The sequence below is a fragment of the Oryctolagus cuniculus genome, chromosome 11 (genome assembly GCF_964237555.1).
Source record: "Oryctolagus cuniculus chromosome 11, mOryCun1.1, whole genome shotgun sequence".
NCBI classification, from domain to species: Eukaryota; Metazoa; Chordata; class Mammalia; order Lagomorpha; family Leporidae; genus Oryctolagus; species Oryctolagus cuniculus.
In genome coordinates this window covers 108685117-108825287 of record NC_091442.1, presented here as the reverse complement: position 1 = coordinate 108825287, position 140171 = coordinate 108685117, and the positions used below count along the sequence as shown (strand labels likewise).

Here is a 140171-nt window from a genome sequence, read left to right as displayed (position 1 = left end):
TCCCAAGCAGGTGCAGGGGCCCAAGTGCTTGGGCCATCTTCTACTGCTTTCCCAGGCCATAGCAGAGAGCTGGATCGGAAGTGGAGCAGCCTGGACTAGAATTGGCGCCCATATGGGATGCCGGCACAGCAGGAAGAGGATTAACCTACTGGGCCATAGTGCCGGCTCCCATTATATTATTCTTAACAATGTTTCCTCCTCTCCACATTTTATTATGAAAACTCAAACGTATAATAAAGTTGGAAGAATTGTCCAGTGCACACTCAATGTATCTACCACTCAGACACCACAACTAAAAACTTGCTGTGTTGGTTTATTGCCTATATATCCATGTCCCCGTATTCTTGATACCTGTTTGCATGCCAGAAATATTTTCTAATTAAAATTTTTAAAGGAGGAATAAAAATAGAGAAAAGCCCACCCTTTTAGTATTTTAAATAGAATAGATCATAAGGCAAATGATGGCTTCCATGTAGGGCATGGAGCACTGTGTTTAGAGCTGATTGGTTTCGTTTCAGCATTATGGCAGTTAGATGGGCAGGGGACCACCCTTGGGGAGCCAGGGCTGAAACGGAAGGGGGTCTAATCTCAGTCTCTTCTTTCACAGAAGGGGAGACTGAGCCTCAGAGAGAGAGAGAGAGAGAAGGTTGTCTGCAAACTGCTTATGGAGGCAGGGCCTAGCTCCTTGTCTCCCTGCCTTCTCCCCAGGATTGAGCAAAGATCTGAGATGTGGGAAGCCAGCAAAGGGCCTTGGGCAGCTGGGTCCCTGCAGGCAGCACAGCGCACTACTGGTGGGGAGAGGTGTGGCCCCGTTGGCCGGGCTGTGCTGCTCCCCCAACACCCAGCCGCAGCCAGTGTTGGGTGACAGGCCCGTGGAGCCTCTGTGGCTTGTTGAAACTCGAGTTACTGATCGGATGCAGCGTGGACAAACACTGCCCATGGAGTCATCATTCTTAGAAGCCTCAGTCTTTTTCTGGTCTCAGTCACTGGTGCCACCCTGGTTTGCCTTCCTTGGGGAGGATTGGATGGACAGAGGGGATGGAGGCAAGCACCCGGATCAGGAAGCTGGTCCTGATTCTGGCTGCGCTGCCTTGGAAAATTCACTTTCCCTCTCTGGGCCACCACCTTCCCTCCTGCCTGTAAAGCAAGAGGGGTTGGGGTGCCTTCTGTGTGGTCTCCCAGCTCCTCTTTCCCCTGTCATCTCCCGGGATGCTTGGAGCTTCCTATAGGAGGCAGGAAGCCTGGAGGGGAAAGGACTAGGGGGGGACCCATCTTGGGGCACGGGGCGGTGGGCCAGGGATGCATTGTTTTGACCAAGGCTGCATTCCCGGCTCTCAGCAGCAGATTGTGGGTACACAATCAATAGTTTCTCATTTCTGGGGCAAGTGGGGATGGTTGGCTCCGGCCTGGGCTGACGTCTTGTATGACTGCTTTTGAAATCTGCTCACTTTTAGAAGATGCCTGGATGCACCAGTGAAAAAGAAAGGCAGCTCAAGTCCTTGGACTTGTCAGCTCTGGAGGAGCCCCAACCAGTCAGTCCGAGGGTGGCCCTAGCACCCAGAGTGTGCGATTGAAGTGAGAATTTAGCGCCATCTAGTGTCTTAGTGAGGGAACCACAGAAACGATGTCTTTTAGCTCTAATTTCAGAGAGGTAGGTACACTTGTATCATTAAAAATACCAGGAAAACCCACCTCTTAAAAGACCTATGGGCGTATTTTTTATGATATGAAAATTTTAGTAATTTTACTCCTCCCCATTTGCCCTTTTAGGATACTTTGATAATGATACAGATTTTTGTTAATGTACATCTTTGTTAGTAGAAGTTTCAAGTCCTAAGGACTCTTACCCGTCCCACTTCCAGCTGGCACAGAAGGGAAGGCAGTGGCCCTTAAATCAGGTTAAGCAAATGTTGGCTGCTCCCTTGCGGACTTAAGTAACAGCCATCCATAACCGAGCCTCTGGGTTTCCCATAACACATTTATTATCTGGCTTAATCTTGGTGATTGTCCTGGGGAGTAAGAACAGTTGTCTCAGATTTACTGATCCATCACTTCAGCTCAGAACAGCTCACTGATGTGCCTTGGGATCACACAGTAAATGGTAGAAGCAAGTTTCAGACCCAGTTGGTCTCTAACACCAGTTTTCTGTCCAGGAAACCACATCCTGTTCCCATAGTGATGAAGCGGGTTTCCCATAAGGTCCCAGGACATCACTCCATACATGAGGGGACCTGAAAAAGTTGGTGGACAAATAGAATGAAAAGGTAAGTTTATTTTGGTGCCCCCCAAAATTGAAACCCATGTATACATGAGGTCTTCAAAGCATCCGTGGAAAATGCAATTATGACGAAATCTGCAAATATGGATTATTATGACAAAATATGCAAGTATGCATGGATTTCAAATGTTTTTGCACCAACATACACTTATCTTTTCATTTCATTGTTCCACAAAATTTTGAAGTATTCTCATATGAAGTTGGTGGTTAAACAATTGGGTTCTGGAGCCAGTCTGAGTTTAATTCCCAGCCATGCCACTTTGTATTTGCCTGACACTGGGAAAGCTATCAATGTGCCTCAGCCTCAGTTTCCCAACCTCTAAGTGGTGATGATGCTAATGAAAGTGCCTACTCCATAGAGTTGTTGTGAGACTTAAAATAGGGCCGGCGCCGCGGCTCAGTAGGCTAATCCTCTGCCTTGTGGCGCCGGCACACCAGGTTCCAGTCCCGGTCAGGGCGCCGGATTCTGTCTTGGTTGCCCCTCTTCCAGGCCAGCTCTCTGCTGTGGCCAGGGAGTGCAGTGGAGGATGACCCAAGTGCTTGGGCCCTGCACCCCATGGGAGACCAGGAGAAGCACCAGGCTCCTGCCTTCGGATCAGCACGGAATGGCAAAGGAAGACCTTTCTCTCTGTCTCTCTCTCTCACTGTCCACTCTGCCTGTCAAAAAAAAAAAAAAAAAATAGGTACTGCATCGGAGGTGCCCAGAACATAGTAAGGTAATTAAATAGATGTTAGTGAAGAACTGACTATCAGGCAAAACGGGAGGCTTGTGAACGGGTCCTCTGCGGTTGGCCAGCAAGATACAGGATTAGAACTTCGAGTCCCCGCATCTTCTGGAGGGCCTGGCCCCTCCCGGGTCTCACAGTTCCCACCACACACTCATGTCTGCCTCTCCATCCCTTTGGGTCTCTGGCTTCCGAGGGCATTGGGGATTCTGCTCCTAGCAGTGTATGAGATGAATAATGGAAGTTGTCACCCAGAGACGTGGAGATGGGGGGATCGCTGTCACTGTCATTTCTGGCTTGTGATGTCACAGGCGTGCACATCAGAGACCTGTGGGTCTTCTTGCTGCATGGTTCCTCCTACTAGGAGCCCAGTTCTTCCAGCCAGGAGCAAAGACCCAGGGCAGCCCCTCTGCTCGGCCCGCCTCTGGCTCCCCTTTCTGACCTCTTTCCACAGGGATTTGCCTTCCTCCCATCCTCTCAAGGAGAAACTGGGGCTGGATGAGGTCAGGAGAGGTGCAGGAGAGAGGGGGATCCCGAAGAGATACAGCCCAGAGCCTCAGCCCCTGCAGGTGCCAAGAGACAGGGCACTGCTGAAACTCAGAGGCAATTGAGCCCCACCGCCAAAAGAGGGCAGTGCAGCGCAGAGGCCAGAGCAGGGCCCCGGGGCCAGGCGTTAGAAAGGGCAGGGCCAGACTGCTTGGAGGCAGCTGTGACCCACACAATCAGAAGCTTGGCCCACTTTCTCCTGATGGCTCCTACCAACTCTGACAATTCGGCGACCTTACTGGGAGAGAACTGGACTGGGTCAGCCAAGAACTCCAATTGGGCTTGGATAAGAAAAAAATGGAGCTGGGGAGTGGGGACAGGGGGCAAGGCTGGGAAGTTGCTGTGGTGGGGGCTTGCATCCCTGTAAGTGGATCCAGCTGGGGTGGGAAGTGGGGGAGAGGAGCCACCAATCAGCTCCCCCAGCTAGGGTCACGTGCTCAGCCTGGAGCAAACGCTTCATCCCAGAGAAGCAACCCAAACTACCAACAACCCACACTGGTGGTTTGCCCTTCTCTGTTGTAGCCTTTTTCTTTCTGGATGGAAATTCTTCCTCCTTCCTCCCCCCTCCTCCCGCACCACCAGAAATGGCTTTGGGGGTGGCTTGGGGGTACCCTCTGGCAGAAAGAAAAAGTGAAGTCAGCAGGAAAAACCCTTCCTGGCTTAGCTCGGGGAGCCGCTGAGCGTGCCTGGGTCTGCCCCGCCGCTGCTGGCTTTGGGCTGGCCCGTTTTCTAGTGGAGTCAGGGCAGAGTATTCAGGAGCGCCGAGGGCTGAGCTTGCTGTCGAGAGGTGGGACGTGATTTCGGATGGTTCCAGGGTACACCGCTCTACGGGCCTCTCTGCTTGTTCCAGACTCACCCAAAGGCTAGGAAGCCAGCCACAAAAGCGTAAAACCTCCAGCGCCCAGGACCCTCCTGCCACGCCTCCCTCCATCCAGACCGGCCCTGCGCCCTCTTCCCTTGGGCATTCCCTCCTGTCATTGTTCTTGGAGCTGCTGAAGGCAGGGTGGCCTAGCCGCTGGGAACACAGGGTTAGGAGATAGGCTGCTTGAGCTCTTGGGCAAGTTAGTTCAGATTCGTGTTGCCTCAGTGTCTCGTCTGTGAAGTGGGTGTGGATTGCAGTCTTTGGCCTAGTGGTTAAAATGCTGGTTAGGAGCCCCGTCTCCCACCCTGGAGTCCCTGGGTTTGATTCCCAGCCCTGGCTCCTGACTCCAGCCTCCTGCTATTGCCCACCCTGGGAGACTGGTGATGGCTCCAGTGACGAGGTCCCTGCCACCCAAGTGCATTGAGAGCTGGACTGAATTCCCAGCTCCCAGCTTTGGCCAGGCCCAGCCCCAACCACTTGGGGAGTGAGAACTGGTAGATGGGAGATCTCTTTGTCTCTGCTTCTTAGATAAGTTAATTTTTATTATATATATTAATGTTGGCAGAGAAAAAGAATCCCAGAATAAAATACATTAAAAAAATCATGATCTCTACTTCTGTTTCTGGCCTTGGCAGAGTTAGCAGGGACTGGATTGGCCCACCTGGCTGAAACAGCTCAATAACGAGGAGGGCCCTGGTGCTTCAGGAATGCTTGCTGTTAGTGTTGTTCCGGGTTTTAACTCATTTATTCCTCACAACAGGTGGGCGAAGGGTGGTAGCATCAGTTACCTTTTCAGCCGAGGCAACGGGATTAACGAGGTCTAGTTGCAGTTGTCAAAGTCAGAACGTTCCAGAGGCTGTCTGGAATGACCGTGCTTCTGTTGCCTGAGCGTGTGGCTGAGGGCTCTGTAATAGTTATTTGAACTGATTAATTGATTGATTGATTGGTGGGCAGAGACACAGAGAGTTCCCATCCCAAATGCCTACAACAGCAGGGACTGGGCCAGGCTGAAGCCAGGAGCCCAGAAAGTTCCGTCCAGGTCCCCCATGGGAATGGCAGGGACCCAAGTACTTGCACCACCATCTGCTGCCTCCAGGGTGCGCGTAAGCAGGAGGGTGGCTCAGCAGTGGAGTAGCGCTAACATGGGATGTGGGCGTCCCCTGCGGCGGCTTAGCCCCCACCCCCCACCAGACGCCGACCCTGCAGAACTCATCAAACGGATGGCCTGGGCTGCGTTCCCCTCTCCTGGTTCAGGAAGCACAAACAAAGGAAAGGAACCCTCCCAGGATCATCGGGATCATCCCGCCTCTTGCCCCTGTCCCACAGGCAGACTCTTGAAGGAATCACCTGTACTGGTTCCTTTAGCCTCCCCCCCGACACACCCCGCCATCCTGAATTCCCCTCCGTGCTGGCAGAGTGACAGCAGGTGCCAGGAGTCTCCCCCAGGTCTCCCACGTGGGTGCAGGGGCCCAAGCACTTAGGCCATCCTCTACTGTTTTCCCAGGCCATAGCAGGGAGTTGGATCAGAAGTGGAGCAGCCGGGACTCAAACCAGTGCCCATATGGGATGCTGGTATTGCAGGCAGCGGCTACACTACAGCACAGCGCCAGCCCCATAATATGTTTTCTTATTTATTTATTTGAAAAGACAAAATGACAGAGGAGGGGGAGAGATAGCGATAGCGATAGCGATAGCGATAGAGATAGAGATAGAGATAGAGATAGAGATAGAGATAATCTTTCATCTGCTGGTTCACTCGTCAAGTGGCTGCAGTAGCCAGGGCTGGGCCATCCAGATTCCCCACATGAGTGGCAGGGGCCAAAGCACTTGGAACATCTTTACTTTCCCAAATGCCCAGCTGGCACGTGAGCGCTCTCAGTTTCCAATGGGTGAGTCCCACGCTGTCCTCCACAGCCCTGGCTCTTGCTTCTCACTCCTGCCCTGTCCACGTGCCATGGCCCACTTCCGCAGGGCACAGACAGGACTGGCTCCCACCTGGTGTGGCCCAGCCCCCCCCCCCCCTTCTGGCCGCTAGAAACTGCGCTCCTGGGTCCAGGGGACAGAGCTCAGCACAGGGCAGAATGTCTGTAGAACTTTGTCTCGGAAAACTCTGGAATCTGGCCGTTTGAAACCACGGGGAAGGAGCCTGAAACGCCAATTTTCTTTTATTTTTTCTTTTTTGTTGCACTTTCTCCCAGGAGCTATCTCAAAAGCACAGGCCAATTGCAATGTTTATGGAGGAAGAAAAGCAAGCACAAGAAACACAGTCGCACAGGGTAATTACAGGGGCTGGGGCACTGGCTGGAGAGGGGGGTGCTGGTGTTTGCTTAGTACGTTTCACGCTGGATGCAAAACAGCCCCCCTCTACTGCATTCCTGTGGATGGACCGCCTTCCTGCCAGGGAGAACCTGCTTGGATGAAATCTTTCGGTTGTTGGCTGGCGCCGCAGCTCAATAGGCTAATCCTCCACCTAGCGGCGCCGGCACACCGGGTTCTAGTTCCGGTCGGGGTGCTGGATTCTTTCCCGGTTGCCCCTCTTCCAGGCCAGCTCTCTGCTGTGGCCAGGGAGTGCAGTGGAGGATGGCCCAAGTGCTTGGGCCCTGCACCCCATGGGAGACCAGGAGAAGCACCTGGCTCCTGCCTTCGGATCAGTGCGGTGTGCTGGCCGCAGTGCGCCAGCTGTGGCTGCCATTGGAGGGTGAACCAATGGCAAAAAGGAAGACCTTTCTCTCTCTCACTATCCCACTCTGCCTGTCAAAAAAGAAAAGAAAAAAAGAAAAAGAAATCTTTCAGTTGTGACGAAGGGTGGGCAGCGGAGGCCACGTTGTTGGAAGGATCATAAACTGCCCTGCCCTTCTGTGACCTCTGGCTCGGGGCTAATGAAGGTGCGGAGACCCTTGACCTCTAGCTCGCAAAGCCCTGTGTTTGCACTTCTCCCCTGGGCTGCAGCCTGATCTACCTTCAGCCACCTGCCGTGTCAGCCACAGCGCGCTGGGCAGAGGGGGCACGAAGCCGCTCTTCAGGGACTTCAGGAGGGCAGCCTGGTGCCGGTGTCCTGCGGCCGCTGGTACTCCTCACCCCAAACGCAACCCCTGAGAATGACACACACTTCTTCTCTTACAGTTCTGGAAGCCAGAGTCTGAAACTGGTCCCCCAGGGGGCTAAAACCGAGGTGCTGGCGGGGCTGCATGCCTTCTAGAAGCTTCCGCGGGGAATCCGTCTCCTTGCCTCTCTCCCGGCTCCTGGAGGCCACATTTCCCTTGGTTCTGCGGAGCACCTGCAACTGAGCCCCGCATCCCGCCCACACTCAGCCTTCCTTTCCGCCTCGGCTCCTCCCATTCTGCTGATGACCCTCGGGAGCACCCTCGGGCCCTCAGACTGGACGACCCAGAGTAGCTGCCCCTCCGCAAGAGCTGGGGCTGGGTCACACTCGCCAAGTGCCCTGGGCTGCAGGGGTCAGGTGGTAGACGCTGTGAAGGCGGTGGTTTCCTGTCCGCCCGCCGTGGGCCCCTTGGAGAGGCCTTTCCTTCAGTCCTGGCCGACACTTGGAGGGCACCGGCGCCTTGCTTTACACGGAGAGGGCAGTCGGGGCCGGCCTGGGGTCCGCATCCCAGGTCAGGACCGTTGGGTGCACAGGGACCTCAGGGTGGCTGGGCGTCCCTGCCATGCATGGTCCAGCTTTTTTTTTTTTTTTTTTAATATTTTGTTTATTTATTTGCAAGTCAGAGTTAGAGAGAGAGAGAGAGAGAACTTCCATTCTTTGGTTCACTTCCCAGATGGCTGCTTTGCCCTGGCCCAAGCCAGGTGGTGTCTTAACCCACTGCACCACACCGCCTGCCCCATTTACTTTTGTATTATTGACCGCTACTCCCCAACCCCCTAGGGATCGTCACTGCGCATAGGAGGGGCCGTGTGATCATTTACCGCTGTGTTCCCCTGTGCTTGGCTCATGGTATGCCCTGAACAAATATTTGTTGAAAGAGCAAAAAAAGTTGCCGATATGGGGGTAGGCATTTGGCTGCGTGCTCAAGACACTGGTTAGGACGCCCGTGACTCACGGTTGAGAGCCTGGAGTCAATGCCCAGCTCTGGCTCCTGACTCCAGCTTCCTGCTAGTGCAGACCCCGGGAGACAGCGGTGGTGACTCAAAGTAGCTGGGTCCTTGCCACCCATGTGGGAGACCTGGATTGGGTTTCTGGTTTCTGGCTCTGGCTCCGGCCCAGCTCCAGCCATTGGAGGCATTTGGGGCATGAACCAGTGGCTGAGGGCTCCCTTTCTCTGCCTATCAAATAAATAAGTGAATGCATGAATAAGATCAGTGGACGGGCAGATGGAGGGAAGATGTTATAGGACTTCAGGTGGAAGGAGCAGCATTGGCCAAGGTGTTGGTGGTTTGGGAGAACAAGGGGCAGTGGGGGTGGCAGGCCACGTGGTGTGGCTGTGGAGTCAGCATGAAGATGCATTGGCTGTGAGTAGTCAAAGTGGGCGGGGCCAGCTCCTGCAGGTCTGGTCACCACCCAGAGCGCCCAGCCTGGTGGAGAAGGAAAGCCACTGTGGGTTCTGAGCGGGGGTGTGTCCTTGTTGGACTGTCCTGTTTTATAGGGCATTGTGGTTAAGCATGAGGCATAGATTAGACGCGGGAAGGCTGCAGGCCGGGGTAACGGATCAGAAGACATGGGGTAGTCCAGACTGGGGTAAGACCTTGCATAGTGTGGTTAGCATGGGAGGTTGCCAGAGACTTGTGGGTGGGTCCTGTAACGGATCCTTTTGTCCCTGTATGTATTTGTTCCCAGGCACACTGGCCTGCTTGCTGTTTGGAGCAGATGCTGTCCCTGTGCTGCCCTTCCCTTGTCCTGCCAGGGGCAGGCACCTACAGCGCCACCTGCTGGCTGCTCTTGGCTTCCTGAGGGCAGGCCTGCAGTGCCTGGGAACTGACACCCGGGGAGCAGCCTCAGCCAATAGCCGGTGTGGGAGGGAGTGAGGACAACCCTGGGCTTGTTCTGCCCAGCTGCCTTGTGATGGCCTGGTCATTAAGGAATCCTCCCTGTAGTGACTGCCCCTGCTCCCTGTCTCACTCCTTCACTCCATTCTTGGTGCTTCTGAGGTTGACTCTCAAGCAAGCCACTTGCGTTCAAGTTCTTATCTCAGTTCGGCTTCCGGGGTCTCCTAGCCCAAAACACCATCCTGTCTGACAGGCTGCTGTAAGATAATACCATGGACAAGGCAGCCCATGAGTGACAGACATTTATCTAAGATAATACTACAAGTGGCAGGCATTTATCTGACACGGTCCTGGAGACTGTGCAGTTCAAGGTCAAAGTGCCGGCAGATTCCCTGTCTGGGAGGGCCTGAGTCCTGCTTCCTAAATGGCGCTCCTGTTCCTTGGACTATTTTATGAGGGCACTAATCCCATTGGACTTCCTCACCTCCCTGATACCACCCCCTTGGGAGTGAGGACTCCCACTGGCACATTTTGGGAGGTACACAGGTGCTCCGTCCTGAGTAGATACCATTCCTCAAGGATGGCACACGCTGCCTGTTCAGCGCCGTTGCATTCGCTGTCTCTAGGGTGCTCTTCTTCTGGTTTCTGGAAGCTCCGCTCCTTTGTCATCGCAGCTCTTCACTGGATTGTCAGTTAGGTTGGGGTGGGAGATGACCAGGTAACAGGCCTAATGGTAGATCGATTTGTCTTCATGCTGCCTGCACCCTGGGGTTGGCAGGGGCGCCCTCTTCCTTAGAGTCACTCGGAACCAAGGCTCATGGAGGCCTCATTGCACTGTGGCTTCCACACGCACCTGCAGCATCGGGGCCGTGCTGACACTCATCACTTCTGCTCACGCATCAGAGGCCCGGGCACACCAATGGCTGCCTTCCTACCAGAAGTCCGGGAGGCAGAGAGCTGGAAATATGTGGTCAGCAACCCCTGTATCTCAGGAGAGCTGGCTCTGACAGCCTGTTTAAGATGGAATCTCCTAGGTGCTGACCATGTTCTTTCCATCATCATTGTTATTAATTTTCATTTTATTTGAAAGGCAGAGAGAGAGAGAGTTCTTTAATATGCTGTTTCACTCCCCAAATTCCTACAATAGCCTAGGCTGGGCCAATCCAAAGCCAAGAGCCCAGAATGCCATCTGGGTCTCCCACATGGTTGGCAGGGCACCAAGTACCTGAGCCATTATCTTCTGCCTCCCAGGGTGTACATTAGAGAGAAGTTGGATTGGAAGCAGAGGAGCTGGGACTTGAACCAGGCACTCCGAGGTGGGATATAAGTGTCTCAAATTGGCCGTGGCCAACACCTACCCCGGTCATGTTCTGCGTCGGGATCTGGGTGCTGGGTACGTGGGTGTGTGCACTTGCAGAAAACGTGTTGAGCTGAACACTTGTGGTTTCTTTGCTTTTCCTTCCATGTATGATATATCAATGAAAAGTTTCTACATCACACTCCTGTACCTTCCATGTTTTTCCTACATCATTTTTCTCTCCTGGTAGCTGCTACCGTCGAACCTATGGTGTATCGTATGACTTTATTTTGTTTGCCTCTCCCATTGGAACATGGCATCTTTAAGGTTTTATTTTTTTCCTCCACTGCTGTTTGGCATATAGAAAACGCAGTGTATACATACTAACTACATGAACACTTGCAACCACATGTGATATTCAGAACATTTCCCAACTAGAGGGAAATAATCCAAGAAGGATGGATAATCACCGTAGACAATTGGGAAAGCCTTATCAGGCATGACGGCAGAATATTAGCCCTGACGGAGACACTGAATGAAAATTGAAAATTATATACTCTCTCTTGAGCAGTGCGTTGGGCACGTTCTGAGAACAGGCATTGCCAAAGCTCATGTCTCTGTTAGCAGAGCTGTGATTTGCAGAAGGAAGGGGAACCCACACCTACTGAACATTTAATCTTGTGCCAGGTCCTGGGGCTGGGGCTTTTTATAGCTATATTTAATTTAACTTCATGGCCAAGGTTGTTTTATTTCAAAATAAACCCAAATTGCATACCCCAGCCTTCTTTGTCCTCTGGGACTCACTTCTCTATGTGCCCACTTCAGCAGTGCACCTGGCAGGTAAAAAAAAAAAAAGCCCTCGTGAGACCTCAGTGATTGATTAAAACCAGGTTAGGAGAAGTGGCTGCCGTGTGGGTCTGGCCTGCAAAACCAGGGGAGGCTGCGCCAAGCGCCCAAAGAACCGCCTTTTCCATCTCTCTCCACACCTCATCTTTTCCTGTCCCACGAACACCTAGGAGGTTTCACACTGAAGCCGCCTGGTTGGCCCTGGGGTTCACAAAGAATGGCCTAGAAGGCAGCTGTTCTTTCAACTCGTTGGTATTGTTATTCTGTTGAAGTTGTGACTTGAGGAGGCTCAGTTTGCTCGCTGTGAATTTTGACTGGCGTCAGCACCAGGCCTCTGGGTCTGGCTTGGGAAATGACTTTAGAGTGAACTTCACAGACAACACGCTCCGTTCCTTCTCAGTTCTCTCCCTGGACCCCCGTAGTACATAGCGGGAGCCAACCCAACAACTGCGCAGGGTTTGAGTTCTGCGATCCTTTGTTAAAAATGGTTGTTGCTGGTGTTGGCCCTGGAGAAGAATGGAGTCTTGAGAATCAGGGAGTTGTCATAATGCCTGCCTGGAGCAAATGGTTTTACTTCTGATTCCTGCCTCACCATCACAGCCCATTAGAGCTGCAAGTGAATGAGAGAGCTGATTCATTTATTCAACCAACAAGTTATCATTGATTCATTTCTTCAACCAACAAGTTATCACTGGGCATCTTGCCACGTCCCAGGTAGTGGATCTGGAGCTGGGAATGCAGGTGGAGATGACTCGCTCATGCCATTATGTGTTCAGTAATTTTTTTTTTTGACAGACAGAGTGGACAGTGAGAGAGAGAGACAGAGAGAAAGGTCTTCCTTTGCCATTGGTTCACCCTCCAATGGCTGCCGCGGCTGGCGCACCGCACTGATCCGATGGCAGGAGCCAGGTACTTATCCTGGTCTCCCATGGGGTGAAGGGCCCAAGGACTTGGGCCATCCTCCACTGCACTCCTGGGCCACAGCAGAGAGTTGGCCTGGAAGAGGGGCAACCGGGACAGACTCCAGCGCCCCGACTGGGACTAGAACCCAGTGTGCTGGCGCCGCAAGGCGGAGGATTAGCCTAGTGAGCCGTGGCGCCGGCTCAATAATTATTTACTGAAGACTAGATCCTGTGTTGGGTGCAGAGGATGATAAAGCAGGATCGCTGCTCTTACAATCTAGTGGTTAAGAACATGAGCTCTGTCTCTGCTGTGGCCTGGGAAAGCAGTAGAAGATGGCCCTTGGGCCCCTGCAATCGTGTAGGAGACTGGAAGAAGCTCCCGGCTCCTGGCTTCAGATTGGCGCAGCTCTGGCCATTGTGGCCATTTTGGGAGTGAGTAAACAAATGGAAGACCTTTCTCTCTGTCTCTCCCTCTTACTGTCTGTAGCTCTGCCTCTCAAATAAATAAATAAACTCTTAAAAAAAAAAAAAAAGAACATGAGCTCTGGAATGAGATGGATGTGGGTTCAGACCCTAGATCTGCCTTCTGGTAGCTGTGTCCCCTTGGGCAAATTAACCCAACTCTTCATGTTTTAGATTCCGTGTTTGGGAAATCTCATAGTGTTGTTATGAAATGACTTAAATGTTAGGTCTTTGGAATAGTATCTAGGAAGTGTTCAGTAAATATTAGTAATAGCTATTAGTAATCCTAGTATTAATCTAATCAGAGAGACAGACAAAATTTCACAATCTGATAAAATCTATAATGCATGCAGGGTTACAGAAACACAGAGAACAGTAAATTCTTCTCATGGAAGTCGGCGCCGTGGCTCACTAGGCTAATCCTCCGCCTTGCGGCGCCGGCACACTGGGTTCTAGTCCCGGTCAGGGGGCCGGATTCTGTCCTGGTTGCCCCCCTTCCAGGTCAGCTCTCTGCTGTGGCCAGGGAGTGCAGTGGAGGATGGCCCAAGTGCTTGGGCCCTGCACCCCATGGGAGACCAGGAAAAGCACCTGGCTCCTGGCTCCTGCCATCGGATCAGCGCGGTGCGCCGGCCGCAGCGCGCTGGCCGCGGCGGCCATTGGAGGGTGAACCAACGGTGAAGGAAGACCTTTCTCTCTGTCTCTCTCTCTCACTGTCCACTCTGTCAAAAAAAAAATTAAAAAATAAATAAATAAATAAATAAAAATTCTTCTCATGGAACCAGAAAGCCTTCACAGAAGAGGCATTTTTTCAGATAATGGAATGGGGGTGGGTAGGAGGAACTAGGAAGGGTCACCAGCAAAAAAGAAACAAAATGAACAAAGAAATAGGAGTTTGGGCATCCCAGATGGAAACAGAAGACCAAGAAACCTTAGGAGGAGCAATAGAAGATGAGACTGGACCAACCTAATGGGAGCCATATGGATTCTGGAGCCAGGCATAACTGGGTTCAAATCCTGGTTCGGTCACTCCCCATCTTGATGCCTTCTGTTAAGTACTGAACCTATTTTTGTCCCTGCAGAAAGGTCATAGTTGCACCTGTGTCATGTGTGCAACCCATATTTTCCAAGCTATTCCAAGAAAAATGGTGTCACTGAGCTATCACAAAAGAATATCTCTCCATTCTTTTGTGGCACTAGTTCAGAGTTTTCTACAACTATTTCCAAATGGCACCAAGAAAAATCAACCTGATGTTCACAGGATCAGGTCATCTGCCTGGGAATGTTCGTCACACTCTTGTCTTCTCTGTGCTCCTGTTGAGTTGTTGGAGCGGCTCTGTTAGTGCCACAGGTCTGTCTTGTGCTTCTTTAAGAGCATATCACAACCTGGGTAATTTATAATGAAAAGAAATTTATTTCCCATGGTTCTGGGGGCTGGGAAGCTCAAATTAAGGAGCCAGCATTTGGTGAATGCCTTCTTGCTTTGTCATCCCATGGTAGAAGGAGGAAGAGAGGAGGGAGGGAGAGAAGGAGAGAGAGGGAGAAATGGGTGGGGAGTGGTGGAATGTACATCTTCAAGCCTTTTTATAATTGCCCTTAATCATTTCATGAGAGTGGAGTCCTCATGGCCCAATCACCTTGCAAAGATCTCACCTTCTAACACTGTTGCACTAGGGATTAGGCTTCTAACACATGATTTTTTGGGGGACACATTCAAATTGAAACAACTCTTGCTTTCATAAAACAGCTCCTTGGATCACTTTCAGGGCAGCTCCCTGTGTTCTGGGCCTTAGACATGAATGGGAGATGGTTTGGGAATAGAAGCCCCATGCTCAGAATCATCCTGCCCCTCCTAGTGCTGGCCTATTGCCCTGGGCCTTCTCTTGTGGGCTTTGGCCTTTTCTTCCAGTGTTCATGGGCTGAGTGTGTGTGTATGTGTGTGTCCGTGCCTGTGTGCACGTGACCGTGAACATGTGCCATAAATCTATTTGGCAGTTTGAAAAAGCCTCTAAATCCTTCTTATGGTCAAAGTCATAGATTGCAGTCATTACTACTGTGGTTTGCTGCCTACATCCTAAATGGAAAAATAAATGCCGAATCTTGGTTATAGGTTAGTGGGAATAAAGATGTAATTTTTCCTCTCCAAATTTGTGGACTTCCTGAATCCTACCCAACATCATTTTGGGATAAGTGGACTCCAGATGTCCCACAAACATCTTACGCTGCCAAATAAACTACTCTAAAACTTAATAGCCTAAAACAGTAACATGTTGTTATACCTCAGAAGTGTTTGCACAGGAATTCGGGCAGGGCTCTGCCGGATGGTTCTGCTGCTCCATGTGGTCTTGACTGTATTAGCTGTGTGGCATTCATCTGAGAGCTGATGTCTGACCTGGAGCCTCCACGAGACTAAGGAGAGGCTCTGAAAAGGCTAGACCCAGAGTTAGCACAGTGTCACCTCTGCCATACACTCTGCTTGACAAACTAGCTACAGACCAGATTCAGGGAAGGTGAAATAGATCCCACCTGTGAATGTGTGGCGTGTCAAGGATTTATGATCATCTTTAATTTGCCATACCAGGTTAAGAATTTTCGTCCCTCAAGGTGGCTTATTTTCCAGGTCCCTGGTCTCTCATGTCAACAGACTTCTGGCAGGCTAGTCCCAACAGTCTGCTAGACAAGCCACACGTTGAAAATATGAGGTTGAACACAAGCACCTTGGTTGCACGCACCCCCATTCCACCCATGGGGCTATGCAAGGATTAAATGTGGTGATGTGTCAGGTCCCCGGGACAGTGGCTCCTGCTCAGCTCACTTCCATTCCCTTTCTTTTTTCCACAAAACCATAGCAAATACGCTCAGAATGCAGAGCAGGAGAGGCAGGAGCCTCCGTCCTTCACCATGCAGACTCCCTCAGGCAGGCTGCTGGAGTGTCAGCGTACAGCTGGCTTTCCACCGAGTGAACGCTCAGAGACAGCAGGGCAGAAGTTGCAGTGTTTTTTTTTTTTTTTTCTTTCAGTGACCTGCCTTCAGGGGTCATGTCCCATCATTTCTACAATATGCTTTTGAGAACACAGGTCAGCTCTGCTCAGGGTGTGGGCGGGGAGTTCACAAAGGGGTGAGTTCCAGAATGTGAGGCTCACTGGGGACCCATCTGGAGGTTGGCTAACTACAATGCACCCTCTAGTTCATAGCAGAGCCCCCCCCCCCCCAATATTTCACATTTTTGGAATTGTGTTGATGGAAATGACACACGTTTGAGTTGAATCTGGAAGACTGGACAATATGCTAACAGTTAGAAAAGATGGGAGGGTCTGAGCCAATCATCTTTGCTTCTTCACCCCCAACCATTACCATCATCATTAGCAGACAGAATGATCACTGTCATTGTCACTGTCTCGTCACTGTCATCATAATTAATTAATACTGATTACCATAATCACACCATCATCCCAGAGATGTTGTAGACTACCTTCTCCGAGGAGTTTACAATCTGATTTTCAGGACGGGAGCAGAATTCACACAGAGCCCACGCACTGTTTCCTGCTAGATTTGTGCAGTACAGATCAAGGGCTCCCGTGGTGGCCTGAAAAGTGTGGATCCTGAGCTACAGCATCTGCCCTTGGGCAATCCAGTGTGCTCTGAGGCTTGTTTCCATACCTGGGAGATGGAAGGGAAAGATCCTATAAACTAGGGTGAGCTGGCCCCAAATGCCCTTGCTGGATGTTCCTTGGCACCCTGGCGTCGGCATTGCTTGTGTAACAGGAGGTTAAATTTGACTTTTGGTGTTTTGGCAAAATACCCCAGGGTCGAGACTCTCTGTACAGGGCATACTAAGGAAGAGATTGTGAAATCAGGTTTTATTTAAAACATTTCTTAGCTCAGCATCCACAAGGAGGCCATACATGGGGGAGGCCCGTGGACTGATTGAGGCAGATTGGGGAGCAAGTGGTTCTGCCGGGAAAGTTGTCAGAGTCATGTGTGGTGGGGAGGAGGGAGGGCGTGCTTCTCCCTCCTTCCCCCAGGCCAGATGGGGAGGGTTCCTGAGACTCATTAGGAAAATTCCGAAGAAGAAGCGTGGAAGGGACTGGTGCCTGTCGCACGCCCGCAGGGTTGAGGAGAGGGGCCAGGAATCTTTCTGGCAGCTCTGAGCTTTCTTAGGGCCTTTAGATGGGGCTCTGGGCATGCTATGGGGTTTAGTCTCGAGCTATTAGAAATGGTGCTAGTGTCTGACTCCTTTAACGTGTGTCGGGGAGAGGGGGGAGGGGCATCTGTACTCATCTGTGCCGAGAGTCCGGCTGACTGGGTAATTACACATGTAGTAAACAGAAGTTTATTGGCTCGCGGTCCCGGAGACTGGCAAGTGCGACAGCACGATGCTGGTGGCTCTGGTGATTCTGATGGCAACGTGGCACCACGAGCACTGTGTCCTCTGGCAGGGAGGACACTTCATCCTCTCAGGGCGGAGAGGAAAAGAGGCCGAACTTGCCCTCTTGAGAAGGCATCGATCGGACCCGTGAGAGGGACGTCTTCATGGCCCCATCCCTCTCTCGACAGCCCTACTTCCTGACTGCGCTGTGACAGCAACCGAGTTCAGTGTGGCTGTGGGCTGGACAGTCATTCAAACCATGGATAACCTATAAGGAACAGAAGGTGTTTTCCTACAGTTCTGGATGCTGGGATGACCAAGATCAAGATGCTAGGGGGTTTGGTGGACTGGGGAGAGCTGCTCTCTGCGTCCAAAGTGGCCTGCCTTGTGGCTGCCTGCCTCAGGGGGAGGAACACCACGACATCACGTGGCTGAAGGCAGAGGGACCAGCAGAGGGCAGCAGGATGCCCTTCCCAGGGCACCCAAGCCCATCCGTGGGGGAGGAGCTCTCGTGGCCTAAGCACCCCTCAAAGGTCCCACCTCTTCCTGCCATCCTATTGGCCGCCAAGTCTCAGCACTTGAACTTTGGAGGAGACACACCCAGACCTCAAAACTCTGGTCGAGGCTTACTGAGAGGGGGGGCTCAGAGGGGCCTGGCTGGGGTATGAGCGTGGAGGGAACCTTCGCAGAGGGGGAAGACCCTACAGAGACAGGGTCTGGAAGGGGCAGATGCTGAAGCAGTGGCCAAGAGGTCAGCGGGAGGACGCAGGGTCTATGTCAGGGCATAAGAGGAGGCCAAGCTCATGAATGCCAGAAGCAGTGGAGAGGGCGTCCTCCTGGGAGAGAGCCCCAGTGCTTGGCCAACTGCTGTGAGTGAGGACATGTGGCGAGTAGACAGCCTGGGTCCCTCTGACCTTCTCCCTTCTTTCTCTCTCTCTCGTGTCTCCTTCCTGCTCCCTGGGGCCCTTGCCCTGGTTTCAGGGGTATCTAAAGAAGCACAACCAGTAAGGGAGGCGGCAAGGATCAGAAGCCTTCAAACCCCTGTCTCCACTGCAGCTTCTGGGCTGGAGCCAGTTCCAAGCCAAGCGTGGGCAGACTTGTTCATTGGGGAATGCAGCTTTGACATTAGAATGAACGGAATTTTTTTTTTTTTAAAGTTGTGTTTATTTATCTGAAAGGCCGAGTGACACAGAAAGGGAGAGCGAGAGCAAGAACGAGACTTGGCGGGTCGGGGGGAGGAGTCACCCTCTCTTCCATCTGCTGGTTCACTCCCCAAATGGCCACAAGGGCTGGAGCTGGGCCAGGGTGAAGTCAGGAGCCTGGAACTCCGTCCAGGTTGCCCACATGGGTTGCAGGGGCCCAAGTATTTGGGTCATCTTTCTCTGCTTTCCCAGGCACGTGAGCAGGGAGCTGGGTCAGAAGCAGCGCCTCCAGTGCTCAAATTGGCCCTCTGATCTGGGATGCCCGTGCTGCAGGCTGCAGCTTAACCCAGAGTGTCGCTCCCATGCCTGGAACTTTGTAAATTGTCCCCCAAAGAGTGCTATTTAATGCCCAAGGGTGGCCAGAAAGCTATAAGATCTATCTAAGATGGCAAAGATTTCTAAGGACAAGAAGATAGAGCAGGGTAGAAGGGGTAGTGGGGAGAAAACAAAACTGCTTTCACTGATTCCAGCTTATTCAGTGAGTTGGTTACATTTAAAAAAATGTTCTGGGCCAGCGCTGCAGCTCACTAGACTAATCCTCTGCCTGCGGCACTGGCATTCTGGGTTGTAGTCCCGGTTGGGGCACCAGTTCTGTCCCGGTTGCTCCTCTTCCAGTCCAGCTCTCTGCTGTGGCCCAGGAAGGCAGTGGAGAATGGCCCAAGTGCTTGGGCCCTGCACCTGCATGGGAGACTGGGAGGAGGCACCTGGCTCCTGGCTTCGGATCAGCGAAGTGCCGGCCATTGCAGCCATTTGGGGGGTGAACCAATGGAAGGAAGACCTCTCTCTCTCTCTCACTGTCTAACTCTGCCTGTCAAAAAAAAAAAAAAAATGTTCTGGGGGTAAGCATTTGGCACAGTGATTGAGGTGCCACTGGGAAGCTGGCATTCCATGTGGGTGTGCCTGGGTTCAGGTCCTGGCTCTGTTCCATATTCCAGCTTCCTGCTGATGTGCACCCTAGGAGGCAGCACGTGATGGCTCAAGTGCATTGCAACCCAGCTTGAGTTTTGGGCTCCTGGCCTTGGCCTGGCCTAACCTAGCCTGTTGCAGGCATTTGGGGAAGTGAGCTAGCTGATGGAACATCTCTTTCTCTGCCTTTCAACTAAAAAGGGGGAAAAAAGTTCTTTCTTCTGGATTGGAAGCTATCTGAGGGCAAGAAACCATGTTTGTCTTGATCACCGTGGAACTCCTGGAGCTGAGCACAGTGTGTAGTTCATAGTAGGTGTTCAGCAAACTTTTTTTTTTTTTTGACAGGCAGAGTTAGACAGTGAGAGAGAGAGACAGAGAGAAAGGTCTTCTTTTTTCTGTTGGTTCACCCCCCAAGCGGCCGCTGCGGCTGGTGCGCTGCGCTGATCTGAAACCAGGAGCCAGGTGCTTCCTGCTGGTCTCCCATGCGGGTGCAGGGCCCAAGCACTTGGGCCATCCTCCACTGCCTTCCCAGGCCACAGCAGAGAGCTGGACTGGAAGAGGGGCAACCAATACAGAACCGGTGCCCCAACCAGGACTAGAACCCAGGGTGCCAGCGCCGCAGGCCAAGGATTAGCCTAATGCCAGCCTCAGCAAACCTTTAATTGCACTGAGTTGAATTGAAGGATCTGGACAACACCTTGGCCCCATTCAGGATTCCAGTGTGGGATGTGTGATTACGATGGCAAGAGGACCATACTACAAACCCTGGGTTCTAGTCCTGCCTCTGCTGCCATAGGCTGGTTACCTGGGGCATGTCACTAAGGCTCTTTGGATTTCAATGTTGTGGTCTGAAAACAAAGAGGTCATTGAATGGATAAGTGGATTCCAGACAAGGCTGTACCTGACAGTCATTTAGGGTGCAGATTCTTGGGCCTACTCCTATCATTTCAGATTGGGGGGGAGGTGGACTCTAGAAGAGATCCCAGAATCTGTAGTTTTTAGGGTTTCTTAGGTAAATCTGTTGTACAAGTCAGGTTCGGAACCACTGATTGATTGCTAACGTCTGCTCAAGCTGTGAGGAGTCCAAATCACTTTTCTTTTCAGAAAAATGGGAATAATGCTAGAGTCAGGATGAGGTGAGCTGATTCACATGAGGGGTTGACAGCGGCTTCTGGCGCCTGCTACCTACTCAGTAAATAATACTGCACATAGCATACGGGCAGGCGATTGCCGTGGACTGGAATCGTCAGCTGTTAACTTGGTTTTACACCCACAAACAGAATGCCAACTCTTCCCTTGTTTTTGTTGTATTTTCTTACACATATCTAGCCTGGGCCATGCGCACTCTCTATCAGGTGTTTGTAATTATCTCCTCTCTAAACTGTTCTCTCATCCCTTCCCATCCATGTCCTGCACTTGTAGTTGTGTTTACTTTATACAGAACTCATGGATATTTCTTATTAATTTTCTAGTTCCCAGGCCAACTTCCGAAAGAGACCCGATCCCAGTGTCCCTGGAATGAAGCATCTTAGAAAGTCCCTGGCATACCCGAAAAGCTTTTGTTAAGTTGCAGGGCGAGTCACACAAGGACCTGGGGTAGCAGTGCCTGCACTTCCTTGGTCAAGGCCATTGGACAGAGGGGTTGCTGTGTGCTGGTGGCTGTTGGTCCTGGTCATGCTCAGCTTCCTGGCTGGTTCGCATTACATTCTGACTTGACCAAAGCCAAACATTTTGTGCTGGGCCAGCAGTTGTGAAATCTACAGCAGATCCAAATGGTATTGTGTGTCTATTTTTAGATGCACATCCTTGGGGCTGTGGAGAATGGGAGTTGTGTGGGATTTTGCTGCCTCTCTCGGGCCTAGCTGTCAGGAAGCTGACATCATTTTCTCGCCCACCCTCAGTAATCGACTGCAGAACCATCTCTCTAGACGTCTCTAGAGCCATCTTGGGCTTTCTCCCCACAGCCTCCCATTGCTGAGCTACAAGGACACTGCCTGGCTTGAACAAGAGAGGCAACTGATCCTATCCCAAGTCCCTGCTCCAGTATCTTTCTCCGTAGGCCAAAGAATAAGTCAAAGACCAGTATATCCTAAATCCCAGCAGGTCCCTGTATTTTTGTTGTTTTTATTTTTTAAATAAAGATTTATTTATTTATTTGAAAGGCAGAGTTACAGAGAGAGAGGGGGAGAGACAGAAAGAGAGGTCTTCTATCCGCTGGTTCACTCCCCAAATAGCCACAACAGATGGGGCTGGATCAGGCTGAAGCCAGGAGCCAGGAGCTTCTTCTGGATCTCTAATGAGGATGCAGGGGCCTAAAGACGTGGGCCATCTTCTGCTGCTTTCCCAGGCCATTAGCAGGGAGCTGGATTGGAAGTGGAGCAGGTGGGACTTTAACCAGCCCTGATACAGGACGTTGGCACTGAAGGTGGCAAATTAACGCACTATGCCATAGTGCTGGTGCCAGGCCCCTGTTTTTTTATGAGCTGTTAAGTAAGGGGAAAATGAAAATCAGAGAGACTAGGGTTGGGTAGACTTATTCCACGGTTTTTCAAACCAAGTACAAGGCAAGTGGTAGAAAATGTGGCTCCCTGTTAGGGCCTCTGTTCTCACCTGCGTGTTTAGTGAGGATGACTGTAGTACGAAGCACAGTGAATTGTTAGTTGCACATGAATTCGTCTGTATTTGCTAATAGATTATAGATTACTCTGGCCCAGGTACCTGGTGGGAGTGGAGACAATATTCACTGAGTGAATTCTGAATGAGCTGCGTGAGGACTGAGCGTCGTTCACCGTTTATTTCCAGATTCACACGGGACTTATTTGAGTGGATCTCAGCGTCCGTGCCTTGGGAGCCTGACAGATGTAGTGTCTGACGCCGGCCCGGCGCTCGCAGGACCGTAACTGACCAGAGGTCCTTTCCTTCCCGAGCCTGGCTTTCCTCGTCTGTGTGCTAGAGATTGTAGAACGTGTCTCATGAGGGTTGGATGAGTGAATGCACTAGCTAAGGAAGAGATTTGGTAAACACAGACCCTCAGAGAATCAGTATGGCGCTTGGGTGCATGGAAAACAGAAACAGGAGAGTCAAGGGTGGTGGGGTGAAGGGACAGAAGCAAAGATACAGAGAGGGCCAGAGCCTGCAGTGCTGGCATCCCATATGGGCGCCGGTTCGAGTCCAGGCTGCTCTACTTCCGATTCAGCTCTCTGCTATGGCCTGGGAAAGCAGTGGAAGATGGCCCAAGTCCTTGGGCTCCTGAACCCATGTGGGAGAACCGGAAGAAGCTCCTGGCTCCTGGCTTCGGATGGGCACAGCTCCGGCTGTTGCGGCCAATTGGGGAGTGAACCAGGAGATAGAAGACGTCTCTCTCTGCCTCTACCTCTCTTTGTAACTGTCTTTCAAATAAATAAATAAAATAAAATAAATAAACAAATAAAATAAAATTTAAAAGAAATATGTGGGGCCAGCGCCATGGCGCAGTAGGTTAATCCTCCGCCTGTAGCGCCGGCATCCTATATGGGTGCCGGGTCTGGTCCTGGCTGCTCCTCTTCAAATTCAGCTCTCTGCTATGGCCTGGGAAAGCAATAGAAGCTGGCCCAAGTGCTTGGGCCCCTACACCCGTGTGGGAGACCTAGAAGAAACTCCTGGCTCCTGGTTTTGAATTGGCATAGCTGGCCATTTGGGGAGTGAACCAGTGGAAGGAAGACCTTTCTCTCTGTCTCTCCCTCTCACTGTCTGTAACTCTACCTCTCAAATAAATAAATAAAACCTTAAAAAAAAGAAGTATGTGAAGCTGAATATTAGGCTGATCAGAAAGGATGGAGAGTGGAGGGGGACATGCCACTTGAGAAATATTTCCAAGAAGTTCCTAATTACCCGGGAAAACTCATATAATAAAGATTACTTATGTCTCATATCTATCAGCGACTGCCTCCTTTTAGACATTTAATAGCCATTACCATTTCTTCTCTTCTGCAGGATTAAAAAAGATTGCTTTAAAAAAAAGAAAAACAAATTAGAACAAAAGGAACCCAAAACTATCAATTCCAAAGCTAAATCACCAAGTCCAAAAATGTTGCAATATTGTAATTTCTTGCACTTGTTTCCAAGACATATTCAATCAGCCGGAACCAACTTTCTGTTCTTGTTGGATGCCTTAGAAGAAACCAGCTCAAATATTGATTCTAGAGAAGGTTCTCTTTTGCCATGCCAGTCGATCAGCTCTGTGCTGGGAAACATAGTGCAAATTGAAGAGGATAAACAGGGGACAACCATGCCCAATCTTCCCTTAACTTGCCAAAGAGGAGCTGCAGGGGAGCAGCCCGGGGAGCCGGGAAGGCCACTGGACGGGGAGGCAGGAGCTCAGGCCCTCGCCCCTGTTCTGCCTCTGGGGATTTAGGTGACTGAGCAAGTCACTTAACCTAACCTGGGCCTTAGTTTCTCCATATGTTAAATGAGGTGCTGGAGCCAAGATGCTTCTAAGGTCTTGGCAATGTGGGTCGTGGTATTGCTCCCCTAGTCACCGCCCTTCTCGTAAGAGGATTATCTGTCCTTGTCATTGCCAACCACATGATTTTCAGAGCTTCCCACTGATGCTCAGCTTGGTCATGGACTTGGCTTTGGTCAATGGGGTGTGGGCAGATGTGACAGAGCCGCTATTTAGCATAAACTTGGAGAGCCATCATGTGGTTTAGATACTCTTCTGTTCCTCTTACCATGAGACTAAGATAGGAGTTACTCCTAGCCTTGAACTTGTGCACAGTAGACATTTAGAGTGCAGAGCCAGACTCACATGCAGTGTGAACGAGAGGTAAACTTGTTGTAAGCCATCAGAAGCTGGGAGGTGCTTGTTATTGCAAACTTGCTCAAGGAAAGTGGACTTGTACAGTCTAGTGTTGAATTTCTGGGTCATTTGCCCCCGATGCAGGATCCTTCTGGTTGCCTGTCTCCCAGAAGATGGTCTGCTCTTTCTAAAGCCAGACCTGATTGCATCTAGGCCAGGGCCCATCTGGCCCAGCTGGAGCTAGAGCTGCGTTTTGTTAGGACCCCAGCTCTCTTCATCTCTTGACTCTGCTTTCCTACGTCTGGCTTTGTTCTCAGGATCTCTATGGTAACAAGATGACTTTTCCAGGCTTAAACCCTGTGATCCATCCCAGCCTAAAAAGATGCTTTTTTTTTTTTAAAGAAAGTATTTATTTATTTGAGAGGCAGGGTTATAGACATAGAGAGAGAGAGGTCTTCCATCCACTGGTTCATTCCATAGGCCACAATGGCTGGAGCTGGGTCGGTCTGAAGCCAGGAGCCAGGAGCTTCTTCTGGGTCTCCCACATGGGTGCAGGGGCCCAAGCATGTGGGCCATCTTCCACTACTTTGCCAGGCCATTAACAGAGAGCTGAATCAGAAGTGGAGCAGCCGGGACATGAACCAATGCCCATATGGGATGCTGGCACTGTAGGCAGAGGCTTAGCCTACTATGCCACAGTGCTGGCCCCAAAAGACACTCTCTTATCAACAGTGCTTGCATAGATATCAAGATTTGCTCTGACTGGGCAACTTGGATGACTGTCCATCCTGGAAACAATTCTGGCAGTCATAAGGATGGGATTATTCTTACAGGATTACCTCTAAGCCGCCCACTGGGGCTTGGAGAATTCTGTGCTCTGATTGGCCTACCTGAGTCACCTGCCTCTCCCTCAACCTTCATAGTTACAGAGAAGGGGTCCTACTAAAGAGGGTGGATGTTGGGCAGGGAAAGCCATCAAAGGCGGCTTACACTGAGTATGTCATTTGCACACACACTTAAAAACAAAAATCACCCATAGTGTTCCGGTTCAAATCCCAGCTCCGGCCACTGTTTGCTTCACAGACTCATCCCTTTCCTCATCTCCAGTAAAATCCTTCCCTTCTGGCCAGCTTCACCCCTCAGAAGTCCAGAGACGCTTAGGTTAGAGATTCTGAAAAACAATTAAGACATGCCAAAACAGGGCTAGGAAAACCGAGGTCTATTCCGAATGTCTTGTTTTACTCTGCTAACACAGGCATAGGATGTGTTCATGGATTCTCATTACACGATCGGGGCCCAGGGCCTGAATCTGGGCCACCTAATGCCATGGCGACCAGGCCGAAGTGGGTTTGCAGCCACGCGCTCCACCCACTCCGCTTCCTCCTGCAGAGCCGGCTCTCCAGAGCCTCAGCCGCCAGTGACGGAGTCTGCACAGCACGCGCTTTCCCTTGGCCTGGAATGCCTGGCCTTTCCTCTGCCTGGCTAAATTCACGCCCTTAAACGCCAGCAACCAGTCGTACACAATTCTGCACCTGCTTCCCTTAGTCCAGGGGCCATTACTCAACTAATGCCTTGGATCCCGTTGGGGGGAAAATGAATTAGCAATGTAGTAGTATTCGTGCTTGTTTAGCAATGCATTAAGTAACGACATGCAGCAGCAGATCTAATAACTACCTTGGTTTTGGTGGCATCATGCACACAAATGTTACTTCAGGGTTTCTGCCACAAACGAAATGTGATACGAGAATATCTGTGATTACAATTTGTGGCAAAGTCAACGGGTACAGCTAATACCACTGTGGCCTGTTGTCTACATTCATAACAGAACCGTATGCTTCATTTCAGTTAGTGAAAATTGAGATGCGATGTTTTTTTCTCGTCCAAGTTCAAGGAGCTGCTCAATTGGCTCTAGAGACTGCAGTTAATAACCCTGCTCTAGTCTGATTTAGATGTCTCTGACCTGGGACCGGGGAGCATTTTGTATCAGGACTCTCCCACTTTACTCTCTCAAAGGTGCCCCGAGCCAGGGTATAACCTATCCTTCCTCCATCTATTTCCGGGAGGTATGGGGGATGGGGAGACAGAGAGGAGGCGCTGGCGACCTTGGCCCCTGCTGACTCTCCAGCTGGACCCACCCTCCTCAGAGAGCAATCTGGTGTTTCCAGATGGATCCCTGGAGGGCCGCTACTGGAGGAAGGGCCGGAAGCTTCTCACTTCCAAGGCGGAGCATCCGTAAATTCTTAGAGGCCCAATGCCCGCTTTTCCTTCTGCATGAGGTGGGCAGTAGGGAGGGCAGAATACATTTCAAAGGCCAGTGGGCTTATTCTTTTCTCTTGTTTTTTGCTGTTATAAATATTTTATTATCTACCGTATCTGCTTAGCTGGGCCTCTTCCTTAGTCTGCAACTATAATTACCAATATGTAACTAGCTCTTCTCTGGTTGACTGTAAGTTCCCTGAGGATAGATCCCAGGGCACTCATCCAGTGCTCAATAGTTTTGGAAGCAAACTCTCCATGGAAAAACAATCGTTTGAGGCCGGCACTGTGGCGCAGTGAGTTAAGTTGACATTTGCTTCACTGGCATGCCATATCAGAGCTCCTTGGCTTCTGATCCAGCTCCCTGCTAATGCACCTGGGAAGGCAGTGGTAGGGGGCCCAATGGCTCGGGCCCCTTGCACTCATGTGGGAGATCAGGATGGAGTTTCTGGCTCCTGGTTTTAGCCTGGCCCAGCCCCCAGCTGTTGTAGCTATTCTCTCCCCGAATCTTTCTCTCTCTCTGTCACTCTGCCTTTCAAATAAGAAAGCAAATCTTAGCTCCAAAAAGGCAATGCTTTGTGAAGGTGAAAATCCGAAGAATGAGAACCTGAAATTCTGAATTCTTGCTCAGTACCAAGTCTTTCATTCAAGCGGTTTTTATTCACTAAATAGGTCTTCTGACTTCTGCTCTCCTCCTCAATCCATGTCCTAATTAAGTGGTTTTGTTTTGTAACGTGGCACTGGACAATGACGGGGACCCCAGCCCCTTAAAGGAACACCTGGCACAGCATTCTGTGGGTGGAAGGATTGATAGAGTCCTCGGAGGGACTGAGCATAGGGTCATTTAACAACCTCAGTGAGGGAACTATCGGTTTCTTTTTACCACTCATAGGTTCAAAGGTAAAAATAGGAAATACTCAGGCTGGGGGGTGGGCAGGGGGTTGGATGGTGGGTGGGAGGGAGCCACCACGTGGCTCAGATTTATTTTGGCGACTCTTCTGATGCTCTGTCCTGTCCCAGGCAATGTTTTGGTTTCTTTCAGTACCACCTGCTTCATCTGGTGGTGTGATTTGAGTTATAGATTTTGGTTTATTGAGCTCTCTAGGGAGTGGTGGCGGAAAACCAGATGTCCTAGCAGGTGGCTGGTTTGTTCCTTGAGATATTTAAACATCTGGGAAGTAGGGCCTACTTAAAAACATGAGGAAACTTTTACATTAAAAAAAAATCTGGATTTCCAGCGTTTTGAGAAACCAGAAGGCCTGGTGATGGTGGGTCCATTGTCACGCTTGCCCGCCCCTGGCTGGTGTTGAATGGAGGCAGCCACAGCGTTTAGATGGGCCACAGTCCTCCCGTGGCCATGGTCTTCCTTGCCCTCCATGTGTATAACACTTCAGCCTTCCCTGGGTTCTTACCGTGAGAACAACACTGTTTTTATTTTTATTTATTTATTTTTTTGACAGGTAGAGTGGACAGTGAGAGAGAGAGAGACAGAGAGAAAGGTCTTCCTTTTTGCCGTTGGTTCACCCTCCAATGGCTGCTGCGGCTGGCGCATCGCGCTGATCCGAAGCCAGGAGCCAGGTGCTTCTCCTGGTCTCCCATGGGGTGCAGGGCCCAAGCACTTGGGCCATCCTCCACTGCCTTCCCGGGCCACAGCAGAGAGCTGGACTGGAAGAGGAGCAACCGGGACAGAATCCAGCACCCCGCCCGGGACTAGAACCCGGTGTGCCGGCACCGCAAGGCGGAGGATTAGCCTAGTAGAGCCGCAGCGCCGGCTGAGAGCAGCACTGTTCCCGCGGCCCGTGAAGCTCCCGCGCACCACTCTGACCTCACAGTCCACGCTCAACACGGGCTGGGTGCTTTCGGGCTGCAGCACAGCCCAAGAGGGAGGCACTGCTGTAATCCTCACTTACAGGGTCAAGAAAGCACAGAGAAGCCCAGGGGCTTGTCCAAGGGCGCACAGCCAGCAGGAGCTGGGGCCAGGACTCAGCAGGCAGCCAGCCCCTCAGAAACAACGTCTTTAGCCACTCTATACCCTCTCTCTTCATTCCAGGGAGATGGTTCCCTCCCACCAGTTTTTTTTTTAAGATGTATTTATTAATTTGAAAGGTAGAGTGACAGAAAGGCAGAGATGTTTCATCTGCTGATTCACTCCCCAAATGGCTGAAACAGCCAAGGCTGGCCCGAGCGGAAACCCCGGGACCCAGGAACACCATCCAGGTTTCCACAGTGGGTGGCAGGGACTTGAGCACTTGGGCCATCTTCTCCCGCTTAGCAGGCATACTGGCAGGGAGCTGGGTCAGAGATGGCGTTGCTAGGACCAAACGGGCACTCTGGTATGGGATGCCAGCGTTCCCAGGGCAGCTTAACCTGCTGGACCACAGCACCTGCCCCTAGGCATGGTTCTGTATGGTCGCTGTTCCTGCCGCCTGTCCTGCTTTCCTGCCCAGCCCCAACCTTCTTATTTATTTATTTGACAGGTAGAGTTATAGACAGTGAGAGAGAGAGACAGAGAGAAAGGTCTTCCTTCTGTTGGTTCACTCCCCAAATGGCTGCTACGGCCGGCGCTGCACCTATCCGAAGCCAGGAGCCAGGTGCTTCTTCCCAGTCTCCCATGCAGGTGCAGGGGCCCAAACACTTAGGCCATCCTCCACTGCCCTCCTGGGCCACAGCAGAGAGGAGCAACCGGGACTAGAACCTGGCGCTGCCCCAACTTTCTTTCACTCGCATTTCCTTCTTCGCTTGTGGCTCAGGGAAGTCTGAGCCGCTGAGCTGACCATGCAGGCTCTTGTCCTGCAGAGCGGCAGCCCCAGGGGACGCGTCCGTGGTGCCGGTAGTGCTGTCTGCCAGCGCTGGCCGCTGGCCACACTTGCTTGTGAGACTCCGGGCTTGTGTGACTGAACGACAGAACTGTTGTCTTTGCTACATTTTAAGGAACTCAGAGCTGGATCCCAGTGGCCGCCATTCTGGGTGCTGCGGCTTTGGCTTGTTTGCCTCGTCCTGGAGCCACCCTCTCACTCCTGTTGGTTTGATCTGTGACCATCTCGGCCACAACCCCTGAGCCCCGTGAGGCGGAGGTGGCATCCACGGCTCCCCGCCGGACCCCTGACCCCTTTGTCTGGGCCGGGCACTTCCCAGATCCTCTCGTGCCCAGCAGGGACAAATGTGCTGGGGCGGGGCCGTCTGAGCTCCCACGGAAGGGGTGAGGCGGCAGCAGCATGGACCTTGGAGCCGGAGCTATATCTCAACCTGGCTCCCAAACTTACAAGCCCTGTGAGCCTCAGTTTCTTCGCCAGGAAAATGGGCCATTATATTGTGAGGAATAAAGGACTAATGGGTGGTACTGGTACAAGAGCTGAGGTTTGCTGTGGTTTGACCACATTGCCTAACATTCTTTGATTCAATCATCTGGGTAAGTGGGGGCCTGGGGGTTGGGTGGGGGTGACACGGGGACACAGAGGGTGGCACAGTGGGGGAATCGGGTTTGAACCCAAGTCCCCCTCCCCCAGCCCTTGCTCTTCATCTTGGTGCAGGGTCTGCCTCATGGCAGAAATCCCATCACGTCAGCCAGTGCCCTGTGTCTTTGCCCCCATCTCCACCCACCAGCTCTTCTCTGAGTCCAAGGCCAGTGTAGCGCCCCCTGTTGATGTGAGCTTGCTGTGAGCCCCTTGTAGGGGCGACTCTGAGCAGCCAGGGTCAGCCTTTGTGGGGCCCTAGGGGACGCCCCCTCACAATAGCCACAGAGGCCCTGAGGCTGGGGACAGGCAGCATCCCAGGTGTCCCTGAATGGGCTGGTGCCCTGGCCAATCTCTCCTGTGACCCTGCCACTGACCCTGACCTTGCACAGCTCAAACGGTCACTGAGAGCTGCATCCAGCTGGGCGGGGTCGGCCCAGCTGCCCTGGGCAGGGCAACTTCTATTGACACTCTCTGCAGAGTCCTTAAGGGCCTCAGACTCTGAGGCTGGGAAAAAGGGAGGAGCCGAGGGAGGGGGCGAAGTGAGGGGAGGGAGAGAGCTTTGTGTGTTAAAGGTCATTCAGCTGTGCAGTCGGGGCATTTGTGGATTTGCAGCGGCTTGGGTAGCGCTTTGCAACAAGGCTGATGCTAACCATCCTGGTAAATAGCATCTCTCAGGCGTTTGGGGTGCGCTGGGCACTGTTGCAATCACGGGACCCTCCAAAGCAGGGTCTACGCTTTACCCTCTGTTGGCAGCTGAGGGGACTGAGGAAGAGAGAGCCCAAGAACCTGCCCAAGGTCGCAGAGTGGCTGGCAGAACCGGGGTCCCAATCCACGCAGCTGAACCCTAGTCCCTGTGAAACAGTGACCCCAGCTCATGCCATCCTCTCAGTGTCCACTGGGAACCCCCAGACCAGCTCTCTGGTGCACCCCACTCATTTCCATGGTGGTGCATATGAACACGGGCAAGAAGGAGTCTTGAGGGTTTGCTCCAGGAGGTCTTGGTGATTGGAGAGGGGGCGGGGTCAGAGCGTGGTCCCCAACTCCTACTCCAGCGGTAGTGAGGAGCTCTCAGGACATGGGTCTGCTAAGCCCCCAGAGTGTGCCCTCCTGGTACCCCAGGGAAGGGACCCCAGGGAAGCACTGTCAGAAGCTCCTCTGTGGTGCTCTGTGAGAGAAGGGTGGGCGAGGGGAGTTGGACCATGCCCTGGAGAGACTCCCGGATGCATATTTGCTGACTATGGCGTAGCGTCTATGTCAGCTTCATCACGGAGTCTTTGTCAAATGTGTTTTTGTTTTAAATTATGTTTCTTTAATTTTTATTCATTTGAGTCACAGGGGGAGAGAGAGAAGTGCAGAAGGATTGTGTGTGTGTGTGTGAGTGTGTGTGTGTGTGTGTGTGTGTGAGAGAGAGAGAGAGAGAGAGAGAGGGAGAGAATATCTTTCCTCTGCTGGTTTAGTCTTCCGATGCCAGAAACATCCAGGAATGGGCCAGGCTAACGCCCAGAGCCAGGGATTCCATCCAGATCTCCCAAGTGAGTCGTCCCCTGCTGCCTCCCAGGACGTGCTGATTCCAGGAAGCTGATTCCAGGAAGCTGGAATCAGAAGCAGCACCAAGAATCAAACCCAGGCACTCAGATATGGGGTATGGGCACTGCTAGTGGCATCGGAACCACTGCGCCAAATGCCCACCTCTGGTCAAATGTGTAGTTGACCCAGTGCTGGCTGCAGTTCAGTTCTGAAAGGAGGGGACAGATGTCAGATCCGATGGGGAGGGAGAATGGTGTGGTCCATAGAGCTGGTCACCCTGGGTACGGTCTCTGCCGCCGTCCTGCCTGTGTGACGTCCCACTGCTCCTCCTCCGAGGTCTCCTCGTGAGGGTCTCACATACGCCCACGTGTGAGCCCAGGCGAGGCTGGTGATTACCCAAGACAGGGGCCATCTCGACCAGGCAGAGGTGTTAGTACTTTCAACACAGCTAACAACGGTTCCCAGTGTGTCTGAGGGCATGTGGAGTTTTGGGGAATTAATGAGTACTACTGGACAAAAGTTTCCGTGGTCAGATAAGTTTGGAGGGCACCTGGTTAAGCACAGGGACCCAGACTTCTCTGTGCAGTGCTTCTCAGCACCTTTTGGTTCTGGGTTCTTATCCTGCCCAATCCACTGCCAGTCCTATTTCTTCAGATTACCAGTTTTGGTGTTTTTAGAGAGAACACGTTACTTTTCTATTTATGTTCTTAGGAACTCGGTCCCCTTTATGCTCTCTATGTCTCACTTTGCATGTTAGCTAGGAAGGAATTCCTGTGGTGGAATGAGAAGGCCATGCCAAGATGGTCGCTGGCAACAGAAACTGCCTGGCAACAGGCTGTGATTGATTAGGGCATAGACCGTCCCTTGACCGATTGGCTGCCTTGGCTATATAAGCAGCTATAGCAAGTGAAATAAATGAGTTTGCAGGCTGCTGGCCTCAGGCCTGCTTTCATCCGGCTCCCGGGGTCTGTGTGGTGACTCTGTGCCTCTTGACCCCACCACGTTCCTCCTCTCAGAACGAATCCACCTCAACAAATTCCAAGCTAAAGCAATGACACATGTGTCGCCCTAGGAGTCCTGGGGCCATACAACTCACATACATGGGGCCAGTGCTTATTGTGTGTTGGTTACTTTATTAACTGTTTCCATAAAAACCATGTCTAATTTTGTCACCCCCATTTTATAGACTGAGAAACTAAGGGCCCAAGAGCCAAGGCAATCTCAAGTAGCTTCTGACTCCACTGGACTTAAATCCAAACTGTAGCCTGGCTCCGAAGGCCACATGCCTGGGGTGCTGGGTGGAGCCTGGAAAGTAGCCAACTAGAGACTGGAGTAAGTCTTTGGCTCATGAATGCAGGAGGACCCCTGGGGGGAAAGGTGGGTCCTTGGGCCATGCGCTGTCCTCTGGCCAGAGAGCTGGGCCTCGAGTCACTGATGCACGTGGAACAGGGTTGAGTTTTCTCAAGGTTGGCTAGCCAGCACAACGACAGCCTACACATAGGTTAGGGGATGGAAAACGGGGGTAACTGAACGAGACTGGCTATGTGTGTCTTCTTTGGCTAAGCCCTGAATCTTCCATGTGTGCACTTTGGATCAATTGTGATTTTCCTGCCCTGCGTCTATCTATCTTCTGGAAAAAAAAAAAGGCTTTGAAGCCAGTTTCTGCAAAATGACTTCTTCATTTTAACACAGGGCTGTTTTAATGACTTAATATGATTTACTGTTATTCACAATGATCCCTTGAATATTGGAAGTAAAAGCTTGCCTTTGATTCCACTTCAGGCTAATGGTTTTTTTTTTTTAATATTTATTTATTTACTTGAAAGGCAGAATTACAGAGAGGCAGAGGCAGAGTGAGAGAGAGCGAGAGCGTGAGAGATCCTCCATCTGCTGGTTCACTCCCCAGATGGTCGCTGATCCGAAGCCAGGAGCCAAGAGCTTCTTCCAGGGCTCCCAGGCGTGTGCAGGGGCCCAAGCACTTGAGCCATTTTATACTGCTTCCCAGACCATAGCAGAGAGCTGGATCAGAAGTGGAGCCACTGGGACTTGAACCAGCACATATACGGGATGCAGGTGCTGCAGGCGGAGGCTTAGCCCACTGTGCCACAGTGCCGGCTCCATCAATGCTGTTTTTTATTTTATTTTATTATTTTTTTTGACAGGCAGAGTGGACAGTGAGAGAGAGAGACAGAGAGACAGAGAGAAAGGTCTTCCTTTGCCGTTGGTTCACCCTCCAATGGCCGCCACGGCCGGTGCGCTGCGGCCGGCGCACCGCGCTGATCCGATGGCAGGAGCCAGGTGCTTCTCCTGGTCTCCCATGGGGTGCAGGGCCCAAGTACTTGGGCCATCCTCCACTGCACTCCCGGGCCACAGCAGAGAGCTGGCCTGGAAGAGGGACAACCGGGACAGAATCTGGTGCCCCAACTGGGACTAGCACCCGGTGTGCCAGCGCCGCAAGGTGGAGGATTAGCCTAGTGAACCGCGGCGCCGACTCAATGCTGTTTTAAACTTGAAGATAAAGTTCTCTTTTCTCTTCATTCTCAATCCACTTCCCCCTGCTTCCTGGCCCACCTCCCTACCACAGGCACCCATCTGCTTTGCACACTTGACAATGTTGTTTTGAACAACAAAGTGAAAAAAGGGAAATAATTTTATTTCTCTAAACCCAATTCCTGTTCTGTTAGACACCAGAATGAGAGGCCGGAAATGTCAGTCTTAGGGACAAGGGTCTTTTGGAAGGCACCACTAGGAAGAGCGAGGCCCGCAGACCTAGGAGGTGGGGTTGCAAGTCCAGTGGAGCACGCACGGTGAGTGCTGCCAGAGAAACGGCAGCTCGCTGGCTTCTGCATCTTCAGGTACCGCACCCTTGGGGTTAGCCAACTGCCGACCGCCTGTCGCACTGCGCCATTTTACACAAGGGGCTTGGGCATCAGGGAGTTTGCTATCCAGGGGGCTCCTGGAGCCAATCTCGTGAGGATGCCGAGGTATGACTGCATTTTCAAACCTTACTACATCATGGGCACTTTATTATTTTAAAATAGATTTATTTACTTATTTATTTCAAGCAGAGTGACAGAGAGAGAGAGAGAGGGAGAGAGAGAGAGAGAGAGAGAGAGAGGTCTTCCATCTGCTGCTTCACTCCCCAAATACCTGCAGCAGCAGGGGCAGACCAGGCTGAACCCTGGAGCCTGGCATTCCATTTGGGTACCCCGCATGGGTGGCAGGGGCCCAAGAACTTAGGCCAACATGTGCTGTCTTCCCAGGCTCGTTAACAGGGAGGTGGATCAGACGTGGAGCAGCCGGGACTTGAACCTGCGTTCCAGTATCACACATGGGCAGCTCAACCCCATGTGTCACGGCACTTAAAGTTCAGAACCTCATCCAATCTTTCCAGAAGCCGGTGTGAAAGTATTTCACCCCCGTTACACAGATGAGGAAACTGGCACTTGGAGAGGGGAAGTGCCACTCAAGATGCAGCCAATATCAAGCCCAGCTGGATTTGAACCTAGGTCTGTTGGACTCCAGTGCTTGAGAGGAGAGAGAGAGAGAGAGAAAGAGAGAGAGAGAGAGAGAGAGAGAGAGAGAGAGGCATGGCTGCGGGAGAAACACTATGAATGGACTCAGGCATGCTGGCCAAAGTTCTTGTTCTCATTAAACAGGGCTTCTCTTTGGTGCTGTTTTGTTTCACTCACTCATAATTTTTCTGAAAATTTCTCTCCTTAGGGCAACATTTTCCATCGCAAAAGGTGGTTTGTTTTGGAAAAGTTTGAGTAAAAACAGCTCCATAGTTCTTGATTTCCAGAGAATGGAAAAACACATGCTCTTCAGTTGTAGTCCTAACAGCTCACTTCAGCAGCAACACACAGTCACTCATGAATCATTTCTTCTTTGTTAGTCACCCCGAGTGCCATCTGAGAGCATTTCCAAGGAATAACGGGCCAGGGGCCAGCGCCATAGCTCACTTGGTTAATCCTCCCGCTGTGGCGCCGGCGTCCCATAAGGGTGCTGGGTTCTAGTACCGGTGGCTCCTCTTCCAGTCCAGCTCTCTGCTGTGGCCCGGGAAAGCAGTGGAGGATGGCCCAAGTGCTTGGGCCCTGCACCCGCGTGGGTGACCAGGAGGAAGCACTTGGCTCCTGGCTTCGGATTGGCGCAGTGCCGGCCATTGCAGCCATTTGTGGGGTGAATCAATGGAAGGAAGACCTTTCTCTCTGTCTCGCTCACTGTCTAACTCTGTCAAACAAATTAAAAAATAAACTAAAATAACGGGCCTGCAAGGGAAGCAAGTGACGAGTGTCTGAATGGACGTGCTTTCCATGTGCAATCTGCTTTAGAAATGTGCTCGCCACTTCTTAACCTGGAGCTCCTTCGCTTTTCCCAAGGTGGCTTCCAGGTGCTTTGGCGGGGGGGGGGGGGGGGTGCGGTGGGATCCGAGTGAACACACTCCCATCTACATGCTCTTCAATTTCTAAACCTTGAAGGCCCTCAAGGACACACAAAGCCATGGGCATGGCTGATGGCCGGCGGCTGCACAGTACTTTGCAGTTTAGAAAGCCTGTGCACACTTACTATTTAGTCCAAGGATGGGGAGGGGACCTTATGGCTCCCGTTTCCCTTAAGGAACAGTCAAGCAAGGCACTCAGGGATCAGGTGACCACGGGAGGTCACCTGGCTGGTGAGTGGCAGAGCGGACCCTCCAGCTGAGGCTTCTGAATCCTGGATCCGCGCTCATGCCGTAGGGAGGCAGACTGATCGGGGTTCAAATCCCGGCTCCGGAGCTGATCAGCCGTGGGCCCTGTAGGAGGAGCAACGAGGATGCTCCCGTGAGAACAGTCAGTGATCTTAGAAGAGACTCGAAAGAACAGGTGTCTGAGATGGGGCTTAGCCAGAAGGGGGATCAACGGGAGGGCCGCGGGGTGTCACATGAACACCGGGCGTGCCCTGCCAACCCCCTCTCTCCCCCTCTCTCATTCCTTCCGTCTTCCCCAGACCCCATGGCCTCTCTATCTCCTTCTCACTGTTTTCTTCCTTCCTTCTTCCCCCAGGAAGTGTAACAGGTGCCTCAGCTCTTACCAGCCATGTTGGTTCAGGGGCCACCAGGGAAGACCCAGCTTTCCGGAATCTCAGTCACAAATTTTAGAAAGATGAAATGCTATGGACCCAGAGTGGGACAGGGTTTTTGGAGACAGACCCATGCGACGGTAGGTCCAGCGGCCAACAAGCATTTAATAAGCCTGTAAGTACAAGGTGGTGTGCGAGCTGCTGTCGATCCACTGTTTGCAAGTCAGGCGCTGCGCCTGGCATCCATGGTTTCATTTCATCCTTGCGGCAACCTTGGGGGGAAGCATTGGAGAAACCCCATTTTTATGTACGAGGCAGCGGAGACTCAGAGAGATGAAACCATTTGCCTAAGACAAATTTGGCTAGTAAGAGTCAAGACCTGAACCCAGGTCTGACTTCAGAGCCAGCCCAGGCAGGAATGCTGGCACTTACTGAGCACTAAGGGACACGTGAAGGAACAAGTGACCCGGTTAGGATTATCGGCGCGACAGCACAGAGAAGCACAGGCGCCCCGCGGGCTCTCGTGCACACAGCCTGCTCGGATGGATGAGGGTCTCTTGGGTCCTAGCTTCAAGCCTGTTGCCTGTCTCCTAGGCAAGCCCCAGTGGAGTCACTGAGGGCCAGCCCCCCCTCCCACAGACACCTGGCCCTCCAGGGGCACATCTCCGTCTTGCCTTTTTGTTCCCCATCCCACAGGGAAACGGGGGAAACAGGACTGCATCACAGCGGAACCTCTTTTCAGGCCGTTCCGTGAAGGGCAGGCTGGGAGGGCGAGGTGGGTGGCCCGCTGGCTGAGCGCTGGCCGGGCTAAAGGAGCTGTGATGGCCATGGTGTCAGTGCTGCCCTGTCCCAGAGCACTTTAGGGAGCCCCGCTGGGGCTGTGGAGTCGGGAGAGAGTGATGTGGCTTCCCCTCCACCCCCCGCCCCACCTCGCCCAGCCAGACTTTTCACTTGCTTAGGAGACAGGTGAAGGGTTTTATTTAGATCCACATGGACTCTAGGATGGGTCAAGACAGCTCAGGGAGCCCAGCACCCCGATGGAGACGGCGAGGGAATGAGTTCCCTGGGAATGAGCATGCGAGGACTGGACAGGTGCCCTCTGGTGGGGTGTGTGCCCACCCAGGGCATTCCGTGCCGCCAAGTTATCGTGTGAGCAGAAGCAACGAGAGAAACTTCCAGACCCTCAGCATAAGGGGTCTGTCAGCTTCCCCGCCTCCCCCAACCGGATGGAATGCACACACGTGGTGTAATCACCTTGGACCACGCGGAGTGGGGCAGCTCCTCTGAATCAGATCACTGGTGCCCCAGGGATGAGTTTCTGGCTCGGCCGGCGGCTTAAGCAGCAGGCGTGTGTCATCTCACAGTTCTGGAGGCTGGAAGGCCAAGGGGCGAGGGCCTGGGCCGCTGCACTCACACTGCCACGGGAGAAGGCAGAAACTCCCCCTGTATTCGAGTCCGTGCTATTTTCCCACCATCTCTGCAGTGAGCCTGGGCTACACGCCCTTGTTCAAGGGTACGCCCTGGAGGACTGCCCCCAGCAGGTGGCTACATTGGATGAACTGTGATGGCCATCTAGCCCGTATTTTCCAGGATTCCCAGATTCTGTGAAGACAGCATAATGGGGCAGGGGTCCCCAAATGTGTCTGAGCACCACTAAAAATACTTCTTTTGTTTTCTTCCCTCTTGAGACTTCTCTGGTCTTTATGGGAGGCCCAGATGGCTGTGGTGTGATGTGCGAGCCGTCTATAGGCAGGATTTGGAATGCGTTGGGGTGTGTGTGTGTGTGTGTGTGTGTGTGTATGGGGGAGGCACACACATGGAATTCTGATGAGGGGACTTAGTTCCAGCTCTGAATGTATCTCTCCCCACCTCTTTCATTTTTCCAAGCTTTAGTTCAGCTCATCTCTAAACCAGAACCAAGTTGTTCGAATATCTCTCACTCTGCCTACTTCAGAAAGTTGAGCCCAGAAGAGGGGCTGTCAAAGGTGGGTGGTGCTGTCCAAATACGTGTGGTGCCAGTGTTGTTACTGGGACTGACATTCAAAGGCTGTTTTGGTCTCAGGGTGTGGGAACTGCTGCCTGACAGGTGGTGCTCCCCAAACATTCCCAGGGGCCTTGCTCCCGAGGGATTTGCCTGTGAATGCAGGCTTCTTTCAAAGTTTTGTTTTGTTTTGAAACCAGAGAGCCAGTGAGGAGCCTTGGTTAATCCTGGATGCAGGCTGAGCAGCTCAAGTGGCTGAGCATGGGGCAGGCCTTTTATCTCAGCCTGACCCTTCGGCTGACCTGGGAGAAGCTCTTTCTTTCAGTCCCTAACACAGCTGGCCACGGTGTGAGCTTCAGTTCCGAGAAGCGTCTGGACTGAGTTGACTACACCTTGCTTTAGAGTTTTTTTGAGGTGGGGGTGGGGCAGAGATTTATTTATTTCAAAGGCAGAGTAAGAGAGAGAGACAGTAAGACAGAGACAGAGAGAGAAATCTTCCGTCCCACTGGTTCATTCCCGATATGATTGCAACAACTAGGTCTGGGCGAGGCTGAAGCCAGGAGCCAGAAACTCCATCCGGGTCTCGTGTGTGCGTGGCTGGGGTCTGAGTACTTGGATTATCTTCTGATACCCCAGGCACATTAGCAGGGAGCTGAGCAGGAAGCCGAGGGACTCAAGCTGGCACTCATATGGAACGCTGGCATCGCAAGCAGTGACTTAACCTGTTGCACCACAATGCTGCCCACCCCCCGCCTTTGTCATGATAAACTTTTTTGGGGGGGCTGATGGAGTGGTGAGAGGAGAGGGAGAAGAAGAGGGGATCATAGCATCTTGGGGTTGGAAGGGACCTGGAGCCCTATTACCCGACCTCTTCATATTGCTAATCATGACACAAGACACAGAGGGTTTCATCTCTGGCCTAATGTCACACAGAAAATGAGGTGACAGCTGGGAGCAAAACACAGGACTTCTTCTTCTTCTTTTTTTTTTTTTTTTTTTTTTTGACAGGCAGAGTGGATAGTGAGAGAGAGAGAGAGACAGAAAGACAGAGAGAAAGGTCTTCCTTTTTGCCATTGGTTTACCCTCCAATGGCCGCCACGGCTGGTGCACCACGCTGATCCGAAGGCAGGAGCCAGGTGCTTCTCCTGGTCTCCCATGGGGTGCAGGGCCCAAGCACTTGGGCCATCCTCCACTGCCTTCCCGGGCCACAGCAGAGAGCTGGCCTGGAAGAGGGGCAACTGGGAAAGAATCCGGTGCCCCGACCGGGACTAGAACCCGGTGTGCCGGCGCAGCTAGGTGGAGGATTAGCCTAGTGAGCCGCTGCGCCGGCCAGAACACAGGACTTCTAACCTGCAGGCTATGGGGCTATTTACAGAGAGGCTGTTGGCTCCATCAGCCCTGGGGTCTCAGCAGAGCCGCGAACTGGGCTGGAGAGGTTAAGCCTGCAGTCACATCTCGGTAACTGGTTCCTGCGTCCTGTGCAGCCAGCTCCCTGACCCATGAGCTCCTCCTCCGGGCTGCAGCTCTGCAGTGGCCTGCCCAGCGCAGGCCCCGGCTGAGCCTCCTTTGGCTCTGCTCTTGGACTCTGCCTCCTGATAGACGACTGCCCCGATCCCCAGCTGAACTCTCTCCCTTGAAGCCCCTCTAGGTTTCTATGCCTTCCCAGGGTCCCTCCACTGAAAAGGTTGGTAGAAACCCCCCAGGGAGCAGCAACCCTTTCCCACCTGCCCTTCCTGAGGGTCTCAGGGTCTCAGAGCAGGTCCTGAAAAAGAATCAAGTTGAGCACATTTGGGGGTGCAGTGGGGGTGGGGAGAGTCTGGAAGCAAGGGTCTGGCTTCTCCCACCCAGCACTGAGTCCTCGGGGCCAGCATTGCTTGTGTCTTCCTTAACCCTGCCCAGACCTCTGCAATGCCCCCTTCTCTTCATGTGGATCTTCCCTGCCAGCTCTCTCAGGAGGGCTGGTTTTCCCCAGCCCACTACCCCCAAGCATGCACGTGTGCTCAGTACGGAGAGGCCGCAACCCAGAATCTTAGTGGTTTTCTTTCTGGGCAACAAGACTATATAGGTGATTGTTTTTATGCATTTAGATTTCTTTCTTTTCAATAATATCCACGTGTTTAAAGTGCTTTTAGACATTTTTTCTTTTTTCATAGAAGTGTCAATCCATTGGTGAGAAGGCAGAGCTAATGGTGGGAAGGGGGGTGAATTTAGGGGGTCAATATGTTTTTTTCATCTGTCCATCTATCTCAATCCTCTCTCCTATCATCTATCTATCTATCTACCTATCTATATCTGTCTTGCTATTAATCATCCATTTATCATCCATCTATCATGTTTGAGCACACTTCAAAAAGTTCATGGGACTGGGATTAGAAGATAAGTTTATTTTGGTGCAAAAATTTTCGAAATCTAAGCATTTTAGGGGTCTTCAAAAATTTCATGGAAAATGTGTGTGATGAAGAAACTAGCAATTTCAGAATTTTTTTGCACTAATATAAGGATCTTTAAATTCCATTTTCCACATACTTTTTGAAATATCCTTGTCTATCTGTGTGTGAGTTCTTCTGGGAGAGAGTCGGAGGCAGGGTAGAACAGCAGCTAGGCGCGGGCTCTGGAGGCAGCTGCGTGAGCAGTCTTTCTTTTACCTCTCTGAGACTCTGTTTCTGCCCCTTCCGGTGGGACCAGTGGTGGTTGGCGCTTGGTGTGCATAGTAGGTAGCTAGGTCAACAATTCATTTGGGGGCGGGGGGAGGGCGGTTTGCCCTAGCGGTTAACATGTTCCTCGGGATGCCCACATGCCGTGTTGGGGTGGTGGCTTGGAGTTCTGGCTCCGCTCTCAATTCCAATTTGCTGCTAATGCACCTCTGGGAGGCAATGACATTGGTCAAGTAGCGGGGTCTCCGACATCCATGTGAGAGCCTCGGATGGAGTGCCTGCCTCCTGACTTTGCTGTGGACCAGGAACAGGGCCACCTCTCGCAGGCCTTTGGGGGTTGGACCAGCAGATGGGAGATTTCTCCATTTCTCTGTCTCATGTAAATAAATAAGTGCATAAATAAATAAATAATTTAAAAAATTTCTTTTTGTTAGGAACTAATGAACAGTTGGGTAGTACTCTTCCTGGTTAAAAATAAAAAGGAGCCAGTCACTAGTCCTGGGGTGGGTCTGGGGTCTGCCTGTCCCTCTTGGGGCGGGGGTGGGGGTGGTGACTTACTCCAGGTTAGCTTTAGTTTTCCGGTCAGCGGTGGCTCTTCAGAGGGTCTTTCAGGGGATTTTCTTTCCATGCCTTTGAAAGCAGACAATCCCCCTGGGGAAGGAGTGGTTCTCACCGAGGTGCTAACAGTGGATCAGACCTGGACAGGAAGGAAGGAGGCATTCACTTAGCCCAGACCCAGAAAGGAGAGAAAGAAGGAGAGAAGGGAGAATGGGAAAGGGCAGCCAAAGGCTCCCAAGGGAATATTCCAGCACAAAGAGCAGTTGGCTGGGGACCGGGTGTGCGCTGGGTTTCCCCACCCCCTCCGGGGGACTCCACTGCCGGAGCTGCCCTGTGGCCTGCTGGGTCGGCCAGGCCTGCCTCCCCTCCCCCTGCCCTTTCTTAGGTTTGTCCTGGGGCAGGTCACCGAAACAGCCTCAGTTTCCCTAGCTGGAAAGGGGGAACAATAACCTCCCATCTGCTGCAGGTGGAGCTTGTTAGAGTGAAAAAATGTGAAAACATGTGAAAAACGAAATATCAATGACCTTGAGACATTTCCTTAGAGAAGTTTGTGGGACATTGACACCAAAAATAATTTCATTGTAGTGCAAAAATTTTGAAATATATGCGTATGAGGGACCTTCAAAAAGTTCATTGAGCATACATATTATAAAAAACCATGCATGACTTTCAAATTTTTTCAACAAAACAAACAAGCTTATCTTTTACTTGTATTTTCCACTTTTTTTCTTTTTAATGTTTGTTTATTTTTCATTTACTTGAAGGAGAGAGATTAATTTTCCATTCTTTAGCTCCCTTGCCAAATGCCCTCAACAGCCAGGGCTGGACCAAGCCAAAGCCTAGAGCCAGGAACTAAAACAGCATCTCCCACAAAGATGGCAGGGACCCAAATACTTGAGCCATCATCTGCTCCCTCCCAGGACACATTAGCGGGAAGCTGGATGGGAAGAGGAGGAGCCCAGACTGAAACCAGCACTCCAGTATGGAATGCAGGCGACACTGGTGGAGACCAAACCCACTGTAACACTAGGCATAGCCCTTTCCAGGACCTTTTTGAAGAACCTTCAGACAAATGGCCGGTAAGGACATGGAAAGATGTCCAAAAATCATTCCTCACTGGAGAAGTGAAAATCAGAACCATAATGTGATGCCACTTCACACTCCTGAAGACGGCTATTTTAAAAAAAGCAGAAACTAGGTGTAGGCATTGTGGCGCCGCAGTTCACCTCTTGGGGTGCTCACATCCCATATTGCAGCGCCTGGTTTGACCCCTGACTACCCTGGCTTCCAATCTGTCATCCCGCTAACGCACTCCTGCGAGGCAGCAGGCTCGAGTGGGAGATCTGGACCGAGTATCAGGCTCTTGGCTTCAGCCCTGACTGTTGTGAGCATTAGGGGAGTGATTCAGTGGATGAAAGATCTCTCTCTCTCTCTCTCTCTCTCTTTTTCTCTCTCTCCCCCTTTCAAACACAAATAAATAAGTAAACAAACTTTTTTAAAAAGCAGAAAAATAACGTGTTGGCAAAAATATGGATCCAATTGGACCTTGTGCACATTTAGTAGGTACGTGAAATGCTACAGCCGTGCTGGTTCCTCCAAAAGTGAAACACAGCATCACTGTGTAATGCAGCAATCTCACCTCTCAGGGTCTACTGAAAATAAATAAGAGCAGGAACTCAAAGAGATAATTGCGCAGGCATGTTCCTAGTGGTGTTATTCGCAGTAACCACAAGGTGGAAGCAACCCCAGTGTTTGCGGATGAACACGTGGAATAAGCAGAATGTGATGCAGCCGTACAATAGAGTATTATTATTCAGCCTTAAAGAGGAAGGGGATTCGGATAGATGCTGTAACATGGGTCAGCCTTGAAGACATCGTGTGAAGTGAAATAAGCAAAAGGACAAATACTCATGCCCCGTGACTCCACTGGTATGAGGCTCTGTGTAGTCAGATTCGTAGAGACGGGAAGTGGCGTGGTGGTTGCCGGAGGCTGGGACGGGGAGCCCGGGAGATTTTGTGTGAAGGGGATTTAGACTTTCGGTTGGGGAACATGAAAGGGTTGTGGAGATGGGTGGTGGTGATGGTTGCACCACACTGTGAATGTACTGGCTGCCACCGGGCTGCACACTTCAAAAGGAGTCAGGACGCCAGATTGTATGTTATGTCTGCTCTACCACAAAAAAGTAAGAGCAAACAAAAACAGAACAAAACCAAAGAAGTCGTAGGAACAGCATTATTATAAGCATCAACTACTATTATCTCTCTGAAAATGAATTCTGTTTATTAACAGTCATTCCTTCCCTAAGCCCAGCACAGCGCCAGGCTCCCACTACATGAAAGCTTAAGACAAAACCAAACCAAACTACTCACTGAAGCAGCAAAGGCTCATGGTAGTCACAAGTGTCTTGTCTTCTTCCATCTTCTTTCTCTGTGTCCCCCTCCAGGTCCTGTGTGTCTTGTCGCTGCACTGCTTGATTTTCTGCTCCTCCCACTGTGCAAGGTACCTAGAATTTTTCTCAATGAGTGAATGGCTAACTGAATAAATGAATACAACAATAAATGAATAAACAGATGTAGGGGCTTTTCCCCAGACAAGTCTTGTTAGTATCCTCCTACTTATACCCCAAGCAACATGCTTGGAGGCTGTTGACTTGAGTTGCATACACACAGCAGGTGATGGGGAAGCTAATGAAACAGACAGCTTTTCTGTCCTGGAAGGATCAGAAGCCACTTTAAGTTTGTTGAGACACAGCCCACTGGGTGAGAGTCAGAAGCTTAGGGTGGGGGAGCTGGGACTTGGGGGGTGGGGGAAGAGCAAGGTTTGTATCCCTTTCCGAACATGCTGAATCCCCAGCCTCAGCCCAGACAAACGTGCTCTCCAAGACCTGTGTCCCTTCCAAAGCGACCGCTTCATTCTCTTCGAGTTACATAAGAGGCTTTCCTGGCAGTGTGTTCTTCACCAAACATTCCTTTGAACTGTTCTAATTCTGGGACACACAATAGCCGCTTCCTGGTAGAGCAGGATTGCTCTCAGGGGTTGAGAGCTGCTGAGGTAAAGCCCTTGGAGGCTGGCACGAGAGACCTGTTTGCCCGCTTGGCTTATCTTCAGCGTCTGGAGCCATCCATGCTTCCTTCGCATCTTGCAGACTATGTGCAAGTCTTTGGAGTGAGAGCAAACGGGAAGAGGCAGAACTGGAGTCTTGGGTTTAACTGACAGGGGCCCCCATGTGGGCTGGCTGCTGCCTCACTTCATTTTTAAGAGAGCTTGTGCATGATCACTACAACTCTCATTACCATCCTTGGGCAAAAGCAGGCTGGCAGTTATATTAGTGAATTTCTCTAGTGAAATAAATGACTCTCAAACTTTAGTGGCTGAACACAACAGCCATTTATTTAGCTCACGGGACGGTGTATGAACTGGCTACTTTTCTTCCCTGGACCAGGCGGGACTTGCTAGGTTCACGCAACTGCAGGCAGGTGCAGAGGACCCATTCTAGGTTGGCTGTCCTTTTCTGTGGCCATCAGGTCAAGGTCATGGAAGACAAACTTAATTATTTGTGGGTGAAATAGGAGGTCAAGAGCATTGCTGTCATCTGGTGGTTACCCAGGAAATTTGTGATGGAATATCTTAGAACAGACGTCCACCAGTTAAATGGAGACCACCAACATAGTGGTTTCGGAGAGATGTTGATTCTTCAAGTAACAGTCCAGTTATTAGAAGTGTAAGGCTGAGTGGGCGAAGTCACAACATCAGTACTGACATTGGCCTCTTATCTTGATGTTCGCCGTCCCTGGAATTTTACCCTCATTCCTGTGTTTCACTGTGGTTCACCATTGGATTCATCTTCTTGGTAGGAAGACAGAGAAAGAGAGAGAGAGAGAGAGAGAGAGAGAGAGTATCACTCTCCTTAAGGGCATGACTCAAAAGTTGCTCAGGCCTCTTTTGCTGAGATCCTATTGGCCAGCACTGAATGGCATGGTCAACTGGGCTGCAAGGCAGGCTGAGAAGTGTGGGCTTTATTCCAGGTGGCCGTGTCCCCAGTTAAAAATCAGGAGTTCTATGACCACAGAAGGAGAGAAGGAGACCAGTGGGGGACAACGTCACCCCAGCTACAGGGTAATATTTTTTGCAAGCTGCTTTGAGGACCAAAGCTGTGGCACATGAGAAGCTGTTGCTCGCCACAGACTGGCTCTTAGGGGGCACGGTTGGAAGCCCTGGTGTGATTTGATGTTGGTCTGATGGTGGTGGAAAGAGTCTTCCCTGTGGAGGCAGACGGACCTCCTTGTGTGCCTGGGGTGAGAAATCTGACCTTTGTGGGCCTCAGTTTCTTCAAAGATAAAGTGGTTCCACCCACAGTGGCAAGGTTACGAGGGCTGAAACAGTGCATGCCAAGTGCTCATGACAAATCTGGCACAGAGGTGCCGTCCAGCGTGTTGATATTATTTATGGCCCCACGGTGGGATTAATTACCGGGTTTCCTAGGTCAGACTTGAATTTTCACTTCAAACAGAAATCAGAATTCTGGGAATCGCTCTTGGCTCCCTCCCCAGTGAATATCCCACTTCTTCGCCACCACCTCCCAGGTGGAGCCTGCATTTGCCAATACCCAGTCTGCTGAGCAGCTGAGGACAACAAGGTGACCAAGTTCTGGTTTATAGGGTGTGCTGGGAGATGTCTTTGCCTCTTATACAAAGAGAGAGAAAGACACCTAAATGGAGTTACCCTTTCCCCATGGCTGGTCCTCAACCCTACTCTTCCTACTTCTTTTAAAACCAGTGGCATGAGAATGTGATGTCTGGAACTATGGCAGCCATCCATGCCCAAGAGTTGTAATAACCCAAGGGATTAAAAAAGGCATGAGAGGAATCAAAAGAGCCTGTGTCCTTGATGTCTTTGTTGAGCTGCTGAGCCAACTCAGAAACTATTCACCCCCAGGCTTCTTGTCAAATGAGGTAATAACATGTCTTCATTGTTTAAGGTACTTTTACTTGGTTGTTTCTTTCCTTGTCACTAAAAGCATTCTCATATGCCTGTAAATCCTGTGAGAGGAAGGTGTACTATCCCTAAGGCTATTCCAAAAAATGTGCCACACACTAAACAGGCTTTTTCCCAAAAGGGCTTAGCAAGTGCACACCCTCTTATGATGACAACTCTGAAGGGGCCACTCTTCCTTTTGGATGTATGCGTGCGAGGCTATTTATTTTTTAAAAATATCAGTCTTGTTCCTTTATGACCAATCTTCTGGGCATCAAGTCAACCAAACGCAGTATTCCCTTAGTGTGGCTTGTGTCGGGGACAGTTAATAGCACCAGTGAAATACTAGAGAGAGGGCCGGCGCTGTGTCTCAATAGGCTAATCCTCCGCCTGTGGTGCCGGCACACCGGGTTCTAGTCCCAGTTGCCCCTCTTCCAGGCCAGCTCTCTGTTATGGCCCGGGAGTGCAGTGGAGAATGGCCCAAGTCCTTGGGCCCTGCACCCCATGGGAGACCAGGAGAAACACCTGGTTCCTGGCTTCAGATCAGCGCGATGCGTTGGCCGCAGCGGCCATTGGAGGGTGAACCAATGGCAAAAGGAAGACTTTTCTCTCTGTCTCTCTCTCTCTCACTGTCCACTCTGCCTGTCAAAAAAACAAAAAACAAAAAAAACCACCTCATTGTCAGGGTGAGGGTGGAGAGAACAAGGAGACAGATAATTCCAAGAACATATGAGAAGAGAAATGACATCTGGAAGTGCCAAGGAGAGGAACCCAGACACAGGGCAGGGCATGATGTGGAGCAAGTGAAACCAGGAAGAACGTTTATTGAACACCTAATTTGGCATGAGTGGAGTTATGAATATATGACTTAATTTTTCAGTTCTGGGACCAATAGGGGGTATTTAAAAATGTCATGGAAAAATGAATTCAAAGATAAGTTTATTCTGGTGGAAAAACATTATGAAATCATATATGAGTGGTCTTCAAAAAATTCATAGAAAATAAGTATTAGGAAAAAACTATGGTTTCAAATTTTTTTGCACTGAAATTAACTTATCTTTTAATTATATTTTCTCATGAAGTAAAAAAGCATTTGACATCTTTTTAACTGACTGATATGGATTGGACAGATGGATGGGGTACCATGTAATATCTCTCAAACCGTGTGATGTGCAGGTGGGTGAAACATGCCCATGTCCGCCAACATTTTGTGAAGTCCCCTCTATTAGTACATGAGGGCTGCCAGCAAAGACCCCATAACTCATCAGCATCAACATATTGTGCACCTCCATCGAGACAAAGAGGCGGGTGGGGAAGCAGAGGCAGCACGGGTACCAATCAGCATACCCAGCATTGGCGTATTAGGGTTTGCTTATTTGCATGTAGCCAATCAGAACAAGAGTGTGAATGGCATCACCCCAGGGAAACCAATCACAGGAAAGGAATTCTGCATGACAGAGCCCAAGAACCCTAATGGCAGATGGTTAGAGGGCATGGGCTATGTACTGGGTCCCCCTTCTCTTTCCCCTACTTTCTTAAGTAACCCTTGAAGTTCTGTGATCAGAGGCTCCGGGTCACACTCTAAAAAGAGCTCATCTGTTGGCTTCAACCCATGGTGGAGGCAAGAGAGAGCACTCATTGCTACAGGTGCGCCATTCCTGCAGGTGCCTTCCTGGACAGTAAGGCATTGATAAAGCCCATTCTCCCAGAGGGATACTCATCTGTGTGTGTCTTAACAGGACGGGTTCGCCTAAGTAGTTTATATAGTTTTATATTGGATGATCCTTCTAGTGTTAAATAATCCTAATTGTGTGTGTGTGGTCTGAAAAGCCTTCCTCTGCTGGCTTGCTACTTTGAGAGACCAGTGCAGCGTTAGAACCTTGTAGCTTTCACAGTGCGCTCATCAACAAGGGCTCTGAAAGATGCTTTTGCTGAAGTAACAAGGATGCACTTTGCGAACCCCGTGGCTGTTTCTGCAGCTCTACTGCCCCTAGGGTTCCCTCCAGAGGCCGGTGCTACCGTGAAGTTGGACTCTACAACTCCAGGAGCACAGCCACGGTGGGCAGGGTCACCCCTAGCCAGCACTGCTCCGTGCTGCATATTTGCAAAGGTAACAGAAGGTCTCCTTGCACCTGCAGCACCTGAGGTTTTGTAATTAGAGCTTTATTCCTTTGGCTAAAGCAAAACAGGGAAACTCTCTGAGTCTTAAAAAGTGCATTCCTGGCTGGCGCCGTGACTCACTAGGCTAATGCTCCGCCTGCGGCACCGGTATCCCAGGTTCTAGTCCCGGTTGGGGCTCTGGATTCTGTCCTGGTTGCTCCTCTTCCAGTCCAGCTCTCTGCTGTGGCCCAGGAAGGCAGTGGAGGATGGCCCTTCCTGCACCCGCATAGGAGACCAGGAGGAGGCACCTGGCTCCGGCTTCGGATCAGCGCAGCGCGCAGGACGTAGCGGCCATTTGGGGGATGAACCAACGGAAAGAAGACCTCTCTCTCTCTCTCTCTCTCTCTCTCTGTCTAACTCTGCCTGTCAAAAAAAAAAAAAAAAGTGCATTCCTACTTGGGGAGTGAAACTTTACAAAACTGATTCTCCTGACAACCCCGCCAGATGGGTTTGCTGATTACAACTGTTTACTGGATGAAGAAACAGGCCCAAACAGAAGCCAGAACTTAAGCCCTTGGCTTGGATTCCCGATACCTATGCACAAAGTAGCCTCTTGGGGCTCCCGTTGCTCGGCTATAAATTGGACATGAGGATGCAGTAGCTAGGACTTTATACAGTAGGACAGAATGACGCATGCTGCTCTTAATAGTTCATTCATTCATTCATTCATTCGTTGACTGCAGGTAGCAAGTGCTTCTTTCCAGGCCTGATCTGAGGAGCAAAGAGCTACTAAGATAATTAAAGAGACACGCCCACACCATCAATAAAAAATCACGATACTCCGCTTACATTAAGCCAGCCGTCAGGCATACTTTAACACCATCCTCCCTGGACTGGGTTTGTTGGGTTCACGCTTTGTAGATGCAGAAACTGAGGCCTGGGGAGTTCAGCAATTTGCCCAAGGTCACACAGGAGGAGATGGAGGGGGCTGGGGTCTGACTCAGGTTCGACTGAGGCTGGAGCTTTCCTTCTCAGTCTCTCACGGCCTCTTCTACGCTGGAATCCGTCTGCGCTGGGCTTGCTTTGGTCACATGTGGCAGGCTTGCCAAGGGGCCACACAAGCCTGTGGTGGGTAGGCCAGTGACCCAAGAACTCGGATGAGAGCCGCTGAGACATTCAGGTGAAAGTATGAGGCTACTTCCGGAAGTTCATGGGAAAGTGGGCTATTTGATGAGCTATTTGAATGATCCAGACTCTCTGGATCATGGTCGGATCATGGCTGCACTGGGCTGGACAGGGGTGGACTGAGAGGGTCCCTCACCTGCTCCCGCCTCAGCAGCACTCTGAGCCCTGATTCGTGAACTACACAGGGTGCCTCTGTTAATTTCCCTAAATGTCTGCCCCGCATAAGGAAGACATCCAGAATCCTATCAGTTGCCCTTTTAAGAAAACACTGAGGCAGCTACTCATTTATTTACTTCCTATTTGTTTATTTATTTATGAGGCAAAGGGGTGTGGAGGGAGAGTGCTCCTATCTTCTGGTTCACTCCCCAAATGCCTGCAACAGCCAGAAACTCAATCTGGGTCTCCCACGTGGGTGTCAGGGATCCAGCCGCTTGAGGAATCACCTCGTTCCTCCCAGGATCTGCATTAGCTAGAGGCTAGAATCAGGAGTGGAGCTAGCAATTGACCCAGCTACTGTGAAATGGGATGTGTGAACCTTGACCTGATCCTACACCCCAGGCCAAATGCCCGTCCCCTTCATATATATATTTATATTTATTAGGCAGGACACAAGACACCCCCCCCTCCACACACACACGTGCGCACACACACAATGTGGTTTTTTAAAAAAGATTTATTTATTTGAAAGTCATGCACACACAGAGAGAGAGAGAGAGAGGGAGAGAGAGAGAGAGAGAAAGAGAGAGGTCTTCCATCCACTGGTTCACTCTCCAATTGGCCACAATGGCCGGAGCTGCGCCGATCCGAAGCCAGAAGCCAGGAGCTTCTTCCGGGTCACCCATGTGGCTGCAGGGGCCCAAGGGCTTGGGCCATCTTGTACTGCTTTCCCAGGCCATAGCAAGAGCTGGATCGGAAGAGGAGCAGCCGCGACTAGAACTGGTACCCATATGGGATGCTGGCGCCTCAGGCCAGGGCGTTAGCTGCGCCACAGCGCTGGCCACACACAATGTGATTCTTCGAAAAGAGCAAGAAACGACGCTGAAGCCAGGCTGGGTTTCTGTCCTGCCTTCTTTCTGGCTCATTGAATTCTAACCCAGAGGCAGAAGGCTCACTGCATTCTGTTTCATTTTAGAAGTGACATGGACACTTTGAGATTCAATGATTGTTTACAGCCCTTGTCTCCACTGTTGAGGGACAGTTTTTTTTTTCCTTCATACTATTCATTGAATTCTTTACTTTGTGTAGGGTTAATCTTATGAGTATAAAGTAAACTGAAAGTGGAATAAGAGAGGGAATAAGAGAGGAAGGAGGAGGAGGGTGGGGTGAGAGGCATCCCTGTGTTTCTCAATCTGTATATATGAAATACATGAAAAAAAAAAAAGACAGGCTGTGATGTATTGTCACCACAAAAAAGATAACTATATGAGGTCATAGATTTTTTAAAAAGATTTATTTATTTGAAAGTCAGAGTTACACAGAGAGAGGAGAGGCAGACAGAGAGGTCTTCCATCCACTGGTTCACTCCCCAATTGGCCACAACGGCTGGAGCTGCGCTGATCCGAGGCCAGGAGCCAGGAGATTGGTGGGGAGGCCCAAGGACTTGTGCCATCTTCTGCTGCTTTCCCAGGCCATAGCAGAGAGCTGGATTGGAAGAGGAGCAGCCAGGCCTTGAACCGGTGCCCATATGGGATGCTGGCACTGCAAGTGGCGCGGCTTTACCTGCTATGCCACAGTGCCGGCCCCTATTAACTAGATTTAATACTTCCACAATGTATATAGACATCAAAACATCATGCTCTACATGGTAAATACACACAGTTTTATCTGTCAGCTTAAAAATAAAAACAAAACTGAATTTTCATAAAGATAATATTTACTATGCTCATTAATATATTCTCTATTTGTTGACTTTGTTTCTTGCTCCTCAGTTGATGGATAAATAAACTATGGTTTATTCATCAGTAGGAGTGATTTGATAATAAAGAGGCATTGAATACTGGGGGAAAAGAAAGGAGCCGGAGATCTTGAAAAGCAACATCCACTTTTACAGGTGGCTTCAGAAACATGCTCTGTTTTTCTCATTTCTTCAATGAACCTATGATGGGGGCATCATTACCTCCCTCGTATAGATGGACAAACCAGGGCCCGGGAGACCGTGTGATAGGTGGGCAGCGTTGGCAGACTGAGACTGTAACCTTATAACAGCAGACACGTGCCACCTTTTATAGCTGACAAGGATTTGAGTTACCTGTCTAACCTCTCAACCCATTCGCCCAACAAACCTGGTAGGGCGCACCTGCTCTTTAGCTATTTTGCGCTGTGGCTGGCAGTTGAACTAGCCTTCTTCTCCCTGCTTCTTGGAGAATTTTCTAGTGGGCAGAGACTCGGCCACTTGGTGGTGCTGTGGGAAGATGTTTCTCCTGAGAACTTGCCTTTGAAAGGTGCAAACACCATAGACCGCACTTGAAGGGAGAGAGGTGTCCTTCATATCTGTGTGTGTGTGTGTGTGTGTGTGCCGGCTTGCAGCATCTGGCCACATCCTGCTAACTTTGGGCAGGTGGGACTCTGAGTTCAGACATTTTAGGAATCTAAGGGGCGTGCTTGTCTTGGGGACAGGGAAACACAGAGTGAGTGAGGTTCTCAGTTAATCCCCAGTCCTGCGGGTTTCCCCGGTGCCCCACCTGTCCTGAAAGAAATCAGTGGCTCTTCCCACCACGTGTAACACGCAGTTTCTTTCAGGAGTCGTTAGCTGTACAGCCCAGTGGCTTTTCTCCTTCTGTGCGCTGACTTGTGTTGCCTTCTGCGGTCTTTTGCGAGATGTGACAGCCTATGCACACTGCTGCCCTGCGTCCTGTCTCCTCACGTGCAGGCAGGGAGACCTCACCTTTGGTCTCTCAGTCTCTTAGCACATGGGGAAAACAGATGGATCTGGTGCCATGCAAAATATCCTCGTGAGGACTGAAAGAGCTCGCCACTGGGGCAGCACTTTGTAAAGTGCAAAGCACGGTGCAGATGGGAGGGACTGGGAGCTCCCTGAGAGCCGAGGGGCGTCTCTACGTTACCATTTATCCCTCCCCCACGCGACTGCATTGTCACAGGTGCTGAACTCGCATGTGCCCAGTGAACGAACGGCCAGGTGGACGCAGAGCGTCACGAGTGGGTGGGCACACTGGAAATGTGGCCACTGACCTAAGGACTTCAGGGGTTGGGGCTGGGCGAGGGAATTGGAGAAGCTGGCTCTTGAGAGGCATCTGGGACACGCGCCTCCTCTGCCAGCAAGCAGCCAGTAGATGTCTCACTGGCTGGCCGTGCGGGCAGCCTGGCTGCACTTGGCCTGAGTGAGCGGACCGAGGGCTTCTGCCGGGACAGGCTGGTGACCTGCCTGGAACGCCCTCCCTCTTGTGCCTGCTCTTGGAGCCCAGGTCCCTGGTGACAGTAAACAGAACGTACTCCAGGCCTGATACTAATCTGCCTTGGATCTTGGCAGGGTGGGGCTGGGGGACCTATCTCCCATGGTTAAGAAAATACAAATAAAAACAGCACAGGTAAATATAGGCAATTATGGAGGAAACCCAGGTCTCAAGCCCATTTTCCCCTGACCTAGAAATTTTTTGGGGGGGGGGGGTAGGGGAGGGAGAGGGCAGTTTGGGATAGAGTTACTTGGGACATTGTAATTGCTTGACGTAGTTACTATAAAATTGGTAGAATAAATCTAATGATAAAGTTAGTATTTGAGCAGCAGGCATAGCTGGTGCTGTTTTGCCAGTGCTTTCCACAGGCCACGCAGGTATGACGCTAAGTTCTGCATAGGTGCTACCTTCATTCATCCTCCGAGGTAAGTATCAACCCTGTAGGATTATAGCATCCCGACTCTAATGGTAGATAATAGTACTATACCTATTTTACAGATGAGAAAAGTGAGGTTTACTCACTTCCTGAGACTCTAGATAGAGCTAGCAGGTGGAAGAGCTACAACTCAAACCATTTGTCTATCCATTCATTCACTCCACAAACACTCACTGACCACCTACTTCTGTTTCTTTTTACTTGTTATGAATGTGGCTGCTAGAAAAGTTAGAAATGCATGAGGGAGGGGCTAGTGCTGTGGTGCCGTGGGTTAATGCCCTGGCCTGAAGCGCTGGCATCCCATATGGGTGCTGGTTTGAGACTCGGCTGCTCTACTTCCTGTCCAGCTCTCTGCTATGGTCCGGGATAGCCATGGAAGATGGCCCAAGTCCTTGGGCCCCTGCACCCACGTGGGAGATTCAGAAGTTGTTCCTGGCTCCTGGTTTCAGATCGGCGCAGCTCCAACTGTTTCAGGCAACTGGGGAGTGAACCAGCAGATGGAAGACCTCTCTCTCTCTGCCTCTCCTCTCTGTGTAAGTCTGACTTTCAAATAAATAAATAAACCTTTAAAAAAATTGCATGAGGGCAGCATTTCCAAAAGTTCACAGAAAGGTAAAATTAAAAGGCATGTTGATTTTGGTGCAGAAACGCTAAAATCCCTGCATGGATTTTCTGTCACATGCGATTTCCATGAACTTTTGGAAGAGTGTCTGTGTGGCTCATATCATCTTTCTGTCGGACACAGCTGCTTCAGACCTGGCCATCCTGCGCTCAAGGGCAGCTGGGAGGAGCCGGGTGAGCCACTGAGTCATTGCAATGCCATGAGGTAACCTGGGAACGGAGTGCCCTGGGGACGGAGAACTGAACCTTCAGTTCTGCCCAGCGCAGGGTCAGAGGAGAGGTAAATGCCCTCAGATGAGCACCCTAGATGAGTAGGAGTTGGCTGTCCGAGGACAGCAGAGGGGGCATCCCAGACAATGGGCACAGCAGGTGCACAGGCTCAGAGGCATGGAGCAGTGGGAAGGGCACCTGGAATGCGAGGTGCATCAGGGCGGGTGTGAATATGAGTCAAGGGCGTCCTATGGGGTGTGACCATGCAGGAAACGGGAAGGCAGCACTATGAAGCCAGAAGAAGGAGCACTGGTGGTGCCAGCTTCCATGCCCCATGGTTGCTCCTGCAGAGGTCAGCTCGTTGACTCCAGGCCTGTTTGTTGAGTTTCTGTTGCGTGCTAGGCATTGTCTCGGGACTACAAGGCAGGGAACAAGGCAGATGGAAGCCACTGCTGACAGGCAGGGCACAATATCCAGGGCAAGGAGGAAAGAGAACAAACGGGTCAGAGAGGTGGAGTGACTCAGATGAAGTCACACAGCTGGGAACCAGTAAGACCAGGATTCTAATGAGTTCCTGTGGAACGAATGCCAGCACTCTGCTTGCTTTGCCTGGACCGACCTTGTCCTGAAGGCCCCAGCGGATCAGCAGAGTTTTGGAGGAGGCAGCCCAGCGGCAGATGGGTGTTTCAGGGAAGAACTATGGTGGTCACACGGAGGAGGAAAAGCCCTGCGATAGTGACTAAGAGTGGTCAGACTCGTGCTTTGCAGTTCTTGGCATCCGTCATGGCCACCTCCTTGGCCTCTCTGCGGCCCCCATGCCTCTCCACGTCTGTTTTCAATACTGTGGCTAGAGGGAGACGGTCCAAACCTGAGTCTGACTATGTCACTGCCTTAAGCAAAGTTGGCCAATGGTTTTGTGCATGGCCCGGGATGAAATTCACACCTCCAGCATCACTCCATGACGTCCTGCACGGTTTGGTCCTCTCTTAACTCTCTGGACTCAACTCCTAGTACTCTGCCTTCTTCACTCCACCCACAGGGGCTTTCTGCCCGCGGGCCTTTGCATAGTTCCCCTGCCTGGAAGCTCTCCCTGGATATCCTGAGTGTCCCACTGGTATGTACCCTCCCTTGCTTCCTTGGGGCCCGTGCTCACATGTCACGTGACCAGAAAGTCCTCCACTGGTCACCCTCTTCATTCTTACTCCCTGGCCCCTCCCACTATCTGCCATGTCACACACTTACCTGTCCAGGGCTCATTGTCTGTCAGTCAACGTAACGAAGTCAGGAACTATATTTCCTTTATTTTGTTGTTTGTATCCCTAACACCTAGCATCATGAGTCAGCACTTAGTTAATACCACTAAGTGCATGAGCCTATTCAGGGAGCACCCTGCAGGGAAAAGCTCTGTAGTCCAAGCTGATGCTCCCAGAACCCTCCGCAGGACCTCAACGGAACCCCGCGAGACTCCCGCACACCCTGCCTTCGACACAGCCACTGTCTCCACCTGCTGGCACCCACCCCTTCCCGGGTGGCGCACCGCGTCTTCTGCTCTGCAGTCCTGCCAATACCTTCCCCGTCGACAGGAATTCATCTTGTTTCAGTTTCTTTTTTTGCTACTGGAACCTTCCACCGAGTCTCTGCTCTGTGATTCTCGCAGGAAGAAGCTATCTCATTTTCCAGCATGAAGTTAGAACAGAGAAAACAAAGCCAGAGGGACTGCTGCCAACCGCCACGTGCCCCAGGCCCTTCACCTGTGCATGAGGATCGAGGAGGGGATGAATCTCCTGCAGGAGGCAGTCAGGTCAGTGCCGGAGTCACCCGGGGCCACCGCCTGTTCCACTCTGTCCCATGCTGCAGTGGACACCCTGCCTTCTCGGTCTGCAAACAGGAGAGATTGAAAGCAAAACCACACCCTGGGTTGTTTTGATGGTGTCCCCGGCATGGATTCTATTTGTGCCTTGTTTCCTGATGTCACCTATCAATGCCCGTGAAAAGATCTTGCCTTACATTCTTTTTTTAAAATTTTTTATTTATTATTTATTTTCTGACAGGCAGAGTGGACAGCGAGAGAGAGAGAGAGAGAGAGAGAGAGAGAGAGACAGAGAGAAAGGTCTTCCTTGGCCGTTGGTTCACCCTCCAATGGCCGCTGTGGCCGGCGCACTGCGGCCGGCGCATCGCGCTGATCTGATGGCAGGAGCCAGGTGCTTCTCCTGGTCTCCCATGGGGTGCAGGGCCCAAGCACTTGGGTCATCCTCCACTGCACTCCTGGGCCACAGCAGAGAGCTGGCCTGGAAGAGGGGCAACCGGGACAGAATCCGGTGCCCTGACCGGGACTAGAACCCCATGTGCCAGCGCCGCAAGGCGGAGGATTAGCCTAGTGAGCGGCGGCGCCAGCCGCCTTACATTCTTTATACACAAAACGTGGGAGGATGGATCTGACTGCTCACCTCCTGCTGTTTGCAGTGCTGTTTTGTTTCTTACTAATTCACTCAGTCCTCACCAAAAATCTTCTATGATAGGTTAAAAAACATTTAATGAAAAAATTTTGTTTGAAACAGGGGTGGGGTGGAGTGGTTCATCTCCCATTCACTGGTTTTCTCCTCAAATGTCTGCAACAGCTAGGACTGTGCCAGTCTGAAGCTAGAAGGACAAAACTGAATCCAGGTCCCCGACACGGGTGGCACAGGCCACGCACTAGTGCTGCCTCCCAAGATGGACATTAACAGGAAGCTGGAATGGAGGTAGCTGGGGCTCAAACCCTGGCCCTTTGATATCGGATACAACATTCCACACAGGGTCTTAATGGCTGTGCCAAACACCCGCCCTTAACATTCTCATTTGAAAAATGAGAAACCAAAAACAAACAGGAAGTTGCCCAAGATCACACAGCTAGAAAGGGGTAGAGCCAGGACTTGCACTTGGCAGGTCTGGGTTGCTGAGTCCATGTTCCAAGTCCCCATCGGCTATGATTTTGCTGTTTCCCATCAGAAGTCATACCCCATTGGAGAGGTAATTACAAGTAGGATGGGGTTGGGGGGGGTGGCACTGTGGCTTAGCGGGTAAAGCCTGCTGCCTGCAGTGCTGGCATCCCATATGTGCACTGGTTCGAGTCCCGGCTGCTCCACTTCTGATCCAGCTCTCTGCTATGGCCTGGGAAAGCAGTAGAAGATGGCCCAAGTCCTTAGACCCTTGCACCTGCACGAGAGACCTGGAAGAAGCTCCTGGCTCCTAGCTTTGGATCATCACAGCTCTGGCTGCTGCGGCCAATTGGGGTGTGAACCAGTGGACGGAAGACCCCCACCCCACCCCTGCCTTTCTGTAACTCTTTCAAATAAATAAATAATTTTTTTTTTTTAAAAAAGGAAGTGGGACGGGGTGGGTGGTGCCCTCTTGAGGCTCTGCTCTTGATGGGTGGGCCCGTGATGGGTGGGCCCGTGATGGGTTCACGGATGCTGGGGCTGTATCCACAGTGTCCGTTTCTTGTGTGCATCCCTCCTCTCTCAAGACTGAGTGTCTTGTCACTGGACGCCCTCTGCTGTGTCACAGTGCAGCAAGACAGCCCTCGGCAGGGGCTGAGCATGGGGCCAGGCTTCAGGACATCTCAGCTTCCGAACCTCTGAGGAGCAAATTTCTTTACAAATTACCTAGTATAGCACCAGAAAACCGAGTTGAGACACCATGTTTACAGTCTAGCTTTCAGGCTCATGTGTCAACTTGAGTTATTTAGCCCACATTCAAACAGCTTGGGTCCAGCCAGGAGGTGAGGTGGCTGGGGGTCAGCTGAATGCCCTCCCTGGTGCCTGCTACTCCAAGACTGGATGGAAGCTGCCTGAAGGTAGCCGAGCCTGGTCTGACTTGTCCTAGCGCATCCCTAGCCCCAGATGCATGAAATGCGTCAACTTGGGTTTCTTAACTATCGAATATTTACTCCTCAATGTATGCAGGTGTAGAGACCCAGGCTTCCTTAGCGTCTCGCTTCACCATCCCCTGGGGTCTTAGAGGCCTATTTCCAGCTTGGCAGAGTGGGACGGGCACACCCACGTTTTAAACACCCTGGCCAGCAATCACCAAGCATCACTGGTGCTTCTGTTCCTTTACATCGATTTGGTAGCCAGGGCTGGGAAACGCGTCCCTGGCTGAGTAGCTGCCGGGAAGCTCCCCATGACGGCCGGAGGAGCGTTGAGTTTTGGGTGGGTTTTGAGACTTCTGCCGCACTGCAGAAAAGTATGCTTTTCGGGTGCTGTTTAGTGAAACTTGTCCATTAGGCAGCATTCAAATCAGAATTGTCACCATCTTACATAAAACCTCGTTTAGACGAATGGGAGAACAGTGTCGACCAAAGTGTGCCCATGAACGGATGTCATTAATAGAGGTCCAAGCCGGGGAGAGTTTAGGGAGCTGGCTTCAAGCCTGGACTTGGGCAACTGCTGCTTGATCACAGGCGACTTCTTTAACCTCTTAGAGAATCCATTTTCTTGGCAGTGGAACGGGGATTCTAACACCCACCAAGCAGTTTTACGAAGGTTAGATGGAATATATACACAAAATAGAGGACCAGCGAGAGGATGGTAGAGTGCTACCTGTCATTTATGGATCGGTATATAAATATATGTATAATATCTACTAAATAAATATAAATATGTAAGTGTTCTATATATAGTAGATACGTGACTACTGATATTACTGTTTTCTGAACAAGATTTCCCGTGAATGAGAATGGATCTTCTTCCTGTTGAATTGCGTCAACAATACAAAGTGAATACAGGACAACTATGGAGGAATGTGTAAGATGTAGGCCAGTGAGGTGTCAAGGTTCCGAGTGCGCATGTTACAACACCTGTCCTGTGTCAGCATGAAACCAGCAAGCAGCCTCTACTCAGGCAGAGTGATCGAACCGCTTTCTATCCCTGCCCAGAATTCTAGCGGGAGACACGAAGAGGACGGGTGAAGTGTGCCCCTAAAAGCCACGACGTGTTACGTGTGTCTCTCAATCCTCACCTGATTTGTGAACCACGCCGTTATCACTGCCGATGCCATGTGTATGGTCACCATCACCCCCTCCCAGGTGAGAGGACAGAGGCACTGTGGGGGAAAATAACGGCCCAGGATGGCTACAGCAGGTGGCCCGTGGATGTGGCCAGTCTGACCCCAGAGCTCAGGCGGTTACTGCAGGAGCCTGGCTGTAGTTGGAGGAGGTGCTTCATGTACGCGAACCCGCCCTTGTGCACGGTGCACACTAGCACTGTGCCGCGTGGAGCCCGTTACAAATGCTGTAGGGATTCCGTGAGCAGCTGGACTCTCAGCGCATGCCAGGGACCTCCTCCAGCACCGGTGCCTTCCCGCCTCCTGGTTCAACGACAGGTGACAGGCGGCACGGCAAAGAGCAGGAGCTGAGGGAGGCACATGTAGGGTTGCAGTCCTGGTGCTGCTGTTCAGGAGCTGGGTAACCTGAGGCGAATTACCTAACCTTTCTGATCCGATGTCCTCAGCCCATGGCAGGTGCTGTTCATTCAACAGGTAGGGGTGAAATCCATAACACTGTCAGGCAGCATGATCGAGGCCGTGCCAGCACCCCACATCTCAGCGGGTTAACCCAACAGCACCTTCATAGTCACCCAGTGCGGGCTGGCTGCGGCTCTCCTGGAATCTACACGGGCCCCGGGCTGGCTTGGGGAGGTTCCAGCTCCGTCCCCATGATTGCTCAGGCATGGAGAAGCAGCCCTGGCAACCTGCTCGCGTATCCCTTGAGGTTCCCACTTGCAAGCAACACGACCATCCCCGTCTCCCGCCACTGGCCTCAGCAAGTGGGAATGGCCAGAGGGTTCCCACCCAGCTCAGGGGAGGGAAAGAACCAAACAAACTATTGGGTGAGTTTTCACGGCCACTGCGGACACAATCACAGATCCTCCAATCAGAACTTTCCAAAGAGGCAAAAGGGAGCTTTGAGAGGTTCAACAGTTCAAGGTACCGGGAAGCCAGGACTCCATGGCGGGCCGCTCGCTCTCTTAAACCTGCAGGTAGACTGGTGGGGGCTGGGGGACCCCGCCAGGGTGGTGGACCCGACAGGTGTGAACAAATGCACCCTTTGTGTGTGCCACGTCTCCTGCGGCGGCAGGATTCACTTCAAGCATGGGTGCAAGGTACATCAAAGAGCTCCTGGAAAAGAAAATGCAACACGTGTGTTGATTGCTGAAATCCATGCTTGCCAGGAGAGGAACTGAACCCGAGAACAAGAGTGCAGCCCAGCCAGGTACAGCAAGGACGGGGCCACTGCAACTGGGGCGGGGCGCAGAGGCCCGGGGGAGTCCAGGTGAGGCGCCAGACAGGAGGGAGGGCGACAAGGAGTGACGGCGGAAAGGATGGAACCAGGCGGCGGCAGGCAGGGGTCGCGTCCCGGGTGCATAAGCAAAGAACGGCCCGGCCGGTCCCAACACACCGCACCCGGCCTCCGCGGCCCAGCACCTCGCACCACTTCCAACTGCCCCACGGCCATGTCCTCGGGCTCTCTTCTTCTTCCTCGCCTGCTCAGCAGGTCGGGGGCAGCGTCCCGCGTGTGGAGACCCTTCCCGGCTGACCCGCACCTGTGGGTCCCGGTCGCCGCTCCCAGCTCCAGGACCTGGCCTTTCCAGGTTAAGAGAGGTGCAAAGAAGCCAGGAGGCCTGCAGGGCGCGGCGGCCGGGGGGGTCCCTGGTGTGCCCACCTCGGACCGCGGTCTCCGCGGGCAGACCCGGCGCGGCCCTGGGCGCGGTGGGAAGGCCGGCGGGCCCCGGGCTCGGCCTCTGAGGCCCTCTCCCGGGCTGTCGCGGCTCGGAGCGGCGGCCGGGGCGCGCAGCAGCGGGTGCGCCGCCGCGGGAGCGCGGCCGTGACTCGCCGCCGGAGCCGGACCCCGCCCCGCCGCCCCTCCCCCAGCCCCGCCGCCACACCGACCGGAAAATGAACGGGCCCCGGCGGCCCCCGGCGGCCCCCGGCTCGCCGCGCTCTCGCTCTCCGGGGCCCGCGTCCCCGCAAGCCGCCGCCGCCACCGCCGCCCCGGCGCGAGCAGGAACGGAGACCGAGCGGCCCGAGCCGGAGGCGGCGGCAGGCCCTGGAGAAGCGCCGGGCACCGCGGCACCCGGGCTGAGAGCCCCTCCCCCGCCCGGCGAGGACAAAGCCCCCGAGCCGGCCCGCGCCGCACAAAGGGCGAGTCGCGACACGCACCCCAGCCCCCTCCCGGCTCGGGGTGGCCCCAGCGGCGGCGGGGCGGCGGGGGAAGCCCCACGGCCGCGCCGCCCCCCGCGCCCCTCCCCCGGGGCCGCGAGCGCGCCGCTCCGCCCCCCGGCCGTCTGCGCGTCCTGCCGGGGAGGGGCTGGGGGCGCGGCGCCCCACATAACACTCCCCCTCCGGCGCGCGGAGCCACCCCGCTCCCTCCTCCCGCCGCCGCCGCCGCCGCCGCCGCCGCCGCCGCGGCCGCCACCTCGCCCGACGCTCCGCAGCTCGCCGCGGCCGGGGGGCGGTGCGCGGACCGTGCGCGCCCGGGGCGCCAGATGTGCAGTTCCCGCGGCCGCCAGTGACCGAGCCGCAGCCCGGGCGGGATCGGGCCGCCTCGCCCATGCTGCGGGGGCGACCTTAAGCGCACCCCGGCTTCCCTCGCCTGGGACCCCGACACCCTTCCTCCTCCTCCCCCCACAACCTCCCCCGAGCGCTGTGCCCGGTTCTGCCCGCGCCAGCCCGGCTCGCCTCCCCTCTGGACATGGAAGCGGCCGCTGCGCCCGCGGCGAGGGACGGCCCGGACTGGAGGCCGGGGGCTCCGGGCTCTCCCCCGGAGGCGGGGGCGGCGGCGGCGGCGGCGGCCCCCGAGCCCAGGAAGCCGCACGGCGTGAAGCGACATCACCATAAGCACAACTTGAAGCACCGCTACGAGCTGCAGGAGACCCTGGGCAAAGGCACCTACGGCAAAGTCAAGCGGGCCACCGAGAGGTTTTCGGGCCGAGTGGTGAGTGAGGGGCGTCCCGGGGCGGGGTGGGGGTCCGTGAGCGCTGGGACCGAGCGAGAACCCCTCCGCCGCAAGCGCCCCGTGACGCAGGCGTGTCTCCCCAAACACTTGTTACATCCTGTCGGCACATATTTGGGGGGCTTTTAATCCCCCTTTATCCCGGCAGCCTAGCGCTGTGTAGGATTTGCAGGTTATTTTGCAACTTTAGGACTCTGGGGGTCTCCCTGGAGGGACCGCGTGCGCGCCGTGCCCGGGGATGTCCCCTCAGTCCCCTGTCTCTGCGTTATCCCCCATCACCCCTACAAAGCCCCTCTCTGCATCCTCTTGAAACTCCCGGCTCGCATCGCCCTGACGCTGCTGTCCCTGGAAGGGAGGGCGGACTTCTGCCCCCCCCCCCCCACTTTTTTTTTAGAGAAGGGTAGGGAGCAAAAATAAACCCAACCACTGCATGCCTGCGAATTGTGACAGTTGGCATCGTGGCTTCTGGAAATGCCCAGGGCATGGTATCCAGGCAGGCGCTGATCGGGGCACCGGGGGGAGCCGTTCAGACACAGACGCTGCAGGGCTGAGTTGCGGCAAAGTCAGCTGCCATGCACGCAGGTCCTGGCTGCGCTGCTACCAGATTGTCGGAGGGGTCTCGCCCAGCTGCCCCTGAGACAGCTGAGACCCTACTGGGGTCCCAGCTCCCCTGGCGCAGCCCGGATCCTGATCTGCAGAAGAGGGCCTTGCGATGGCACACTGCTTGTGGCTGGGGAGTTGGACTGTTGCAGAAATATTGTGTGTGGTGTGTGGCAGAAAATTAACATGGTTCTTTGGCTGGAAGCAGATCAGATGTATTTTCATCGATTTCGGGCCAAAGCCAGAAACTAATTGTGGGAATCCCCATAGGCACTTCTGGGGGGGGGATGTTTGGGGGCCCAGGGTTGCTCATAAACTTGACAAATGGCCACAGGGGCTTGGGGGGGGGGCAAAATGAGCTGTCACATAAAGGGTTGATGTTGACGTCTTTTTCCTTGTGCATTTGTGCAGGGGTCAGTTCTGTGGGCAGAGTGGGCACCAGTCAGCTAAGTCGAGCCCCCAGATTCTTGGATACCTGGATAACCTCATTTCTCAGATCTTGGGCTGATACAACGTTAGCCTATAACTTTTAGAAAAGAAGCCTGTTATCGATTAATCGGAGATTCGGGGTGGTGTATTTGTTTTTGAAGGCTGCCTCCGGAAGAGTTGGCTAATTCTTTAGCGAGCAAGTAGCTGAGGATTCACGCTGGGCAGGTGCGGCCGCTGCAGATGGAGTACTCTGAGGAGGAGAAGGGCCGTAAGAATGCCCTCTGGGGTCCGTAGAAGGGGCCCAGGACATCATTCATGCTCCTCTGGCTGAGTGTTGAAGAAGCAGAAACCAAGCTTAGCTCCCTCCTTGCGCCTGTTGTCTTAATAGCTGTTGAAGAATCGCGCTGGGAAGTTGGAAAGCAGAATAATGAAAAGCAGACGGGGCTCGCGCTGCAGGTTGAGGATGTGAATGTGAGGAGGGAGGGGTGGAGCAGTAAGGGTGTGTCTGGGGTCTGTGGAAGGGACCCTGCTGCCTACATGCTGTGTGTAGGAGTGGACCCTCCTCTTTTGGTAGACGCCTTTCTGAGCTGCTTTGGCGTTTGCTGGCGGTGGTTCGCCTAGCTCCCTGATTCAAACCAGGTTAAAAATGAAAGGGACTTCCATTAGTGGGCAGGAGCCCTTTATCTGCAGAAAACTGTGAACATTCCATCAGGATTTCACCAGATGACCACTAGGGGGCGCCCGGAGAACGGTGGAGGCGCCACCTCTCAGCTGCGAAGCTTTCAATCTGCTGTTATTGTCCAGCCTGAGTTCAGTTTCCCATTGTGCTATTAATTTCAGCTAAATCTCCTGTTTTACTCAAAAATTATGTAGAGATTTCGAAGCTGGCAGCAGATCCAGGCCCAGATACTGGCAATCCCCAAAACTGCTTCGTTTATTCAGGGAGCTGTTTTCTATTTGGTAGTTCTACTAGCCTGATCCCCTGGTGAAATCCTCGCATGGAACAGATGGGAAGACTGAGGTTTGGCCCCGAATCCTCCCCCTGCCGAGCGCACTGCTCACAGATGGCATGAGAACGTAAGTGAGAAGCAGGAACTGTCAGGTGGCAAATGCCCCGTGCTTGGCTGAACAGAAGAAAAATCACACAAAAACAACCCAAAAAGTGGTCAGCAGATTGCTCTTGCCCGTGCAGTGCATGGTGACTCGGAAGCTGTCCAGAGCAGCAGGGATATTCATCGACAGGATGGAGTTGGCGTTGTCTTCTGCTTTCCGTGGTGCGCTGAGCATCCGCACGGTTGCCGTGAAGGCACAGTTGAGAAAATCAGCCTTTCTGACCCAGGGGTGGCATGGGTGAGCCATGCTGTGTTTGCATCTGTACCTGCGCCTCTCACCACATCTCTCATGGAGAGGGGCGGTTCTCACCTGCTTTGTCAGTGGCTGAAGTTGGGTGCCGGGTGTTAGGCTGCGGAGATGCAATCCAGCATTCCCGTTGTAAGCAGGGCCCCTGCCCAGAAAAGTCTTCAAAGAGACGACAATATTACGGCTTAGAATTGCCTCTTGACTCAAACAGAAACACAGCACTACATCATCTTCAGCGCTCGGTGCAAGGCATTGAGGAGGCCAGCTGCCGAGTCTGGAGCCTGGGGTCGGCTGCTCCGGGCCCCTGCGTGGTCCAGGCATCTCCTGCCTGTGGCCTTGCAGGCTCCTTGAGCACGTGTACAGGACAAGGACCCCGAGTGACCGGGAGCAGGAGTACCACGCCCAGCAGTGATGCCATCTGGCAGCAAAGCTGAGCGCCTGGCTTCCCTTCAGACCCTCCACCTGTCCCTCACCAGCCCTGTGACTTCGTGCCTGCCGTGGAACTTCCTGGAACTTTAGCTTCCTGACCTGGAAAATGGGCTTCTCACAGTACCAACTTCATAGACTCTTGGGGTTGCAATAAAACAGTCTTATAGAGCCTCAAAAGGTACAGTAGCTGGTTGATTCTTCCTTTTAGCTTTTTTTTTGGCCCTCTCATCTCATTTAGAATTGCCTTTCGATTTGAAGAGTGCCAGAGAGGCAGATGCACTGGGCTAATAGCCTTCCATCAGGCAGAGAGAGGGAGGGAAGTCATCAAGTTTTTAGGGCCATTAAATGAACATGCCAGGTTAATTAGGGAGCTGTGCGCAGGAAGGTGAGACCATCAGCCAGGTTCAGATAGGATCTGAATGCGTTTCTGAAGTCTTGAACTGGGGCCTCGCTGATTGCACAACTTTTGTTTTGATCCAGTTTTGGGCAGGGCTGTTGGGTGAGCTTCTGGGTTATAACACGGCCTGTGTTTTCTCTCAGCCAGACTCCCCAGACCTTAGGGCCACCCAAAGCCTTGGCAGCAAACCCCCAACCCCAGACACTCAATTTCTGGGAGAGAGATGTCTTGAAATCACCTCCACGGGGGAGGTCAAGTTCAGCGTTGTGTACCAGGCTCTTTGTTGTTAGCAGAATAGGGTGTGGGGGAGGGGCCTCAGGAAAGGTCTCTGGGAAGGGCCTGGGGTGGCGGAGACAGGATGGGTGGGCAGAGCGTGGCCCTGGCCTGCCACAGCGGCGGGCTCCAGCCACAGGAGCGGGAGTGACGGGACATCCCCACTTAGGAAGCCAAGCTATTCGACCAAGTATGGGTGTTTTTAGCATGGGCCCAGAGTCACTCGTAGCTTCTAGGGGAATATTGCACCTGAAGGGGGCCGACCAGCAGGCCGGCTGCCTAGCCGGAGGGTGGGGGCTGTACCTGGTGGTGGCTCAGGTGCTGTGTTGCAGCCGAGAGGCAAGTCCGGTTTCAGAGTGCGAAGGACCTTGGCAAACGTGCAGCCCAGGCTTCTCATCCCTGACTTGGGAGAAGCAAGGCCGGAAGTGCCCGGTGACCTTTCTGCGGTTGCAGTCACAGGTCCGTGACTGAGCCGGGTCTCAGCAGCCTGCTTCTGGGGTTGCTCTTTTTCCCATCGCTCATTTAATGAGTCTCTCCCAGAACGAGAGGTAGAGTGCACTTTGAAGGAGCACAGAATTGTGGGATGCAACGCGCTTCCAAACATTGGACCCCTCATTCTGTTCACTTCCACCAAGATTTATTACCGTCTGCTATACGCTGCTCACCGGGTTCAGTGGGGAGACACAGAGGTGACCACAAGCTCAGAGCCGGGTGGGAGAGACAGAGGAGGAGGCCAGCAGGCCGGGAGTAACCCTCCCGTCGGTGATTCGGTTGTCTCAGGGTTTTGGAGCCGGGATACGGTTGGTTGAAGCTTCGTTCATCAAACTGAGTTTGAATCTGGGCGGGACCCCTCCTCCCTGGATTGTTGCTGCCACCGCCATTGTTACCAGCTGCTATGTTTAGGAGCCTGGGCTGTGTCATGCTGCCCGAGTGCTTCAGGCCTTTCCCCCTGTGTACTGTGCATCCTGGGTAGACCCATTTCACAGATGGGAAAAGTGACCCCCAGGGAGGTTGAGTATCATCGTGCTGAGGGTGTGACGGCTGCGTGGTGTCAGACATGTGTGTCCCTTCACAAACTGGCGGCTGCTGGAGAAATGGAGGTGCTTCCTGGTGTTGTGTGGCTGGTGGCCTCTGGACTTGGATGAGGTCCTTTGCCAGTGGGACCAGAAGAGCAGTGGGAGAGCTGGTTCTCTTCCCAGCGTGGTTTCTTGTTCAGCGAGGGGACTGTGACCAACTGTGGGATGGGGGGAGGGGTGCGCTCCCCCAGCTGGTGGTGAGTAAGTGCTGGTGAAAGGTCCCCTGATCTGGGCTTCAGATTGAAATGGCACGGTAGGCTAAGCCTCCGCCTGTGGCACTGGCGTCTCTTATGGGTGATGGCTGAAGTCCCAGCTGCTCCTCTTCCAAGCCGGCTCCCTGTTAATGGCCTGGGAAAGCAATGGAAGATGGCCCAAGTGCTTGGGCCCCTGCACCTGTGTGGGAGACCAGGCGGATGCTCCTGGCTCCTGGCTTCGGATTGGCTCAGCTCTGGCTGTTGCAGCCATTTGGGGGGTGAACCAGCAGATGGAAGACCTCTCTCTCTCTCTCTCTCCCTCTCTCTGTAACTCTACCTCTCAAATAAATAAATAAATCTTAAAAAAAATAAAAAGAAGTGTGGGGCATTGTAGGCAGGACACGGATTCCAGGGCATTCGTTCATGTGTGTTTGGGGAAAGGTGGGCGCCTGTGAGAGGCAAGATTGTTCTGGTAGGAAGGGAACAGTAGTAACCGATTATGGTAACTGCAGCAGGTGTGAGGATTTGGCCCAGAGGTTAGGGTGTGGCTTGGGACACCTGCATCCCACATTGGAGTGCCTGGGTTCAAGTCCTGCCTCCACTCCTAGTTGCAGCTTCCTGCTGGTACACATGTGGGAGGCGGCAGTAGGTGGCTCACGTACCTGGGTCCCTGCCACCGTGCAGGCCACCTGGATTGAGTTCCCAGTTCCTGGCTTTGGTGTGGCTCAGGCCTGGCCATGGTGGGCACTTGGGGAGTGATTCTGTGGATGGGAGCTTGTCTGTCTATCTCTCTCTCTGCCCCTGAACCAGAATCCAATGATAATATAAACAGCAGGTAGTTCTGTGTGGGAATTGGGGGGGGTTCCACATTCTCCCTCCGTGGCTGCCCAGGATGGCACTGTGAGGTGTGCACTCTGGTTGGAGTGCTGATGGCACGTCAGGTGCCTACGCCTGATTCAGTCCTCCTGAGGGTCCTATTATCATCCTGCCTTCCAGACGAGGAAACTGAGTCACAGAGAAGCGATACTTCTTCTCCAAGGTCACAGGCGGCCGTATAGCCAGGGTTTGGATTCGGGCATGTGGGTGCAGAGACCTTGACCTTGACCGTCCCACTCGAAGTGGGCCAAATTGGGTTCTGATTGTGGCGGGGCTCCAGGGGCTTTGGAAGCACTTTGGTGTGCTGGCCCCGAGCGAGGAGGTTTTCTTTTCGCAAGAGTTGAGGTTTGTGAAGATAAGGATCGGGACCACATCGGGGGAGAGCCATGTCTGCTTCTGGTGAGCTGTCGGATCCTGAGTGTGTTCTGTGGGGTCAGGTCAGGGTGCTCCCCTCCTGGACCCAGACAGCCTCACACCCTAGAATCCCTGGGGGTTCAGCAGGGGTGAGCAGGCTCACTGCTCCCTCTGCAGATGGAAACTCACCTGTAACACGCAGGGATGCCTTGATCCCACGTCCTCCTGGGAAGCAGCAGCAGGAGGCAAGGAAGGGGCTGAGTCAGGGTATCTTGGCGGCATGCCCCGTCGAACCATCTGGACTCCATCCCACGTTGCTAACAGCCATCAACGTCTTACAGAGAGCCAAGCACACAGTAGGTCCTCCACACAGGCTAGTAGGCTGGAACGGAAGTGAATGCATTGAGCAAGAGCCTGTCTTGGGAGGTGTAGCGACTGTAGGTTATCGTCCCTGACCCCAGGGAACTCTGGATCGGCTGGAGATGACGGCCGAGTCTGCGGAGGCAGGCAGGGCCCCGCGGACTCCTGTTCCGTTCGCTCCCGCGTTCCTTGGGGGAGTGACGTCTCTCCAGGCCTTGCCGGGTTCCTGGCCGTGGCTTCCTGTCCTCAGCGGCTCCGGAGTCAGACAGCAGAAGTCTCATTTGTCTTTCCCACATGAAAGCCTCGGCGCATCTGTAAGTTATGATTTGTGAAGTATCTGCTTTAAAGCCGAATGCATTTATCATCGAGCTGGCCCAGCCGACCCTGCAGAGTGCAGGAATGAGACGCTCCCAGGCCCCGGCGCGGGCGGGGATGGGCCAGATGACCCACCCGTGAGCGGAGGCCGGCGGAATTGATCGCATTCCCTGGAAGCAGCCCAGGAGCAGCCAGATGTGGGCTCCGCGGCGGGGCTCTCCGGTGAGCTCTTAACTGTGTGTTCACACCAGGGCCGGGCAGTTCCAGGCCCAGGTCTCCCGGGAGAAATGCAAGCATGTCCACATGGAAACTCGGACACACACGTTCATAGCAGCAGTATTGCTAAGGGGCCCATGGTGGAACCCCCTCTTCCCTCCCTGCCCTAAATGTCCATCAGCCATGAATGGGTACCTACAACGCGGTGTGTCAGTTTTATGTGTAGAATCTTATTTACAGCCTATTGCGTAATTTCACTGATAGGGTATTTATGGAATGCTATTCAGCAATAAAAAGAAATGAAATTAGGGCCAATGGTGTGGTGTAGCGGGTAAAGCCATCGCCTGCAGTGCCGGCCTCCTATGCGGGCGCTGATTTGAGTTCCGGCTTCTCCACCTCTGATCTGGTGCTCTACTATGGCCTGGGAAAGCAGCAGAAGATGGCCCTAGTCCTTGGGCCCCTGCACCCGCGTGGGAGACCCAGAAGAAGCTCCTGGCTCCTGGCTTTGGATGAGCACAGCTCCGTCCATGGTGGCCATCTGGGGAGTGAACCAGTGGATGGAAAACACCTCTCTCTCTCTCTCTTTGCCTCTGCCTCTCTGTAATTCTGCCTTTCAAATAAGTAAATAAATCTCTTTTCCTTTTTAAAGAACTGAAGTACTGAATACATGCTACAATGTGGATAAACCTTGAAAACTGTATGCAGAGTGAAAGAAGCCAGTCCTGAACTCCCAAAGCCCAGATGACTTCATTTCTCTGAAACCTCCAGACTGGGGAACCCGAGGCCGGGAGTAGACTGGGGGTGGTGGTGGGTGAGAGGTAGGGTTGGGAGTACCTGCAGGGTTGGTGCTAAGGATGCACGGGGTTTCTTTCTGGTGTGAGGAAGATGTTCTGAGATAGAGGGTGATGATGGGGGCACAAGGCGAGATGCTCCCGGCCCCTGGACTGTGCACCTCCTGGGGGTGACTCCTATGCCATGTGAGTTAGAGCTCAGTACAGCTGCCATTCATGAGATGTAGGGTTTGGGGTGGGGAACGGGGACGGAGTAGAGGTCCTTCCCTGCCCACCAGGCCCCAGGATGCTGGGCCACAGTTGCACAGGACTCTCATGCTCATGGTGTGGCAGCAGCAGGAGGCAACACCCCACATGCTGTGGGCAGGATTGGGCCCTGGAACAGGCCTCCTTCCGTCCCACCCGTGCCAGCTGGGCCCATCACTAACACTGAGCCTGTGTTTTCCATCAGGGCCCGTAGTGATTCTGACTTCACATGTTAGGAGGATTCAGTGAGATGATGGAGCCAAGCCTTTCACCCCATGCCTGGCACTTAGTAGGTGCACAGTAAATGCAGCAGGGTCATTGCTAGTCCAAAAGGCTGTTTTGCCTGAATTATACGAAGTTCTTTCTAGGTGGATGTATTTTGAAAAGCTCCCATCCTGGTCTGAGGCAGGCTACCCCAAACTAGTGTCTCTGTGAGAACAGAGAGGACTAGGGACCATTCACGCGCCCCTCGGTCGGGTGCCCGGTGCATGGACAGCCTGCGGCTCCCTGTTTGGCACACCTCGGGTAGCTTTCTTCCTTCTTCTTAGCTTCCACTCATTACTGCACTGGCTGAAGATTCACTGTAAGAAAGATGCAGTTTACCTAGGGGCTCAGCCCGCCTTCTCTCCCTCCCAGTCCGACAGGGAACCAGAGCCATTTCCAGCACTGTGGGCCATTCCAGAGGACAGTGACAAGCGCTGCTGTTGTGACACCTAGAATTCCGTCAGGGCTCTGGGATGAATACATCTGGGGTCGACTGAGAGCCGAGCCATAAGCTGAGTGGTAGATGAAGCGTTGAGGAAGAAACCATGGCTGTAGCATCAGACAGACCCGGATTCAGATGCTGCCCCTGCTGCTCAGTCGTGCCGACAATCCCGGGCAGGATGCACGTGTTCTCGGAGCGTCTTTTCTCATCTGGAAAATGCACCTGCTAGAATCCTGCTGAGTGGGCTTGCCATCCAAAACAGCATTTGGCGCTTCCAGCACAGAGCCTGGTGCGTCGCAGGCTCTGGAAAACCAGAGCTCGGGTCGTGGTTTAGAGGAAGAGGGGTGATGTGGGGGACTGGGTCCCCTTACCTGGGCTCAGGGCCCTTCTTGCGTGAGCAAGCGTGTAACCGCCTGGTGAAGTCTGCGGGCCCCATCAGAGCACCTGTGTTCATTCCTGGTCCTGGCTCTGGCTCCTAGCTCTCTGCTCACGCACACCCTGGGAGGCAGTAGGCGATGGCTCAAGTCGCTGAGGCCCTGCCACCCACGTGGGTTGACTTCCCAGCTCCTGACCTTGGCCTAACTCAGCCTTGATCATTGTGGGCACTTGGGGAGTGAAATATCCTGTGGGAGCTCCCTGTCTGTCTGTCTGCCTCTCAAATAATTAAAAAAAAAATCCTCCCAAGAGCTGCCTAGGGACTGAAGTCTGAATTTGCCACCTGCGTCTCCTAATGCTCTCCCCTCCTTATTTCTCTGGCCCAGCCCTGAGCCCCTTTCCTGTTGAGCGGGTGAACAGGGTGGCAGCCTCTCTCTCTCTCCTCCCCCATGAGACAGGAGGTGGGGGTGCCATCTGCCTGACTCGTCACTGTCACCTGGCCCATAGCCCGGTGCTTAGGCACAGAGTGGGAGCCCAGCAAGAATGGGTGAGTGAGTGAATGAAGGGACAGCTACAGGAAGCGTGTACCAGCAACCCTGAGAAGGGAGAGCTCTGTGAAGGTGGGGGGCAGCGGGGACGGCCCCCTGGGGCCCCATCTCTGTCCTCCACGAGGTCACCCCCTTCTCCGTGCCGTGTGCACAGCCGCAGAGGGCCCGGCACTGCCAGGTGCCTCTCCCCAGCAGCTCTGCACCGCGCCTGGAGAGGGAGGAGGATGCTCGAAACCCTCTCCAGCCCGAGCTCCGCAGCCTCCTGGCTGCTCCTACACTTGCCCGTCTTCCTCTGGAAATTCCAGCTCCCGCTCTGAGACACCCCAGCCAGCGGCTCTGCAGAGAGCAGGAGCTTTCTATGCAAAGATGCACCTGCCGGGTTTGCAAAGCGTTTCTCCCGGAGCTGTCGAGCAGGGACTTTAAGAACTGTGCAGATCGCGTATGTCTGGAAAAAACACCACCATGATTTGCCTTTGAAACTCGAGAGATGAATTCTGCTGCGTTCGCTCTCATGAGCATCTGGACACTTGCAGGGGGAAGGTGCGAAGAGGAGGCTGTCGTAGGTGTAAGTGTCGAGGTGGCTCCGGGTTGGCTGAAAGACCCTTTGCCCTTTAGACAAAGGTGGTTGCTTCTTTCTCTCAGCGCCTGGTGGTGCCCGCTGTGGCTGTCAGGCACCTGCTGTTCACGTGGCTCCCGGGTGTCCACAAGGCCATTTGGTGGCAGCAGGTTAGAAGGAACCCTGCTGCTGCTGTCAGCTACCAGGGCGTCGGGCACTGCGTGTGTGGGATCTCCCCGGCGGTGAACCACACTGGTATCCCAGCTTCCGTGGGATGAAGGAAGGAAGTGGATGATCCCACCAGTGATTTGCAAAGGAGCCCCTGCAGCCAGAATTCGTAGGTGCAGGAGCCCACCGCGAGTCTCCTGGGTAAGTTTGAGATGGTCGGCGGTGACCCAGGTTCTTCATGTGTGAAATGGAAGTGGCTGTGAGGGTAAGCTACTTGTGTGTGAGGTTCTTACGGCCAGCACTGTGGTGTAGCAGGTAAAGCCGCCTGCGGTGCCAGCATCCCAGTTGGGCGCCAGTTCTAGTCCCGGCTGCTCCACTTCCAGTCCAGCTCCCGGCTAATGCTCCTGGGAAAGCAGCAGAAGATGGCTCAAGTGCTTGGGCCCCTGCACCCACATGGGAGACTCAGAAGAAGCTCCAGGCTCTTGGCTTCAGCAGGGCCCAGCTCTGGCCATTGGCGGCCATTTGGAGAGGGGACCAGCTGATGGAAGACCTTTCTCTGTGTCTCTCCTTCTCTCTCTGAAACTCTGCCTTTCAAATAAATAAATAAATAAATCTTTAAAGGAAAAAAAAAAAACGCGTGTGGTCCACGGTGAATGGTGGCTGAATGTTCTCGCCAGGGGTCCTCCTGGGAAGGGCAAGGTGGGGTCTCGCAGCCTGTGCCTCCAGCAGCCTGGGCACAGTGGGTGGCCGGCAGCAGGTGCCCTTGTGTTGAACACCTTGGTGTCACCTGGAAAGAGAGAGGCTGAGAGGAAAGGTCCCAGAGCTCGTTGGGACGGGAGAGCATCCTAAGGTTTGCTGTGCGGAGTTCGTGAAATGCAGGCTTCATTTCCTGCTTCCTGGTTTGTCACAGAAGAAGGACTACTTTCTGGGGAGCAGGGCACGGGTCCTCAGCTCTCAGAACTGCTTTCCAAGTGCCAGGAGAGTGTCCCCTGTCTCCTGTCCACCCACACCGAGAGGCCTCTTGAAGCCGCCCCTGCTGTCTGGTCCATGAGATGCAGATATGCTGTCTTTTGGCTCAGGGCAGCCCTGGCTTCTTAAGCACATCAAGCAGCGTGTGAGATGGAACATGCTCACGAGTCTGCGAGATGGAATGGTGACAGGCCTCGGTCCCCTCCCCATTCCTCCCCAGCGCTGCAGCTCCTCATACGGACTCACGGAGGGAGGGGGTGCTGAGAAGAGGGGGAGCCAGCCCCCGGTAAGTGTGGGCTGCAGTGGTTGGGGATTCCCAGGGAGCTTCACCCATTCCTTACATCTTGGGGCTCCAGGGGGCTCTGAGTGTGGTCCCCATGAGGCTGGAGGCCAGCCTCACATGTGCATCTCCCTGTGGACACATTGATTCTCTCCATGGCTTGAACACTGATGGGGGCAGGGAGCACTTGGCACTCAGGGAGAGCCAGGCACTTTGATCCCAGTGACAGCTGGGCCTGAGGTCACACTCCAGGGGTGATTAAAAGACCTGGGAGAGGCCTCTCCAGTGCAGGGATGTTTCTGGACGTCTCAGGTTAAGAGAGGACTTGATTCTTGTGTGAACTGCTCTCTCATTCGTAAAGATGGTCACACGGAGGCTGGTGTTGTGGTGTAGCCAATTAAGCCACTGCCTGTGACACCAGCATCCCATGTCAGAGCTCCGGTTCGAGTCCCGGCTGCTCCACTTCTGAGCCAGCTCCCTGCTAGTTTGCCTGGGAAGGCAGCAGCAGACGGTCCAAGTACTTGGGTCTCTACCACCCACGTGGGAGACTGGCTGGAGATCCAGGCTCCTGGCTTCATCCTGGCCCAGCCCTGGCCATTGCAGCCATTTGGGAAGTGGTGACCAGAATCAGCCCACATCTGTCTGAGCTCTCAACCGCTTCTCTCGAAGGCGTACAGATGGCTCTGTCATTGTTTCTTGCGGCAGGTGCTCCTTGTGCCTTTCCTCTGGGCTCCTTCTGTGTATCAGGCACTGTGCTAGGCACTAGGCAGGGGAGGGGGAGGGAGACGGGAGAAGATGCAGCCACTGGCCCAGAGTACACACGGCACACGGCACCTCTTGACACTGTGATGTGTGTCTGACCCTCCGTCTTTGCAGACCACGTGTATTCTTTTTTTTTTTTTTTTTTTTTTGGACAGGCAGAGTGGACAGTGAGAGAGAGAGACAGAGAGAAAGGTCTTCCTTTTGCCGTTGGTTCACCCTCCAATGGCTGCCGCGGCCAGCGCGCTGCGGCCGGCGCACCGCGCTGATCCGATGGTAGGAGCCAGGAGCCAGGTGCTTTTCCTGGTCTCCCATGGGGTGCAGGGCCCAAGCACCTGGGCCATCCTCCACTGCACTCCCTGGCCACAGCAGAGGGCTGGCCTGGAAGAGGGGCAACCGGGACAGAATCCGGCGCCCCGACCGGGACTAGAACCCGGTGTGCCGGCGCCGCTAGGCGGAGGATTAGCCTAGTGAGCCGCGGCGCCGGCCAAATTCTTAGCCCGTTTAAGAAGGCTGTTTCCAGGGTATATGTGTTTATTTATTTATTCATTTGCTTTAATCTTTCAGAATTTTGTCACTTTGCGTCAAATATGTCCGTCTTGTAGCCTTAGCTTTCTTGACCTCCGTTCAAAGAGATAGGCTAGCGAGACGTTGAGAGGTTTCCTGTGGTCCTCGGCACAGCGTAATCACCTTATGGGGTTCTTAGTAGACTCGTGAGGGAGCCGCCTTTAGCAGGGAGAGCCTCACAGCGCAGTTCTGTAGCGAGCTCAGAGCCCAGTGCTGGAACGCGTTTGGATGGGAAGACAGGGCAGCAGCGCGCGCTCCAGGAAGAGCCCCGTGCTGCGTCATTCCCATGGCTCGTGGCAGTCTGTTCCCCAGGCAGAATCAAGTGCAGTGCCCCGAGGAGCACGTGGGCATGCAGGCAGCTGTATGCAGCTGTATGCCATGCAGTAGCTGGTCATGCTTCCTGAGCGTGGGCTGCCCACTGCCCCCACTGCCCCTCAGGCTTTCTCTTCCAGCCTTCGCCCTTCTAGTCTTAGCATGTTCATTTGGCCAGCGAGGAAGCAGAGGCCTGTAGGGGTCCCGAGGAGCTCTCTGGGGCTGGGCTGCCTGACTTCAGGTTCATGGTTGTGCCCCATGGGCTTCATGGCCTCTCCTATGGACAGAACCCGAGACGCTCCCACAGCTCCCTGCTTTGCTTCCTCCCCAACTCACAGGCTGAGAGGCACCTGTTGAACCCAGGCTCAGAGTCGCGAGGAGCTGCCTCCAGCTTTGTGAAGACAGCAATCGGAGGAGCTTAGGTCCACGGTCCCAGTCATTCTCTTGTCTAACTCATTTATGTCCTGCCCTAGCACACAATAGGAATTTAATACCTGTATGCTGCAGGGCGGTAGAGGGTTTTGAGTCTGGGACTGTTGTCAGGAGACTTGGGTGCAGGTCCCTCGGTTGCCACAACGTAAGCTGTGTGTTCTTTGGGCAAAATATGTCCCTTCTGTGGCTTCAGCTAAGTTATGTGTAAGGTCAGAGCTCTGGACAGACTTGGCATTCATTATTCACTCAACAAACGCAGATGCTCTTTGCACACAGGGGATTGTATCCAACGAATCCACTGTAAATGGAAAATGTGAGCCAGGAGTCATTGAAAACTCCCTCACCCACCCAGCATCGTGGCTGGGCAGCACAGCCCTCTGCAGCATCTCCACTGTTCCCCAGGGGGCTGTGGGGCTGCCCAGGCGCGCCAATTGCCGCTGCCCAACATCGCCGAGGGCACCGGGCTGCGTCGCCCTAGAATTCAAAGTCGGGTTTGTGTCGGATGTGCATGGCTTCCGCGCTGCCGTGAAGTTGAGAAGTTGATGGAGTGGGGACCCTCGGTGTGTACGAGGGCCTGCCCTGCCGCCTTCACTGCCCAGCCGTGGAGAGGCGGTGATGGTGAGGAAGAGACTCCTGCGCCCTTACGGTGCATGCAGTTCCAGCTCCTTCCAGAAGCTCCAGCTGCCGTCTCCATGTCTTGTCCCAGAGCCACTTCAGAGCGGCGGTGGCTGACCCCTCCTCCATTTCCCCTGGAAGGCAGATCCCACCGGGGCTCGGGGTTCGTTTGCTGATGCATCCCAAGAGCCTAGGACCGTGCCTGGCACATGCAGGCCTCCCGGTGAGCGGCACTCATGTGCCATTGCTTGCAGCTCCTCTCCTGCCCCAACCGCTGCAGGAGCTAAAACTGCTGGGCCGAAGCCCGAGAAGAATGTTAAAGGGCAAAGGTCCCATTTTTCAGGAAAAGGACTGTTTTCCCGAAGGCAAGAAGCGGCCGAGGTTGGAAGGGATGTGAGTCCTGCTAGCTAAGGATTAGGCATCCAGCAGGAACCCTCGCTTTCTCGTCTGCAGATGCTTTTTTTGCAAACCGCAGAGAAAACAAAACAAAAACAATAACTGCTTCCCAACCCTCCCCTCCCCCCTTGCTTCCAGCAAGGGGAAAAAAAAAAAACAACACTTGCTGCTTAAAACAGCTCATGAAGGAAAAAATCCTAACAAATATTTTGCATTTCTCTGGTGGCGGCACAGTCTGAATTCCTTTCAGCCCCACAATGAGTTCTAATTTTATGAAATGTTTGGATTAGCCACCAATTTTCCGGTGGAATTTAGGAGGCTTGTGCTCGTACTTTCTGCTTGAAGCAGAGCCGTCTCGTAGAATCCGTGCAGTGTCCCTGGGCCCAGTGGGACGTTCCAGCCAAGGACAGAGTGACCACGCACAGGATGGTGGGGGAAGAAGGCCATCTCCCTGACAGCTGTGGCCCAGCCTTGCAGACAGACCGTGCTGTGTTCTCTGGGCCTCGGCTGGGCTGCACACCACTTCCAGCTGATCACGGGCACAGTGCCTTGCACCTGACCTTGTTCTTTCACTTCCCAGAGCCTGAGAACACGAGGGCGTCTGGCAGTTGGCTTAGAGGCATTTGATGGCACTTGGTGCTCTCCGTGCCGCCGCCTCCTCGTAGCGCAGATGGGCTTGGATCATAATTCCCAGTTCATCTCTCTCTCTCTCTCTGCCTCTTGACCTGTACAGTCTAGAGCATGGGCCCATGTGGCTAGTGGCTACCCTTGGGCAGCACAGAACCCATCATTTGCATCCTTGTGGAAAGTTCTGTTGGGCAGAACTAGTGCCACTCTTGTGCCAGGTTTAATGAGAGCATGCTCTGCCCCTTATGTTTGATCAGCTCTGTGGCACTTGTCGCTACCTGTGAGTGTTCCCACGCAACCTTGTCCATTGTGTTGTGGTTCTCTCCAGTGGCTAGAATGGTGCCTGGTGTGTGTGAGTGCACCGTCAAGATTTTTAAAATGAATGGGTGGGAGCCCGCGCTGTGGCGTAGCGGGTAAAGCCGCTGCCTGCAGTGCCAGCATCCCATATGGGCACTGGTTCAAGACCCGGCTGCTCCACTTCCGATCCAGCTCTCTCCTGTGGCCTGGGGAGGCAGTAGAAGATGGCCCAAGTCCCTGGACCCTTGTATGCTCGTAGGAGACCTGGAAGAAGCTTCTGGCTCCTGGCTTCGGATTGGTGCAGCTCCGGCTGTTGCGGCCATTTAGGAAGTAAACCAGCAGATGGAAGACGTCTCTCTCTTTCTGTACCTCTGTCTCTCTGTAACTCTGCCTTTCAAATAAATAAATACATTTAAAAAAAAAACAAGCAAAACATGTCTGGGCAGAACATGAGGCTGTTCTGCCATGGGGCCCAGGCAACGGTATTTTTAAGCAGACGCCCTCCTCCCCACCCAGTCCTTATGGTGCATGGCTGGGGGTGACCGTCCCTGGCTGGGACATACAGATGGCAGCCCTTGGGTTCTGCGCTCCTGAAGGTGGCCCCGTCCATGCCTGGCCGAGCTGGGGCCCAGCGCCCACGAAGGTGAGCCTCCCCCTACCTTGCCCCCATCATACTTCCTCCATGGAGGGCTGCTGTGCCCAGAGCCACCCGCTGGGCCTGGCCCAGGACCTTTTGCTCTGTTGCATCATGGGCTGCCCGTAAATCGGCAGCCGGCTTGTTTTCCTTTTAGGCCCCAGTTGTAGTGACCTTTGTCTGTCTGTTTATTTTGGGGAAATCGATTTCCCTGGGGGGCTACCAGAGTACGTTTGGAGGGACTTCTTCCAGTGGGGTGACCTGAGCTGGTCTCTCGGTGGCTTCCTGTCTCCCAGCCCCCTCTCACTCTGCCCTGTGACGCTGTCTTCCCAAACCTCGCATTCTTGAAGGCCTGCTGAATGACTTAGCCATGTCTCTTCCTGGTTTCCGGTTTCGGAACCTGTGTGGCGCTGTGTGCTGGGCACGCTGTGGGGCATTTTCTGTAGGATGTGTCTGTACAGTTTGCCTTTCCTTGACAGTGACGAGAGTAAACCGAAGTCTGAAATTGGGCTCTTCATCCTCAGAGGGTGGGCAGTTAGCATCACACCGCCATCTGGAGGACGAGATGGGGCCTGGCCTGTAGAGGCCGCCATATTGAAGGCGGTTGACTTGGCTGGAATGGAGTGGAAACAGCAGTTCCCCGGTTTTCAACCTGTCATGCGTCTCCGGCAAGGGGGTGAAGAATACAGGTGAACCGATGCTTTGGTTAAGTGGAAACACTCTGACTTTAATATGCAGCTCTAAGTATATCTTAACAGAGAATGGAGGCTCGCCCATTTGAGAGCCAGGCTCACTGAAAATGGTTGGTACTTCTTAAAGAAATGTCCCAGTGGCTGCACACTTTCTTGCCCTCTTAGAGCACCTTGAAGGTAGTTGGAGCTTTCCTTGATGTCTTTGGGTAACTTCTCCCAAGTGGTCCTCGGTACAAGGTTTTGTCTTCTCACGGCTGCTCTGCAGTTTGCCCGTCTTCTCCTTTGTCCATTTGTGATTCCTTCCTGTGGCCTCTGGGACAGATAAAAAAGTCGTTTCCCTGTGGCAAAAATAATGTGCGCTCAATATCTGATAACCCACGAGACACAGAGAAGGTCAAGTCAGTCGACTCGTCGCGTGTACTGGTTCTATCAGAGGCTGGTTCTCGCAGCTTTCCAGTTCTGTTTTGCCGGCTTCCATGTGGCTCTTCTGGGAGGAGGCTCATTAGAGCCGCATTAGTAGGAAAATTAAGTGTGGCCACGTGCAGGGGCTTGGGGCAAGCAGTCGGTGGCATTTCTTTGGATGGTTTTCCGAGGGCTGCTTTTCCTTCCTCACACGCTCTTCAGAGCTGCATGGGCCCTGAGCGTGGACTTGGTGAGTTCTGTTTTCCTGTGTTGACAGATGAGCTGCTTGTGGGGGCAATGGGACTGGTCAGGGTCACCCAGATAGTATGTGGCTGAGCTCAGCCTCTTGACTCAAGGTCAAATGCATTTCCTATGTCGCTCCCTCTTACCTGTGTTTTACATTACGGGTTCAGGGATAAGTGGATTTGGAATAAAGGAACTATTGTTGCGTTTGGGTAACTGAAACCAGGAAAAACCTCCCCTTACCTCAGCTATCTCGGTTGCTCAAGCGACAGAAATTTCAGCCTCTTTCTTGAGGGAGTCAGAAGCAGAGTTAGCCCCTCTTTGAGCCTGCCAGGCCGTCTCTCCGTTGGAACATCAGGCTTCGATTAGTACCGAGATGGATTCCGAAACACACTTGAAAGCAACTCGCGTTATTATCTGTGCATAGCTTACATTTTATGACCTGCTTAAAGATGCAGAGAGCATAATTCTCGGGAAAGGCTGTCTTATGTACTTGCTCGTCTCTTCTGCAGATGCGATGTTCGCGCTGGAGCCAGTCTGGCTTCGGATGTCAGCTCCGGGGTGTTTGAGCTGAACTGTACGAGTCCATTAAACGATGTCAGAGTTTTTCAAAGGGAGAAGAGTTGTGTCTCAAACCAAATGTTTTACATGCAGAACATCTGGGGAATATTGGTATTTGTGTGTACCGGACATCAGAAAGCAGTGTGCGGGGCGGGGGAGGAGGGGACCCGTGGGGATGCTTCTGGCCCTTGGTTGCTGGGTTTGACAGCTTGGTTGTTGGAGAATGGTGCTTGTGAAGTGTTGCCATGAGGGCGATACTCGAGCCAGGAAGGAGTGTCCCTGTTCAGCCGCACACTCCCGTTGTTTTGATGAGTGCCCATTGGAACGGTGGGAGTGTCTGGGCTTGTTTTCTCCAAGGCTTCAACTCCAGGGAGAGGAAATGTCACCATGCCAGGCTAGCAGTGTTTCTTCTCTGTTGTCACTTGGTCCCATGGATGTGACAAAACGCAGAGACAGGTGTGGCCTGGCGGAAGCAGCCCTGGCCGCAGAGTCCAAGTCCTGGGTGGACACTTGGGTATCATCTCTGTCACCCGTGGGGATGTGGGGAGTTCCTCTTCTCGGTTTCAGTTTTCCTCTCTTGCCAAATAAGTAGCCTGTCTCCTGGCAGGGCGCGGGGTGAGGAGGGGTTGTAAAACACAGTGGGGTTGCATATGGAGGAGGAGGGTCATTGCTTCCAGGGCTGTGTGGGCTTGTGGACTGGAGTAGAATCCGGGTAGAGGACTCGTAGATCCTGGATTGGGATGGTGGTAGTGGCTGGATGGGTAAGAAAGGGATAATTCTTACAAAGATGAAGACAGGATATTCAAATGGAAAGTTCATATTAATAGTGCCAGATTCTCTCCTTGACGTTGAGAACGTGGACAGGAGCAAGGCGGTTCTGCTTCTGTCCTGTAGCCCCTACCTGCTATGCCTGGGATGGTGACCACAGGTGTCTGTCCCTGTGTATTGACTGGGACTTAGGTAGCAGGGACAGAGGCTGGTAAATATTTTGTCTGATGTCAACAATACTTGGCAGAGAACATGGCCAGACTTCTTGCACTTTTGTGCAAAGCATGGCAAAATGATCCTTACTGGATCACCCCCCTCCAAAACCCTGGCAGAAATCTCACAGTAATTCAGTGTGGCGACATTGTAGCATGGGAGGGAGTCAGAGATATGACAGCCAATGGGGCCCTGAGGACAGCCTTTCAACGTACTAGCACCATGCACGCGAAACCATCGTAGGCCCGTTTTGTGGCGGCATGGCCAAGTGTAAGACACGGGCCGTGGGGAAGGGGCATGGAGACACTGCTTGGCTCTTTTGGGAATGGGAACATGAGTAACTGAGCCAGGTGAGACTCAGTTCTGGTGTGAGCTGATTCGTACTTAGGAACGTCTCTGAGACACAAGTGGAAATGGGGGGCGAGGCATGGGAGGCCTGCCCGGGAGACCCCACCTCTGCACACACACAGTGGTTTGCAGGGTCCTAGAGCCTTAGGAAGAGCATCTCCCTGGCTTGCTCCAGAGTTATGGGCCCCCGTTGGCATGGGGGAGGGTGAAGTATAGTCTCCTGGGAACTGTGTCTGATGGGCGAGGGCTAGAACCCAGCGAGGTCAGGATGTCCCTTCCAGCAGGAGGTGGTAGGTGCTGGCAGGGAGGGGCCCTGTGTCCTCTGCTCTTTCCAATTGGCTTGTAGGTGACTTGAAGGGCGGGTCCAGGTCATGTCCTTCAGATTGGATTGATGCCTTATCCAGAGCAGATTCTCCCAAGATTGCTGGCTGGGGCACTGACTCACTACCACATCACTGGGGGGTGAGCCTCCCAGGCGCTGCTGCCCAGCTCTGCCTTTACCCAGCAGCACTGGCTGGCCCCACCGAGAGCCGCAGGGGACACCAGTGGATGTGCTTTGAAGAGAGAAGTGGTTTAAATGGAAAGTTTAGATCAGGGGGCCGGTGCTGTGGTGTAGCAGGTAAAGCCGCCGCCTGAGGGACCGGCATCCCTTATGGGTGCCAGTTCGAGTCCCAGCTGCTCCACTTCCAGTACAGCTCTCTGCTATGGCCTGGGAAAGCAGTGGAAGATGGCCCAAGTCCTTGGGCCCCTGCAACCACGTGGGAGACCTGGAGGAAGCTCCTGGCTCCTGGCTTCAGATTGGCGCAGCTCTTGCCATTGCAGCCATCTGGGGAGAGAACCAGTGGATGGAGGATCTCTCTCTCTCTCTCTGCCTCTCCTTTTCTCTCTGTGTAACTCTTTCAAATAAATGAATAAATAAATCTTTTAAAAAAGTTTAGATAAAAAGAAGTGGTTTTAATAAAGATTTATTTTATTTACTTGAAAGGCAGAGTTACACAGTGCATGGTGGGGAATGGGGGTCGGGGGAGATCCTCCATCAGCTGGTCCACTCCTCAGATGACCACCAACAGCCAGAGCTGGGCTGATCTGAAGCCAGGAGCCAGAAGCATCTTCTGGGTCTCCCACGTGGGTGCAGGGGCCCAAGCACTTGGGCCATCTTCTGCTGCTTTCCCAGGTGCATTAGCAGGGAGCTGGATCAGAAGTGGAGCAGCTGGGACTGGAACCGGCGCCTATATGGAATGCTGGCATGCAGATGGTGTTTAATCCGTTATGCCGTCAACGCTGGCCCTGTGGTATCAAGTTTAAATGAGGAAAAGACTGTGGCTGGGGACACAGCAGTGTGGCCTGGGTGGGGCCTTCTGGTGCAGAGTCTGATCAGTCCTGCTCAGCATACACCTGCTGTGTGGTGGGTGTGGGGCTCGCCTCTTTGTCAGCGTGGGCAGAGGTCTGGAGTAGTGTCTTTGGGTTGGGTGAGACCCAGCTCTCCTGTTTATTAGTTGTGGGCCCTCGGGCACAGTTCTTAGCCTCCCTCACACTCCGTTTATGTTCACTGAGAAAGCAGAAATCATGTTTTTGCAAGAATTTAGTAATGAGAGTGAGAGGTTGGGAGGCTTTAATAGAATGGAACCCAGGGCCTGGCGCAGAGTAAAGGTTTTATAACTGCCAATTATGATCATTGCTGTGAGCCAGGATTCTGAGTTATCCCCGGCTTCTCTGAAGTGGCACTGCTATTAGCTCCTTTTTTTTTTTTAAGAAAAAGATTTACTGATTTATTTGAAAGGTAGAGTTAGAGAGAGAGAGAGTAAGAGAGAGAGAGAGAGAGAGAGATGGATCTTCCATCCAGTGGTTTACTCCCCAAATGGCCACAACAGCCGGGGCTGGACCAGGCCAAAGCCAGGAGCCAGGAGCTTCTTCCGGGTCTCCCATGTGGTTGCAGAGGCCCAAGGACTTGGACCATCTTCCGCTGCTTTCTGAGACCATTAGCAGGGAGCTGGATCAGAAGTGGAGCAGCCAGGACTGGAACCAGCACCCACTGTGCCTCAGTGCCACCTCCCTATTATCTCCATTTGAAAAGGGAGTTGTGGCTCAGTGATTTGGGGACAGAAGAGATTTAACACTTGAGACACCAGCAAGCGACAGAAGACCAAAGGGCAGCAGGCGGCTGGCGCTTACACTGAGCGGAGATGTTCCATTGTGGCGTTATGATCTGTAGCCGTCCCTTTTAACACCCAGGTCTGTTTGAGCAACAGGGTGTTTTGTTGTGTGTGTATCCCATACATACAGCAGTCACCTACAGAGTCCTGGAGATGTCTGTGTAATTCCAGAAGGTCATAGAAAAATGGACTTCAAAGCTAAGTTTAATTTGAGGCAAAAAAGAAAAAAAATAGAAATCCATGCTTCGTTTCGTATAATATTGAACTTTTGGAAGACCCCCTCATATGTGTGGACTTCAGACTTTTTTTTTTTTTGTAACAAAATAAACTTGGCTCCAAATTCCATTTTTCATGAACTTTTGGAAGCACCTGTGGACTGTTATGGTGATCCAATCAGAAATGGCCTCTGTGGGTGGAGCTTGCCAGCCTAGGTGTGCGTTGAGGGGTTGGATCGTGGCTGGGGCTGGGCTGTGTCTGCAGTGGAGGAGTTGTCAGCTGATGAGCTGTGCAGGGCTCAGGGTGGAGGCCACGACAGACACAGAGGTCCTGAGGCATGAGCACCTCTCCCACCTGGGCAGCTCCTTGGGTCCCTGGGATGACCACAGACGCCTGCCCCGTCTCCTTGAGGACAGGAGTGCAGAGCACTGGGTGAGACTCACGTACCTGACGGGGCAGGGGGAAGAGGGGAGGGCTGGAGATGCCCGCTGGGCCTGAGCACACTCGGGGGGTCAGGCTGTGTGTAGCTGGAGGCGCTGCTGTGATAACATCCCTGGCCGATTTGTGGAGGGCTCGTGGGGGAGTTGACCGGCATCCAGAGGGACTCAGGGATGGGCTGAGCAGCGGGGACCAGCCTCGTAACCCTCTGAGTACTGGGCTACGAGAGCATCCCTGGGAGGGAGAAAGATGTTGTCAGCAGATGATGCACGTGGCCTCCGTGGTCCCCCAGGTGCTCAGGCCGTGGGGGATCAGCTGCAGCTGCCTCCATTGTCCCTCACCCCAGCTGGTAGCCTTTGCTCACCCTAGCCACTGTAAATCAGATTTCTGAATAAAAAGGAATTCTGTCAAGATAAAAATAACTTCTGATGAATCTTCCCTTTCACCTCCCTATAAAATCATCCATGGCTAAAATATAAAATGCAAAACCATGCCCCTTTGGTGCCTGTGATATTTTACCGTCTCTGGGAATGAAAAACCCATACTTTCTTTGTTCTGCTCGGCTGTACCAGCTAGACACCTTTAGCTTTGGAAACTCATTTCGCCTCTCGGGTCTTTTGTGTCCCTTGCTCATTGTTTCCGGGGTCAATGATTCAGTGGCAGCCTGAAGTTAATATTTAAAAGCGATATTTGCAGTGAATTAAGAAATAATGGGATAAAACCCTCTCGAGTCTGCCTATTCATGTGCCATAGGAAACCAGGCTTCAGAAACTGGAACAAGGTGTGGACTGGAGTGGACCGAACACGGTGTCACCAGCATCACTCCCTGAGTGGCGTCTCCATCAGATGCCAGACTATGAAACATCGCAATTTGTCGCTGCGCTTAGGAGAGTCCGTCCCTCCCCCGTCTCAGCTTGTTAATAATGCATCAGATCTGGGGACTGTGCCTTGGCCGGGGCCTGCCCCGCGTCTAAACTGTTCACCTTTTTGTGGCTGCGTGGGTCCGGCCGCCGGCTGTGGCTCAGCATTGGGGAGGGCTGCTTGCTCAGAGTGGTGATTCCTTCTGGAGTGGACGCGAGACTCCTGTTGCATTCCGGTGCTGTGAACCTCCCTGCGACTCCATCATTTCCTCATCTGTCAAATGGGAGCTTGGCATAGATCATTCCAAAGCCCTCACACTAAGGCCAGCGGTGCTTACGATGGCTTCTGCCACGGTTCCTGTTGGTCTTCCCTCGCCCCCATCGCATGGCACACACACAGTCTGGTGCGGTCCCCACATCAGCCTGCAAAGGAGACGTCAAAACACCTCATGGAAAATGGAATGAAAATTTTTTTGGTGCAAAAAATTTTTGACAACTGTGCTGTGTTTTTTTTTTTCCCCCCATAATATGTGTGTTCTGTGACGTTCCTGTGTAATTGCGTCCTGATTTGCAGTGGGGGAAACTGAGCCCGTGGCTCGAGGACCTGGGGACTTCTCTCTGCTGGAGCTGCCTCGACCCTGTTGCCGGGAGTGATGACAAGGCCCAGGTGCTGCCGCAGGGTCTCTGAGCAGTTCTGGCTGGGGCACTGCTGGGACTAGAGGCTGATGAATCGAAGTTGCACAACCATGGGCTTCCCTGAGCTGTGCTACCGGCAGCATCCTGCTGAGCCGACGCTACCACCGGGGAGGCTGTCCAGCTCAGCGGCACCCTCGGCCTCTGGTGCATCCCCTTCCCTTCCTTATCCAGTTGCAACCTTGAGGAAAAGCAAAGGGTTGGGAGTTGGGATTGGTGTGGCAGTTGGCTTTTTGGAAGCATGCAAGTCTAAAAATAAACAGCCTGCTTAGCAGTTGCAGTCTCGGCCCGCCAGCCTTGCATTGTCAGTCTTTTCGTGAATGTGACACTGCCTGTGTTAGAGGCCTTCTAGCCCCGGGTGTGCAAAGTTAGCATCAGCAGGCAGCTTCCGTGGGCTGGGGCCAGGGAAATCCTAGTTGGGAGCATGCTCTCTGTTTTGCTGGGGGACATTATGTGGGGTCCCTGAGCCTCATCAGGGAGGCAGCTTGTTGATGACCCCCCCGTATGGGGATGGGCACTTCATCCATTCCATCAGTCTTCTAGTGTGTCACGTGACCCTGTCAGGTTTAAGTTACAGCATCCTGGAGGCCATCGGGGCTACCTTGACCCTGCTTTAACATGGCCATTCTCAAGCCTCACATCGCCCAGGAAGTGGTAGAAACTACTGGTGCCAGGCCTCCCCCGACACCCCCAGCTCACTGGGTTGAGGGCCATCTAGGGCTCTACAACACGGTTTCCCCCGACCCGAGGATCTGATGCAGGCGATCTGTGGCCCCCGCTTTTATCTTGACAACTTGCTCAGTGGATTTAATGGTCCTTTTCGGGCTGCCTTGTGGCTTGGTTTTGGCGTGACCACTTGGCTCTGAGTTCCTGCTGGCCCTCTTTTTGCTGCTCCTTTGATTCCTGCCCAGCCAGCCACGGTCATGGTCTTGTGATTACAAACCCCAGTGCCCTATAGGGAGTGCAAATCTGCCCCAAGGTTTCTCAGTCATTAGTTCCACCTCCCTCACCACATTGCCACTGCGATCAAGACCTTCCCAGCTCATCCTTGCAGTGGGCTGGGTATCCGAGAGTGAGGAACGACCATCCCCGTGGATCAGAACGTCCCATCCCTCCCTGAAGCCCTCCCGAGCAGGCCCAGCCTAGTCCAATGCAGATCTGCTCTGCTGTTGAGATTCTGGAAACTGAACTCAATTTTCGTGGCAGCAGAAAAATTGGTATCATCCGAGGAATCCTCATCTCTTATGGGGACCTTTGGGAAGGGGAGGACTGGGAGCTGCATTACCCCAGCATTATATTTCTTGAACCCCTTACCAGGCTCAAGGGCTGCTAGTGGCGAATGGCGGATGCCATGCTTGGCCAAAAAGCTTGTCCTTGTACCTGCCACGCTCCCTGGCATCAGGCGCCTCTCTCAGCCTGTTGACACAACTCTTGGCTCCCAGCGTGCTTCTGTCTGAAAAAAACATCCATGTAGGAACATGCATCTACAGGCCAGGGAGGAAAGGAAGAGGAGCCCACAGGTCCCGGGGCGGAGCTGGCATGGACTCCTGTGGGGCCTGTTGCATCGTGCGGCTTGTGCAGCGCTGTCCTGACTTGGCCAGGCTCCTGCACCAACAACTGGGGGTCATCTCATTCATTAGGGGCTTTGCTTGCAAGGTGGCTTTCTGGGTGGCATCCCTGTGGTCGTCAACGTCAGCTAGGGCCTCTCTGACGCAAGTTGATTGATGGTCTCGGGGTGGCCCACGTGGAGCCACGCTATGCCGCAGACTCTGTCCCAGAGCAGGGCAGGAAAACCCCGTGTGCTGGCCTCCGGCTTGACATAGCTGCTTGTTCCCTGCGGGCCCCTGCTAAGAGACTCTGCTGCCCCTCCTCCCTCCCAGTTACCTCTGCCTCAGTGCCCTGTGGCTCCTGTGGAATGTGGTCGTGGCCGGGGTGAGATCACACCCTGCTAATGGCACGGAAGTTGCCAGCTCCTCGTGCTGCTGGGATTAGAAGGCAAGCCTGTTCTCACTAAGGGGTGCTAATGCCGTGTTGATGAGCATGTTTCTCCCCCGCTGCTCTGTTCCCAGCCTTGCCTTCCGGGACCTCACGAGGAACCTGGAAGCCTTCATCTGCTTGGAGGTGGTCCATCTCTCCAGCCGTCAGAGACCCTTTGGGATCTTTCCAGAGATCCTGCCGCTTGGGATATTTGCTGTCCACCCCAGTAGTGGTCCCAGTCTCCAGGACTGGCTTGCCTGGGTTCAAGTTCTAGCTCTCAGTGTTTTTCCTCTGTAGAATGGGGTTGCAGTTAAGGCCGAAGGAAGTCGGGTCTGCTGGTCCATGGCTAACACTACCAATACTGCCGCTGGTTTTAAAAAAATGCCGATGCGTCAGGGACAATGACAAAGCCCAGACTTAGCTGCTCAAGGTCTGGTCCCCAGATCAGCATCGGTGGTGTCACCTGGAGGCTTGCTAGAGAAGCGCAATCCTGCCCCAGGCGTGTGGATTCAGAATCTGCATGACTACAAGGTGCCCGGTGAGTCCTGTTCTCGAGTCCAGCCTACAGCTGGCCTATGTCCCCTGAGTGAGCACCCAGGAGAGGTGGCTGGGGAGCCAGGGGGCTGTGACTGTCCCTGTTAGAGCCTCAGGTACACATGGCCCGCCGCTGCTCCCCTCCCCTCCCTGGCGCAGGGCCTACCACTCGTGATATAACTGCTTGGAGTTTGGCTCTAACCTGCTGTTGCCACCTACACAGGTGGGGACAGGAAGGATGTCCGTGTGGGTAGTCAGGAGGGGAGGGGCCTATGATGTGACTCGTGGTGGGCCTGTTATCCCTGAAGGGTGGCCTGGGACCTTGTGGCACTCACACAGTCCTTGTTTATGGTCACCGCCTGCAGTGTACACCGACTGTATACCCGGGGCTTTGTTAACTTTCGAGGGTATGTCAGAAAGTTCATGGAAAATGGAATTAAAAGTTAGAGTTTATTTTGGTATCAAACTTTTAAAAAAATAACATGTGGAAAATGGGTATTATGAAAAAACTATGCATGGAGTTCAAAACTGTGTTGGTACCAAAATAAACTTGAAGGTGCCTCGTATTTCCACTCCTTATAACAACCGCCAAGAGGTAGGACTCGCTAAGTCCATTGTAAAGACGGAGACACAGTGATCTGTGAGGTCTGGGCTAGCCTGGGTTGCCACCCAGCTGGGGAACCTGGGCTTGTCCCCGACCCCTGCCCACGTCACCAGCCCTCAGCATTCGCAGCGCTCCCTGTGGAGGCAGGCTGCAGGACAGGTGGTTTTTGGTGACTGCCCCCCCCCCCCCAAATCAACCAAAAAAACCTCCCCCATAACTGGCAACCACAGAGAGGAGGCCAGTCCTCGGATTTAACAAGAGGTGGGAATTGACTGGGCTGAGCGTGCCTCTTAAACAGGCAGGCACCACAGCACAGGATTCGCAGGTCGGCGGCCAAGCCCGCTGCCGAGTAAGTTTTAAACATTAAACTGTAGGGTGGCCTTATTGAAAAGCAGACGGTTTTATAAGGCACACGGTGCCGTCTAGACTTGGGAACATTATGAAAGTGGCTGAGCGCCGTGTTGGGCTCAGACACCTGAGTCCCGCGAGCTCCGATGCGCACAGGAAAGAATTCCGGGGATTGGGGGGGTGGGGAGGAGGCTGTGTGACTCAGACATGTGGTCATCTTCCTGCTGGGCTCTGTCCTTAGCTCTGCTTCTGCTGCTCACTGTGTGGATTGAGAGAATCCGGGCAGGAGGCGTCCTCCGTAATGCCGGGCATGTCTGTGCCTTCTTTGGTAGCCCCTGGCCATAAGGGTAATTATATAATAATTGGGGTAATTTCGGTTTATTGCTTAAGCTCCCCCTCCTCCCCCCTCCCCTCCTGTCCCCTTTTAAGGTTGGGGCAGAGTCTGTCTTGTGTGGCCCCAGCATTGGGCCTGGGACACGGAATGCAAGTCAGGATTCAAAAATTCAGGATTCATAAAAAGACTGGAGAGAAAGGTGCAAAGAGCCAGGGTGTGTAACACACTTAGCGTGGGACTGCAATGAAGGGCTTGGTGGATGCTGCCTGTTAGGGTTACCCTGGTGGATATTTTCTTGACCATGACCTTGCACCGGTCACCCTGTGCTCTTGGGAGCAGGGCTGTCATCCCTCCGGCCTTGACAGCGGCTCAGTTCTGCGTGAGGTCTGGTGTTGTCTCCTCGCTAGCTGAGCTGTCTTTCACACTGCCAGGGGCACATGCAGTGTAGGAAGTGGGCAGTTTTTGTGGAGGGCCAGCCGCCGAGGTTGTCCTCCTGGATGGAGCCCTGCGAGGTCCCTGGCACCCAGTAGGGTTTCATTAGAATGTGGGCACTTTCCCTTCTCAGCCCGGGCTGCCAGCGTGCCCTGGCAGGTGTCCCTGGGACCCTCCATCTCTCACAGAGGAACCGGCTGCTTTTCTCCCCTGCCCACCCAGAGAATGTCACCACCCCAACGGTGAAAGATTTCACTCTTACTGTAGTCTGACAATGGAGCCTTCCTGAGGCCAAGTTGAGCTTGCTGCATAATCAGAGGGGAGGCTTCCACCCTTGGCCCGTCTTGAGTTTATGGAGGAATGCCGGAGTGGATCCAACAGCCACCCACATCCTCCCCGGCCTGTGTGTGTTCGCTGTCTGCTTCCGCCAAGAAGCAGCTCCCGGACTGCAGACTTTCCGCAGACGACAGACAGCCTCCCGCTCAGATCTGTCACGTTTGACGTCAGCCGAGAGCGGCTCTCCGTGTGCATCCCGCACGGCGCTGTCGGGAGGTCCTGGGGCAGCTCTGAGCCTGGCAGCGGGCTGCTTGCAAAGGGGCCTTGAAGCTGCAAGGATCAGGCGAGTCTGTGCTGCCTCCCGACTCCTGCCTTGTCCTCATGCCCGCCCACGGTCTGAGGAAGGGCGGGGCCTGCCGGAGGGCCTGTGTGTTTCACATCCACTGCTCTCTCCATTCCTGAGTTATGCACGGAGCTAGGATGTCCAAGAGACCTGAAATCCACTTAAAATCATCCTTTCTTGGCAGGGTTTCTTAACTCGGGTGGTCTCTCCCTTCCCGACCCAATTCCACTCCCACTTCCGTGGTCTGGTTCCTGTCACCTGCAAGGGCGCTTCAGAAAGTTTGTGGAAAAATGAAATTAAAAAGTTAGGTTGCTTTGGGTGCAGAATTTTTGAAGTTCATGCATATGAGGGAGTCTTCAAAAAGGTCACAGAAAATGGACATTATAAAAAAATAGATACATTTCAGATTTTTCTGTACACAAAGAAACTTACCTTTCAATTGCATTTCCCATGAAGTTTTTGCAGTCCCCTCGTGTCTCAGATGCTTCTGTCTGCCAGCTCAATGGAGAACTGGCACAATTAGGAGCTATGGATGCTCTCCAGTGAGAATCCAGTCCGGCTGCGGTTGACCAGATGACCCCGTGATGGTCAAGGTGTGCCTGTGGGCAGCTGATAGGAAGGGTATGTTTCTCTCCAGATAGCCTTGTGCCTTTATAATCCGAGGGATGGACTTAGCTGCCTTTCAACTAGATAAGTGTGATACAGGTGAGAGTTGAGGTCACAAGAGGACCAGGCGGGGAGGGGACGAAGCAGGTTGTCTGAGCAGGAAGCACAGTGGTTGGTGGACTTTCTTGAGTATCCCCTGCCCCAAGGGGTTTTTGTCCCCCTTAGAGCCAAGGTGGATTAAATTAGCAACCAACTTGTTTATGAGCAAAGACGACTTCATGGGCCAACATATTTTTCCTTATTGGATTCCTGTTGTCGCTTGGTGCCTTGATTTATGTGTGTCTTTGGAATCATGGCTCCGTGTGTTGGCCCCGGCTATTCTCTACGGTTCGGATCCACAGACAGCGTTGGCATGGAGTTTTGGAATGCACAGGGGCTGGGCGGGGGGACTGGCTGTGTCACTGCCTCGTTTGACCCCGGTTGCCTCTGGAAGAGCCTTCTTCTTGTCACATCACGCGCCATTGAAGAGGAGACGTGCAGGAAGGATCCTGCCTGCCGAGCAATTGTGTAAAGGCGGTGAGGGCCGGGGTCTTCAAGCTCGAGGTTGGAGGCGGCGCTGGCGTTGGCACTGGCCACATGGGTACGTCGATCGGAGAGTCAGGGCTGCACGGTGGGGCCGAGAAGTGCGAACTCCACCTGACCTCGTTGAATCATCAACACCCTGAAAACCAAGCTCCCCTTTTGTCTTTCTTCAAAGGATCCGATTCTTAGAATCTGGCCATGTTAAGCAGCCTCTGTATTATTGAAAACAAACAAACAAACAAGCAAGAACAAAACCAAAGCAAAGCGCAGGCTGCTAAACCCTGATGTTTTCTGTTGCTAGGAGCAGGGTGTTTCTGCTGTAAATGAAAGACATGACAGGGGGCATTTCGAAGCTTTGTTTTGGTTCTGGTGGGTCCTGCCAACAAGTAACATCTGTATTTATTTTCCGTACTCCCCCAATGGCTGATTTGCATCTGTTTAGCTCTCTGAGTAACATTTCATTTCCTGACTTTATAGGTGGCTATAAAATCCATTCGTAAGGACAAAATTAAGGATGACCAAGACATGGTTCACATCAGACGAGAGATTGAGATCATGTCATCCCTCAACCATCCTCATATCATCAGTATTTACGAAGGTCAGTGATTTCTTGTTTTTTTCCACCTCCGTATCAGTTACCATTTCTCATACCATGGAGCCTGCCAAGACTTTTAGGTAATTGCCCTTCTGAGCGGGAGCCAAGTATTTTTCCTCATGATGCAAAAATAGCTGGGTGTTATCTCCTATTTGGTTACCTTGAATGCGACCAGACACACGTAGCACGGCTCATTTCGGTTATAAAACATCTCGGGCGGGTGCCTCATTCCGTCTCCCCAGTTCCTTGGTGGTTGCTAAGCTACCCACCTGATTGAAAGCCAGTCAGTGCGACAGCCCCGGTTTCTGAAGAATGGCAGTTTCCCTGGGTGACCATGGAACAGCGGATCTGTTATAAAGTCGTTCCCCACCACTGATGGTTTAGATGCTGCTGTGAATTGCTCCAAGTCAGGCTCTTAGAGTTCGCTCGGTGCAGGTGCAGGGAGCACCAGAAAGGAGTTCCGTGTAGCTGGTGCTTTGCAAGGGGAGTCCAAGCTGGAGTTGATTAAATGGCAGGGTTGAGAAACACTTAATAAAAATGCTCCAGCTCCCATTCAGCTCTGCAGTCCTTCCTGGCAAGAAGTGGAAAGTATGACCACTCCCATCCCCGGCCTATAATTTTTTTTAACTATCTTGTAAAGAAATTATACAAGCAATATGTGTTTATGACAGAAATGAGTGAAATACAAAAGTTAAAATTAAAAAATATTTCTGTTCTGTTTATCCCAGTGTGGTAAATAGCTCTCCATCCATATCTGTTTTTAATCTATGTCTTTATATCTATATGTGATTTGTATCCAAAGTTGGATTATACTATTTAAACAGTTTTTTTTTTTTGCTTTTTTTTTTTCATTTGTTGTATCATGCCTCTCTTCCAATGTCAATAAATAAGCCTTGTGAAAACATTGTAAAAGATGATAGTATTTCATTTGTGGACCTACCATAGTTTGTTGAATCTAGTCTTTTGCCCAACACTTAAGTGTTCCAAGTTTCTTGTCATTGTAAACAGAGCTTCTGGGACCTTCCTTGGGCATCATTTTGATGTCCATTTTGATTACTTTCTTATGAAAAATTCCTAGTTTTGCACTTACTGACTGAAAGTGTTTCCCCAGAATTCTTTTTTTCCTTTTCTATATATAATGGAATGAGAAAGATAAATCTACTTCTAATTTCTGGTATGACATAAGAAGTTATTAGATAGGGTTAAAAGGAGGTCAGATGGGGACCCTACCACTTTTCTGATATTTTCAGTTTCCTTTCTTTTGGTTCTCTGGTCTATTTTGCCATTCTCTACCTCCCTCCCCTTCTATTTTTGCTTTTTATCTAGGAGTAAATATTGATAACCTCTTAGCTTTTGTCCTGACCTTTCTAAAGCTCATTTTTGGAGCCCTTGGGGGATAGATTTTTCAGGGAGATTTTTAAATTCATTCTATCATTTATTCATTCCACAGACATTTCTTGCATTGGCTTCTCAAAGGGCAGTCCCTCTGCCAGTAGCACCAGCATCCCTTGAGAGTATTAGAAATGTGGATTCTTGGGCCTCACCCAGGGCTTGCAGACTGGATGACTTGGGGGGTGGGGGTGGGAGGGTGGAGCCCAGTAATTTGTAGTTGAGCAAGTTTGAGAACCATTGGTCTCCCGAGTTGTCTGTTTCCTGTTGGACACTCTGCTCATTGAGGCTAGAGGTTTACAGATGAATATGATACAGATCCCAAACTCGAGGCCAGGTGTGGAAAAGGCATTAAGTAGACATGTAAGCAGCACATTCGGGAACCATGGAGGCCTGGGGTTAGAGGTTTCCATGGAGATTTATGGCGGCCAGCCTGGACCCTGAAGGAAACATTTTAGGGAAGAATTGGTCAAAGTAGAATTGCAGGCTGGTTAAGCAAATCTGACAATGCCTGGTGCCTGGGAGAATTTCTAGATGTCCGAAGTGAGTAGAGATACCAATGCTGGAGAGTTTTTGCTCCATGTGACCTGGTTACCGCAGCAGCTTGCCCAGTGTGGACCAGAGCGGATCCCATGCTTGGTGAGACATGGCTGTGCGTGGGGACGTCAGGGAGGCAGAATGGGTTCGTTCCCAGCCATGGTCTGCAGCCACTGAGATCTGGCGTGGAGAAATATGACTCCTTGGCCAGCACCAGGCCCTTTTTGGCCTTGGAAACCCAGCAAGACAAATGGAAAATAGAAGAAGGTCAGAAGTGAGCCTTAGTGGAAGAATATTCCATTGACCAGGGTCAAGTCAGTGTCCAATGGAAGTTCAAATAATTGCTCTCAAGGCCTTGGGAAGGTTCTTGGGCCTCCATTCATGCATCCCTTAGAGAGGGTGTCAGGGAGTCAGGCAAGAGTTTGGGTTCTCATATTGAACCATCTTGGGTGTGGTCTCAAATTCTCCACCATGGTGTGGACAAGAGACCCTGGGCAAGATGGTGAGCCTTAACAACTGCACCTGTGAAATGGGATGGCGTTCTACCGCTCTCATAGCATTGCTGATAGGATTCAATGACACGGTGCCTGTCACCTGGTGAGCTCAACAATGACAGTGGTTGGGAGCATCCCCTGTTCATCGCTGGTGGTCCTTGAACTCAGGTCCATGGACGAGGACATTTCCAGGGCATCTGTGACTCTCCCGGGGTAGTCTGACCACCCAGTCCAATCAAGAGGCTATGAGCCACAGGCAGAGATTTAAATTAAAACAACGAAAAATCTAGTTCTTGAGTCACGCTAAATAAATAGCAAACACTGGAGACACAGAACATGTTCATGGCTGCAGAAAGCACTAGGACGGTGTGGGGATATGATATTTTAGGTGTTCTGTGCATGGGGCATTTTTTTTTCCAGGAGAGGGGGAGCAAAGCTTTCATCAGACTCTCAGAGGGGGTCTCGGCCTCAGCAGGTGGAAGCAGATTCGCTGCCCTCAAGTGTTCTGTGACCTGCAGGGCGCCTTCCAGACCAAAGCTGCTCTTTCTGTAGAGAAAACTCCCAGGGCCTTAAACGTGGTCTTTTTTTGTGTGTGTGTTTTGAATTTCTTAGAGATCTCCAGTTTCTGTTCTGTTCCCTTTCCCTTCTCCCACGCAAGTTCTGTTCCTCCCACAGCCACTAAATAACTGTGGAGGAGGGCAGCTCCCTGCCCCTCCCAGGGGACCAAGAGCGCACGACTTAACCTCTCCCTGGGACCCACAGTTCCCAGGTCCCGTGACCCGATTGCATTGCTGCCCAGGACCCTCAGACCCAGCTCTGCGAGTGGGATTCGAAATCCCGACGCCGCCTGTAGAGCCCTTCACAGGGGACGGTGCTCTTCCACACGCAGCCCCCTCGGGTCCCCACCACAGACGGAAGTGGGCAAGCCTGGGGTTCCCATTTTGTGGTTCTAGAAACAGGCTCCTGGAGGTTGACGACTTGATTGGTGGGTTTGTTTCCTGGAGCTGCCGTGACCTAGTACCGGAGGTTAGCAGCTGAAGCATCAGGAATTTATTTCCTCCTATTTCCAGAGGATGTAAGTCTGGGAGATCAAGGTGATAGCCAAGGAGGGTGCCAGCCTTTTTTCCTTGGCTTGTCAATGTCCGTCTTCTACATTTCTGTGTGCAAATTTCATAAAGAAAATGATCATATTGGATTAGGGCTCGTGCTGATAGTTTCCTTCGAACTTGATTACTGCTGTAACGCGTGGGACCACCCTCTAAGGTGCCAGGGGAGAGGGCTTCAGCCTGCATTGTTGGGGGTCTGCAATCTTGCTCCTTGTGCTGGGAGCCATTGCCCGCTGTGGCTCCATCACACAGATCCCCCATCCGCACTTCTTCCCCCTCCACTGCCATGCCACAGCCCTGTGTTCCTGATCTCATGTCTTGTTTTGCTGACTCTGCAGCCCATCTCAGCCTGGGCCCTTTGTATCTTGACCTTGCTGTCCCTGCCCAGCGCGGGGGCGTGGCAGTGACCGGGAGGTGGGGCCCGAGTCTGTGAGTTCATTGGCTGGTCTCCCCGCCACTCACAGAAGAGGTGGGGCATTTCTCCCTGGGCACTGATTGGTGACAGATTGAGCAGCAGCCTTAGCTGAGTGGAGCCGCGCATTCATTTGTGTAGTGAGAAATCAGTGCCTCCGTGCCTAAGTGGCTGTTTGGATATCGGCCAAGTGACTAGAAGCTATTAAAGAACTTTAGAACTTCTTCAGGAAGGATCTTTATGGCTTAAAAAAAAAAAAAAGCCACATCGGCAGCCGCAGCACCAGCAATGTGACAAAGCAAAAATGTGCTTACGGACTTCGGATCCCCCCGAGGGGAAGGTACTGTGTAGGACTGCACTAACTGCGGATGCTGGAATACTGGTTCCATTAAAAAAGCACTGATTAAGTGCCTACTGTGTGCCAGGCCCTCTTGTAGGCACTGGGAATACGAGGACCAGGAAACCGAGCTCTTGTCTCTCTTGGTTTTGAGAGTCAAGGAGATGAGACTCAGAGGCAGCAAAACGGTGGTCAGGGAGGGGCCTCTGCGGGTTTTTGAGCTCACTAAGTTCTGGGTACGTGGTTTTAAAGAAAACTGTTTATTTGAGAGTTAGAGAGAGAGTATGGACATGCTGCTGTCTGCTGGTTCACTCCCCAAAGGCCCACGATGTCAGGAGTAAAGCCAGGATGCTGTCACTCAGTGCAGTCTTCCACATGGGGGGCACGGACCCAACCACGGGAGCTGGCAGCACCGCCGCCCAGGGTTTGCGTCAGCAGGAGGCTGGGATCAGGAGCCAGAGCCAGTGCTTGAGTGTCACGTGCTGCCTCTGCGGGTGCACTGGAGTCAGGACTCAAACCCAAGCACAGGCATGTGGGCTGTGGGCATCCCAAGTGGCGTCTTCACCACGGTGCCAGACATCCACTCCTTAGTTGCGTTTCTTCGGTGCACTTTGTGACTACCCTTGTATTACCTCATTTGCTCCTTATGTATATACATGAAATACCAACTGTTAACATCATCCCTATCTTATGGCAGGGAAGTTCAGCGTAGAGGCAAAGCCGATTCCGCAGTTTCACCAACTGACAGGTGGCGGCTCTGAGAATTGAACCCAGGCAGTGATACCTGGAGCCCGTGCTCCGATGACTAATATTCTCCATCTACAGAGAAGAGAGGGGGATTCCGGACCCTGTGATACAGAGAGTGCCAGGCTGCCAAGGAGGTGGGCATCTAAAGGTCCAACACTTTAACTGCAGGCCTTGTAGGTGTTTTAACAAACATCTCTGCTAGCATCTCGGGAAGAGAGCTGGGACCCCAATCCGGTCAACACCGTGGAAATCCAAGTTATTTATGTAGAATTCCCGATCCCCACGGGCGCATCAAAGTTGTCACTTCATTGAGTCAGCTCCACTCTTCAGCAAATCTCAGTTCTCCTGTGTCTTTCTTGAGCCAGACCTTGGGGTTAAGTCCTCTGGTGACCCGTGGGTGAAGGGGATTAGCCCTCAAATTTGTCAGCTCTGCAAACACAAACCGTAACCAGCTTGCAATGCCAAGTCAATCAAAGAGGGTGCACAGAGACTTCCTAAGGTGTGAGGCCAGGGGTAACCTAATCAAGACGAGAGAAAGGAGTCCCTGGTACCAGAACTGGGCCCCTGTTTCCAGTCAAAGGCCTTGCACTGCTCAGCAGGGAGGTAATTGACAAGATAGGAAAAACAGCTGAAAAGGAAGTGGCCGCCCTTTCAACTTGGTTGCCTAGGATGGAAGAGATAAAACTGCTTTTTGCTTGAGGCTCTGATTTCAAACATCAAAGGCACCTTGTCTCACCCGCGTTTCCCCTTTGAAAGCCCAGGGGATCTGTGAAAGCCCTGTGTCGGAACATCTCTGCCGCACAGCCTCCAGGGAACCTGGGTTTCCCATCTGCTAACAGTCCTGGCTGGGACAGCACAAAGGTGGGGGCGTGGGGGGCAAGGTTCTGCCTGTGCCTTCCTCATCAGGGTTCCTGGAAACCCTTCTTCCTGGCCCTGTGCATTGTGACTTTTGAGAACGGCGGTGAGCCCAGCCTTCCGGGGCAGAGGGGGAAGCCCATGGAGCCGCTGTTAGCCGCGATCTCTCGCCTTTTGGAAGAGTTTCTCAAACTTAAACCTAACAGAATGAAACAAACGCTCCTCCCTTGATAAGCGTATGGATTTCATGCCCTGTCCCGTGAGTCTGAAACCTGTTTGCCTACGAGAAGACGGAAGGGAACCTGTGTTCTCAACTTCATTCTGGATTCCTATCCTGATGCGTCTGCTCTCAGTTAGAGGCCCCTCCCACCTCACTGTTTCAAGTTGCCTGGTGCCTCCTCAGACTTCCAGAACGGGCTGTCACTCTTGCCTCCTGGTGAAAAACCATTGCTCTGAAAACCTGGAGGAGCAAAGGAGACATCAGAAGCCGGCGTCTTCTGGAAAAGCCGTGGCCCATCCTGGGTACTAGTAGCAGGACCTCCCAACTTGTGGCCTGGCCCAGAGGGGCTTGTGCGGGATGATTCCACAGAATTCAGGAGAGGTCTGGGGCTCAGTGTGTGTTGCTGCCCCGGCCCCTGTCCCGGGAAAATACCCACCTTGAGAAGGGCTGGCCCCTGTTGCTCAGTGAGGGGTTTGAAAGAGGGGCTCAGGACCAGCAGCAGCGACACTCTCGGGACCCCACTGGCACCTCCCGATCAGAAGCTCTGGGAGTGAGGTCCACCCTCCCGCAGACTCCCATCCACTCTCACGTTTGAGAGCCACGCAGGCAGGGGAGCTCCTCCTAGAAGGGCGGAAGCCGGAGCCAGAGCGATTCTTTGGGATATCTACAGTGGACGTGGTTCTTTCTCTTCTCAGGCTCAGTGGTGCTAATCCAGGGTTCTCAGGCAGGAAGACTTTAGAAGCAGGTCCTGCCTTAAGCAGTTTTGAAGGCTGGGGAGTGGCTGAATTGAACCAATAAGGTCCTTGGTCTCACCCATTCATTCATTCATTTGCTCGCTTAGTCATTTGTGATTTTACAAAAATATATTGAGCCTTTATGTCCCAGGTTCTGTTCTAGAAGAGCACGTGTCTAATTTACTGTCCAGATAGGTTTGGGTCGGATCAGGCTTTCTGAGGTTCAGTTTCCTTAGGTATAAAAAGGGCAGACAGCTAGCTGCTATAGATAAGGGTGTAGGATTCGACGAGCTCATGGATGAAAGTGCTAGGTGCTGTTCCGGGGCCGTGCTCAATAAATGGTATCAATTATTCCTGATGTGATGTTTAGGGGTCAGTGAGCTGCCCTTCCTGGCGGGTTCAGAGACTTCCATCGGGAGGTGGTGGAGGAGGAGGTTGACGCCCGGTTGCCCGGATGAGGGACTCTGAACGTGGGATGCACATTGGGATATCCTGAGGCCTGGGCTTCAGCCCTGAAGGCTTCCAACTGAATTGTGCAGGTCAAGAAACGGGGACTTCATGTGCCTCCCGGAGGGACTGAGCCCCGCCCTGGAGACCTGTCATCGGTGCATTCCAGAGGAGCATGTGTGCCTGGCAGCCGTCACCCAGTAGCCCCGAGGGACACTTGTGAGCTTGGTTTACTACCGAGGCCACTTGATGGCTGCCTTCCTAGGGCACACAGAACTTGGCGACGTGGTGCCCTGCGAGGCGGCAGGTTGCGGGGTGTTTTCACACGCCCCCTTCGCTGCCAGATTCACCATTTTACCACCTGAAAGACTCACCCTGTGAGGGGCGCAGCACCAGGGATGTGACCCAGGTCTGCAGCTCTGAGTCCTTGCAGCCACACTTCCAGTGGGTCTCCTACTAAGTCAGCCGTTTGACCTGCGCGTGTATTACTTGCATTGTTTTCATTTGATTACACCCAAGTCATTTTTCTAGAGGCTGGAGATTAGAAATAAAACAACTAAAAACCAACGCTACTCCCTGGCTGTCCTGCCTCACCCTACTGGGCTTCCTGGAATTCAGTATTTTCTAGTGCCTTAAATAATAATACTTGTACTTGCAACTAATTTTTTTTTTAAAAAAGAACCTTGTTGCTGTTTAGTATAGGGTCTTTTAAATTGGACTGGGATGGCTCCCCTGATTTGCTTAGACGGTGAACAGCGTGGTTTTAGGAAGGGTTCAGACAAGACAATGGCCGTACCCACCAGGAGGGATTTGTGTGCTGAAAACCTGGTTGGATCAGATGAGCTCTGACTTGCAAATGGCACAGTCCAGGATTTTTCAATTTGGGACACTGTGCTTCCCTCTCCCACCTGTGATTTATTAATTTTTTTTTTATTATTTTGTTTGAGAGCCAGAGAGAGAGAGAAAGAGAGAAAGTGCTCCCATTCTCTGGTTTACTCCGCCATTGCCTACCACAGCCAGGTCTGGGCCAGGCTGGAGCCGGTTGGTGGGAACTCAGTCCAGGTCCCGGTGTGAGTGGCAGGGATCCCAAGCATTTGAGCTGTCACCTGCTGCTTCCCGGTGTGCACCTTAGCAGGAAGTGGAGCTGGGACCTGAAACCAAGCTCTAGGACAGAGGATGTAGGGGCCCCAGGTGATGGTGTAACTGCCAGGCCACGCCTCCACCTGCCTGCCCCCTTGGTTTCTAACAGTGAGCTCACCGGGTAGGGACGGCTTTGAGGTCGCCACACACACTTTGAACAGAGTCAGGGAGGACAACAGACCCTCATTGAGACAGCCAGGCTTGCCTTCCCCTTGGCCGTGGGGGTGGGTCTCGTGATGCCTTTGGATGTTGGCTGCCCTGGACGTGCTGTCAGCCCCTCCCGTCACGCTCAGGTATACCTCGAGGGCACAAGTGCAGCGCACATGTGGGGGCTGCCTGTACGTCTCCACAGCCCTGGCTTTGTTCCAGACTTGCCCACATGCATTCTCCTTCCCCAAGTGCAGCCTCGCTACCTGACGTACGGCAACCACTGTGTGTGCTGTGACACAGGCAGAGGACACAGGCAGGGGCTGAGGTCTCACGGATGAAGACCCCGAAGCACAGAAGGGCTGGCTCGCTTGCCAGGCTCACCCGCTCGGCTCCCAAGCGGCAGAGCCCGGGTCTGCCCCGTGTTGCCCGATGAGGCGGACTGGAATTCAACACTGACGAGAGGCCCTGCCTGCAGTGGTTGTGGGAGGTTCTGACCGATGGCCAGGGCTCTCAGATTCAGAACTGTGATTGTGCACGTGACCCAAAGGCTGGGGCGTGGTCAGGGAGGCCGCGGGCCCCATCAGGAGGATGCGGTGATGGGTGATGGAGTCCATGTCCCCCTGAGGGCTTTGCTTGGTTTCCATGGAGCTGCCTGGAGAAGGGTGGAGTCTGACGTGTGGTCCAGCTCGGTGCCCGCGAGTCCCTTTTCCCATGCAACTCTTCTCTCTGTCCCGGCCCTATCCTCCGCCTTCCTAGGGTCCCGGAACAGCACTAGTAAGCTTGGCAGGAACAGATGGTTTTCAGCAAGGCTTTGGCGTCCCCCCTTCCACGGGTAGCTTTTGATTCTCCTTACCAGTTCTTCTGCCCTCCGTGCTGGCAGTGGGTGGCCTGGTTGGCTGTGGTTCCCCTCGGCAATGCCAGTCAACATCCAGAAAGAGTTTGGTTTGAGGAAAGACAATGTGTGAACTAAAAAGCCTCTCTTTGTCCAAGCCAGGGAACACACTGACTCACCTCTGACCAGGTCCCTGGCAGTGTGGGAGCTGCCCGTCCAATTAGCTCTGCTCACCCTCACTGCCCTGGGCCTTCCTGCTCAAGAGATCAGAGGGCCACTGGGTGAAGCCACAGCCACCAGCCTGCGCGGGATCTGAAGGTTCATTTCAGGGAGGAAGTTTGTGAAGACTGGATCTTGAATCAACGCAGCCAGCTCAGTGGGGTGCAGACGGTTCTCTCGGAAGACGCTGCCATATCGGAACGAGAATGAAGTCCCTTTCTGGGAGGGTCTTCCTGACCTCAATACAAGAGCAGCCCCTGGGGAGTGGGAAGCTCCTTCCGTCTGAGATCTGAGACCGTCAACAAGTGCGCTTCTGCATGGAAGGAATGGCAACATCCCGGAGCTAACTTAGGAGATGCAGTTGATCGAAGGCAGAGGCATGCAGAGTTCGGCCTGGTCCGCTCCTAAGCTCTTGGCCTTTTTGTTTAAAACCAGCAAGTTAGTTTTCCTCCCTGAAGGTTACTTGTAAGCTAGAGAGATATCCTCAATTTCCACTGCTGGACATCCTCTCTGTTCCAGAACCTTCTCTCCGGAGCATCCGGTAAACTGATCCCTCCCCACTCCCCCTCCCAGCCCACTTTCCTCCTGAAGGGTCTGGCATATTTGGCTCCAGGATGGCCAGGGGCTGCTTCAAATCCCAAGATCTCCTCACTCATCAGCGTTTCTCCCAGGCCAGAGCACTGTTTTTATAACACACATTTTCTCGAGTTAGACAAGTTGTGTTATGAACCTCGAGGGCAGCAGGAGGGAGCTGTTAGGAGTTGGGTAATTAGGGTGGTTGTGAAAGCCAGACAATCAGAAGGCAGAGCTGGATTGTCAAACCGAACATCTGATGAAATTCAGGATTAATTTGGAGAAGGAGCTGTTGCCACAGCAACCAATCCCCACTCTCCCTTGAAATGGAAAAATAAACAGAACACAAGAAGAACAATCCGAGTTGGTGTCTGGGAAGGAGGAAGGCTCTTCTGTGGGTGGTGGTGGAGCCAGGCCACTTGGGGTTGGCCTAGGTCCATGCCTGTTTCCTCCAGGATCCTGTTCAGGCCCAGTCAGGCTCACCTCACGGGTCTTTCTGCCCTACCCCCTAGGCACTCCCAGTGTATGTGACACAGCTTGGCTCTTGAATTAGTTTACACGTACTCACTAGGTGTCTCTAGCACCTCCTTAAGGGCCAAGACCTGGATTTCACCTGCATCTTAATCCACTCTAATGCCTGGCACAGTGCTTCAGAGAGGCTGGGCAAAGCAGGGTTTCAGAAGGAGCCATGGGGTTGGCGTTGGGGCACAGGAGGTTAAGCTTTAACGTGTGACGTTGACATCTGAGTCCTGGCTCCTCTGCTTCCGATCCAGCTCCCTGCTAGTGCACCTGGGGAGGCAGTGGAAGAGGGCCCCTGCCACCGAGGTGGGAGACCCAGATGGAGTTGTGAGTGGCCTGGCCCAGCCTTGGCTTTAACTGCCCTTTGGAGATTTGGAGAGTGAGCCAGTGGATGAAAGACCTCTCTTTCTCTGGCTTGCTGTCTCCCCCTGTCTGTCGCTGTGTCTTTCAATGAACCAAAAGAAATCTTTAGTTAAAAAAATGAGAGGTTTGCCCTATGTAATGAAGGAGAACCTTTATTGAATAAAATGCAAGGAGAGTAAAGATGGCGGAGGAGGGTGGTGGAGAGTTAGGGCAGGAACCTCAACTTTCATTTTCGTAGATTTGGGATCCAGGCCTTTCTGAATATCTACCCAACAGCAGTGCACACAGATGGGCATCAAAAGACATGCACAGCAACATGGTTCTGAATGACCCCCTGATGAGAACAGCCCAAGTGTCTGTCAACAGTAGAGTGGATCAGTAAGCCACAGTACAGTCACATGATGGAGAAGCCTACAGCATCAAGAGAGAACAGTTGGCCGGCACCGCGGCTCGCTAGGCTAATCCTCCGCCTTGCGGCGCCAGCACACCGGGTTCTAGTCCCGGTCAGGGCACTGGATTCTGTCCTGGTTGCCCCTGTTTCAGGCCAGCTCTCTGCTGTGGCCCTGGAGTGCAGTGGAGGATGGCCCAAGTGCTTGGGCCCTGCACCCCATGGGAGACCATGGCTCCTGCCATCAGATCAGCGCGGTGCGCCGGCCATTGGAAGGTGAACCAACGGCAAAGGTCTTCACCTTTCTCTCTGTCTCTCTCTCTCTTGCTGTCCACTCTGCCTGTCAAAAAAAAAAAAAAAAAAAAAAAGAGAGAGAGAGAGAGAGAGAGAATAGTCTTGGACTAGGTGGAGTGATGTGGTCTAGCCTCACAAACATTGCTGGGCTGATGAAGCCAGACACAAAAGAATATATACGACCTGACTCCATTTAGTTTGAAACCCAAAGTTGGCAAAACTCATCTGTGACCTTGGCTTATGTTTGTCACATTCAGGATCTTGGCTTCTGTGTGTCCTTGGGGAGGTGGCAATGGGAAGAAGATACAAGGGGGTTTTGATTAAGGGGTTCAGGCAGTGTTGTTTCTTGATACGGGTGCTGGCTTGTTGGTTATGAAGTGGAAATACCGTTGGTGCAGGTTGAACATCCCGTGTCTCAAAATCTTTTGCTCCAAAACACAAGACTTTTTTGAGTGACAGCACAGTGAAAAGTTACATAACACAAAACTCTGTTTCATGTGCTAAATCATTAAAAATATCATAGAAAATTACCTTTAGGATGTGTTTATAAGGGTTATATGAGGGGCCAGTGCTGTGGCGTAGCTGGTTAAAGCCCCTGTGTGCAGCGCCGACATCCCATATGGGTGCTAGTTCGAGTCCTGGCTGCTCCACTTCTGATTGGGCTCCCTGCTAATGCACCTGGGAAAACAGCGCAGGATGGCCCAAGTCCATGGGCTTCTGCATCCCGGCTGGGATTGGCTCAGCTCTGGCTATTGCAGCCATTTTGGGAGTGAACCAGCATATGGAAGACCTCTCTTTCTCTCTCTCTGTCTCTACCTCTCTCTTCAACTCTCTTTCAAATGAAAATAAATCTTTTAAAAAAAAGTTTATCTGAAATGTAAGTGAATTTTGTGTTTACACTTGGGTCCTATCCCAAAGCAATCTCACTACATATATGTAATACAGAGGTCCTTCACCAAGTGTGTGGAAAATATGTATTGTGAAATAACTGCATGGATTTTTTGGCAACAAAACCAACTTATTTTTTTTAAAAATCAAGATTTATTTATTTATTTGAAAAGGAGAAAGAGAGAGAGAGAGAGAGAGAGTCTTTCATCTGCTGGTTCACCCCCAAATGCCTGCAACAGGTAGGGATGGGCCAAGCTGAAGGCAGGAGCCTGGAACTCCATCCAGCTCTCCCATGTGAGTAGCAGGGAGCCGTGCCCTTGAGCCAGGATGCACATTAGCAGGAGGCCGTATCGGACTCAAACCCAAGCACGCTGTTATGGGATGTGGGCACCTGCTGCACCACACCCCGTAAACGTATCCTAAAGTTCCATTGTTCCATAAACTCTTTTTGAAGTACCTTTGTATTTCACAATCCCAAGTCGGCAACATTTCTGATCCCCAGCGTTTCAGATCAAGGATACTTACCCTGTGCTGGTTTCTTAGGGTTCTTGTGAAGACTGAATGCTTTCGCTCATGGCATACAGCAGGTCAGTAGATGCTAACTCTGCAGTAGGGAAGGAGAGAGCTCTGGCTGGCTCTGACAGGTGTCCCGGGACTCACAGGGCCAGGATCCTGGGTGCTCATTCACATCTCTCTCATTGTTCTTGGCAATGTCTGCTCGCTGGGTGACTGCCCTGCAGCTGCTGGTGTGGGCATTCAAGGCCTCAGTGTTTTATCATAGCCCTCGTTTTTTTTTTTTTTTTTTTTTCTTTTTTTCTCTTCTCTGATTCCCAGGCACCGGCCAGCTGTTGGTGGTGCTCCTGTTTCTTCTCTGCTCCGTCCTCTTTCTCATGCCTCCCCTTCTACCTGGCCTGCCTTTCCTCCTTTAAAACCTGCTCAAGTCTTCTGTCAGTCCCCAGGGCCATCACACAGTAGGTGCTTCATCAAACTCTGTTGCTATACTAAAAAGCAGGCTCTGCACCCCGTGGACCTGGCTTCCCAGTGCTGTGGACTGGCTGTGGCTGAGCCAAGTTTCTATTTCGGGTTTTCGTTTTCCGGGTAGGCCTGGCATGGCAAGGACCAGAGTTTTTCTTACCATTCTGGAGCCACTGGGCTTCTGGGTAAAACCGTCTGGCCAAGAGACAGAGGCTTTCATTTTTCAGAAAGGAAACCCTTCCCAACTGGTGGAAAATAAGCTTTTGCTTGGTGACTAATAACATAAACACAGACAAGATTTCTGGGCTTATAAATAACTGGTTGTAAAAGTGCCCAGGGGAGGCAGCCCGTTTGTCAGAAGAAAGGCCGGGGAGCGTTCCTGTCACCTCTCTGATAGTGACCTTAACTGCGGGCATGCAGCTGTAGGCTGAGGGTGCGGAAACCGGTCATTTTTCAGGACAAATTCCCAAGGCCTTCTCTTATATGTTATAAGTCCTGGGCTATACTGGAACAGTACTGGACGGCGTGAGTCTGCAGCAGCCACAGCGTGTTTTACGGAGAGAGACTGGCCAGGAGCACGGCAGGCTTCTGTCTCACCAGAGCTGCCGAAGAGGCAGGTGGAGTCACTGGGAGGGTAGCTGTTGTTCGTCAAGCATGGGCCGAGGCCCCCGTGCTGCTGGCACTGACCTGGATGGAAGCTCTCCCAGTCCCCTGCACCTGCCTCCCGGGGACAGTGGCGTTTCTGGGTCTTCTTATACACGAAGAGTAATAACAGGGGCTGTGAGCTCAGAGTCAGCAGTCAGACAGCCGGGGCCTGGTCCTGGATCTGTCCTGTGCTCTCTGTAGCCATGGCAATCGCTGTGGTTAGTGCCGTAGCCAGGGCTCATCTATAAAATGAAGATACCCATAGGATCAAACCCACAGGACACAATCCATGCAGGATACTTAGCAGCATGATGCTTGCACACAGTAGGCCTTTGCTATGTGTTGCTTTTGCTAAGGGCTCCAGGCACATCACCTGTAACGAGGCAGAGCCTCCTTGTTGTATCACTGATGCACCCGACCTAGAACTCTTGCTTGCATTTAGCTACTCTAAGGTCATAGACAGGACTTGGGCCATGTTAGTTCTCCAGACCTGGCTGCCCACCAGCCCTGCCTGTGACAGTGAGGGGCTGATCTTATCACTCAGCTATCACTCATTCATCCAGTGTTCCCCAGAATGATTCCTGAGGCATTCTGGGTATCAGTAGGAATACTGAAGTGACCAAATCAGCCAGCAGAAGTCTCAGGAAACCAGGTTCTCCACGGGCCACGAGGTAGGAGCATTTCCCAAGCATTTTACTGGTGTCTGATCATGGAACCTGCTTTTCTCCAGGGTATCTTGCAGGACGGGTGTTGCAGGGAGTATGCACGTGGAGTGATTTCCTCAGTCCCCTCCCAAGGCAGTCAGCAGGGCCACCAGAGAGGATGGGGGCCGGGGTGGCCAGGGAGGTGGAGCCTAGGCGGATGGACTCGGGGTGTGTCTCTGAGAGAGAGCCAGCCGGACTATTGATGAAGCTGCCTAGGGAACTGTTTGGCCTATTGAACTGAATTGCACTGAATTGCATTTATGTCTGCTTGATACCGAATCAGCCAGTTGCAGAGCGAAGAATGCAGGCGCTGAAGAGGCCCCGCGGTCTGCCAGGGGCAAGGGGCCCATGTCTCATCGCCACTCAAGGCTCTGGTGTGGGGCTGCTTGTTTATTCTCCTGTCAAAGTACTTTCCCCGCTCCTGCCTCCTCCCTACTTTAAAATTAGAAAACCGGGCACATCACGCCCTCACTTTGGGAGCGTGAGCCATGCATTGCGAGGCAGCTTTTCCAGTTCCCAAAGCTGATTGTCAATGAAAAGTGTACAACAGAGGCCGAAGTGCTGGCGGGAGCCAGAGCTGCAGGGGCACACAGAGGCCAGCAGACGCGGGAGCAGCCAACTTTATCTGGCTGTTCTCTCCTCCTCCTCCTCCCTACCCTCCTTCTCCCCCCTCCACTTTATCAGAGAGGTTTGGCCGGACTTGAAGGAGCCAACAAGGAGCTGGAGGGGCCTGGGCTTCTAGCAGCCAGGAACAAGGCGTGGGAGGACAGCTCAACTCAGCTCAACTCAGTTGCTCAATGAATGTGGCTCGGTGGTAGGCCCTGGAGGCCCAATAATACAGACACCAGTAATAATAACTCCTAAGTGCTGGCCTTGCTCTAAGCTTTGAACATGGCCTCCCTGTGGTTCTGAACGTACTCATGTTATCTACATAGTTGACTAAAAGACGACAGAGAGGGCAAGACACTTCCCCAGAGTCACAGAGCCAATAAGAGTAGGAATCCTACTTGGGAATATCTGCTGCCCAAAATGACAGTTTTTTTTTTTTTCTTTAGTTCCCTCCTTCCACATAGAGGAAGTGGGTTATGTAAACCAGTAGATAAATCCCCATAGTTTGAAAGTGCTGCAGAGGGCAAGTATTGACTAGTGAGAGGCCACGTGGAAGCCTCAGCTGCGTACGGTCTTGCCTGATGAGTCGCAGCGTGCCTGGCAGGTGAGACAGGTGGTGCTCAAGGCAGCCGGAGGAGCCTGCAGACAGGGAGCAAGCCCCAGGCCTGCAGCAGGGTGGGCCTGGGATGCTGATGAGATGGAGAGAGGCAGATAGGGGCCATTCAGGGAGCGCCCCGGGTCCCTGCGAAGGTTTGCAAAGCCAAGGATTTCCATACAGTTAGCATCGGCGTTGTTTTCGCTCAAAGGACATCTCGGGTGAAAGGCCAGAGTATGGAACAGGTAGCAGTGAAGAGGCTTTGGCCAGGGTGGTGCCGGGGGACCTGGAGCTTGTCCTGGTGGCCTCCCCTCCTCGTGGTGTGGCCGCCGGGAGTCTGCCTGGAACCCTGACCATGAACCTCACTGTCAGAGTCCAGGAGCAAAGCACTCACAAGCACTGTGGGCGGCTGTGTCTGTGGCCATGTAGAGGCTGAGTGAGGAGCGGCGGGGGCTGGAGGCAAGGATCCCTGCTGGAGGGCGTCAGGGGACCCCTAGCAAGACAACTGGCTGCAGCGTGGTTCCCTGTCGGCGCTGGGCACCAGAGGCGAGCTGATCCCAGCCAGCTGTTTGGGAGGGCTTCTCGTCTCGTGGTTCTGTTCTCGCTCGTTGGAGCCAACTGCCCGATGGCAGGCTGTGCTAGTTTCTTACCCCCCAGCGCCTCTGTTTTCTCATTTTACTAGTGGTAAAATTACAGCTATTCCCTTGGTAGTTTTTGGCAAGATTTAGTTAGTAGTAGCAGTCAGGTACTCCAAACCTTCTGTGAGCCTGGCGCACAGTAGGTGCTGCATAATTACTGTTTTATCCAGAATGCATTCGCAATGTTTGTGTTCACTTGTTTAATATCTGCTGAGCTCCTGCCACATGCCACATGCCCTGGGATTTCTGAGTGAGTGAACATCCGGGAGATGGAATGAATGATACCCAGAACGGATGTATAACAGGGCTGAGAAGGGCAGTGGGATCGTGTAGGGCTGGGGGGGGGGGGCGCCGTAGGAACTGCGAGTTTTATTTTGAGTGAGCTGAGAAGCCTGGGACGTTAGGAGCAAAGAGATGACGAGATTGGGCTCCCACCTGGGCGTCCAGGTAACTGTTGGAGGTGGTTCAGGGACCTGGTCTCTGGCGGGTGGTTGCTACATGGTTGTTGCATCCTATTATCCGTGATCCTGTCTACAGGAGGGCCATTCTGGTGGGAAATGATCCTGGTGAAGGGAGCGGGGTCCCTTAACGTTACAGAGGCGTGTCCCGGAACAGGAACAACAATGCTGCTGTCCACCTGGCCGGGAACCCACCCCAGCGCTCCTGCATCCAGCGAGCCTCCCCGCGTCCCAGCCAGCGGGTGGCTGCCCGCTCCCCACTCCGTGACATCGCCGCCTCTCGCTCCCTCTCTAGTCCTAAGCGAGCCCGTTGGACGGACAGGACATTTGTTTACGGCTGTTTCCTCCACAGTGTTCGAGAACAAGGACAAGATTGTGATCATCATGGAGTACGCCAGCAAAGGGGAGCTGTACGATTACATCAGCGAGCGGCGACGCCTGAGCGACAGGGAGACCAGGCACTTCTTCCGGCAGATCGTCTCCGCAGTGCACTACTGTCACAAGGTAGGCTCCTGCCCGCAGCTGTGGCTCCGGGCGACTCCTCTGTTCTGTTCCGAGAGCACCACCTGTGTGCTGTGGGATACACGGAGCACTGAGAAACTGTGGGAGGGAAGCCACCGCCACTCACAATTCCAGAAGCCAGGCTCGGCCGCTGGTGACGTTCTTGTTTGTTTCCTTCTAGTCTTCTTCCTCCTCCTCGCGTTTATTTATTTATTTATTTATTTGACAGGCAGAGTGGACAGTGAGAGAGACAGAAAGAAAGGTCTTCCATTGCCGTTGGTTCACCCTCCAATGGCCACTGCGGCCGGCGCACTGTGGCCGGCACACCGTGCTGATCCGATGGCAGGAGCCAGGTGCTTCTCCTGGTCTCCCATGGGGTGCAGGGCCCAAGCAGTTGGGCCATCCTCCAGTGCACTCCCTGGGCCACAGCAGAGAGCTGGCCTGGAAGAGGGGCAACCGGGACAGAATCCGGCGCCCCGACTGGGACTAGAACCCCGTGTGCCGGCACCGCAAGGTGGAGGATTAGCCTAGTGAGCCGTGGCGCTGGCTACGTTTATTTTTTAATTTAAACTTTTCAGTTTGAGTGGTTTTAGATTTACAGAAAAGTTTCAAAGGCAGTGAGTTGCCATGTGTGTGCGCTTCACTCAGTGCCGCTTGTATCAACATCGTATACACCTGTGGCGCATCTGTCAGTCCTGGGATACCGGTCTGCATAATCACTATCAACAGGACCCCGGGTTTTATTTGTTGTGTTTTTAAACTTTTTTTTTTTAAAAGGATTTATTTATTTGAAAGGCAGAGTTACGCACAGAGAGAGAAAGAGAGGCACAGAGAGAGAGGTCTTCCATCCGCTGGTTCACTCCTCAAAGGGGCACAATGGCCGGAGCTGCACCAATCCGAAGCCAGGAGCCAGGAGCTTCCTCCGGGTCTTCCACACAGGTGCAGGGCCCAAGGACTTGGGCCATCTTCTACTGCTTTCCCAGGCCATACAGAGAGCTGAGTTGGAAGTGGAGTACTGGCTGGCGCCGCGGCTCACTAGGCTAATCATCCACCTGCGGCGCTGGCACACCAGGTTCTAGTCCCGGTCGGGGCGCCGGATTCTGTCCCGGTTGCTCCTCTTCCAGGCCAGCTCTCTGCTGTGGCCCGGGAGGGCAGTGGAGGATGGCCCAAGTCCTTGGGCCCTGTACCTGCATGGGAGACCAGGAGAAGCACCTGGCTCCTGGCTTTGGATCAGCGTGGTGCGCTGGCTGCAGCGTGCTGGCCGCAGTGGCCATTGAGGGGTGAACCAACGGAAAAAAGGAATACCTTTCTCTCTGTCTCTCTCTCTGACAACTCTGCCTGTCAGAAAAAAAAAAAAAAGGAAGTGGGGTATCCAGAACTCCCACCGATGCCCATATGGGATGCCAGCACTGCAGGTGGCGGCTTTACCTGCTATGCCACAGCACTGCCCCTCCCCCCAGGTTTTATTTGGATAGTTTTCCCATGAGGGTGCAGTTAGGGTACCTCACTGCATTTAGTTTTATATAGTTTGTGTCTTGCTTTTTTTCCTTTTGATACTTCAATCCAGATGGTTTCCTGTGCTATTAAAAATTCTCTGTTATTGTTGATTGTTGCACGTTTAGGCTGTTTCTCATTTTAGCTTTCAGATAAGGAGGTTGTCCAAGTGGAATTACTGGCTGGAAGGTCTAGTGCTGATTTCTGTGCTCAGGGTACTGCTCCTTCCTTAGTACACAAGCCTTTCATTGCATCACACCTAATGGGACGTGCTTTGAACAGCCACAGCGTAGCTGCCCTTGGTCTCTGCGGAAGACCAGGAAACAGGCCATTCCCAGCCACGTCGCAGCCGGTGTTGTGGTGCTCATCATTTCAGCCAGGATTTCCATTGCATTCCGACTTGTGCCCAGAACTGCCACACCTTACCTGTCCCAGTCGCTCCCTTGGAAGGCGATAGGACTTGAATCCAACACGCCATCCAAGACAGAGTCGTCTTCAGGACAGATCATTGTGCTGTGAGGCCTTCTGGCTTGTTAACTGTTCTGTTCAATTCCGAGTGACGCAGCGGGTCATCAGAAGATGGTTCTTCCAACCCAGAGCCCTGCACCTCTGTGAGCATTCTCTGACTGCTCTCTGCTCTCACAAAAGGCATTCACGGTGCAGGTAGCACAATATTTTGTATTTAATCACCAGATGCTACCATGAAGCCCCGCAGACTGTATTTTCATTCTCTGAAGGGTGTGAACACTTGCAATCTGCTTGAATGGACCTTGAAGAGCCCTAGTCCATCGTGTTATAAAACCGGGCATCTGGGGCTGGCGCTGTGGCACAGCAGGTTAAGCTGCTGCTTGCGACACCGGTATCCCATAGCGGAGTGCAGGTTCCAGTCCTGCTCCTGCTGCTCCGCTTCCTGGACACCTGCCTGCTCATGCGCCTGGGAGGGCAGCAGAGGAGGATGACCCCAGTGCTTTGGCCCCGGCCACCCATGTGGGAGACCCGGCTGGAGCTCCTAGCTCCTGGCTTTGGCCCGGTGTAGCTGTTGCCGTTTGAGGCCATTTGGGGAGTGACTTCCTCTGTCTGTTGCTCTGCCTTTAAAATAAGTAAATCTTAAGAAACAAACACAAATGCAACAGTATGAACCACACTGCTCCAAGACAGAATTAAACAAAGTCGGGTACTTGTATCCCCTGTCTTCCCTCCAGGAGACTTGATTTTGTGCATTTCTGAATTCAAAACAGCTCCCTGGAGGCCTGGATTAGAAAAAGCATGGCAGAAAGACATGTTTTCATTTCTGTCTTTCCACTCAGTGCTTTGGGAGGTATTAGGAACTGTCAGAAAGGAAAATAAACAAGAAAGGACCAGTTGTAAACACGTAGATTTGGAGCTAAAGGAATCTTGAATGAAAGACCCAGAATTGCTAGCCGGTGGGTTTGTTCCAAAGAAGAGCTTTGACTGCAGATGTCCTTTGTGCCGAATAATGTCCCAAGCCCACTCCTTCTGTTCGTCTGCTCAGCCCCAAACGGCGACGTCTTTCAGTCCTGCCGCCCTTCTCATGCCCGCCTGACCCTGGAAGATAATTGGGTCTTAACCGTGAATGGAGAGGGCCAGTTGTTACTGCCGTGCAGACTGACAGCCTGTGCGGGTAGGGACTCCTTTGCACATTTCAGCTGGCTGCCCACTTGTCACTGAAGTCGAGCCTCCAGGCCGAATGCAGAGGTCACACAGTGTGGCAGCCACCTGCTCTGGTGGGGCCAGTGGCCATTGTCTCATTGGTCTACTCCCACAAGTCACCTTCGACCCAGTATGGGGTCCTCCTGAGCCAGAGAGAGGGACTTTCAGAGTCCTGCCTCCGGGCCCCTTCCGAAACACCGCAGATCCGGATCAGTGTCAGTTACCTGGGTCAGAATAAGATCGCACCAAGCCACTTGCCAACTTGGGAGATGGGGGCGGGCAGACAGGCAGACAGACAGGCGGGGCACGGGATCCCCACACTGTGCATCGGCTGGGAGATGCACATGTGCCCTGGGAATCCCGTCCTAGACAGACACTGTTTGTCGCTGCTGCGGAGGTTAGATTGCTTTCACACAGTGGAACCGCATTCCGACACAGTATCCCCCTGCTGTTTCACAGGCTCTGGGGGAGAATGGATTCCAGTCATTTTTCCCTTAACCACACAGCAAGTGACTAATGCTCTCCTGTCCCGGCTGGTCGGCTGGTCGCTGGCCACCGCGGGAAGGGAGGGACGCGTGGCAGCGAGCTAGCGAGCCCGAGCTGCAGCCCTGAAGCATGGGCCTGCAGACCACCGGGCTGGCGCGCCCACCCCTTCCTTCCGTAAGCCGCTGCACCTTCCTCTTTGTCTCCTGTGCCCTCACTGCAGCCGCTCCCATCCGTCTCCCTCTTTGTCTTCTCGTTTCAGAACGGGGTGGTCCACCGGGACTTGAAGCTGGAAAACATACTGCTGGATGACAACTGCAACATTAAGGTAAAGCTCTGTCCTCGCTGACGGACGGCGCAGGGCCTGGGCATCGCAGCCAAATGGGGGCTGTGCGGGTGCGGGGAGTCCCCCAGCTTGGGCTCTGGGTTCCGTTCAGATGATTAAATCCAGCAAGCATTTATGAACGTCCTGCTGCATACCAGCTGTTGTTCATCCTGCTGAGATGTCTGGGCAGTAGTCTATGCCTGCAGACAGCTTATGGTCTAAACCACCACCACAAAGATACTTCCAGCATCCAATGCACTTCCTATGTATTTTGCATCACACTTGCCTGCTATTGCTAAATTCAGTTTTCACCCTCACCCTACTGTCTTCACATCATTTCCCAGGTGGGGAAACTGAGGCAAAGAAAAGTAACTTGCCGAGGGTCACACAATGGTGGGTAGTGGAGTTGGGAACTGAACCCCTATCTCTCTGACCTACGAGCCCAAGTTCAAGTCGCTGTACGTCATTTTGTGGCAGGACCTCCCAAGTATTTTTGATCTGAAACCCATCGGCTGGCCGCTTTCCTCCTGCCCCTGGAGCCAGCCGTGGGACAGTGCGGATGGTGCGCACTGCTGGGGAGCAGCAAGCCCTGTGGTTTCCTTTAAGGGAGAGTATTATTGCTGGCTGCTGCCGGCACTGGAGAACTCTCTCCTGGCCAACAGGGTTCAAGTGCCTCCTGGGGAGCATTTCGAATGTCCTTTTGATCACGTCTGCAAAATAAGCAAATTCGGTTTCAAAATAAACGGAGCTCCCTGCATGGGTTTCATTATGAAACGGCGGCCTTAGCACTCCCAGTGCCAGCAGGAGCCCTCCAATTGGCCCTTCGTGACGTTAGTGGCTTGTTCCCGGCCCCCAGACAAAGCATGGGAACAGTCTTGCATCTTCTTCTTTTCCTGGTTCTTGCTGCTATCCATTGAGGGGTGCATGGTGAGACTGTTCCCTTGCATGGCGGGGGGGAGCCATTTGGGTTCTGTCTGCAGGGTGTGGCAGCAAGCTATAGTCACAGTCGTCCTTGGAGGGGACCCTGGAAGCTGTGTGCTGGTGACCTCTTGTTCGTGCAGACTGGTTGACCTTAGCCGCATATTTCTGTGTAGTCTATAGGGTAAGGAGGAAGTAGCTGGTCAAAGCAGCTCTCCCTGGAACAGGAAGTGAAATCTCAGGGTCTCTCTCCATCTCTGGTAGAGTGGCTGGGTCGCAGGAGCAGGAGCGCTGACTGGAGGTAGAAAATTCCGGGCCATGTGATTCGATATCTGCTTGGCATTAGGAAAACCAGTTCACTGTGATGCCTGCGCTGTCCAACACCCACAGACTGGCTTTGAGGACTAAATGAAATGCTGTCTGTGCTTAGCTTTATAAACTGCCAAGCGCCGTGTGCAGATAAGGGAAAGTTAAGAGCAGTAGGTTTGAAACGGGATAGCCTGGGTGTGAATCGCAACTCTGCTGCGTACCAGCTGCAGGGTTGGTGGCAAAGGATTCCCATCCAACCCTTGGTTTCCTTGTCTGTGAAGTAGGGACGCCAGTTCCTGTCTCTGGGGCAATTGTGTATTGTTCTTTTTATTTATTTAATGTTTCAATGAGTGTTAGCCAAGCAGTTACTGTGTACAGAGCTCAATGCCCAGCCCTGGGATATCAGTAATAAATGTGAAGCTTCTAGACAATTCTGTGGTCACAGCAACCAGGAACCTTGCCTGAGTGGGAGAGGGCATTGAACCTGAAGTCAGCTGCTCTGAAGGTGCAGGTCCTGGCCTTCTAAGGGTTTGTGTCATTGATGTTGGTGATTTTCTCTCTGGATTCTTCCTGCCACCTGCCCCTGGAGCCCTCAGAAGGAAAGGAAGTCTTTACAAGGCCTGGAATGTGAGCCTCTTGCCTGGGGATTGGATTCTGTGGTCTGGTGTGACCTCTGGGTCCCATGATGTAGTCCCAGAAGTGATAAGGCACATAGCTTCCTAGCAAGTCATAGAATTCCCCACCAAGGGAAGAATGGTTGCAATTCTGAAAGCAATTGTGCAGGGGAACAATGAGGCAGGAGCCTAGAAGAATGGCTCGTTTGCATAAGCAACAGGATCACAGTGCTGTGCCCAGCAGCTCCCTGGGCCAAGTCCTTCTAGGTAGGATTCCTGTGCATCGGGTAGGGAAGTAACAATTCTTTAGAACATTCTAAAATGAAAGCCTCGGTTGTATCTTTCTCCTTGTCTTTTCCTTAAGAATTTCTGTCCCTGGCATTTCCCAGGGTGGCACACACACACACCAAACAGAAACCGAGTCTCATGAAGACTTGAATGGGGGCCGGTGTTGGGGCCCAGTGGGTTAGGCCTGCGCCGGCAATGCCAGCATCCCACGTTGGAGTGCTGGTTGGAGTCCTGGCTGCTCCGCTTCTCATTGGCTCCCTGCTAATATGCCTGGAAAAACAACAGAAGATGGCTCCAAATTTGGGCCCCTGCCACCCACATGGGAGACCCAGATGGAGTTCCAGGCTCCTGGCTTCAGGCTGCAGCCTGGCCTAGCCCTGGCTGTTGTAGCCATTTAGAAAGTGAATTACTGGTGGAAAATCAGTCTCTCTCTCTCTCTCTCTGTCTCCCACTCTTTCAAATAAATAAAATGCATCTTTAGGAAACTCTTAAATTCTTTCTCTCGTTGTTCACAGACTCCTACTAAGATCTGAGAACCTAGAGCTTGAAAGAACCTAAAGGGTCATTTTTCCAACCCCACTTACCCCACTTTTTCCTGATTATGAAAGTCTTAGGTGACCTGCCCCCGATCCTGGGGCAGCCCCGGTGTTAGTGTCACTGTTTCCCCTGTGTGGAGCAAATGGTGCTTGGCACACAGTAGGTGTCTACAGAGATGCTTGATTTTGGAGGGAAGGAGTGACTGGCAGGATCAGAACTCACATGTCTGAGTGTCATCTCACACCCACTTGCAAGGTCTTAAACAATGTGTCTCAGCTGGCGTGGATTTGCCTTCCGGCTATGTGTGCTCAGCTCTCCCTGACTCAGCATTTTGGAGAAACATATTTAGCAAGGGCACTTGCTGACAAAGCCAGCCAGACACATGGCCGCAAGCTGGCCTCTAAACTCCAGAGTGCCCAAGCCATCGGTGCCGAGACCCTGGGGACCACGGATGCAGCTGGTACCGTCTTTTCTTGGCGCCCCCTCTGGTGCCTCGCTGAATCCAAGTCTGTCTTCCATGCTGTCCAGGGCAGAGGACTTCAGCCGAGGAAGCCTATAAAAATGCTACTGGTTTAAATGTGTCACGTGTCACTGCTGTTTTGGTGTAAGCCATGTAGCCTATTCCTCTCCCTTTCCCTGCCTGATGTGGATTGGCAAAGAACACATCTGGCATTTTGGAAATTATTTGGCCCCTGTGAGAGGGTGTGGCTTCTAAAAATATTCACACAGTCGGTCGGCAGCAAGAATGAGAGCGATGTGCTGCTTTGGGTTGCATTCCAAATGCTGCGGAAACTGGCCTACTAAAATAGCACCCAGCATAGCATTAATTTGCAATTAATAAAAACGGGCCAGATTCACAGCCTGCTCTCTGGGAGAATGGAATGTGGATGATTCCCATAGAAGGCTCCTGTCCGAATGTCGTGCCCCGAGAAGAGGGCCAGTCTCCGGGGTCAGCCGACCTCCTCCAAGAGGGCTGGGAATCCGGTTGCCACTGCTCAGAGCACAGGGACAGAGGGAGATGGCCTGCTGTCCCTGCTCCCAGATGACAATGGAAATGCCACTACTGCGGATAAGGAGAGAAGCTTTGAATGGCCAGGGCCAAGACGGGATCGAAACCTCTGGGGCTTAACAGGCAGGCCAGGCAGCTTGGGCTCAAGGGGCCTCTGGGGTTTGATCCTAAGCATGTGAGAACCTTGCATTCATTAATTCATGCGTCAACCAATTCATTTATTTGTTCCGTTAACCCTTTGTGTGTGTATCCATGCATATGAGGGTCTTCGCAACTTAGGAAAATGTACACTATGTAAAAACTATGCATGGAGGGCAAACTTTTTTTTGGCACCAAAGTAGACTTTTAATTCTATTCCCCACACGCTTTATGGAATCCCCGCGTTACCACTGTGTGTGCCTGCACTCACTCAGCTCTTCCGTACTTACCAAAGGAATAGCTATTCGATGACAGATAGTTGCCAAGTTCCTGCCTGGCCCTGTGCTGGGTGCTGGGGATTTAGTCGTGGATCTCGGGACTAGGAATCCAGCCGTTGTTCAGCCAGCAGTAGTAAGAGGAAAGTGACGAAGTTAGGCACCTGCTCCTCCGGTGGACTCAGAATTCCAGTTGGGGACACAAGTAATGAACACTTAAATGCAGTAACAGTGTTGTCCCTTGCGGCTCCTCAGGGGATGGAGCAGGCTGGTCGGGGAGCCGCTTGGATTGGCCTTGAATCCCTCATCTCAGCCAGGTGTTCTTGGGATTCCTGACCGAGGCACGTGCCATCCCCTCTGTGCAGGGCTCTCCCCACTCCTCTCTTCTGGGCCTCCCTTGGGGCTCTGCCTGAAAGCCTCCTCTTCTAGGATGGTCCCTTTGCTGGGTCAAGTGGCCTGTGTCATGTGTCATGGAGTGGCTGACTAGGAAGTGGGGGATGGACCCATGAGCCCTCATGGAGGAAGTGGTGACTGAACTGGGTTTTGAAGGGCGAGTAGGAGTTCGGCAGAAAGGAATGTGACAGTGACCTTTCAAGGTGGGGAAGGAACAGCCAGCACAGGAACCGGGCAAGGACCTGGAAAAGAACAGGAACGTTAGTGAGTCTGCTGGGATTCAGACCCTCCATGGGCCTTATTTCTCTTGGGAGGAGTCTAATTACTCCTTCACAGATCTGCCCGAATTTGCCCTCCATCCAAGAGCCTGTGACACGAGGGCCCTGTTCCGGTTCCTGCTGTAGTCAGGGTCACCTCGCTGGCAAACGGCTTCAGAACAGCTGTCCCCGGGAGACTCTCCAAATGCTGATGATTGGAGGCCAGGCTGCCCGAGCCGCGCGCGCCAGGAGCTGGTGCCGGCTGCTCACAGCTTCCCCTGAGAGGAGCCCATCCTGCTGCCAGTGGGCTCTCTCTCTCTCGCTCTCTCGCTCTCTCGCTCTATCGGGGTTGGGGCGGCGGGGAGCTGAGATCTCTGATGAATGCTGGCCCCGTGGTTCTGCTCCTCGGGCTGCTTGCTGTCCCGGGTGGAGCCGCCGCCCCACACAGTTGCTGTCCTTGGGAAGTGCTGTGCAGAAAGCCCCTTGCCTCACCCACCGGCTTCGTGGAGAGCTTTCCGGCCCGGGGCAGCTCCTCACCCGCCCCTCAGCCAAGCCACTTGACCACCCTGGCCTCGGTTTCCCCATCTACAAAATGGGGAAGACGAGGGGACCCTCCCCCGAGGGTGGTCGTGAGCACTGACTGCCTCCGCGTCTGGAGCCCTCACGGAGCAGTGCTGCACTGCTGCTGCTGTTAAATCTCACTTCGATGGCCGCAGCACCGCGTGGGCGGTGCTTTTGCGAGTCTCTTTCCCGAAGCTTGGGTGAAGGAAAGAAGACCTCGCGTTGATTGCAGCCCTACTGTGTGCAAGGCCTGGCGTCAGCGCTTCTCAGGTTGATTGCTTCATTTGGCTTCAGACTAGCCTCTCCGGGTGGCTTACGTTATCACCACCAACCCCTTCTTATAGACGAAGAAACGCAGGATGGGAATGGCTAATGGGCACGTGCACCCACCCCCCAACTTGTTAAAATGCAGATTCCCGTTCTCTAGAGGCCTGGGGAGGGCCTGAGTGTCCCTGTCTCTGAGACCATTCCCGGTATGGTCCTGCCAGGGGTCCGTGCACCAGACTCGAGGAGGGAGGTGGGGGAGGGAGAACACGATGCCTTGGGCTAGATGGATGCTGGTAGAGCTGAGGCTGGGATGTGAACTGGAGCGCAGAAGCCCCAAGTCCTGTACTTGACATTCAGTGCACCTGCTGGATGTACCTGTATCACAAGCGATAATCATAGCCCTTAACTCCTTGTTAGGCAGTGTTTAGTGGTTTCTTTTTTTTTTTAAATGTTTATGTATCTTATTTTGAATGTCAGAGTGGCAGAGAGGGAGAGGCAGAGAGAGCGGATCTTCCATCTGCTGGTTCTTTCCCCAAATAGCTGCCGCAGCCAGAGCTGGGCCAGGCAGAAGCTTCTTCCAGGTCTTCCACAGGGGTGGCAGGGGCCCAAGCACGTGGGTCATCTTCCACTGGTTTCCCCAGACCATTAGCGGGGAGCTGGATCGGAAGTGCAGCAGCTGGGACGTGAACCAACACCTGTGTGGGATGCTGATGTTATAGGCGGCTCTGTTACAACTCTAGCCCCAGCGTTTAGTGCTTTTGGTTCTAAGTTTGCTTTGCCTCGTAGGCAGCTGTCAAGTTAAGCAATCCATCAGTGTTAGCACGATGGCTGTAACTGACCGGAGCCAGCCAGACCCAACACTGTTCCAGGGGCTTTCCAGGACTATTTGCCAGTCCTCTCCACACCTTACCAGGTGGGTTCTTTGAGTCCCATTTTGCAGATGGGGAGATCGAATGAGGTGCCAAGTCCCACCGACCATCTGGTAGCCACAAGGTCAAGGTTAGCCCTGGGCTGTCTTGGCTCCAGGTGCTCCACATTCCTCTGAGACACTGCCAGGGACTGTCAGATTATTACCATCAGCCATCATTAACTATTAATTAATATTAATTATTCGCAGCCTTTGCTAGGGGTTCCTATTAGCAAGCTGGCCATTCCGTTTACATCAGGTGAGCTCATTATTCCTAGTGTTCTGAAGTGTTAACTCTCTGTTTTCTGGTGCTAAAATATTCCAGACGTAAGCTCGCCATGCGTAGGTCTACACTCTGGGGCACGGAGTACGTTCACGTTGTGGTGCAGCCGTCACCACCGCACAGCTCCAGAACGTTCCATCTCCCCGAGCTGAAGCTTTGCACCTGATTAATGATGACGGCCCATCCCCCCGGTCCCTGCAGCCACTGCTGTGCTTTTCTGTCACTGTGGCTCTGGCCACTCCAGGGCCCCCTGTGTAAGGGGCTTCTGGGGTGTTCCCCAGAGCGTCCCCGCGGTAGGGAGCCGCGTCCGTGCGGCGTGCGCATCCTCACCTCCTCCTGCACTTTTCCACCTCTGACTCTCATCCAGCAAGCGCACCGCTAGGAACCCTCGAGATCAGTGAAACTCCACCCACGAGGGCCTCGAGCCTCGACTCCCTGCTTTCCGTTTCAGTCAAGGCTGAACTGGACAGCGCGGTGCCGGGACGGGGGGTGGTTCTGAGCCAGCGTGGGGCAGGGAAGTAATCCAGCAAGAGCAGAAGTGCCAACCAGGTCCCTTGTCCAGCGCCTCCCGCGGCACGGGCACGGGCACGGGCTGCAGAGCCTGCTGCCTCCTTGCTGCGGAGTCGCCTCGGGGCCGGTTGATGTCTGTGATGGAGAAATCACACAGCTTGGGAAGCCCTGCGCGTCTCTGGGCTGCGGCTCCTCTGCGGCTCTGCTTTCAGAACCAGGGGCGGGACCCGCATCCCCGACAGTGCCCTTAGGTCACAGCAGCCCTGGGAGATGCGTCTGTTTTGTTTTATGATGCTTAAACTCAGTATTTCCCAAATTTCACCTTCTCCTTCCCTCTGCTCGTGGCTTTAGCCTTTCCCTAGAATCCTCTCTGCTATGTTACTTCATAATTTTATTCAAAAGCGATATTGATTTACAAAAGAAGCCCTAGGTAATGACCGAGTGGAAAGGCAGCGTCGCTGGAAACCGGATAGCGCGGTGAGGCTCTGGATGGCTGCTGACGGCTGCTGCGGGCTGGGGCGCTCAGCACCCTCCTCTCTGTGGTCAGCGCTGACCTCCTCCTTGACTTCACCCAAACAAAGGGGGAGGAATCGAGCAGGCACTGAGTTCCCCCTTGGTGATGCAGTTCATTCATGCCATCACCGTTCTACGTCTACAACTTCTCCATCGAATCCTTCTGTGTTGAGAGTCAGCAGGTGTTGGAAGAGGCTCGGTTTTAAGTATCACGGAGTGAATTAGCCGTGTGGAGTTAAAGGTGGGAAGCAGGCATTTGTGCCGTCACTGTGGTCAGCTTTCTACATGCTTGGAATCATTGAATCTTCGCCAGGACACTGTGGGGGTAGAGAGTCTTTCTACCCCCCATTTTACAGATGGATAAGTCAAGGCTTCCGCCAAGTTTCATAACTCATGGCTGTTTCTTATGAGTGGTTAATTTGAGCTCCCTGGCGTCACATCTTAGCGCTGTTTAAGTGGCTCAAAGTTTGAGAATCTGTGTGTGTGTGTGTGTGTGTGTGTGTGTGTTGATTAATACTGCTTTTCTGTTGAGGTGCCAAGAACACTGGCTGCTCTCAATTTCTATTCGTCTTATGTCCGTGGCAATGACAGCTTTCCTGGGAGGGCCTGATAAGCATCAGTCTCTGAGGATGGGAGTGGCCGTGGCATAAACACAGTGCTCTGGCACAGCCACAGAGCGAGCCAGGACAGCCGGGCGTGAGTGTGTGCGTGCGCAGCAGGTGCCGCGCACACACGGGGTGGGGGGGGGCTGGCAGCTCATCTGGTGGCCCAGATGTTGCAGAGGCCGCAGGGCGGGAAGTGTTCCTGCCTGTGTCAGCTCTGTGCTGGCGGCCAGCAGGAGGAAAGCCCAGCCCGGGCTTCGTCTGTCGCAGGCCTGCAGCCGGCCCGTTCCTCTTCTGATTGATACGACACACTTCATAAAGCTTCCAGCACTTCCTGCTAGCGAGTCGAGGGCCTTGATAAGAACATGGAATTCAGGGAATGAGGTGCCGCCGGAGCCCCGAGAATGCCTTCGTGGAGGGCCGTTGTACGCCAGCTGCTGTCAGTGACGCTGCGTTCATTCAGGGACAACTCACGTTAGGGGCTGCGTTCAAAACAGGGCCCCCGTGGGGTTCATCCAGGCAGCTCCCTGGGCACGGGACTCGCCCAGACGATTTATAAGCCTCACATTGAAGTCAGCTTGGGGAGTAGCAGAAACCCACATGTGCAAGGCTGGCCTAGACTGGCGGGAAGTAGGCAGATTCCCCAGGGGCAGTGTGGCCCAGTGGTTTGAAGCTTGCAAGATGGAGGGCTTATACTGCTTCTTTTCTTTCAAAAACAAAAAGATTTATTTTTAAACTTTACTTGAATGTCAGAGTTGAGAGAGAGATTGAAATCTTCCTTCTGCTGGTTCACTCCCTAGATGTCTGCAATGACTGGGGCTGGGCCAGGCCAAAGCCAGGAGCCGCATCTGAGTCTCCCATGTGGGTGGCAGAGGCCCAAACACATGGGCCATCATCTGCTGCTTTTCCCAGGCCGTTAGCAGGGAGCCGGCTGGGAAGTGGAGCAGCCGGGTCAGGAACTGATGCCCATATGGGATGCTGGCATCGGCAGGTGGCACTGTACCTGCTGCCCCACAGCCCCAGCCCCCTTGTGTTGCTTTTTACCAGTTTTGTCTCCGTATATGAATACCCTCAACTCCCTAAACCTCAGCTTCCTCATCTGTTCCATGGGGTTTTAAAAATAGTTGTAGCAAGTGCCGTGGCTCAACAGGCTAATCCTCCGCCTTGCGGCACCAGCACACTGGGTTCTAGTCCCGGTCGGGGCTCCGGATTCTGTCCTGGTTGCCCCTCTTCCAGGCCAGCTGTCTGCTGTGGCCCGGGAGGGCAGTGGAGGATGGCGCAAGTGCTTGGGCCCTGCACCCCGTGGGAGACCAGGATAAACACCTGGCTCCTACCTTCGGATCAGTGCGGTGCGCCAGCTGCAGCGTGCCGGCCGGCGGCCATTGGAGGGTGAACCAACGGCAAAGGAAGACCTTTCTCTCTGTCTCTCTCTCTCACTGTCCACTCTGCCTGTCAAAAAAAAAAAAAATAGTTGTAGCAAAACATCCATAACATTAAGTTCACCATTATAAGGTGTACAGCTCAGTGGCATGAAATGTGCTTGTGTGTTGTGTGGGTACAGTTTTGGGTAGGACTCTCAGGGAATATACGTAAGTGCTTGGAACCATGCCTGACAGCTAGGGGTTGTTCAAGAAGTGGCATCCAAGTTTGTGATTGATGTTCTGCATTGTCTGTTAACTCTCTGGTGCCTTTTTTTATTTGACAGGCAGAGTTAGACAGTGAGAGAGAGAGACAGAGAGAAAGGTCTTCCTTCCATTGGTTCATCCCCCTAAATGGCCGCTACGGCCGGCGGGCTGTGCTGATCCGAAGCCAGGAGCCAGGTGCTTCCTCCTGGTCTCCCATGTGGGTGCAGGGGCCCAAGCACTTGGGCCATCCTCCACTGCCCTCCCAGGCCACAGCAGAGAGCTGGACTGGAAGAGGAGCAACCGGGACTAGAACCCGGCGCTCATATGGGATGCTGACGCCACAGGCGGAGGATTAACCAAGTGAGCCACGGCGCCAGCCCCTCTATGGTGCTTTCACAATATAATGTCTGCTTTAGTGACAGGTGTTTCCTTGGGTAGGGACAGATGTTAAGCAGTGGTTGGTAACAAGCCTGTGGGGAAGATGTGGTACCTGTCAGTCCCCTCAGCATCCTGTAGAGAAGGCACATGTATGTACTATGACACTTGGAGAGGTTCATGAAAAAAAAAAAAGAAAAGAAAAATGGAGCATTGCAAGGACTTTTGGAGACCCTTCGTTTGTGTACATGTTCATATATGTGTAGAAGTGGTGCCGCAGAGGGAGATAATGAAAACACTTTAAGAAGCCAAAGAGGAGAGTGATTCCAGGACATGCGCAGTCCACAAAGGTTAGCTGCAACATTGGCTTGAATCCTGAAGGTGACAAAGCACTTCTGCTTTCCCGGTCTCATTGGACTTCATTACCCTCCCCCACTTTTGATGCTCATGATAATCCAGTAAATTAGAGCAGAGTAGAAAGCAGGTTTCCATTTTCTGGGGAGTAAACAGAGTTGCTAAACGACCTGCTTGAGGACACGCAGGTGGCTGGGGGCAGAGTCTGGGCTGAAATATGATGCTCAAAACTCAGGGTTTGGCGTTCGTTTGATTTCCGGTGACGAGGCAGCACAGTTACAGTTCTGGTGAGAGTGTGGGTGGAAAGGTGGTGGTGCCAGTGTGCGGGCCAGGCTGTGCCCTCGTGTGATCAGTCTTCACCATGGAGGCGGTGTGTCCCACAGGGGGCAGGTTTGGAAATAAATCTTTATGAAGTGCTTCTCACTTATCCCCATTTTTGCTTTCTGTGGCTCAGGTGCCCATGATCAGCTGTGGTCCAAACATCGTAAATGGAAATGTTCAGAAATAAGCAACTTCTAAGTTTTAAATCATGTGCCATTCTGAGTCACTTTTGACGTCTCAGGTCAGGCAGCTCCACCCTGTCCAGGCCTCGGCTCCCTGCCTCGTGCATAGTGTCCACACAGTATGCACTACCCACCTGTCAGTCACTTAGAAGCTGTCTCAGATATCAGATCCACTGTCACAAGGTCACAGTGCTTGTGTTCAAGTGATCTTCGCTTTTCTCAATAAAGGCACCAAAGAGCAAGAGCGGTGGTGCTGGCAATTTTATTACTGTATGTTATATTTAATTTTGAATTATTGTTAATTTCTTAGTGTGTCTAAATTGAAGTTAGAGCAGAGTCTACTTCAAGAGTAACTTTTAAAAAGTCTTATTTATTTATTTGAAAGAGTGACAGAGAGAAAGGGAGAGGTAGATACATAGATATCTTCCATCAGCTGACTCATTCTCCCAATGCCTGCAACAGCTGGGGCTCTGCCAGGACACAGCCAGGAGCCAGGAACTCCATCCAGGTCTCCCACATGGGTGGCAGGGAGCCAAGGACGTGGGCCGTCTTCTGCTGCCTTCCCAGGTGCATTCGAAGGGAGCTGACTTGGATGTGGAGGGATGACTTGATCCTAGGCACTCCCGTCTGGGATGTGGGAATCGCAAGTGGCAGCTTAACCCACTGTGCCACCGTGCCTTCCCTGTAGAGTGCTTTTCAGTAAGTAGTTGAAAGTGCACACTGTAGATGTGGTAGAGCTTTGGCTGGGTGCTAGGGACTGTGGCTGGGAAGCAGTGGCCCAGTTGTGTTGAGCAATCTTCTGCAAAGACTCAGAACTAGAGAGTGAGTGGCGATGCAGCCAGTAGGCCCACCCAGGTGCCCCTCATGCACTCGGTGTGCTGTGAATTGAGCCGGTGCACGTACGGTCTGGGGTGCTAACACATCTCTTTGCATCTTGCTTCTCTCTGTAGATTGCAGACTTTGGGCTTTCCAACCTGTACCAGAAGGACAAGTTCTTGCAAACGTTCTGTGGGAGCCCGCTCTACGCATCCCCTGAAATTGTCAATGGGAGGCCTTACCGAGGACCAGAGGTGAGCAGCTTGCTGGTGCCTGTAGAGGGAGAGCATGGCGGGGTGGGGAGAAGACGTAGGGACGGCCAGAGGTGGACCAGGGAAATTCTTACCAATTAAAATCCCAGAGAGCAAGCACAGAGAAATTTCCCTCATATGAGTAATAGCCAGAGTATGAACACCTGGGAAAAAATTTGGAAAAATCCAGAAAGGCTGAAAGGAGGAAGCAGAGTTGCCAACACAATAACCGTCTGTGAGGAGACAGGCACTTCACTTATTTGTGACTTTTCTTTTAGGCTATTTTCAAAGTAGAGCTCTACATTCAGAAACAATTGAGATCTCAAAAAATAATTGAGGTCAAATTACTACAACTCATGTCCATATGTTTGTGACATTTTGCAAATTCATTACTGGTAAAAACATGATATTTAATAATCACATTGTGTTTCATTGTATGAATATGCTATAATTTATTTAATAATGTCTCCGAACTTTGGACACTCAGTTTTCCCTTGTTATATTAAAAAGAGAGAGAAATAGAAATGAGACAAAGAGGGAAACAGAAAACTCTCATTCTGCAGTGAATACCTTTTTCATATGTATTTTTGACAACGTGTGTATTTTACCAAGGGATTATCTTAATTGCATCTTGTAATTCCTAAGAAATGTTTTTCTCTGCATTCCTGGAGCTTTCAGAGCCACTGCAGGATATGTGTATGTGAAACTGTTATTTTGAAAATGGGTGAGCTGTGAGTGATTACTCTCTTGGAAAAAATAAAAAGGTTTTCTTGAGAGAGAGAGATTGATTCATCCACTCAGTATCCTTTAAATAGCAGCTGCTTAATGTGCTGAAATGTTTTCTTCCAAATATTTATCTGTTTGCAAGTGTTTGGGGGCAGGAGACTCTACCAATTACCGGAAAGCAAAAGTCTTTGAAAGGCAAGAACGCTAGGGAGGAGCATCGCATTCGGTTTGGCCAACTGTAGAAGCTCCAGGCTGCACATTTGTCATGGATAGTGAATGCTGCTTTGATCTTTGATGATCTGTTTCCAAGGTTACAAGCTGGCTGCCTAGACATGGCCAGCGAACATCCTTTATTTGGCCATGTGAGTCTTCATTAAAAAAAAAATAAAAAAAGGAACCATCATTTGGTAATTGGGAAATTTCACAGGAAAGTCTGGTTTCTGACTTCTTTTCCAAAACTGAACTCCCTGGCTCTGCTGGGCCTGCATTCCTACATGGCAGCCATCAGCCAAGGAGCGGTGGCCTGCACTCTGCAGCCTGTTCCCATCCCAGCACTCCCGGTTGTACCCCAGACTGGCTTGCTTTCCTGTTTGTTATCTGCCTGGCTCTTACAGGATTTGGATTTGCAAGCCCTGCTCCATGTGAAGGAGGTACAGGAAGGGAGTACGAGATTAGGGGCAAAGAGCTCTGCCTCCCAGTCCACCTGCCATCTGAGAGACAGTCGGTTTCCTTGTGCCTCAGTGTTGTTATCTGTCAAATGGGGCTGAAAAGGATCCCAGCTCTCCCTGCTGCACAAAGCGTCCAAAAGGACCATCTGTTGGAGAAGGGTCTTAAATTGGGGCTGCTGGCGTCTGTTCAAAATGGAAAAGCCAGGCCCCAGCAGGCCCCAGCTGCATTGCTCTCCGGTCGTCAGGCTGGGATGGCAATCTGTCTGCTGGGTGCTAAATTCAGTTCCTGGGGGCGTGGGAGGCGGCTGCACACGGGCTGTGGAGGAAGGCCTTGGAAGTCATCCTGGAAATCTCTGTATGTCATGCCTCCCGTCCCTGTATGTCCTGCCTCTCTGCTGCAGGTGGACAGCTGGGCGCTGGGCGTTTTGCTCTACACACTCGTGTATGGAACCATGCCCTTCGATGGTTTCGATCACAAGAACCTCATCCGGCAGATCAGCAGCGGCGAGTACCGGGAGCCCACGCAGCCCTCAGGTGCGTACCTGGCAGGGGTTGGGTTGGGGGGGTCCAGGAGCGTGGTTGGGTTACCTGCCCTTGCTCATACACTTCCGGTTTTTGTTTCAATGTGTTTGGAAGGAGTCTCTTGCTTTCCCCCCTTCCTCTTTCTAGAAAAGTCAGCCTTGGCACGTCTGGCTGGTTAGGCTGTTTACCTAAACCTTCCCTAGTGAAATGGGCAGAGCAAATGTTCCAGAAGGCAGGCGAGGCGTCCTGTCTGCTTGCTGTGTGAACTTGGCCAAGTCAGTTGACCTCTTCGGGTTCAGTTTCTCCCCTATAAATTAGCATTTTGGAAAAGGTGTGCTGCAAAGCCCCTTCCAGCCAGTGGAGACCTAAAAGCAGCTCTTGTTTGACTGTGAGTGCTGGGACTGCTCTGTCATGTTCACATTCCGCCCGAGGACGGCTCACGGCATCATCCACTGTCACTGTGGAACAACCCTGGGCTGGACCTCAGTGCTCTGCCACAGGGGCTATCTCTTTGAGGGGCCTCCCGTGGCCTCTCTCTCCAGGGTGGAGCCTGGGCTTCTTCCGTGGCCACTCAGGCCTCCGATGAGGAAGGAGCAGCAGCCGGGCCTTCTCCACGTCTGTCCCTGGAAGGCAGACGCTGTCCCGCCTCTGATGCCTGTGCACAGAGAGAGTGTGTCGGTGGCCACGCTTCATGTACACGCGTGCTGCCTGTGTGCATCTGTGTGCACACACACAGTGGATTCTCACTAGGTACTCTAGCTGTGGTCTATCAAGTTGTTGCACACACTGAATTACTGAGCACGGAACCGTGTTTCTTAAAGATTTATTTATTTATTTGAAAAGCAGAATGACAGAAAGGAGAGAGAGAGATATCTATCTATCTTCTATTAATTGGTTCACTCCCTAAATGGCCACAGCAGCAGGGACTGAACCAGACCTAAGCCAGGAAGCCCAGACTCCATCCAGGTCTCCTCTGTGGGTGCAGGGGCTCCAGCTCTTGGGCCATCCTCTGCTGCTTTCCCAGCAGAACTGCGAAAGCCTTAGCTTACGTACATTTCTGTGCAAGGCACCTCTGTTAACGTATAGCGTAGCTTCATTAATGTCCAACTCTGCGGCCGGCAGCATGGCAGCTTGGGCCTGAACAGAGCTTAACCAGCACCCCGTTTCCTGTGTCAGGCACAGCCCTGGCATTGCAGCACTAGGCTCGGGGACTGTTTTACACAGAGCCATCACTAACAAACAGAAAGCACAGAACTGCAAAAAACGAGTCACAGACTTGAGAGGAGGACGTGTGTTTCCAAACAAGAGGGCCCAGGGCTTTGCTTGACCTCAGCGGCCGACACTGGCGGGGTCGGGGGACCTGTGCCAGCATCAGCGTGACTGCTGGAGCTGCCAGTGTCAACGCTGGGCTCATCCATAGGTGTCAGCAAGCAGGCACGTTTGTGAAGGTAGAATTCGCATACACTGGGGGTCGACGGGTGTGTACGTCCATATACCGATAAGCACATCTCTCTCTCCATGTTTTCCAATGAAATAAGCTGCTCATGTTGAGAGAGTTCAGGAGGACCTCTGTGCTGGTGTTGTTTGCTTTACCAGCTAACTTGTGGCAACACAGTTCCTGGCACATGGTAGGGGGTGAATGAGGGTTCATCCTGTTGCTTTTCAGGGATGCAGGTTACCCCAGACTCCACGCCCAGGCCTCTACCAATGACCTAATGACGAGGGAAGGTGACACTTTCCAGGACAGGACTTCAACTGTGGAAACACAGTTTGATTTTTTTAAAAAAGAGATTTATTTATTTATTTGAAAGGCAGACTTACACATACACACAGAGAGTGAGAGAGAGGGATCTTCCATCTGCTGGTTCACTCACCAGATGACCACAATAGCCGAGGCTGGGCCAGGCTAGAAGCCTAGAACTCCATCCAGGTCCCCAACATGGGTGGCAGGGACCCAAGCACTTAGGTCATCATCTGCTGCTTTCCCAGGCCCACCCACAGGGAGCTGGATCAGAACTGGAGCCGCTGGGACTTGAACCAGCACTCCTATGGGATGTCAGAGTTGCAGGCCATGGCTTAACTGGCTGCACCACAATGCTGGCCCCCAAACAGTTTGATCTTAAAAGTCAGTTCATCAGCTGTGTGGTTGCCATGGCCTCCACTGCATCTGGGGCTTTTCCCTAATTCTCTGGCAGCAGAAAATTGCAAGTGGCATTTTTTTTTTTGGAGAGGCTGTGAGTGGGTAGCAGATACAGATCAACTTGGTAGGGCTGTGGCTTATATCACACAGGGAAACGAGGTGAGCTCACTGGGTGTGGGTCTCAGTACCTGTGGGCGAGGCCAGCTTTGGGGACAGTTGTTGGAACTGCCCCGGTGTGCCAGCTGAGTGCCTCTGAGCCCCCCTCCGTCCTGTGTCACTGCTGACATGGTTTCCTCGTGACCCCAAGCACTGCCAGGGTGTGCAAACCGGCCTCTGGGGGAAAAAAGCAAGCCAAGGTGAGCCACACCTATTTTCCCTTTTGGTAAAATGCTGTCCACCCAAAGAAGGGCGGGGCCCTGCTCAAGGTCAGGTCCATGTCCTTTCTGATGACCTGGCTGGGTCTCTCTGGGGAGCTCAGCAGTTCCAGAAATTTCTCTGCTCAAGTGGAAGAATGTGCCAGGGTTCTGAGTCTTGGTTAGGCTTTGGCTTGCTAGAGCGAGTGTGTCTGGGTAGCCACTCCCGGAAGGTCACCCCTGCCACCAAGCCGCGAGCTCACGTGCACCGGCGGATTCTCTTGTCCCCTTTCTTCTAGATGCTCGAGGACTCATCCGGTGGATGCTGATGGTGAACCCCGATCGCCGGGCCACCATCGAGGACATCGCCAACCACTGGTGGGTGAACTGGGGCTACAAGAGCAGCGTGTGCGACTGCGACGCCCTGCACGACTCGGAGTCCCCGCTGCTGGCGCGTATCATCGACTGGCACCACCGCTCCACCGGGCTGCAGGCCGAGGCCGAAGCCAAAATGAAGAGCCTGGCCAAGCCCGGGGCCTCGGAAGTCACGCTGGAGCGGCAGCGGTCGCTGAAGAAGTCCAAGAAAGAGAACGACTTCGCCCAGTCCGGCCAGGACGCGGTGCCCGAAAGCCCATCCAAGCTGAGTTCCAAGAGGCCCAAGGGGATCCTGAAGAAGCGAAGCAACAGCGAGCACCGCTCGCACAGCACGGGCTTCATCGAGGGCGTCGTGGCGCCCGCCTTGCCCACGGCGTTCAAGATGGAGCAGGACTTGTGCCGGACCGCAGTGCCGCTCCCGGCCTCCCCGGAGGCAGACGTGCCGGGCGCACTCAGCCCCAAGCAGTCGGCCACGATGCCCAAGAAAGGCATCCTGAAAAAGACACAGCAGAGGGAATCGGGTTACTACTCATCGCCGGAGCGCAGCGAGTCCTCGGAGCTGCTGGACAGGAGCGATGTGCTGGGCGGTGGTCTCACGTCCTCCCCCAGCCCCCCGGACCCAGCCCGGGGCCCCTCGCACAGCCTCTCCTGCCGGCGGAAGGGCATCTTGAAACACAGCAGCAAGTACTCACCGGGCACCGTGGACCTGGCCCTCGGGAGCCCCGAGACGCCCACACTGGAATCCTTGGCCGAGCCCGGGGTGCCTGCCGAGGGCCTGTCCCGGAGCTACAGCCGCCCTTCCAGCGTCATCAGCGACGACAGTGTCCTGTCCAGCGACTCCTTGGACTTGCCAGAGCTGCAGGAGAACCGGCCGGCCCGCCAGCGCATCCGCAGCTGTGTCTCCGCCGAGAACTTCCTCCAGATCCCCGACTTCGAGGGGCTCCACAACCGGCCGCGCCCCCAGTACCTGAAGCGCTACCGGAACCGGCTGGCGGACAGCAGCTTCTCCCTCCTCACGGACATGGACGATGTGACTCAGGTGTACAAAAAGGCGCTGGAGATCTGTGGCAAGCTCAACTAGGCCTCCAGGACGCGGGGGGCGGGGAGGTGGGGGGAGCGCGGCTGCCTCTCTGCAAGACCGAGAAAGCACCGGCGCCGTCTCGCTCGGCCTCGTTTGCAGCCTTGAGCCAGCACCTAAAAGGCAGAAGCTGCCGTCTGCCAACTCCTGCCAATTTCCGGTTGGGATTTGGGTCCCTGTTGGCATTTGCTGTGCGGCGCCTCCTGGAGGACCGGCTGTCTAGGGAAGGCGGTGGCATTGGCCAGCGTGTAATGGGGGGCGCATATGGAGGAGTGGGAGGTCCTTTCCCTAGAAGTCATCCACACACTTCCGGAGTAGGGACCAGACAGATGGGGGCCACCTGCTTAGGGTGTGGCCACAGAGCTTGCTCCTTTTCTCCTTACGCTAGCAAGCTTGGTCTGGCTGCCTGGGGTTGGCAAGTAGCTTAAATCGATCCATTGGTAGTGTCTGTCGGGTGTGCTGGTTTGCGTAGTCCAGGCCTGTTGGGGAAGTGCTGTCATTAACTAGTAATGGCTGCCGTGGGAATGGGAAGGGAGGCAGTAGCACGTGGGTCATGTAGGCGTCATCCTCAACTTGCCCAAGTCCTGGGCACTAGCTCCAGGCATGCCGTGGGGTCTGTATTAAGTTTTCCACATCACTGGTGTGACCTTTGTTAATTTGCTATTGTACCTTGAATGGAAGACAGGGCCCTGGTCAGAGAGAGAATGCTCTGAAGTCTGCTAATGGCAGAAAGCCCACGGTGATTTTTCAGCTTCTTGCTGTCCACCATCTTTTCCTCCTGCCTTGCTCTGTAGTAGACACTCCGGAACGTGGAAAGAGAAAAAGATGGTGGTGTCAGAGGCCAGCCCTCTCATGATAGAGATGCGTGGGAGTTGCTATGCACCAGCAAGGGGCCACTTGTCACCCTGCTTTCTTGTTAACTGGAATGCTGCCTTTTGGGCTCCCACCTGTGAATTGGATGTGACACTGTCCCTAGACTCCAGTGGACTTCCTGGCTCAGCCACTGGCCTTGGGCAGCAGTAGTCATGGGTTTCCCCGTCCACTTGAGTGTAGACCCTTTCAGAGATAGATGAGTTTGCTTTTAGCGAGTTAGCATGTAGGTGGGATGTTTGGATGAGGAAAGATGGGCAGAAGGTGCTTTTCCCCCCAAATCCCAGTGTTGTATGTCATGACTTTGAACTTTGACATGAACTCCTGGGCTTTGGGGAAAAAGAAGGTTCCATTCATTTGAATGAATATGGTGTGAAAAGAATGGTTGGGAGGAAGCATGTAAGAGAGGGGAAGTGTTCCCATAGATATCATCCAAATGGTTTTAGAAGAAGCAGAAAATAAGTAGGACAGAACTCTTACCTTAAAAAATAATTTCTCAAAACTAGGTATATAATTCCTGAACATCCAGATTCCAGGTAGAAAGATGCCTCTCCTACCGTGGGACATCTCAGGAAGACTGGTTTGGAGCTGATGGTCTTTGGGGAACTGCTTCAGAGGCTGTTGGCCAAGGCAAATTGAAATCCTTGATTCAAGATGGCCGACCACTGGTAGCCACTTGGGACCTGTCTGGGGCTATCTTTGGGAAACACAACCAAGAGTAGTGCACAGGAAGATGGGGGAAAGTCACTTACAGCACTCAGAGCGTCTGTTAGGGTGGGGTTACCCTTGCCTTGAGGAGAACCTTCCGTTTCTCCTCTTGCCCCAGCTCTGGTGGTGGTGCTGTGCACTTCGCCAGTTTGAATGGTGTATTGTGGGGAGCTGCTCGCCTTCCTTCCACTCGATTCCACTGCCTTCCTGAATCCCAGTGGAGGTGAGAAAAGAAAAAAAAAAATCTGTAGCCAACAATCATGTTTGGGGGGTGTGAGTGCCCGGAGGGTAGCCTGCGACCTCCAAGCGCCCTACCCCTCGCCTCCCCTGCCACACTGCCTGCCCCTCGTGCGCAGCAGCTGGCCCGGCTGGTAGCTCTTCATGAGACTCCGGTCTCACTCCTGCCTGTTGGTTGCTGTGTTTCTTCCTTTTGCCAAGTGATTGAGTCTGCTTGGTATTTTCCATCCCTCTAAGTAAAAAGGACACTTATAAGGGGAAATCCTGCTTCCTCCTTCCTCCCCGAAACTCCAGTGTGTTCTCTTTCATCAGTTAGGCAGTGGATGGGGCCAAGAACCTCCGCCACTCAGAGGCAGACTCTGAGCCGTGTCCTGCCTGGTCAGCTGGCAGGTGGCAGGTGGCATATGAGGGTTTAAGGTTTTCTCCCAGACAGGTGGCTTAGCTGCCGGCCTTTCCAGCCCTGCCCCCTCCTGCCGTTAGTCTGCTGACATCCTCGGAGTCTGGATGTGCTGTTGACTGGCCTTTCCAGGACCACTTGGCAAAGAGGAAAGAGCCCCGGAAAACAGCCCCCTGCTTCCTACGTAGCCCTCACGTCCCTACCAGCCAATCCCCAGCCAAAGAAGCTACACTCTGTTCACTTCCGTGGAATCACCAGGGAGAGACCGTCTTGGAGGGTTGTTGTCGGCACTCCCCTGCCGTCTGTCTTTTCCTTGCCTCCATGGGCTTCTCAGCGTCTCAGTTTACACATCTGCCAAAGGGGTAGACTTAAACTTCTTTTTACAGGTAAATTTCAAGGCACGATCAGTTTTCAGGAAGTGCTCCAAGACCCCAGGCGAAATGCAAATGCTACATACACTCTGAACTCCCAGCCCTGTTGGCGGTGCTGCTGTGTGGTGGACAGGGGAGCACTTGGCAGGGTTCAGTTCAGGCGAATTTTGCCCAAGCCTGCTGTCTTGAGTACAAATGTGAATGATCAGCTGACTGCTTGTTGCCAAACTGGAAATGTTCTGTAGGGATTTACTGGCATGGTATCATTCCTAGAAGAAAAAAAAAAGAGAGAGAGAGAAACTTGACTGCACATTTTTTTTTTAAATCCATGTTGTGACTTTTATTTAATTTCTATTTTTTTGGTAATAAAAAGTTGACTTTTTTATTTGAATTTGTCTTTTTTATTTATTGGTCTGAAAGGCATTTCAAAGGTATTATAATAATATATTGGTGTAATTTAATTGGTGCAACATGCTTTATGGTTCCAGTCAAAATTGGTTTTCACTCATTTGATTGGTTTGAGCCCAGAACAGCCTACAGGGGAAAAAAACAAAGACAAAAACTGGATAACCACCCAAAGTGTTTGTATTTTCATTGGTAACTGATTTTTTGCTTCGTTTCATTCTTTTTTGTTTGTTTCTGTTTTTACTTTTAAATTAAATAAAATTCCAATGAATTCAACTACACTGGGACCTTGCTTCTTTCTTTGGTTGTCTGTCTTGGTCCAGTAAGTGCCAGGATGGGTGTAACGAACAGAAAGTTCCCTGGGCGAGCTTTTGCACGCAAGGGGAATTCGCTCCAAGTTCTCGGGAGAGGAAGTGCAGCTCACAGTGCAGCCGGAGCCGAGGTCTGAAGATGGAGGAGCCCAGAGAAGCGGGTGCCCTCTGTTCTTCTCTCGACACCCCGGCTTTCCTGCTCACCTTTGCCACCTGGCTTTACCCTCACTGATGTGTGTCCCACCTTGGCTTGCCCCAGCGCTTCCAAGGGTACAGATTCTCAGTTCCGGCTTCCAGAAGAGTCTTGATCGGGTTCCTTCAATCAGAACTGGAGATGGCATCAAAGACCAATACTCAACCATACTCTCTCCCCACTCTTCAGCTTCCTCTGTCTGCCTCCCCCTTAGGTGCTCTCTCCCGTCCCAAGGAGGGCAGACAAATTTCTATCCAGTTGGTCAGAGTCAAGATCAATGGGCCACTGTTTCCTGCTGGGGAAGTTCCCTGCTCCACCTATGAGCTAATGGCATCTGAGTCCCATTTTGCCATTGTTTCTTGTGCAAACAGAGAAAGCTCTTGGGAAGAGAGATGAAGGGCAGGGTGAGGCTGAGGGGTTCCTGGGTGCTGGCTGCAATGCCACATGGCATCAGACTCTGTGCTAGAGCGTTGTGCTGTGCATCCCCAAAGGTAGTTGTGGAATCCCTGCAAGACCAGTGTCACTTTCCAAAGAAAATACAACTTGCACCCCTCTCTGATCGACTGGATGGATAGCTGATGTAGCATCCTCACATGTAGCAAATGAACTACAGGATACCCAGTTAAACATGAGCTCCAGATAAACAACGGATGATATTTTCACCTATGTACATTCCAAGCAATATTCGAATCATGCTTATACTAAGAAAAGTGATATTTGAAATAACTTGGTATCCTGTGTCTACCCGGCAACCTGATACTGGCTAAGGTGACAAGGGAATTGGGGATTCGATACTTGCAATGGTGGTCTGCCCAATGAGAATGTGGTAATGCTCATCACACTGCATTGAGGAAAGAATTCTGGTTTGGATTTCGTGACTGCTGTTGCGTCGCGTTGCTACATCTCTGTGGGTGTCAGTTTTCTCATCTGTCTAATGGGTACATTGCTGTGTTACCCATCTCCAACATGGCTGTGAAGAGGAATGGGAGACTTTCTATGAAGTCACCTTGAGTGTAAAACTCTTGATGAATGGAGAACCATAGTTCTTTCTTTCCAGGGCAGTGTCCAGTGACTTTTACAATAGGACATTAAAAGGCACTCTGCTTGGCCTAAAGGCTCTTAGTTCTTGCTGCAGTCCCCACAGCACTCATAAATGGGCAGCCACTTGGAGGGTAAGGGACTAGGAGGAAGTTTGCTTTCAAGTGAAACCCTCTGGAAAAACATAACCCTGCATGTGGTCTACCGTTGGTGGGGTTCATGGGCAGTGCTCATTTTAAGGACAGAAATAGAAGAGACATTTATGGAGTTTCTACGAGCAGTCTCTGAAGAGTTCATGGAAATGCAGATTATGAAAAAGCTGTGCATGGATTTACGATTTAATTCCATTCTTCGCGAACTTGAATGCCCTCCTAAGGGAGGTTCACTGCATCCTTGTCCATTGGCCACCGGCAGAGCCCCACCCAGGCCGCGTTAAGTAATGAGATGGGGGCTGTGTCCAGCTGGGTCTCGGGGTCCGAGAGCGGTCGTGGGCCTCCTTTCCACTCCCTTGCCCTGCATGTGTGTGGCCTTCGTTCTCAGGAGAGCTTCGCCTGGCAGCAAGAAAGTCCCTGGGAATCGTGAGCTTATGCGGCCCTTTCTGTGTGTGATCCTGGAGTCAGAGATGGCTCAGCGCGTATGCCACAAGGAAGGGTTGTGTTTCCTTTTCTTGGTTCATTCTTCTCCTCCAGGGGAGACGTGCTGTGATTGGCCAGGCTGGTTCTTGGGTCCTCCCTATCAATACTTGAATGACAGCTCTTTTGGAATCACTCAGAGCCCCAACTTGTGTTAGCTGCACCTTTGGGTCTGTTTCCTCATCTACAAAATAATACTGAATAATCCCTAACATGTAAGGTTATTGCGAAGATTAAATAAAAGAGTACCTAGCAGTACCTGGTGCATAGAGTTTATCATTCGTACTGAGGGTCTTAGTGAAGACATCAGTATTACTACCATGGCGAGGAGATGCGTTTGTATTTTAGCTATAAAGTCAGCTATCACAGCAGAAAATCCAGCCACCACAGGAGCTTTAGTAGCTCAAAAATCTAGACTTCTTAAAGTTAAGGTGGGGTTCATGGTCACTGCAGTCTGTTGGGAGAAACAGACCATCGAGAAGTAAGAAAATAAAACTTCCCCAAATCATCAGTAGTAGTAAGCGCTGTGCAAGAGGTCGGGAAGATGCAGAGGTAGAGAATTAAAAGAGGAGGTATCTCCCGTAGAAAGAGTACTCAAGGAAGGTGTCCCTGGGCTAGTTGGTTTGTGAATTCGTGCGGAACACTATGTGTGCTGCAGGAGCAAATCCTGAAGCCTCAGTTTCTCAATGCACAGTTGCTTCTCACCCTCTCTAAGTCCAGTGCGGATTGGGCAGGCCTTCTTCCATGTTGCCTCCAAGCGGGCACTGGGGGTTTCAGCTTCTCTCACCCTGTGATTCTCCCATCTCAGGGCTCGTCCTTTCTAGGGGCACAAATAAGGGTGAGGCTTGAGTCAGGACCTTCTAAAAATCAGGGCTGGGGGCCAGCAGGGCGGCACAGCGGGTTAAGCAGCCACTTGGCGATGCTGGCATCCCATGCAGGTGCCACTTCATATCTTGGCTGCTCCACTTCTGGTCCAGCTCCCTGCTAATGTGCCTAGGGAAAGCAAAAGATGGGAGACTTGGAAGAAGCTTCTGGCTGCTAGCTTCAGCCTGGCCCAGCCCGGGCTGTTGTGGTCATTTGGAGGGAATGAACCAGCAGATAGAAGATCTCTCTCTGTCTCTCCTTCTCTCTCTCTGTTGCTCTTTCAGATAAATAAAATACATATTTAAAAAAAAGTGAAAAATAAAATGGGATCAGTTGAATGCTGAGCCATGTTATTTTTGCTTCCCATGGGAGAAAGAATTCTTATTAACTAACCGAGCGCCTGCTTAGCAACAGCTGTGCTGCTGGTGCCCCACGTCCCTCCTCTCTTTCAATGTCGCCCATGCTGCCCTCTCCTTGTTTCTATAGATGAGGAGGCCAGTTTGGAAAAGCTCAGAAAATTGCCCAAGAAGTCACCCAGCTGTTAAATGCGGAGCTGGATTCAGGTCCTGGACTGACGGAGGGACTGCCTTGCCCAAGCTCTGATTTGCTCTGTTGGGCATCTTCTGTAACACAACCTCCTTTTTTAAAAAAAATTTCTTACAGGCCGGTGCCCGACTCACTTGGCTAATCCTCCACGTGCTGCACTGGCACCCCGGGTTCTAGTCCCGGTTGGGGCACCGGATTCTGTCCCGGTTGCTCCTCTTCCAGTCCAGCTCTCTGCTGTGGCCCAGGAGGGCAGTGGAGGATGGCCCAAGTGCTTGGGCCCTGCACCCGCATGGGAGATCAGGAGAAGCACCTGGCTCCTGGCTTCGGATCAGCACAGCCTGCTGGCCGTAGCGGCCATTAAGGGGGTGAACCAACGGAAAGGAAGACCTTTCTCTCTCTCTCTCTCTCTCTCTCTCTCTCTCTAACTCTGCCTGTCCAATAAATAAATAAATAAATAAATAAATTCTTACAAGTACTTGGGCCATCATCTGCTGCCTTCCCAGGTATACCAGCAGGAAGGGAGATCTGAAGTAGAGCAGCTGGGCCTCAAATGAGAGCTCTCATACGGGATGCTGGGGCTGTGGCGGCAGCAGCTTAACCCAATGCTCCACAATGCTGGCCCCTAGCCCTTTTTTTCCAAAAAGATTTATTTATTTGATTGATTGAAAGAGTTAGAGAGAGATCTTCCATCAGCTGTTTCACTCCCCAGATGGCTGCGATGACTGGGCTGGGCCAGGCCAAAGCCAGAAGTTTATTGCAGTTTCCCACATGTGTTCAAATGCTTTCCCAG

At 52.7% G+C, this 140171-nt stretch overlaps 2 protein-coding genes and 2 long non-coding RNA genes across 7 annotated transcripts; 2 read left to right on the top strand and 2 right to left on the bottom strand.

Moving 5' to 3' along the window:
• Positions 1–34371: 34371 nt before the first annotated feature.
• LOC138844234 (uncharacterized) lies at positions 34372–44486 on the bottom strand. Of its 2 annotated transcripts, none has more exons than XR_011379796.1 (3): positions 43970–44485; positions 41600–41738; positions 34372–36140 (listed from the first exon to the last, which is right to left on the bottom strand). It is a non-coding gene; the product is annotated as an uncharacterized lncRNA (long non-coding RNA). The 2 variants fall into 2 exon arrangements; XR_011379795.1 differs by lacking the exon at positions 34372–36140 and adding an exon at positions 40752–41411 and having other exon boundaries at positions 43970–44486.
• A 6770-nt stretch (positions 44487–51256) lies between these two features.
• On the top strand, positions 51257–57897 carry LOC127491180 (uncharacterized). The gene is made up of 4 exons (XR_007919777.2): positions 51257–53694; positions 54053–54238; positions 56194–56337; positions 57673–57897. It is a non-coding gene; the product is annotated as an uncharacterized lncRNA (long non-coding RNA).
• Positions 57898–60402: 2505 nt separating this feature from the next.
• Positions 60403–61940, bottom strand: LOC108176681 (spidroin-1). 3 transcript variants are annotated; one of them, XM_070052801.1, is made up of 2 exons: positions 60973–61940; positions 60403–60692 (listed from the first exon to the last, which is right to left on the bottom strand). In XM_070052801.1, the coding sequence occupies exons 1-2, from the start codon at positions 61901–61903 to the stop codon at positions 60682–60684; spliced, it is 942 nt and encodes a 313-aa protein (XP_069908902.1). In that variant the 5' UTR covers positions 61904–61940; the 3' UTR covers positions 60403–60681. The 3 variants fall into 3 exon arrangements, with proteins under 3 accessions (XP_069908902.1, XP_051700889.2, XP_069908903.1); XM_051844929.2 differs by having other exon boundaries at positions 60999–61940; XM_070052802.1 differs by having other exon boundaries at positions 61006–61940.
• Positions 61931–136073, top strand: NUAK1 (NUAK family kinase 1). Its single transcript, XM_017342131.3, has 7 exons — positions 61931–62508; positions 92783–92903; positions 110521–110672; positions 114580–114645; positions 126831–126950; positions 128743–128875; positions 131656–136073. Exons 1-7 carry the CDS (start codon positions 62266–62268, stop codon positions 132810–132812), a joined length of 1992 nt encoding a protein of 663 aa, XP_017197620.3. The 5' UTR covers positions 61931–62265; the 3' UTR covers positions 132813–136073.
• The last annotated feature ends 4098 nt before the right edge of the window (positions 136074–140171 follow it).

Bases quoted from the DNA above. Each gene is read 5' to 3' on its own strand.
- LOC108176681 (XM_051844929.2), bottom strand. From the start codon at position 61,903: ATGTGGGGCGCCGCGCCCCCAGCCCCTCCCCGGCAGGACGCGCAGACG. The intron at 60,693-60,998 runs GTGCTGGGCCGC...TTTCTTTTCCAG, and splicing joins GCAGTTGGAAGTGGTGCGAG to GAGCTCTTTGATGTACCTTG.
- NUAK1 (XM_017342131.3), top strand. From the start codon at position 62,266: ATGGAAGCGGCCGCTGCGCCCGCGGCGAGGGACGGCCCGGACTGGAGG. The intron at 110,673-114,579 runs GTAGGCTCCTGC...TTCTCGTTTCAG, and splicing joins CAGTGCACTACTGTCACAAG to AACGGGGTGGTCCACCGGGA. The intron at 128,876-131,655 runs GTGCGTACCTGG...CCTTTCTTCTAG, and splicing joins GGAGCCCACGCAGCCCTCAG to ATGCTCGAGGACTCATCCGG.